At 37.9% G+C, this 122,608-nt stretch overlaps 4 protein-coding genes across 9 annotated transcripts; 3 read left to right on the plus strand and 1 right to left on the minus strand.

Annotated features, from left to right (window-relative positions):
• The first annotated feature begins 6,632 nt into the window (after positions 1 to 6,632).
• Positions 6,633 to 25,055, plus strand: PARP2 (poly(ADP-ribose) polymerase 2). Of its 2 annotated transcripts, XM_051976974.1 has the most exons (19): positions 6,633 to 6,743; positions 7,668 to 7,821; positions 11,162 to 11,301; positions 11,807 to 12,019; positions 12,738 to 12,914; positions 15,574 to 15,644; positions 17,221 to 17,271; positions 18,584 to 18,680; positions 19,172 to 19,247; positions 19,803 to 19,905; positions 21,339 to 21,504; positions 21,718 to 21,856; positions 22,536 to 22,599; positions 22,687 to 22,821; positions 23,080 to 23,207; positions 23,415 to 23,514; positions 24,056 to 24,154; positions 24,558 to 24,682; positions 24,779 to 25,055. In XM_051976974.1, exons 1-19 carry the CDS (start codon positions 6,701 to 6,703, stop codon positions 24,936 to 24,938), a joined length of 2,241 nt encoding a protein of 746 aa, XP_051832934.1. In that variant the 5' UTR covers positions 6,633 to 6,700; the 3' UTR covers positions 24,939 to 25,055. The 2 variants fall into 2 exon arrangements, with proteins under 2 accessions (XP_051832934.1, XP_051832935.1); XM_051976975.1 differs by lacking the exon at positions 17,221 to 17,271.
• Positions 24,931 to 80,851, minus strand: TEP1 (telomerase associated protein 1). 5 transcript variants are annotated; one of them, XM_051976971.1, is made up of 56 exons: positions 80,753 to 80,851; positions 78,510 to 78,785; positions 73,234 to 73,530; positions 70,143 to 70,349; positions 69,755 to 69,889; positions 67,295 to 67,456; positions 65,842 to 66,000; positions 65,174 to 65,251; positions 62,862 to 62,986; positions 62,427 to 62,584; positions 59,087 to 59,196; positions 58,518 to 58,608; positions 58,094 to 58,268; positions 55,563 to 55,710; positions 53,770 to 53,928; positions 53,413 to 53,499; positions 52,907 to 53,037; positions 50,936 to 50,995; positions 50,221 to 50,379; positions 49,600 to 49,776; positions 49,043 to 49,163; positions 48,387 to 48,511; positions 47,968 to 48,081; positions 47,731 to 47,848; positions 47,348 to 47,542; positions 47,078 to 47,253; positions 46,655 to 46,808; positions 46,356 to 46,535; positions 44,164 to 44,256; positions 43,743 to 43,875; positions 43,309 to 43,459; positions 42,962 to 43,095; positions 42,615 to 42,703; positions 42,288 to 42,402; positions 41,462 to 41,696; positions 39,404 to 39,527; positions 37,977 to 38,101; positions 37,662 to 37,761; positions 37,200 to 37,355; positions 36,837 to 37,049; positions 36,129 to 36,282; positions 35,800 to 36,006; positions 34,124 to 34,266; positions 33,356 to 33,469; positions 29,604 to 29,711; positions 28,893 to 29,025; positions 28,727 to 28,803; positions 28,508 to 28,640; positions 28,039 to 28,175; positions 27,748 to 27,869; positions 27,354 to 27,500; positions 27,056 to 27,155; positions 25,808 to 25,913; positions 25,559 to 25,707; positions 25,380 to 25,484; positions 24,931 to 25,235 (listed from the first exon to the last, which is right to left on the minus strand). In XM_051976971.1, the coding sequence occupies exons 2-56, from the start codon at positions 78,759 to 78,761 to the stop codon at positions 25,113 to 25,115; spliced, it is 7,779 nt and encodes a 2,592-aa protein (XP_051832931.1). In that variant the 5' UTR covers positions 78,762 to 78,785; positions 80,753 to 80,851; the 3' UTR covers positions 24,931 to 25,112. The 5 variants fall into 5 exon arrangements, with proteins under 5 accessions (XP_051832931.1, XP_051832929.1, XP_051832930.1 ...); XM_051976969.1 differs by having other exon boundaries at positions 35,800 to 36,012; XM_051976970.1 differs by having other exon boundaries at positions 35,800 to 36,012; positions 80,442 to 80,807.
• Positions 80,852 to 93,755: 12,904 nt separating this feature from the next.
• Positions 93,756 to 95,937, plus strand: LOC127546592 (uncharacterized). The gene is made up of 2 exons (XM_051973621.1): positions 93,756 to 95,167; positions 95,689 to 95,937. The coding sequence occupies exons 1-2, from the start codon at positions 94,088 to 94,090 to the stop codon at positions 95,935 to 95,937; spliced, it is 1,329 nt and encodes a 442-aa protein (XP_051829581.1). The 5' UTR covers positions 93,756 to 94,087.
• Positions 95,938 to 105,300: 9,363 nt separating this feature from the next.
• On the plus strand, positions 105,301 to 119,878 carry LOC127549148 (uncharacterized). Its single transcript, XM_051976977.1, has 6 exons — positions 105,301 to 106,673; positions 109,306 to 109,366; positions 110,740 to 111,267; positions 113,673 to 113,809; positions 114,770 to 114,941; positions 115,486 to 119,878. Exons 1-6 carry the CDS (start codon positions 105,645 to 105,647, stop codon positions 115,755 to 115,757), a joined length of 2,199 nt encoding a protein of 732 aa, XP_051832937.1. The 5' UTR covers positions 105,301 to 105,644; the 3' UTR covers positions 115,758 to 119,878.
• Positions 119,879 to 122,608: the final 2,730 nt, after the last annotated feature.

The following is a 122,608-nucleotide window of genomic DNA, read 5'->3' on the forward strand; positions in this document are numbered from 1 at the left end:
GTAAATAGAGTATATACAGAGTCAGGAAGACCTGAATACGAGTCCAGTTTGTTAGCTGTGTGACCCCTGGGCAAGTCCCTTAAGTGCTGTTTGCCTCAGTTCCCTCATCTGTAAAAATGAGGATGATAATAGCACCTACCTCCAGGTTTGCTGTGAAGACAAAGTAAGATAATTAAGCCTCATGGAGTTATATAAGTGCTACTTGTTTTATTATTAGCTGAATAGATTTGGCAAGTTAGTACCCTGTCACTTGGATTTTGTAATTTGTTCTGCCCACAGAGATAACGAGTATATTCTTAAATCTAAGGAAAATTTGTTGTTACCTTTGAAATTTTTTCTCTCTTTAGGAGGACTTCCTTCTTAGCACATAATTTTCTTTGGCTCCTTTCCAATTGCCTTTCCCATCTCAGGTGGTTTTAGGAGAGATGAAGACAAGCTCCTTGTCCTGCTTCAAAGAGATCATCAGATGTACCTCTTTGCTTAGACCATTACTGAAGCTGTCATATTTCCAACCTTGGGAAAGCCAAATGGGCATTTGCTAAATCTCACCATGATGCCAGATTGGCAGCTGGCATTTGCTACCAACCTTGTATATTTATCTCTATTCTAGGTACACACTGGATCTTTTCTCTTAAAAAAAAAAAAGTGTAAGATCATCACAGTCACTGAGAAGAAATGGGTACTGTTTATAACTAGTGGAAGAATCAGGGACAAATTTCAAGATCAGGTCATGCTCTTTCATGGTCACCTCGGTCTCTGCTGAACAATTTTGTCTTGATATCTAGGTCTAAATGAGCCTCAGGTTTAAGGCAGTAAGTAAGATTGCTGACAGGGATGGTAAGTCTGAAATGCCTTCCAAAGATATTGCACTGACTCTGAAAAATGGGCACATAAGGCTGCCTCAAAGCAGCAAAAGAGCTGGAGAACTCACTGTGAGCCTATGGTGAGCTTTCACATGTATAGATTACCTTGGTTGTCTCTGATCAGCACCTTCTCCTGTCACAGGTCCTCGAGTCATCCCATATACCAAGAAGACTCTTTGAGCTTTTCTAGATGAGCTTTCCATAAATAATTCACTGGTTGTGTGGATTCCACAGCCTTAATTAGCTTCCATTAACTCCATGGCAGTTTAAGGCAAAAGAAAGATGGTTACAACAGAAAGAAAAGGCAGGATGAAGGAGATGTAAAATATCACCTTCTGAAAAGATGACATTTTTCACAAAGGACTGATTAGACAGGACAAAGAAACTATCACTTCAATATATGTTACCAACTATTCCCAATGACCCAATGATGTCCTTGACATTATTATTATCTCTAAGTAGTCCCTCTTTAATCAATAATACTGGAAAAGCTAATGGCTACAGGGCACTTAAGAACTAGTCAATGAACTTGAGCCGGGGAATGTGAGCTCCTCACCTTCTAATGTTTTTTGTGAACATTGGTCTTTGCTCTCTTCATTTTCCTCTAAGAACTGAGACTTGTTTTTCACAATGTTCCCCATGCTCCTTGAGATATATCATTCCCTATCCTGATGCAATGAATAGTTTTTCTCTGTAGTGTTTCTTTGTTTACCTCCTCATTCTCTTCTATTTACATTTCCTGATAAGTCTCATCACTTTCTTACAGCTCTTTTCTGATTCCTTTACTATATCCACAAGAATGTCAAATTGGTCACTTCTTTCTAGATATATTCATCTCATGTTGAATCTCAGGCATTTCCTATTAATTTGATAACTACATATAACTTAAGACCAGAGGTCTTCTATTCTGTGCTGGCACCCACTTTTGCAATTAGTAGAATGTTCTCCACTTCCAGAGTATAATGTGTTTTTGTGAAATATTATACCCATCTTCAACTTACTGCTTTCTGTTAGAGCTGCCTTTAGTCAGGCAACTTTCAGTGGTATATAGGATCCAGTCATCATCCTTATCACCCTGCCACTTACCAAAAATAGCCTACACTCTTAACAACTTAAAAAGCAGTATTTTGTAGGAATTAAATTGAAATGAAAAAATTCTGAATAATCTACCTCTATTCTAAAGCATACATTTTAAAGGAAAATATAAGTTGCACAAGATTTATTGAGACTTTTAAATCTGAGTCAATAAGCATTTTTGAACATTTCTAATGTAGAAATTTGTTTTATTTGGCTATGTATATTTGTTATAAGGGCTTTTTAACTGTTTGATTATGGGAAGCAGAGCAAAAAGAAAAATAAATGCTTGTTAATCTGAAAAATTTTAAAATTTAAATCAATAAATATTTATTAAATGTTTATTCTTTGAAAGCAACATAACTCCTAATAATCCTAGAATCCAATGCAGAGTTCTTAAGAGGCAGATTTGTCCCCAGATTTATCCCCTTTTGTTTCTGGTTTATGAAGAAAACCCAATAAAATTTTTTTCTAAATAATGGTATCAAGGAATAAAGACAATATTCATATTACACATTATTTATATTATGGCTAAAGACATAAATCATGCTGATAAAGAATATGATTTGTACAGAGTTTAAATATCTCTATGGATGAGAAAATAATAGAGTTATGATATCTCTCCCCCAAATGGATACCTCCTGATCAACAGACAGATTCTTATGGAGAAGCCTTGGTCTTTGATGGTAACAGCAATCCTCTTCTTGGTCCTTGTATGGACTTCTCTATATTCCATTACTCCATTCTCCATATTCCCTTACTCCATTTTCCATATTCCATTACTCCATTCTCTACCACTTTCTTCAGATTCACTTGATAAAGCATCCCCTGAATTTAAATCAGTCTGACTCAATCATCTTTACCTAAAAGACAGATTAAGTCCCAGGATAAAAATCCAACAAGACTGGCAGAGGTGTTGGCTGTGGGGTGGGGCAGAGAAACAGGAGAGAGAGAAAGGATAACTAATTCCCTAATGTAGGTATGCAGAGAGTCTTGATGGGAGAAAGAACCAGTATATCCTGATATAATAAAAGCAGAGCATTTTCTTCAGGAATCTTACCAGTATAGTTTAGAGATCTGGTTGGTACATCTCTGAGATGAAACCTAAACAATGTTGACAAGACATTTAAAGTAATATACAGAAGAAAACAAAAAGAACTCCAGAAGAGGGTCTAAACAAATGGCAATTTTATACTACTGTACTATCTCATTTATATAAAAAGGGAAACAAAAATCATAGTTTCGTATATAGACAGTCTTGCATTATATAAGTGGACTATTCTGTAAAACTTTATGTGAAACAATTTTTATGTATTAGAATTAGTATCAGAAATGGAGGGTTAGTTAGGATTGGAGTTGGTTACATTTGGCATTAGAGTTAGAGATGGAGATGAATTTAACGTTAGAAGTCAGAGGCTAAGAGTTTAGTTTATATAACAAAAGCATAGGCTAAATAATACCTTTACATTAGTCATAAAATGTGGCAAAATGTAGACATATTAAATGTTGTCCCATGATAATAAACAGAATTTTGAAATGAAAGATATAATAATGATAATGGTAAAATTAATGTAAGTATTGTATTATAAAGTTAACAGTTGTATAGTATGTTGCCCCTTTCCTACCCATTGACCTACCTTTTATCACTGGTGGTTGGCTGAAATTTTTTTCAGAACTCTTTACATAAAGTCAAATTTGTGTAATGGGAATTTTATGTAAAGGGAAAATGTGCAGTAAATTCTTGCTGCTATTTCTCCCTCTCAATCTGTGTATCTCCTTGTCCAGGCAAAGAATGGTTTGTAAAAACATGTTATTAGCCTTGATTTGAGGAATCATTATCTTGGAGGAAAGGAGGAATTTGTAGGTCCTTCCTCAATATGATTATGAGAATATTTTAATGAGAGATTGAGACTTGATAGACAATCCCATTCCCAGGAAGTCTGGGAGTAAACTATAAACTCCTTGAAGGCAGGAACTATCCCAGTTCTCTATATATTTAACACCTTGAACAGTGTTTGACATAACACTAATAAATATATGTTGAGCCATGATTTGTTCTGTTTTACTTTAAAATATTCTTGGCTGCATCTTAAGTACAAGATAAATAAGTTGTGGGGTTTGTTTTTTTTTTTAAAGCAGGTACAACCAACAATTACAAGGAATGCTGTGAGCCTGTAAGAATACCAAATAAAACCAATCCCTAGGTATTAAGCTGCAGCGTATTTTTCTCATAGGAGAGTTTGTAAAAAAAAAAATAACATGTATTCCCACTGGGAAAAGTAGCATTTTCTGAAACATCTAAGATCGGCTGCCCTCTAGTGGACAGCTGGGCAGAGAATAGCAATACAAGAAAGTCAAAAGCTCAGCCTATATATTGTAGGCATCAGCTAGAGAGGTAGAATATCAGACATAACAGGGACATAGAGAGCGACTTTTCATCTGCTAATCTCCATGCTCCAGGATATGAAATTGTCCCAGGATATGTGAGCCAAAAGACCAAACTTCAAAGTATTAGGTAATGAAAGAAGAAAACTGTGGCCCAGAAAGCCTCCAGGATCATTCACTGAGCAGGGAATATAAATTCCAGAAGTATCACACCCTTTTCTTCCCCAAAGCCCTCCTATTATTAGTGAAATGTGCCTGTAGGTGGTATTGCCCTGTCTACTTTTCAGACTTTGGCCCTGAGCACTGACCCCTCCACTTGGAGAGAGAAAGACTAGTCTAATGTCCATATTGAAGTGGTGGTTGTTTGCCCTGTTCTCTAAGATGATCATCACATCAAGAAAGTGATGTCATGACATACAAGTGAATTGGATTTAAATGAGAGGTACAAGGTCACCTGCCTCTCTTTCCCCTCCAGAACCATCTGGGTACAGTGGCCATATAGTTCAGGACATCTGAACATGGCCCTGGATGCAGTGGAAGACTTTGGCCTTTTAAAGCTAAAGTCTTAATCATATTGAGGTAGAGGAAAGTTCAAGGGGAAGATGAAGTAAGGAAAGTACTCACAACCTCAGCTCAGATAACACCTATGAGAACTGTTTAACTCAGGGAGAGGCAACCTCTCTGAATCTGTTACTTCATCTGTAAAATGAGGATTCTTGGACAAAATAGCTTCTAAGAGCACTATGAATCTTTTTTTTTTTTTTTTTTGGTTAACATTTTATATATTTAGGAAAAGCAAATTCCCATTCCCACAAATCCTCAAATTTTCAAAAATGTGTCTCTTCTGGCATTTTAAATTTACACTTCCATTTCTCTGTCAGAAGGTAAGTGGTGGGTTTCATCTTTAACCTTATGGATTTGTGGCTTACTATAGTGCTGATCAGAGTTCTAAAATCTTTTGAAGTTACTTTTCTCTATGATATCACTTTACCTTTTAAATCTATGGATGGGAGAAATTTCAACATTAAACAAGTGATAGGATAACAGAAGATAAAATGGATTTCCCTATTTATTGGCTCAACCTACCCATGAACAATGAAAGTTTCTGCACTTACTTTGTGTGCAAGGAATGTTAGGTTGATAGATGGTTCTGAGGACAGCCTGGTAGAATCACTTTAAAGTATTTTATAGCTTCTGTAGTCATTTTGAATGGAATTTCTCTCTTTAGCTCTTGGTACTGGACTTTGTCAAAAATTTTCAGCGACAGGGTTTTTATTGTTCATATTATTAAAATTATCTAGTCTTAGTTTTTATTATATTTAGTTGAACCAAATTTGCATTCCTGGGATAAATCTAAGCTGACTCTTTCTAATATGTTATTGTAGCTTATTGATAAAATTAAAAAAAACATTTTAGCATCAACGTGGTTAGTAAAAGTTGCTCAATCATTCCCATTTGCATATCCCCCACTAATCAGCTAGCTGTGTTTCTCAATATAAATTCTTTGCTCTGGTAAATTCAAGTCAATAAATATTTATCATGCGCCTACTATGCACCACGAACTGTGTGTGTTAAACTAGTAGTTTACAATATAATGGGAGAAGACAGCATACAAAGAAAGCTGAAAAGGGGATAGGGCACTTGGGGGTGGCGGTGGTAAGGTCATGACATTCCTGGAGATGAAGTCAGCTGGTGCTGGTGGATGGTGGAAAATGAGATGAAGGATCTCTCCTCTCTTCCATCCCCATTTTATTAAAAAATTAAAAAAAAAAAAAAAAGATGGGCGGGGGAGAGTAGTCTGAATTGGGTTATGGGATCCTCAAGGAGGTAACCCACCTCAGCCATTGCACTCACTTGGCTGGCCGTGAGTCGTTTCCAAGCCCAGTCGGGGGAGGCATCCGCCCAGGCCACCTCCCCTGTTCGGGTTGGCGGAACCGCATGGGCATCTCCTGCCCAGTCTACCCCCGAACCGGGCCCCATTTTCTGGGAACTCACCCCCCCAAATCGCGGGAGGAGCCCTGCTAGGGCCGCTATTGGCCCTCGTCTCAGACCTTCCCAAGGGCTGGGTTGAGAGAGTGACGTAGTGCACTCAGCTTGTAGCCCCAACGATGAGCTTCCCTCCGCCCTACGCAAGAATCCCGCCCGGCGGCCACTATATAAGGCTCACCAAATCAGTGCTACTTCTTACAGAGGGTGAATATCCCGTGATACTTGGCGACATGCAAATAAGAGCTTACGTCAGAGTAGAGCACAACTTTCCAGTCTTTCATAGCGCGGGAAATCCCGTTTTCTTCAGAGGTCGTAGGTGATAAGCGCATGCGCTGAAGCCAGAGAATGATCCGGGAAGGTGGGCCCGCCTGCATTCGGTTTAGAGCGCCATGTCCTCTCGCGGCAGAGGTGGAAGCACCGGCTACGCCCGAGGTTCGGAGCAAGTTTCGGGATTCAGGGTTAGAGAATGCTAGAGATTAGGAAGAGGTGGGGGAACGCCCACCTATCCCCGCTCCTGAGAGGTTTCCGGGAATGCCACAGTCCCGGGCTTGATAATTGGCTAGACAAAGATTGTGGGTCTTTGTTTGCAGGGTCTTGTCTGGTCCCGGGGTCAGGGGTCAGGGGTCCGGAGGCCGATGTGACGGAGAGGCGGCTCCCCCTCCCATTATTCTCGGCCGACTGCGTTTTTGCCCTCGTGTTTATCCGTCTCTTTGATATTTGCCTGGTTGGTTATTTTTTCCACCCCACAACTGGAACAGTCACAGAGTAGATAGTCAAGACAAGTCAGCAAGCATTTATTAAGCACCTGCTGCGTACCACACTGCTGAGCACCGGTGATACCCCTACCCCCAGTTGAAAACTGGGTCTCGACGAACAAAATGCTTGTGGAATAACTTGGAGATAAGTCATAAACGCTGCTGGCAAGGATCTCAAAGGCCATCGAGTTCAGCTCCTGCATTATATAAATCCCAGAAGTAGATCACAGTTATTGGCCCTATCGTCTCCCCGTTAGACTGAGTTTCCCAAGGGGAAACCTGTCAGCACTTGGCACTGTGTCTGGGATATACCAACTCAGCGTTTATTTAATAAAATGCTTCTTTCACATCCCAAACCAAAAGTGGAAGGGACCTTAGTAACCCCCATACAGATGAGGAAACAGAAGGAAGAAAATACAACGGCTAGGAATTTTCCTAGGTAGGACATGAACCGCTGTTTTCTGGATTCCAGAACTAGGGCTCAAATCTATAGCATTGGATTCCGGGTTCTTCCCCTTATTACTCTTCTCGGTCCATCTGGATTCCAATCCTTATTGGAGCACTAGACAAAACTCATGTTCCATTTTTGTTTCGTCTTCAGGTGCAAAGGTAAAGCGGCAGTGCCCAGAGCCAAAGCCAGGAAAGAGTGAAGTGGCCTCACCAAGCATTGAGTTTCGTTGGCAATGGGAAGACCCCGAGGGTGTCTGGCACTGGTACTCTTCTGCTCAGGATGTGGAGATCACAGAGGCTTTCAGGTAAGTACTATGCAGAATTTCCTCTCATTTTCTATACCCGAGGTTAAGGGTTTGGTCCAAAGGGATGGTCCCCTTTCTTATCTCTAGGAGCATGAGAATTGTGTTTTCAGAGACCTGTGCTCCCACTTATACTCTTACTTACACTGAATTGGATTCATCCAGCTTTCTATAGTAGAATCACTGACTATAGATATTTAAGAAAACATTACCAGTCTCTAAGTATATCAATCTTAACAGATTCTTAGAAGTTCTTCTACAGGAAAAAATTCAGTTGGGTATTAATAGAGCAGCTTCCTATTCACATCATCCTGTCAATGTTTCACAGCAACTAGTTCTGTGAGAAGATAAGATTTGTGAGGCAAATCTTTTGCTTACTGTATTTTAGATTATGCTTGGCTTTTCTCCCATCAATAAATTCTTACACTGGAGAATTAGATATTCTTTTTCCTCTTGCTGTCAGTCCTTTTGGATTGACTTTATCATAGGATTTAGTTTGTTTTTCATTTTTAACTCTTTTGACATTATGGAACTTGCAGCAATCTATTGATAAGCATTTATTCAGGGCCTACTTTGTGCTAGGCACTATGCTAAGCACTGGGGATTAAAAAAAAAGAAGAAGCAAAAGACTGTCATTTTCTTCAAATAGCCCACAGTCTAACAGACGAGACAACACTCATACATATGTACAAACAAGCTATATACAGGGCAGATAAGAAGTAATTTAAAAAGAAGGCATTAAAATTAAACAGACTTGGGTTATGTTTTCTGTAGAAATTGGGATTTTAGATGGGACTTTAAAAAAGCTAAGGAAATCAGTAGGTAGAGATGAAGAAGGGGATGTTCCAGGCATGAGAGACAGCCTGAGAAAATACCTGGAGTTGAGAGATAGAAGGTCTTGTTCTTGCAACAGCGAGAGGCTGGGTCACTGCATCAGGGTATGTGAGGGGAGGGAAGGGGTTGTATAAAGTATAAGACAGGAGAGGTAGAAGGTTGACTGGATTATGGAGTGTTTTGAACTCCAAAGGATTTTATATTTGATCTTGGAGTAGGAGAATGATATGTTTGATCCTGCCTTTAGGAAAATCATTTTGAGGGTTGGATAAAAGATGGATTAGTATGGGAAGAGACTTTAGAGAAGCAGACCCACCAGCAGGGTATAATTAGTTAATAATCATAATTAATAACAACATAATAATAAATTGTAATTATTAATAATATAATTAATAATAAATTATTAATTTAATTAGGTTATGGTTACAAATAATAATTAATACTACATTATTCCAAGGGTAAGGAGATTAAGGTCTGTTCTAGAGTGGTGATAGTATCAGAGGAAAGGAAGGGACCTATTTACATATTTAAGAGATGTTCCATAGATCAGATTGATAGGTTTTACCAACTGATTGGATATGTGGGGTGAGAGACAGTGAGAAATCAAGGTTGACACCTAGCTGGTGAGCCTGAGGAACTAGGAGGATGGTGTTGCCCTTGACAATGATAGAGAAGATAGGAGATTAAGGTAACCATATTGTCTAGATGTCCATCAGACATCCAGTGGACATCCAGTTCTATATATTCAAAAGGCAGTTGGAATGCAAGATTAAAAAGTCAGCAAGAGAAATCAGGGCAAGATAGATTTGAGAATGATCAGCATTGAAAAAAATAACTATATTAATGGGAGCTGATGAAATCGTAAAATAAAGGCGAGATGGCCCAGGTTGAATGCTTTGAGACACCTGTTGTTAGAGGGTATGGCTTAGATCAGGGGTCCTCAAACTTTTTAAATAGGGGGCCAGTTCACTGTCTCTCAGACTGTTGGAGGGCCGAACTATAGTAAAAACAAAAACTTTGTTTTGTGGGCCTTTAAATAAAGAAACTTCATAGCCCTGGGTGAGGGGGATAAACGTCCTCAGCTGCTGCATCTGGCCCACGGGCCATAGTTTGAGGACCCCTGGCTTAGATGATGATCCAGCATTTAAAATGTATAACTTACTTGAGAATTTAGCAAAGGAGATGGAGAATGAAGGATCTAATTGATAAGAGGAAAACTACCCCAAAAAACCCTAATCTCTGTCAGCGTTTATTTAATAAAAGAACCCTTCTCTGACTAGAGAGAAGAGAGTATCTAGGAGAAGATGGTGATCAGCAGTGTCAAAGGCTACAGAAAGGTGGAGAAGAATGAGGATTGAGAATAAACCATTTAATTTGACAATTAAATCATCAATAACTTTAGAGAAATAAATTTTGTTAGAACAAAGAGGATGAAAGCCAGATTGAAGGGATAAAAAGACTGAAAGAAGAGGAAGTGAAGCTATCTGTTGGTCTTTTCAAGGAGTTCAGTCACAAAAAGTCAAGAGATAAAGGACAAGGGATGAAATTATCAAGTGAGCATTTTTTGAGGATGGGAGAGACATGGGCATGTTTTGCAGGTAGTAGGGAAGGAGTCAATAGGGAGAGATTGAAGATAAGTGATAGAATGGAGATAACAGAGGGCTCACTCTGTTGGAGAACATGGAATAGAATGGGATTGCTTGTACATAGGGAGAATAGCCTTGGTTTATGTAGTAAGTACCTCATCATGTGAAATGGATGAAGAAGGAGATAGTTGCAAAAGATATATTTATGAATGATATGAAATAAGAAAGAGGGAAAAGAGGGAGTTTGTGGCAGATGGCCTCAATATTTTCTGTACAATGTAAGGCAAGGATCTCAGCTGAACAGGTAGGGGGGAGTGCTGTGGGAAATTTGAGGAGGGATAAAATGGTTTGGAAGAGATGCTATGTTGAGTGAGATAGTGAATTGATAAATGAGGTATAAATAGCATTGAGGACTCAGTTGAGGTGGTGTAATACGTTTATGTAACATAAGTAGAATCAGAACAGTTGCATGATTTTCTCCACCTTCTTTAGCAGCACAACTAAGGCTTGGCAGGATGCACTTGGTGATATGATAAAGGGTCCAGGGACTCTGAGAACAATGTAAAGTTGAACTGGTTCTTGAGAACTGAGGATTCAGTAGATTGACGATCACTAGGTGGATAATTGACTTGACAAAAGGAGACAAAGCGACATTATGGTCAATCTTTATGTGATGCTGAGGTGACACAGGAAGTGAGTAGGTTTAGGAACTGAATAGATAGGATGTTTAAGAAACGGTCAGTAAGTATTTTGAAGTTTTCTAGTATGAGAGTAGGCATTGTGGAGAGAAAAATTGTGAACCATGTACTGAACTTCTTGATAAATGAAGGGGAGTAACCTAGAGGACCTGAAGAAAACAGCTACGAATTTTGACTTTACAAACTTGGGGAGGGATGATTGTCTCAAACTGGGTTATTTTTCAGGAAAGGAAGTGCTTTGGTAAATGTCTCATCAGAAAGTGGAAATGTGAAGCTTCAGATTGATTTCAAGAAGATGGTCCAGAGGAACACAAAGACAAGGACTGAGAGGAAGATTGCTGTTGCCATCAAGAAACAGGACTCCTGTAAGTGTATTCTTTTATCAAGAAGTATTTGTTTTAAGAACACATACCATATGCCTCATTGTTATTTTATCATTCATAGATATAATCTATACAAATCTCATTGATTCTCAACATAATGATTTATAGTGCCACTCTCTAATCATAACATATTGTATAATATGAATATTATCCTTGTTCCCTGGCATTATCATTAAAAAGAAGATTTGTTAGGTTTTCTTTGTAGGTTACAAACAAAACATAAAGGGATTGATTTGTCTCTTGGGGTCTCTGCATTACTTTTTTGGTTTCTGAGATCATTGGATGATAGATTACTTGTAAAAGATGAAGCACCTAATAAATGTTTATTCACTCAAATTCAGAAGATCCAGCAAAACTTCAGGGAAAGAAAGAAATACAACTTATAATTCATCCTTTAAAAAAGAAAGAAAAATTCAGAATCTTGTTATTTTTATCTATTTTACCCTAATTGCATCAAAATTCTTCTCTTGATATTGTTACATTTTAGATTTTGTCTGGCAGTGGCAGAACGATGAGGAAGATGGCTGGATCCCATATGATGCCAAAACTTGCCTGGCTCTGGAAGCAGCTCTAGAAGAAAGCAATGAGTCAAAGATAGATATGGTGTTTGGCCGAAAACATTATACTCTGGATGTGGGCAACATGGTACAAATCAATTGCAAAAGTGGATACCTGCGCAAAATAGAACGCCAGCCTTCAGGTATATATAGTTATCAGTTTAATGAGGAATGCTTGAGATTCAACATGGGATTGATGTATGAAGAAAGAATTAGCCAATTTGATATTCTTATGGATAAAGTAAAGGAAGAGAGAACAAGCCACACAAGAAGTGTGATATACAAAGAAGTACTGAGACATACTGAGAAATGTAACCTGAAGAGAACAGAGAGTTAGACAAAGAGACACTAAAGAGAAAACCTAGTCATTGTTTCAGGATAGGGGCTGATTTATTCACAGAAGCATGAAGAATATTGTGAAGAGCAAGTCTCAGTTCAAAGAAGAAATCAAAGAGTAGGCACCAAAAATCACAAAAAAACACCAGAAATTGAGGAGCTTAGAGCCTTTGCTCATGGTCCTTTTCTACTTGACACGTGATCTTGGGGCCATTAGCTCTTTAAGTATTGTAGATTAAGGAGAACACTACTCAGGCAATAGTGATGTCAAGAATACCGGGTACAGTAATTGTTGATAACACTATGTTGAAATTTTAACTTTTTCTACTGCCCAACCCACCCTTTGCGAAAAATATCCATTTTTCAGAGAAAAGGTTACATATTATATTCCCTTCATTTTTATTGGTATCTTTTGGTTTTATATCATTTAAAATTTTCCCCTACTCCACTTCCAGAGAGTTTTCACTTGTAACAAAGAATTCTGTGTTTTCTTTATGTTGTGCTTATCTCTTTTTTTTACTTTAGCGGCTGTGGAGTTGACTGAAGCTAATGGAAACAGTATTGGAAACATATCCATTGTTTCTTCTGTGGAATGCCCTTCTAAGGCCAAGAAAGCCCGAGGTGAATTCTTGGATCAAGGAGTAAAACAAGCACCTGTGGCAGAGGATGCTGAGATAAATGACAAGAACAAAGAGAACCAAGGTTGGTTTCAAGTGGGAGAGAAGGGAGCATCAAAGATGGTTTTAGGGAACAGGCTTATATTGTATCCTTCAGTTCTAATGAGTAAGTTTTGTGCTACTTTGAGATGTGATCTGAAGTAATTATCTTCTGGAACTACATCAGGCTACTGACCCTTTTATTCAACTAAAACTGCCATCTCCAAAATTACCATTGGTCCCTTAATTGCCAAATCTAATTCTCCTTTTCATTACCAATCCTTCTTGATCTCTCTGTGTTATCTCACACTACTAATTTCTTTCACCTCTTGGTTCTCTGATCTCTTGGAGGTTCCTTCTCAGTTTCCTTTTCTGGTTTTTCAACTTTGTCATGCCCATTAATTAAAGGTATTCCCAGTGGCTCTAAGTTGTCCTCTTTTCTCCTAATTATCCAAACAGGATTGGTCAGGAAATTGAAAGATTACCGTATGAAAAGGGTGCTAGAAATGAAGGTGGCTTAGCTGTATCAGATCTAAAATTACATTATAAAGCAGTGGTCATCAAAACCATTTGGTACTGGCTAAGAAATAGAGAAGTTGATCAGTGGAATAGGTTAGGGTCACAGGACAAAATAGTCAATAACTATATAGCAATCTAATGTTTGACAAACCCAAAAACCCCAACTTTTGGAATAAGAACTCACTATTTGACAAAAACTGCTGGGAAAATTGGAAACTAGTATGGCAGAAACTAGCACTGACCCACACATAACACCGTACACCAAGATAAGGTTGAAATGGGCTCATGATCTGTACATAAAGAATATTATAAACAGATTAGAAGAACATAGGGATAGTTTATCTCTCAGACCTGTGGAGGAGGAAGGAATTTGTGACCAAAGAAGAACTAGAGATCATTATTGATCAAAAAATAGATAATTTTGATTATATTAAGTTAAAAGTTTTTGTACAAACAAAACTAATTCAGACAAGATTAGAAGGGAAGCAATAAACTGGAAAAACATTTTTACATTCAAAGGACCTGATAAAGGCCTCATTTCTTTTTTTTTTTTTTTTTAATAACTTTTTATTGATAGAACTCATGCCAGGGTAATTTTTTACAACATTATCCCTTGCATTCACTTCTGTTCCAATTTTTCCCCTCCCTCCCTCCACCCCCTCCCCCAGATGGCAAGCAATCCTTTACATGTTGAATAGGTTACAGTATATCCTGGATACAATATACATGTGCAGAACCGAACAGTTTTCTTGTTGCACAGGGAGAATTGAATTCAGAAGGTATAAATAATCCGGGAAGAAAAACAAAAATGCAAGCAGTTTATATTTATCTCCCAGTGTTCTTTCTTTGGGTGTAGCTGCTTCTGCCTATCTTTGATCAATTGAAACTGAATTAGCTCTCTTTATTGAAGAGATCCACTTCCATCAGAATACATCCTCAAACAGTATCATTGTTGAGGTATATAATGATCTCCTTGTTCTGCTCATTTCACTTAGCATCAGTTCATGTAAGTCTCGCCAGTCTAAAGGCCTCATTTCTAAAATATATAGAGAATTGACTCTATAAGAAATCAAGCCATTCTTCAATTGATAAATGGTCAAAGGATGTGAACAGACAATTTTCAGATGAAGAAATTCAAACTATTTCTAGTCATATGAAAAGGTGTTCCAAATCACTATTGATCAGAGATATGTAAATTAAGACAACTCTGACATACCACTGTATACCTAGCTAAGATGACAAGAAAAAATAATGATGAATGTTGGGGGGAATATAGGAAAACTGGGACACTGATACATTGTTGGTGGAACTGTGAAGAAATCCAACATTCTGTAAAGCAGTTTGGAACTATACTCAAAAAGTTATCAAACTGTGCATACTCTGACCCAACAGTGTTTCTACTGGGCTTATGTCCCAAAGAGATCTATAAGGAGGGAAAGGGACCCACATGTGCAAAAATATTTGTGGCAGGCCTTTTTGTAATGGCAAGAAACTGGAAACATGGATGCCCATCAGTTGGAGAATGTCTGAATAAGTTATGGTATATGAATGTTATGGAATATTATTGCTCTGTAAGAAATGACCAGCAGGATAATTTCAGAGGCACCTGGAGAGACTTACATGAACTGATGCTGAGTGAAGGAAGCAGAACTAGGAGATCATTATACATATCAACAACAATACTATAGGAGGATCAGTTCTGATGGAAGTGACTCTCTTCAACAATGAGAGGATTCAAACCAGTTCCAATTGTTCAGTGATGAAGAGAGCCATCTACGCCCAGAAAGAGGACAGTGGGAACCGAGTGTGGACCACAACATAGCATTTTCACTGTTTCTTTTATTGTTTGCTTGCATTGTTCTCTTAGGTTTTTTTTTCCTTCTTGATCCGATTTTTCTTGTGCAGTAAGATAACTGTACAAATATATATACATATATTGGATTTAACATATATTTTAATATATTTAATATGTATTGGACTACCTGCCATCTAGGGGAGGGGGTGGGAGAAGGAAAGGAAAATTTGGAAAGAAGGTTTTGCAAGAGTGAAATGTTGAAAAATTACCCATGCATATGTTTTGTAAATAAAAAGCTTTAATAAAGAAAAGAAAAGGGTGCTGGTTAGCCCCTAAATTTTTCTGTAATTTTAGCACCAGTTGTAAACAGTGCTTGTCTGTCTCTCCTCAGTTTCTGTGAAGACCTTGTTACTGAAGGGCAAAGCTCCAGTGGACCCAGAGTGTACAGTTAAGGTGGGAAAGGTAAGAATCTCTTGACCTAAACCTTAATCAAACTTTTGTCACCATTTAGAAATTAATGTCTTATTTTTAGTAGCTGTTGCTACTACAGTAGAATTTAGCGTTAGTGAATCATCCCTCTTGAGGCTGGGGAACTATGGAGCGGTATCAACCTTATTTCCCCTTTGTCAGCAGGTTGTATATACTATCCCCAAAGAGCATTTGATCACATGAGAGCATTTATTGAGTATAGGGCAGAAGCACTAAGAAGGATTGGGCCATAACTTTATCCTGCTGGAAATAGGGCAAGGAAGTAGGTGTTTTAATTGTAATGGGAGATGTTTGGAGGAGTTTGCTGTTCTTGCATCTGGGATCTGCAAGTGAAGATGAGCGCTTTGATCAGGACCAGGTCTGGCACATTGAAGTTTTGCTCTTTCAGAACAAGTCCAAGTAGAGAGTAGAAAAGTCCTGAGGGCTTGCTCAGGGGCCACTGTATCCTGATGTCAAAGAGAGTAGAGTACACTGGAGAGAAACTAGGATTTGGGGTTCCAAGAAATCTGGGTTCCAATACTGCCTTTAATAGTGACAAGCTGTATATAACTGTGAACAATTGTTTAGCCTCTTTGAACCACATTCACCTCTATTATAGAAGGATAATGATAGAGCTTAAGAATCCCCCTCCCAGGGGATGTGGGAAAACAGGGACACTGATACATTGTTGGTGGAATTGTGAACACATCCAGCCATTCTGGAGAGCAATTTGGAATTATGCTCAAAAAGTTATCAAACTGCATACCCTTTGATCCAGCAGTGTTTCTACTGGGCTTATACCCCAAAGGGATACTAAAGAAAGGAAAGGGACCTGTATGTGCCAAAATGTTTGTGGCAGCCCTGTTTGTAGTGGCTAGAAGCTGGAAAATGAAAGGATGCCCATCAATTGGAGAATGGTTGAGTAAATTGTGGTATATGAATATTATGGAATATTATTGTTCTGTAAGGAATGACCAGCAGGATGAATACAGAGAGGACTGGCGAGACTTACATGAACTGATGCTAAGTGAAACAAGCAGAACCAGGAGATCATTATATACCTCAACAACAATACTGTTTGAGGATATATTCTGATGGAAGTGGATCTCTTCAATAAAGAGAGCTAATTCAGATCAAAGATGGACAGAAGCAGCTACACCCAAAGAAAGAACACTGGGAAATGAATATAAACTGCTTGCATTTTTGTTTTTCTTCCCGGGTTATTTCTACCTTCTGAATTCAATTCTCCCTGTGCAACAAGAAAACTGTTCAGTTCTGCACACATATATTGTATCTAGGATATACTGTAACCTATTCAACATGTAAAGGACTGCTTGCCATCTAGGGGAGGGGTAGAGGGAGGGAGGGGAAAAATTGGAACACACGTGAATGCAAGGGATAATGCAATAAAAAAAATTTACCTTGGCATGGGTTCTATCAATAAAAAGTTATTTAAAAAAAAAAAAGAATCCCCCTCCCAAGTATTGTTATGAAGATGACATTGATTATGTAAAGTACTGTACAACAATAATTTTTTTAGTAAATGCCAGCTTTCCTTGTCATCTTCTAGGCTCACGTATACTGTGAAGGGGATGATGTGTATGATGTTATGCTAAACCAGGTAAGAAGGAAAGGCCTGTTTGAAAAATAACTTTTTTGTTAATTATTAAGGTCCTAGTGTTCACATGTTCCTAATTCAGGATTCCTTATATTAGGTACTAACTGGCTGGCAATACTATAACACAATACTAGGTGTGTTAACTGTTAGAATCAACTCTTTCCCAAGACTTTTTAAGCTGAAGCTATCCGTCAGCAGGTTAATATAAGATATCCTTTCCTTAAGGAGCAAAATAAATCTATTTTTTGTCTTTCTTTTTTGAAGTTAACTTATAGTTCTTATTTAGGAGTGATTATAGGGAGTGGAAAAAAGGAAATTTTCTATTTAATTGTTCCCAACAATTACAACAGCTTTATCAATTACAAACTGTCTTGCTATCTTATATCCACTCTTTCCTTGTTCACTAGGAAACTGGCCGTTTCTTTGTGCCTTTATCTTCAGAATGAGGGCTTTGGATTAAAAAAACTAGAAGGTCCATTCTAACTTAATTTTTTTTTTTAATTGTATTTAGGATACTGGAAAGTGAAGTGCACATTAACCAAAGAAAATATGTGCTAGACCAGATAGTGCAGGGAACAGAATTACAGTGTGAAGGCCAAGTACTACTTCATTGAATCCACAACTATACTTTGCCCTCTTACTATTATTTACTGGTCACTGTCTTCCCAGAATGGTCTACATGGCCCCCACTCCACACCCCAACTTAAAAGGACAGAGTCCTTGCTCTTTGTCCTTTTCTACCATTGTCCTAATCTTAGCCTTGTTTCAGATCGCTACAAACCACGGTTGTGGTAAGTACCAACAAAAGAACCAACATCTAGAACCAAGAACTAGGGTAGTCCTGCACCTCTAGGTATGAGGGAGATTGTTTCTTTGTAATAAATACATTGTAAAATTATTTGTTTTTCTTGGAGAAATGGTCACAAGAAAATAGAAGGGATTAAGAATGAGGAGAGTTAAATGGCTCAGAAATGTGGGAGAAGGAGCAGAGACAAAATAGAAGAAGCCAGGACAGAGTACTTAGAGCTAAGTTCAGAGCTTTGCAATGTTCACTGGCTTTTACTCATCTTTAGGATTGCAGAATGTTTTCTAAAAGTTATAAGGAAATGGCAGTTTCTTTTGATTCTCATTCCTCTTTCTCAGCTTTCTCCTAAAATGAAGAGCTCTCTCCCATACTACTTATTTCCCTCAGGAAAAATTGGTGTTTATATCCAAAGAATACTTTATTTATGTGAATTTTTATTCATATATTTATGTGAATTTTCTATAAACCTAGTTTTTGTTTGTGTGTTACTTCTTGTTTCACTGGTTGTAGACCAATCTTCAGTTCAACAATAACAAGTATTATATCATCCAGCTGCTGGAAGATGACGGACAGAGAAACTTCAGTGTCTGGATGAGATGGGGCCGAGGTAAGGGCTATAGTAGGGGATTTGAGAGCAGGGAATTCAACATTTGAAAAGTTGGAAGGATAATTTACCAATAATTGAAGGATTTCTGGGCTAGAATTGATCATATGAGAATCCTGAAGGGTAGGAGTGGTGTAAAAAACAATCTGGGTTTCTTGTGCAAAGAAAGGCAATACCCTTCTCAAGAAATTTCCATCCTGTAGTATCCAAGAGGACTCTATCAAAATTAAGAGTAATTTGGCAGTTAGATTTGAGTCTTACTCTTTTATTGACAAGATATATATGTTATTTCTATTAACTAAATCAAGACATCCCTAAACTCTACCTGATTCCTTAAATTCTGTAAATTGTTTGTCCATTTCAACCATTGTGGTCTGCTTTTTGCTCAGCAGTGCAGAGCAGTCATGAAGAATGATGTTTTTCTCTGTCTTAAGCAACTGTATAGTGCTAGAGCTTCTCTGGACTAATAATTCTCATTGGCATTTCCTTTGCAGTTGGGAAAGTTGGACAGCACAGTTTGGTGACCTGTTCTGGAGACCTCAACAAAGCCAAGGAAGTATTTCAGAAGAAGTGAGTGGCCTAGCAAGTGGGCAGGAAGTATCCTCCAAAACATCTCTTCTTTTAACTAAGATATCTTCTTAGTCAAGTAGAAATGATCAGCTTTACCTCTCTGAAGCTTATTAAAGAGGCCATAAAATTCAAGAATGTGGCACAAGATGGATTATTTGGGAAGACAAGGGGAAAAGGAAACTTCCAGTATCTGGAGAATATCTAACTAGACATTAGAATCTAGTTGCCTTCCTCACTCCTCCTTTCCACCAAAAATGTATCCCAAGACCTTTAGAAATACCTATCAGGACAGAAAAATGGGAGCATTTTTAGTGATTAATGTACATATACATTGAAAACCCCTAGGATTCTATTCTTCCCTCTAAATTCTCTCTCTTTACTGGCCTTTTCCATACCTCCAGAGTCCTTGAGGTTTTATGGGAAAATGATGTATGAGAGCATTCAATACAGTTAAGTGGGGCTTTGTAAGAACACAAACTTGTTCTACCAGGACTGCTGATGATGTTCTTGTAGCATCTTCCAAGGGATTTTCCCCCTTCTCTTTTGAAACTACAGATTTTTTGACAAAACAAAGAACAGTTGGGAAGATCGTGGCAGCTTTGAGAAAGTCCCTGGGAAATATGATATGCTGCAGATGGACTATACAGCCAGTACTCAGGTATGCCCTAACTTTATCCCCAGGGAAAAGCTATTCCATCTCACTGTCAGGATAAGAGCTGGAAAAATAGTCATGCTATAATCAGCACATCATAGACAGAGCTAACATTTCCTCTGATGACTAGGATTTTCCAATTTTTGTGACTGATAAGTCTGATTAGTTGGGAATATAAGAATAAGACAGAATAGACAGGAGGGAATAGAGCTCTCTTTTATGTCCTTGAAGATTATGGGGAACTTTCATTTGTTGCTTTACAGTACATTAGTAGAAGAGTAGTGCATAGAACAAGAAAAGGTAGTAGACCAACTACATTATGCATTGTTAAGATTCCATCTGAAGTATTGTGTTCAGCCCTGGCTACCATTTTTTAAGCAGAGGGACACTGACAAATGGAAATTTGACCAGAGAATAACAATCAGGGTAGACAAGTCTCTGAGAATAGCCAAAGGAATTGGAGAAATTTAGCTTATAGAAGAGGACTTGGGCCTTGATGGCTATCTTCAAGTATTTGCAAAAGCTTTATTTGAAGAGGAATTAGATTTATTCTGTGTCATTTTAGAGTGCAGATGCAGGAACAAGAAGAAGCCACAAAGGCAGATTTGGCTCAATGTGAACAAGTTTTTGAGAAGTAGATAGTGAATAGAGAGCTAGCCTTTCTAGAGTCTGGCTTGAATCTAGCCTCAACTCTTTGTAGTCACTTAACCTCTCACTGCCCCTGAGAGTTCTTTAATATTTCATTACAAAGGACTTCTCCATCTATATTGGTAGAGAAAGTTCCTCTTGGAGGATTCCTTATGCCAATAAAATCACAAGTCTAGATCAAAAAAAGAAAAGACCTCTGTAATAATTAAAACTGTCTAAAAATGGAATGAGCTGTCTCTAAAAATGATGAATTTACATCAGTATTATACAACAATCAATTCTAATGAACGTGACTCCAGCAATGAGATGATTGATGCCAGTTCAATGATCTTGTGATGGAAAGAGCCTTGTATATCCAAAGAGGACTGTGGGAACTGAGTGTGGATCATAGCATAACATTCTCACTCTTTTTTGTTGTTTGCACTTTGTTTTCTTATTCATTTTCTTTCCTTTTTTATCTGATTTTTCTTTTTTATCAAGAGAATTGTATAAATGTTTATTGAATTTAAATCCAGTATTGAATTTAGCATATATTTTAACGTGTATAACATATATTGAATTGCTTGCCATCTAGGGAAGGGAGGAGGGAGAAATACAAGGCTATGCAAAGGTCAATATTAAAAAATTATCTGTGCATATGTTTTGAAAATAAAAAGCTTTAAAAATAAAATAAAAATGATTTATTTGCCACCATAGGAGGTATTCAGAGATGGTTTTTTTGGGGATTTATGTAAAGGATAGAACTAGATTACCTCTAATCCTTTCCAAATAGATTCTATAATCTGTCTCAGGGTGAAGAAGAATCAAAGGAAGGGACACTTGATCCTATTTCACCTCCTAAAGTAGAATCTCAGCTGGAACTTCCAGTCCAAGAGTTGATAGAGTTGATTTGCAACATTCAGACTATGGAAGAAATGATGGTGGAGATGAAGTATGATATCAAAAAAGCCCCACTGGGTATGAGCCCTGTATTAAACTCTTCTCTTCTTTCCCCAATCCCCCAAGTAGGATATTCTTTTTCCTCCATGAATCTAGGTTGATCTTCCCTGGTTGGTAGTAGTACTGAATTGGAACTAGCAAAAGAAGGGAAGTCTAGAGTTTCTTTTAAATGGTCTAGAGGGAAAGGTCAGAAAGTCATTTAGGAAATCTGGTCTTTGAATGGACTTACAGGGAAGCTGACAGTGGCACAAATCAAGGCAGGTTACCAGTCACTTAAGAAGATAGAAGATTGTATCCGATCTGGTCACAGTGGGCGGACCTTGCTGGAAGCATGTAATGAGTTCTATACCAGGATCCCACATGACTTTGGGTAAGCTTCCCTCTAGGCCCCCACCATCACAATGTTCCTTCTGTCTTCTCCATCCCTGCCAAGAAACTTACTAGCAGAAGAGAATAACTTTAATGACATTCTCTCAGTCCTTGAGAAACTAAAGTCTTTCTTAGATCCACAGTTAGGATTGAACAACAACTGGGAATCCATGAAATGGATTAGAAATCCATTAGGAATCCAAACCATGAAATGGTTTAGAAATTAAGCCTTTGTCAGATTATATTCCTACTCTTCAGCTAAATTAGAATGTCTTATCTTTAGAAAGAATTGGACCCAGCTTTGTAAGTATGAGGGGAACACCCTTTCTTTGACTGCAGGCAGATTTATTCCTTTTTATTTTCCATAACTAAAAGAAGTGCAGCCCTTCTTCCAGGAGAATTTATTATCAGGAGAGGAATCAAGTATTCATAAGTATCCCATATGGAAGGGAATTCTATAATTCTTCTTTATGATCCAAGCCTTAGTTAGAAAATTTTTTCTGTTTCTTGTCTTATTTCTTTATATACTTGGAAATGCCATTCTCAGTTTTTGGTCTTCTCTAAGTAAATTGGTTCCTTAGCCTACTTTTTGCTGGAATTTATTTTAGTCCTTTTAATTATTCTTGTGAACCACTAACACTTGTGCTCACTAACAATTATGCTTTTATCTCTGGCCCTAGGCTTCGAACTCCACCACTAATCCGAACAGAGCAAGAATTGAAAGATAAGATACAGCTTTTAGAGGTAAGATATGTAGGTTGATGGCTGTCCTACTTCCTTTAGTTCTATTAATCCCAAGATCTCTCACCACTTTGTATCTTCTGCCTTTAGGCATTGGGAGACATTGAAATTGCTATCAAGCTGGTGAAGACAGAGCTGAAGACCCCAGAGCACCCACTGGACCAGCATTATAGAAACTTGCATTGTGCTCTTCGTCCTCTGGACCATTCCTGTCATGAATTCAAAGTGATAAAAAAGATTTCTTCTTTTTCCCCAATTGAAAGTTGTTTCTTTTTCCTATTATCGTTTCTTATATTCTCTAAAGTCTATAAAGAAAAAGAATCCATATTTTTATCAACTAAGATTTTTTGCTAAGTGGGGTCTCTTAATGGTCTGTGAAATCTGGGCGAGGGAGAAAGATCCTTCTATCTGCATGCATCAAGGTAGCCCTGGGTAGAGTCTCCCCAGTCCAAAAGTGTTAATTTCTTCTTTTCCTTCACTCAGGTGATCTCGCAGTATCTACATTCTACCCATGCTCCTACTCATAACGACTACACTATGACCTTGCTTGAGGTCTTTGAAGTGGAGAAAGAGGGTGAGAATGAAGCCTTCAGAAAGGATCTTCCCAACAGGTCTGAGTTTCTGGCCTTCCTTGATACAAAAACCTGTTGATTTCTCTTCAGCTATTTCCCTAAAGAACTGAGTATGGTTGTAGGATTTGCAGAGAGGGAGGAAAGGAAACTAGAGACTGGTTCCTCTCCTGTAGCCTATCTAGAAGGGAAGCAACAACAGCTATAGGTTGATACTTACGGCTGTTGATACTTACGGCTCTCCTCTAGGATGCTGCTGTGGCATGGTTCCCGATTGGGCAACTGGATGGGCATCCTGAGCCATGGACTCCGCATCGCTCCGCCTGAAGCTCCCGTCACAGGCTACATGGTAAGTACAGTTGGAACTCAGGTTGAACGACATGGTCATGACCTTTCTTTCATGTCTTTAAAATGAAACTTTTGCTGTTCTGGCAATAATTCCTAACACATCAAGTTTAGCTTGGCTACCTTCAGTAGTTATGGAGATTGTGACTGTGCTGTCTGGGGTTAATGTAGATTTAGGTGCCTTTTATCTTCCCATAAATTCTCAATCAGACTTCAGCTGTTCAGGGTTCTTAGGTATTCTGAATCCTTTTGATAGCTAGAGATTTTCTTACAAGGCTTTAACTTCTAAGAGCTTTTAATGAAAGTTTTAATTGAAAAATAAAATAGACAACCTGTTTCTTTTTTTCCCCTAATTTTTAGCAAAAGGCTCCACTACCTTTATGATGTCCACTCAACTACAGTTGTGTGAAAACAGTGAAATCCTAATTCCAGAGAATGAGTTAATCTTTTGCTCAAGATATTTAAAATTTCGAACATATGTTCTATTCAACTGTACTTTTTCTTCAATCGGTTCAGTTGCTGACTTAGTCATCTGTCATTTGCAGTTTGGAAAAGGAATATACTTTGCTGATATGTCCTCCAAGAGTGCCAATTACTGCTTTCCCTCACGCCTGAAGAACATAGGGCTGCTGCTGCTCTCAGAGGTGAGGAAATGGCTCAGCTGATAGGACACACTTCCTATCAGCACCAGCCCTCTCTTTCAGGGTGGAAGGAGAGAATGAAAATAAAAATCCCTTACTAGGCTCTCATTTTCTACTACACTGTTGCATCCAGCCAGAATGAGACAGAGAATGACAAAAATGCCAATAGTCTGACTTCTCAGTGACAAACATGGTGGCTTACTGGGAGTCTGAAGATCTGGGTTCAAGTTCTAGACCTGCACATTAATAGCTCTGTGATCTCAGCCTGCTCACCTCCACCTTTTAAGTCTTAAGGAATCTGTAAATGAGAGAATTGGTGATGGATTTTAAAGTCCTTCCCAGTTGTGATCACTATTAACTCTTGGGAAGCACGGCATGTGTATTTCAAGGACATTCTCTTTTACAGGTAGCTCTGGGTGACTGTAATGAGCTGCTGGAGGCCAATCCTGAAGCAGCAGGATTGTTACAGGGCAAACACAGTACCAAGGGAATGGGCAAGATGGCTCCCAATCCTTCCCAGTTTGTTACTCTGTAAGTGTTCACAGTTCTCTTTGTCAGTTCCATTCTTTTTTATTCCTTGGCCAGAGAGGTTTTTAACAAAGCCTTTCTATCTTCTTTCTTTGGTAGGAATGGAACGACAGTGCCCCTAGGACCAGCAAGTAACACAGGAATTCTGAACCCACAGGGCTATACTCTCAATTACAATGAATTTATTGTCTATGATCCTAGCCAGGTTCGTATGCGATACCTGCTAAAAATTCAATTCAACTTCACCCAGCTCTGGTGAGGGAAGAGATTCTTTATTTTCTGCCCCTTCCACGTTAGCTCACCCATGACAGATCAGATAATATGAAATGTGTGATTTTGCTGATATTTTTATATAATAAATATATTGAAAAGTTGGCATTATGGCATTTTCAGACTTTGTCTTCAGGCAAACGATTGTCTCTGTCCAACCATCTTACTCCCATGACAAAAAGTACATGTGGCCCTGGGCATCTCCCACAGCCAGCTGCAATGAGGACATAGGTCCAGGTCTTGGCTCCATACAGGTTACTGCTCCCTCACAACGGAAGAGACCCCGCTGTAACATACAAGGACACAATCTCGTCTTTAAGCCTTTCACTATAGCATCTAGCCAAAATATTAGATTCCCCCCTCTGCTCCTCCCTTCTCCCTCCGTGCCATCCTAGTCTGTGTTCCCATATCTGTCCACTATCATGCTCACCAGCTGTAGGTTGGATTTCTCCCAGAGCTTCACATCTCGGTCCTCAGAGGCCGTCAACAGCAGTTCAGGGAGCACATGGAGCGCTGTGACGGAACCTGAATGGATCTAAAGAGAGACAGGCGTGCTAAGCTCCCTCAGAGTCCTACCTACTACTGAACTCTTGCTTTATGTCCTCTCACCTTCTTAGAGTACCGGGTCTCCAACTTCCGGAACTCAAATTCCTTTTCTGTGTACTGCCATATGTTGTTGGTGTCCCAGTCTCCCTCAGGGGTACGTACTGCCATGTTCCAAAGGATGCCTTCTGAGCTGGCACACAGAAAAGCAGAGCCTGCCATTCCCAAGGCAGAGTTAGAACTAGAGCAAGCCCACAGACTTGCTTCTTTCCCCCCTTTAGGCTTCTCTCTTCTCTTGGATCTTTGCCAGCTTACCAGAGTCAGGCTTGGCTTGGGTAATCCACAGTGGGGTTCCTTTGGGATTTTCCAGCTGGAGATTAAAATTCTCTCTGTGCTCCAATATATTTGACTCTTTCTGCTGCTGTTGAAGGACAGATGGGAACAGATATATATATATATATATATATATATATATACACACACACATATGTGTGACTGTCTTTACCTGCCACATTCAGTCCAGATTCAGGAATAGTTTATCTGCAGGCTTCATTGAACTATAGCCATCTGTTAACCTTAGCTACACCAAAGAAATTGGAATCCTAGTGTTAACGCAATAGAATTGATACAGTGCTTGTGTTCACACCTTTAGAGAGCTCATATAAGCAAGAAGTATTTAAGTACTCTTTGGAATTCACAAGTATGGGAGATTCACAAAGTTAACTGTAACTTTGTGAATTCACACCTCCTTTGAAGCTCTTAGGACCAGAGAGCACTCTCTCACATCCCACAATCCCTCTCTCAGAGAAGGGTCATAAATAGAGCTTCAGTGAGCCAGTCAAGGGAGTTCAGCTGAAAAGATTTAGAGGGGAGCATCAAGTCAGTTCAGAGAGAAGTCCTCTCTCAGAGGCAAGAGAGATTCATTCCATTTTCCATCTGGCTGGCTGGAGGCTAGGATAAACCTTTGGATTTGGAGACATTTGGGGGAGCTCTTGGAGCCAAGCAGAGAGATAGGCCAAGAAAACTAACCCGGCTATTTTTGGAGGAAGCAATAAAAGATTTGAACTTGCCCTCTCGGAGGTAAGACAGATTCACCTTTGTGCTGGCTGGAGGCTAAAGAAAGCAGAGACAGAAGCAAAGGACAAAGCTGCAAGAGCTCTTAGAACCAAGCAGAGAGATAGGCCTCAACTAACCAGGCTATTTTGGAGGAAGCAATAAAAGATCTGAACTTTTAACACCTGGCTGCATTTGGAGTGATTATTAATTTTAACTGAAACTAAGGTTGCCTCCAGAAAACCTCCCTTAGAAACCTGCTCCCAGAGAGAATCATTATTATTTTAAAGAAGAAAAACACAAAAGTATAAAACATTTTTGTCCCTAAAGACCTCTATATAACTGGACAATGAACATGAATGCAAAAAATAAATGAAACATGTATGTATGATTGACATACAAGCTAGGCATCATACTAGGTGCTAGGGATACAAATATAGAATTGAATTATTTGTATTCTCAAGGAATATATACTTAAGAGAAGCATTTAACCATACACGTACGACTTACATAGACAGAGAGTGAAATGTCATCCAGAGTATCCAAGACAAACACACCATATTCCTTGTGGGTAGAAAGCAGTGTGTGTGTATTGAAAGGGAATTCATGCCTAGAGTAAAAGAAACAGATTGAACTTGGAACCTTTTCCATGACTCAATGGATCTATATACTCATAAACAGGATCAGCTTTAAAGAGGGGAGGCTGTTAGATAAAATATCTAGCCTAAATTAGATAGAATCTTCATATCTTGAAAGTCCTTTCCACTCATGTTTTAACTTAGGAAGAAGGAAGTAGCTAAGATCTTACCAGAACTCTAAATTAGGAGAATCTGGATTCAGAAGCAGCATCCCCAGAAGTGGCTTTGCTAAGATGAAAGAGCAGCTATCTGGGGCCAAGTCCATGGATAATAGGGTGCTCCTGCCTGGCAGGTCCAGGGGAAGGTTATAGTTCAGGCTAGGAAATGAATAGAGGGGAGAAGATTGTCCATATCCTACTGTATTCCATTGGGCCCCTTCCCCCCGGTCCCCCTCCCCCCCTCTTCCCGGGTTACCAGAACTAAAATGGAGGTGATAAATCCTTCCAGGAATCAGAATTTTCCCAGGGATATTTCACCCAAATATTGAAAGGAAGCCGTAATATGACCCCAGTTCCCATTTGCTCAGTGAGCAAAGCCCATTACCTCCATTTACTCCCATTTCACCTGAAAATTTGGGGCTTGAGGTCCTCCTTTTTTATTTGCCACTTGCTGAGGTTTTTGTCATTGATCAGGGCAAAGAAGGTTTGTGGAGAGGACCAGCACAGGGCACTGATGCGGCCAGGGGCCTGGTACAGATCACAAGGTGGGGTCAGTGTCCTGGGCCCAGAACCAGCCCGTCCCACCACTACCCACACTCGCAGCCTCCCTTTCAAACACTGGCACAGCCTTCCCTAGGGCACACTGAGTGCTGTGCCCCAGGTGAGGCCCCAGTAAAACCGAGGCCACTTGACTCACTTGAGCTTTGGCTACAGCTTTGGCCTCTTGCCACAGGATTAGTTCCCCAGCCTGGCTGCCCGACACTACCAGGGAACCATCTGGAGCCCAGGCCACAGCAGTAATGGCTGTGGGCCTCTCACTGGCATCTGTGTCATCTGGAGAGAAGAGGTTCATCAGAGAAGAACATGGCACACTTCTCCAACACAGGCAACACCTGCTAATCTCCAACAGTAAATGCGGTACCCGTGAAAAGCCATCTCCCTTTTTTTAAACAATCAATACAAGTATTTTTGGGGAAATAATATATTTTGTCAGGTGTTTTCTGGGGAGTTTTGTAGTGTCAAAATGTAACAATTTTACAATCATATAAGTAGTATACAGAAATGTGTACTCTAACAAAGTGGGGCTAGAGTTGGATTAAGAGGAAAAGTCCAAGCTTTTCACCTAGTTACAAGATCCCACTTGACTCTCCCTGCCCCACACTTACCCACTTTCTCAGGCGCACACCAGAGTCTCACTGAGCCATCTTTGGAGGCTGTCAGCAGAAGACCCAAGTTTTCTGAGACTGCAGCTGAAATGACTGGACCACTGTGCCCCAGAAGGGTATGTGTCTGAAACACCTGCAGAGGAAGCGAAGATGCTAAATCAATAATCCACGGAGCTATGGCTGCAGAATCATCTTCCCTCAACCCCACTGGCTTCTCACCAAGAGTGGATGCCAGAGCCGAGTAGCTCCATCTAGTCCGGCAGTTATTACCAAGAGATCTGACCCTGGCTGTCCAGCTGAGGAGAGATGGAGAAGTGCCTTTAGGCACTTAGACAGAGTGCCAAGAAAGGAACAAGGAAAGGCATGAGGGAGGGAGTTTTGTCACCTGTACGAGGCTCCTTGACGGCCACGCATTGACTGATGGGTCCAGAGTGGGCAGGAATACTTGTCAGCTCCACGCCGCGAAAGTCCCACACTTTTAGTATCCCATCCCGATCCACAGATACCACATGATTTTCCTATCCCATTTCCCCCCATCAAAATCATGGTTATATTGAGGGCAGGTAACTGGGTTTTGCTACAGCTTGTCTCACCACCCACATATCCATTGTAGAAGGCAAAGAATTAGATATAGCCTTAAGTCTGGAATAAGTAATCAAACCTAGGGTTAAGTGGGCTCACTACAACAATTTAGTAATAAGCTCAATTCTGATGTGTAACTCTTCCTTTCAAAAGGTGTATTTAACCTTCTAACCAGACTCTTGACTCCTACCTCCCTACCCGACACAAAGCAGCTCACGGTCCATTGGATTGTGACCTCCTAGAAAGCAGGGAGTGCCTTGTGCTTCTCCTGCTATCTCTAGATCTTAATTTGGGCTCTGGCACATAATGGGTGTTTAATAAATGTTTATTGATTGATTAACTAATAATATCCCTGAACCTTATATAGACAAAATATTCAGAACACTTGATTGTCTCAATTAACTTTAACATAAGACTACCCTCCAAATCTAGTCTTCTTGAAAAGTATAGCTCACCCTTCCTTCTCATAATCACTTCCCCATCAAGAAGGCCACCACCCCCATTCCTTACTCACCACAGCAACCACAGTGCTCACTGCACTCTGATGACCTAGAAACTGGCCAAGTTGCTGGCCAGACACAGGGTCCCATAGCCGCACAGAACCGTCATTGGAAGAGGAGAGCTGGAAAGTAGAGCCACAGATAAGGGACATTCATTCTTTCTGTTACTTAGCAATGGCTATATATAAAACATAAGGCTGCAGGTATGGGATGCCTTCACTCCCTTTCAGAGTGGTATCCTGTTGGATACGGATTTGGCAACAATCTAAGAGATGCCTGCCTGCCTGCCTGGTTCTCCATCTGTCTAGGTAAAGAGCTATCTAAAAAACTGGGAATGTGCCTGCCAATCAGTTGGGGAAGGAACAAATCATAAAATATGAGTGTAATGTGTTAAGGGGCAGGTCAATTCTCTGAGAGCCTCCACAGCTGTGGATCATAACATCTGAAGGAGTTGCAAGGCAGCCTATGCTGACACAGGTATTGCGGACTGGGAATGAGATAAATTGGAGGCAGAGGGAAGAGGAGAGAGGTCAGACAACACAACAGTCTCTCAGAGAGGTCAGAGAACAGCAACTGCCTCTCGGTCTCCTCCTACCATCCTCTCACAAGAGGAGATCCATTCTGGGTTGGATCTCCAGCAGCACGGTCAGGTGGCTCCCATGTATTCCAACAGTAATGGAATATTGTGCCACAATAAACACTGAATACAAGGAATCTGGAGAAACGGGGAAGATTAATGTGAACTGACTGATAAAATAAAGCAAATAGAATCAGGAAAATGATATGCAAAAATCTCTAGTAAGCTAAAACAACATTAAAATGAAATCAAATATTGTAACATAATAATCACTCTTAGTCCTGAGTTATTTCTTTTATTTATTCCTGAGTTTTTTCCTTTGAGGCGGTGGTAATTTCTAACAAAATGTTGTATATGTTGTCTGACACTACCTGACAATTTTCCCTAAGCATTTACTCTACCTAAGTTTTCTTTCAAAGGTAATATCATCCTCCCAATAACCCAGTCTCACAAACTACTCTTCACTCTCATCCCCCACAGCCAGTCTATTGCTAAGGCCTGTCAAGTTTACTTTCATAAATTCTCTCCTATATGCCTCCTTTTTCTTGTCTTCTCTCTACATAAACTCTCACCTTGTAACCTCTTCAACTCCCACGGGTTCAATTACTATCTCTACACAGTTGATTCCCAGATCTATATAGATAGATCCCATTCTCTCCCCTGAGTTTCAGGTCCACATCATCACTTGGCTTATTTCAAACTGGATGCTCCTCAGACATCTCAAACTTAACATGTCCAAAACAGAACTCGTAGCCTTTTCCCCAGAACCTACCTGTTTTCTAAACTTCCCTATTAGTGTAGAGAGCACTACCATCTATCAAGTTTCCTAGGCTCTGTCAGATTGGCTAAGATGACAGGAAAAAATAATGATGAATGTTGGAGGTGATGCGGGAAAACTGGGACACTGATGCATTGTTGGTGGAGTTATGAACGAATCCAACCATTCTGGAGAGCAATCTGGAATTATGCCCAAAAAGTTATCAAACTGTGCATACCCTTTGATCCAGCAGTGTTTCTATTGGGCTTATATCCCAAAGAAATACTAAAGAAGGGAAAGGGACCTGTATGTGCCAAAATGTTTGTAGCAGCCCTATTTGTAGTGGCTAGAAACTGGAAAATGAATGGATGCCCATCAATTGGAGAATGGCTGGGTAAATTGTGGTATATGAATGTTATGGAATATTATTGTTCTGTAAGGAATGACCAGCAGGATGAATACAGAGAGGACTGGCGAGACTTACATGAACTGATGCTAAGTGAAATGAGCAGAACCAGGAGATCATTATACACTTCGACAACGATATTGTATGAGGACATATTTTGATGGAAGTGGATTTCTTTGACAAAGAGACCTAACTGAGTTTCAATTGATAAATGACAGACAAAAGCAGCTACACCCAAAGAAAGAACACTGGGAAACGAATGTGAACTATCTGCATTTTTGTTTTTCTTCCCGGGTTATTTATACCTTCTGAATCCAATTCTCCCTATGCAACAAGAGAACTGTTCGGTTCTGCAAACATATATTGTATCTAGGATATACTGCAACATATCCAACATATAAAGGACTGCTTGCCATCTAGGGGAGGGGGTGGAGGGAGGGAGGGGAAAAAAATTGGAACAGAAACGAGTACAAAGGATAATGTTGTAAAAAAAAAAAAAAATTACCCTGGCATGGATTCTGTCAATATAAAGTAATTATTAAATAAAAATTAAAAAAAAAAAAGTTTCCTAGGCTCTCAACCTCAATCTTTGCTCACCCTACACATCCAATCAGATACCAAATCTGACCACCTCTATCTTCACACATTTCTCACCCAGACTCCTTTCTCTCACACAGCTATAATCCTAGTTCAGGATTCATTATCTCTTACCTGGACTATTGAAGTAGCCTACCATTCATTCATCCATCAGCCTCAAGTCTCTCCTCCCACAGCCACCAAAGTGATTTTCCTAAAGTGTAGATCTAAGTCACCCCCCTTATAAACTCCTCTGTTTGGCACTTAAAACTTTTCATAACCAGTTCTTCTTCTACCTTTCAGTCATATGTGTGTGTGTGTGTGTGTGTGTGTGTGTATTTTTTTCCATTTCCATTCTCCTTATCTTTGTACTAACTGGCTGCCATGTCTGACATACTCTCCGTTCCCATCTCTGCCCTCTTGGAATCCCTCTGTTCTTTCAGGACTTTAAGCTCACACACTATCTTCTGCATCTGGCCTTTCTTGGTCTCCTCATCCCTTCCTGCTCCCTACTCCAGATGTTAGTGCCTTCTCCTCCCTGCAAGATTATGATTTATCTCTCTATGTGTGATCTCCCTATTTCTGCAACTATATATGCAATCTCCCCCATTAGAATATAAGCTCCTTGAGGGCAATAAATATTTAGCTTTTGTTTTAGCACTGACTAAGCAGTGTCTAGTACATAATAGGTACTTAATAAATGCTTGCTGGTCAGTTGGTTTTGTTTAACTTTGTGACAAGGAAAAACTCATGATTGGGGATAGTATGTTAGCAAATGACTAATGTAAAAATAAAAGGTACCAATCAAAAAGAAAAGAAGATAGCTGCCTAGAGGCAAAGGTAGGAACAAATGGAGTTCCACAAGGATGCTATGATTATCTTAACCCTTGGGCCTGGAGTCAGAAAGAACTGAGTTCACATCTAGTCTCAGACAAATACTAGCCATGTGATTCTGGGTATGTCACTAAACATCTGTATTTCAGTTTCCTCAACCATAAAATAGGAATAATAATAACACCTATCCTGCTAGGTTGTTGTGAAATTCAAATAAGATGATATTTATTTAAAAAAAAACACTTAAGAGTGCCTGACACATATAAATTCTTATTCTCTGCTCTTTTCCCTTCACTTATTCAAAGATGCTATGGGAGAATCTAAACTTGGAAGCAAGATAACTGAGTTGTAGGCCTGGATCAGCATTCATGTCAGGCCCATTAATTAATATCACTGTATGCATGACATATGATTATCACTGTTTATGCATGCCTTTCTGTCATGAACCCACAGGAGGTCCAACTGTATTCATTGCTACTAGACACAAATCTTCAAATCCCATGGAAATAATGGGAATTTGGGGACCAAACTAACGTGGGAATGGTTGAAGGGGTTGGAGAATCTGACATCTACCCTATTAAACCATCCTTTCTTACAGAAAAGATTTTCCATTTACCAGCATGGCATCCTTAGTCCAGGAACAACCCGTGACCCAGTCACGGTGACAAGCAGGAAGGAAATTTATCAAAACAGGAGCCTCGGGTGTCCTCACATTCCAACACTGAAGACTCTGAGAAAAAAGACATTACACTTAAAGTCAAGCCAAGAACAAAGGGACAGATGTTTTAAGGGTAGAAAGGCGACTGGCAAAGGAGTGAAGCAGATATAATATGAAGGAAAAGCAAATCTATAGAACCAGATGTTTAGGACTGACAGCATTTGGACCAGATAGAATTTTAGGGGCAAAATGGGGAGACAGATTAGATATAAAATTAGATGTAGATATAGCTATAAAAATAGATGTAGACATAGATGTAAGTGTCAATATAAATATGTAGATAAGGTATCAAATGAACTTCTCTATAGTTTCTAGGATTTGAGAGGAAATATGAGCATGAAAACTTGGGATGTTATTCTATTCTAGAAGTATCTAGTTCCATTTTGAAATGTCCTTTAGTATCTCTCATTCTACAAGGATCAAATTTGCTATCTAGAAAAAAGACCTCTTTGCTTTTATTTTTCTTTTGTATTTGGATAAAAACTGAAGAAATTAGAGAAATTAAAGTTTACCTTAGGAAAAACTCATAATTTGTTTGTTTGGTGTTATGGAAATTCATGGCTAAGAGTTGAGGAATCCAATAGTATCAGTTGGCTTCAAAGAACTAGTATGGCAGAGCAGGAATAAACAGCAGAAAGGCCAATGTGATATTCTATTATGGTTTACCTGATCCCTGCTGCCAGTGGCCAGGATGCTCCCATCAGGGCTAAAACTGCAGCAGGTGACGGGTCCTTTATGTCCATGGAGCTCTTCTATCATCTCTGGCTGAGTCAGGAAGGATAGTGACCATAATCTCACAGTAAAGTCCTCTGTAGTAGGCAATGAGAAGTTTGTATACTTAGGAAAAGAGAAAGGAAAAGGATGTCCACAATAGCAGACCCCATCCAAGATAAGGATAGAGAAGGACAAACATGTTAAGTCTCCAGAGACTGAGAAAAAAATCTAAAGGCATAGGGAACAGGGACAAGATCGGGTATGAATTCTTCCTACTCTATCTTTACAAATCCAACTCAAATACCCTCTCCTTCACAAAGCTTTACTAATCTTTCAGTTAATATGTCCACATGATCTTCAAAGGCACTTTATGCCTTTTTCACATATGTAAACGTCAGGTTTTTTTCTGTATTATAGTTATTTGTGTATATATCCTATCCCACTGCTAGTCAAGAATTACGACTTATCCAAATTTTGGTCTCTCCCAGAACCTTGTATTACCTTGTATTATACTTATACACAACAGGTGCTTAATTAAAGTAAATAGAAATGAAATGAATTGAATTGGGAAAAAAAAAAGACCAGAGTAGTCCCATGGAGGCAAGTGAAAAGGATACATCTATGCACTGTAAGTAGGCTTCTAGGTTCAGAGACAAGACACAGTGTCATGTTCACAGAAGGTATTTAATAAGTCTGTGGAACTGTCTAAGTATTATGAATGCGTTACAAGTAATTTCTATCAATATTTATGCTCCCCACTAGATCTTCATCACAATTTGGCAATTCTTCAGGCATTGAAACCACAGTGACTTTCTCAAACTCCCAGTGCCAACTCTCAACATTATTGCATTCATAGCAGATGACCATGTCTCTTCTTCCACTGAAAAGAATGAGGCCATAGAACATGAAGTGCCTCCTGTACCTTCATCTTGACTGCAGCATTCTCTTTTCTTCCCTCTTGCCTTAGAAGAAGACTCTCCTTCCCAAAGTTAACTAATCTTCCCATTTGCATAAGTCTATCTGATTTGTAGGGACCAAGAACAGGTCTCCAGGACTAATTAGCCCTCAGATTTATGACTATTTCAGATATCATACGTCTGCTCCATTAAGATTTCCTCTGCTCGCACCAGAAGATCATTATATACTTCAACAACAATACTATATGATGATCAGTTCTGATGGACCTGGCTATCTTCAGCAATGAAATGAACCAAATCAGTTCCATTTGTTCAATAATGAAGAAAACCAGCTACACCCAGAGAGAGAACTGTGGGAAATGAGTATGAACCATTACATAGAATTCCCAATCCCTCTATTTTTGTCCGCTTGCATTTTTTATTTCCTTCACAGGCTAATTGTACACTATTTCAAAGTCTGATTCTTCTTGTGCAGCAAAATAACTGTATGGATATGTATACATATATTGTATTTAACATATACTTTAACATATTTAACACATATTGGTCTATCTGCCATCTGAGGGAAAGGAAGGAAAAAGTTGGAACAGAAGGTTTGGCAATTGTCAATGCTGAAAAATTACCCATGCATATAACTTGTAAGTAAAAAGCTATAATAAAAAATTAAAAAAAAAAAAAAAAAGATTTCCTCTGCTCATTCCTTTGGCTGACCTGAGGCAGAAGCAAAGAGTGTCTGGGAGGTAGCTAAACCCAACACAGCCTTCTGGTGTGCGGGCAAAAGCCAGAGACAAGTGGATGCTACATCTCCAAGCACCCAGCACTGAAGATCCCCATCTTCTCCACCACTCACTAGGACTCTGTCGCTCAACCAGGTCAGTGCAGACACTGCCACGTCTGACATCGGACACTGACTCTCCTCTGTACCTAGACAAACAGAACAGCTTAGAGTAGAGCCCAAGGCTTGACCCCTACCCAGGCTCCTATGACAAATGTCTTCTGCCCTTTCCCCATTTATTTCTTGTTACACTAAATCTCAATACCTGAAGAGGTACTGTAGATTCTGATGCCATCTGTACGGTGACCAACAGCCACATAAGTCTGATCTGGACTGATTGCCACAGAGAGGGCAGGTGAAAGGGACGAGGAACCCAAAACTCCTTTGGGCCGGCCCAGGGATCCTGACCACACTTGTACCTAGAGCCCAACATAAATAGTGAAACCAACAGATTATTCAATATGCAAAGAAAGCTGCTCCCCCATATATTAGAAATTCTTTCTTTCAGAGGCTTTCAACATAAAAGCTGCAAAATAGTGGGAACCTACTTAGAACAAACCCTGTCCTTGCCCTTAGATTCCATTTATCCTGATTTCTCCAACAGAGGCACTCCCCCAAATCTGCCTGTCTCTCCAGGGATCTTTCCCACTCAGGGGTACATCTTCATAGAGAGTCTCTTCCTGAAATTGTGGAGGCTCTTTCCAATAAAAAGAGACACAGGGCAGCTAGGTGGCACAGTAGATAAAGCACCAGCCCTGAAGTTAGGAGGACCTGAGTTCAAATGTGGCCTCAGACACTTAATACTTCCTAGCTGTGATCTTGAGCAAGTCACTTAACCCCCAATTGCCTCAGCAAAAAAAAAAAAAGAGAGAGATATAAAGAACCCATTTTGTCTCCCCAATGCCCTGAAGACCCACAGAAAATTCAGCTGTTCCTCTTGGGAGCTTTCCATCTGGGCCATCCCTGAGCTGACCTTGCCATCCTCCCCAGAAGTCAGCAGCTGGCGTCCAGATTGCAGGAAGAGAGCAGAAGAAACATATCCTTGGTGGGCAGGGAAAGCAGCCAGTCGTGCTCCTTTCTGCCAAGCCCACAGTTCAACAATCCCATCTAGATGGCTGGCAGCCAAGACTGACCCACGAGGGGCAAATGCCACAGCACAGACTGAGGACCCTGGGCCTCCCAGCTCCTGCAAAATTAGGAGGAAAGGAAAAAGGGTATCGTGGGAGCACTTTCCACTCTACTCCTTTAGCATACCAAACCTTTAGATGCACTCTTCCCCAGTCATATTAGTCCTTCCTTCTCCTCCCTATCTCCACAATGATTATTACTTTCTCACCATGGTTACTCTGAGGCTGTCTGGTTGTAGAACACTCAGGTACCCAGCCCAGTTTCCTGTGATGATCACCTGTCCCTCAGGGTGAAAGGCAACACAGTTCAGGGGCTTCTGGGACAAGTGCTGGGCAGCTAGCTTTCCATGAACTGTGTCCCACAGCTGCAGACAGAAACAACAGCCATTAGGTACAATGTTCTAGGTCCTGAAGTCCCCATAGCTAGACACACTTTCCTGATTTGAGCTCTCAGAGGACCCAAAGGTTATTCCATCTAATCCTTTACCTCTCTGAAATCTGGTTCTCCTTCCATCAAGTCAGATGGCACCCAGATAGAGCTAACTCAGAAGAAGTATTTGTGACTCAGAAATCACAGGATCAACTCTGCAGGGCTATCTCCTAGTCACCTTGTTATCCTTTTTTGACAGCTAGGTCTTTTTCTATTACCAACACAAGATCTTCAACTTTACCTTCAGGTGTCTATCCAGGGACACAGTAGCCAGTAGCCGGTGATCAGGGTTCAGGCAGCAGTCAGTGATTTGAAGCTGATGAGCTTTGGTTTGGAATACCCTAAGTCCAGGAAACTCAATCAGGCCTCTGGATATCCTTCCCTCCCTCATTAAGTTTTCTGGCTCTATTGCTTCTCTCTTCCCAATTCATGGCCCCCTCCCACTACCAATCTTCAGGTGATTGTAGTCTAGACTTTAGGGAAGGAAGGACCAAAAGTGAATGAAATTATATCAGTGAGAATCAGGACTGATCTCTGGGGAAATTGGAGGTCTTACCGCCAGCCACCCTGGAGATCCCAGAGCTCTAGCCGACCGTCCGAGGCTGCGAGGAACAGAGTAGTATTTGAGGGGCACAGACAAGAAGAAATTCCATCACAGCCACTCACTATGGACTTTTCCTCCTGTGGAATACCGAAGCTCTGCTTAGCTTATACGTTCATTCTCTCATGTTCCTGACTTCCAATCCTAACCAAAAAAGGTATCTGAGACAACACAGTACCTCTCTGTATCCTCCTAACCCAGAGCACTGAGCTCCTCTGTACTTAGATTACTGTCTTGACTAAGGTCCTCAGCCTAGTCCTAGATCACTCCTCTTCCCAAAGATTTGGGGTCTTCACTGAAGTCGCAGGGGTCACAAAAACTCTGAACCAGAACCCTGGAACTTTCTCTCCTCTTACGTGAGCCTTCCACTTCACCAGTCAGATCCACTCGCTGTCCCTCAACGAGTCATTTCCAACCAATCAGTTTCTATCATATTTGAATTTCATATATAGACCCCATTGATAATAATATAATAAGCACTTGACAAGTGTCCATTTGAATTAACTTGAATCCTCTGAGGAACAGCTTAGCTAAGTTTGGAGCAGCTTTTCTCCAGAAGGCTGGCCACAGAACAATGTAATGATGGGCTATGGCAACTCAGGAAGATTATTTACAGGGTTCTATTGGACCTGGGACTATGAAAAGAGAGAGAAAGAAAGAGAGACAGATAGACACAGAGATAGAGACAGGCAGAGAAGAGAGAGACAGAGATAGAGACAGATAGAAATAAAAAGACAGACAAGGAGGGAGGGAGAGAGAGACTAAGGAGGAAGGAAGGGAGGGAAGAAAGGAGAGACAGAGACAGAGATAGATAGAGACAGAGAAAGAGACAGAGACAAAGAAAGACAGAGATAAAGAGCGACAGACAAAGTGTTGGAAAAGTGGAGGCTTCATTAGGAAGTGACAGTAATATTAAAAAAAGGAAATGGCACGAAAAATATGAGGCACAAAGTCATAATCTGCATCAATAAAGGGAATTTCAGCACATGGTGCTGAAATTAGACATCTTTGCTGTATTGTCACATCCAATGCTAGTCATCATCTTTTTTTATGGTCCTACACTATCCTTTATAAAGTCCTGGAATTCAGGGACCATATCTTACTCTCCTTTGAATCTCTTCACAGCTTTTTAATAGTTTTTTTAACACTTATTTGTTACTTGTTCAGTTACTTTCACTGATTGATGAATTATTCTAAGAAATCTTTGTCCCCTGGCCCTCAGGATTCTGGGGATGAATCTGTTGAAAAGGCAAGAGTGACATCATTTCAAGATGAATTTGATTGTCACTTGGTCTATAAGTTATGGTTGCCTGTGAAGTCATCCTGAAGGGTTATTGCTGTTCCTTCAACTTCTTCACTCTTTCTTTCCATGGCTTTCCTACCTGCCAGGTACATGTGTCTAGCAGGTGAACAATCCCATTGGCAGTAGCCACAATTGCCCATTGTCCATTGGGGGAAAGATTCACAGCTGTAGGAGTCGAGGGAGGTACCAAAGACAGGCTGGACCTAAAAAGAAATTATAAGAGAGTGAGGAAAATGATGGGGGGGGGGGGGGGACGGGGGAGGGGTAGAGGGGAGAGGGAAAGAAAGAAATGGAAGGAAAGAAGTGAGGGAAGAGGGAGAAGTAGGAGAGGATAAGGAAGAGAAAGAGATAGGAAGAAGGAAAAAGCAGATAAGAAGGAAAAAAGGAGAGAGAAATAGGAAGGAGCAGGAAGAGAATGAACAGAATGTTCCAATATGTACCAAGATGTAGATATATAACTATCACATCTCCTCAATTGGGTTTGTTCTCTCTTATCTATTATATAAATTGTCTATTTATATAATATGTTATATATGTACAACATGTTACATAAATTATCTATTATATATATTATATTAATATATATTATATGAGTATATAAATTATGAATACTTTTGTCACTCCAGAGTAACCCCTCTTCCCATGTCTAATGTGTACTTCATTATTCCTATTTTTCCCTTTCCCTCTACTGCCTGACTTTTAAGACTCCTTCTCACTTTCCCTTTCCCATCCCCCTCAGATTCAATGGATGAGACAGAGGTGTAAACCTTCCCTCCTTTCCTAGTACCATTGCCCACTTTCCATGAATCATCATTTGAATTCCAAGATCTCTGGCTAAGCTGCTCCCTTTTTAAATATTAACTACCATCTCCTCTCTGTGTATCTTACCCACCCACCCACTTATTCCCACAATCTTAAAAACCTCCAGTCTTTAACTCAAGTCCTCCTTCTCTAATATGTTCTCTAACATGAGTATCTACATTGGTGTTATTTGATAACTCTCACCTTTCTTAATTAACTTTACTCAAGGCCCTCAAGAATCATATGCTAGCTTACCTTACAGGGTTGTTGTGAGGATCAAATGAGATTACAAATATAAACCACTTTACAAAACTTAAAGCCTTCCAGTAGCATGAGTTTTTTGTTTCTCCCTATTAACTTTAAATGCTGTAGTCCCCCATCAGGATGTGAGTTTCTCAGAGGAGTGGGGAGAAGAGAAACTGTTTTTGACTTTCTTTCTATCCTGAACACTTAGCAACAGTGCCCACATTGTTATTGAATAAGTTCTCAATAGAGAACTGTTTGTTTTTAACATAAAGCTTATGCTGGACACATTTGCAAAGCTCTAGGGATATAAAAACAAAGTGGTCCCTATCTTCAAGGAACCAACTGTTTGCCTCTCCAGATGTCCATGTTTGTTCCAAATCCATCAGGCACCCACATGACCACAGCCTGCACTTCACAATTAGAAGGCACTCTTGCAGCTCTGAGGTATCACTAAACATAACTGTCTCATGTGCCATTTCTTCCAATGAATCTATCCTCTACTTGCTATCTCTTCTATCAGATCCAGAGGATTAACCACCTGCTGGCTATCCTATGTTCCTTCTTCATCACTGACTCCATGACCAATTACCATCCAGGAGGCTACCATGCCAGTGGGCAATGGTACTAGGAAAGGAGGGAAGGTTTACACCTCTGTCTCATCCATTGAATCTGAGGGGGATGGGAAAGGGAAAGTGAGAAGGAGTCTTAAAAGTCAGGCAGTAGATGGAAAGGGAAAAATAGGAATAATGAAGTACACATTAGACATGGGAAGAGGGGTTACTCTGGAGTGACAAAAGTATTCATAATTTATATACTCATATAATATATATTAATATAATATATATAATAGATAATTTATGTAACATGTTGTACATATATAACATATTATATAAATAGACAATTTATATAATAGATAAGAGAGAACAAACCCAATTGAGGAGATGTGATAGTTATATATCTACATCTTGGTACATATTGTGTGCCCCCTAATCTTAAAGCTGTATCTGATTCTGGACTGTCCCCACCTTCCCAGGTCTGCTGCTTGAATATAAGTGGCTCAGCAGAGATTCACAGAGAGTGGAAGCAATACCTTTGCTGAGCTCCCATGGTCTGGGGCTTGTTGAGCCAGTGCAAGATAGGCTGGGAAGACCATTTCTGGGAAAGCTTTGAAAACTGGTGGCAGATGGGAGAGTTGGAGGGCTGGTTGGCTGCCTGCTGGGCCAGGAGTGCTGGATACTGGGTGAGCAGCTTGGATTGCTGCTTCAGGAATATGTGGAATACAGTGACATTTGGCTCGGAGGGCTCATCCACAGGGATTGAAGATGCTATCCGAGGGAAAGGAAAGTCAAAGGAACAGGCCTCCATTGGACAGTCACTACAGCCCCCACCATATCCAGTGATAAAGAAAAAAGGCAGCAGGCCTACCAAGTATATCAGAAAAAAGAAACTGGGATCAGGCCTCTCTGTGGCCTTGAGTTTTATTTATGGAAAAGAACCCTACCTGTCCTTCCCAGTGTTTACTGTTCTCCCAGCAGCATCCCCAAGACTAGACCCCTCCCCACCTAATAATCAATGAATTAATAAAGATTTGTTGGGCATCTATTATGTGCCAGGTACAGTGCTAGGCTCTAGGGATAAAAAAAAAAAAGTGGCAAAAGACAGTATCTTTCCTCAAGGAGCTCACAATTTAATGGCTCTTCTGAAATGTAAGACAGAAGATGGAAAATTTTGTCTTCTCTTATTATGTTCTTTGGGGATATAGTTCTTGTACCCTTTTATAGAAAGAAGCTATGTTTTCTCATGGGTTTTCCTTTTTGTTATGATTTTTCTCTCCCAGCATGATTCATATGGAAATATATATTTAAAAAAATGAATACAAATGCACAACCTAAAAAAAAAAGCTTTCCTTAACTTACCATATAGAGCATGGGCTTCCCCCAGCTGGGAGAGTAGGCCCATTTCTAGGTAGGTAGTCATAACATTGAGGTTGGTGAGCAGGGAAGCAAGCAGGGAATGGTTCCCACTCTGTGCCTAGGGAGTGCCAATCAAGATCAGAGTTAGATATTAACACTAGATATGGTAAAGAAGTATAACATTTACTCAGCTAAGACTTTGACCCAGGAAAAGTAATCAGGTTGAACTTGCAGTGTAGTTTACGAAGGAAAATTTGGGGGTTTGGGAGGATCCTAAGGAGTTAAAGAAGTTCTGGAGGGTTTGCATGACAGTGGGAGAAATGGCTTTACCAGATGGTAGGGTAGGTCATTCAGGGCCTCTGGGGGGCAGTTATGGAAGGTACCCAAGGCATCCAGGTCACACATCCTCCAGAGCTGAACTGCAGGGGGAAGACAATGGAACATCCAGGAAGTTAGATTTAGAATAGAGATCAGAAGTTCCTAGTTCTGTTCGTTATCCCTCTGGACAGTGAGCTCCTCAACATCCCCTGGACAATTTCCCGTGGGACACCCACTCAGATCCTGGGAAGAAGGGGATTTGATCAGAGGCCCCCTGGGGTACATGATTTCCCTAATCTCGGGTCAAAAAAAGATCACCCTCCCTCAGTGCTCTGGTCTGACTGCTTTGCTCTGATCACCTGCAATGAGGACGTGTGCTGTGGTCTTCAGTCCAGGTCTCTTCCTATAGCGCAGCTCGGCTGCTGAACACAGGGGCCCAGGAGGGAGGCGCAGTCGGGCTCCGGGAAGCTCCAGGGACCCTGCTCCCAGCAAGCTGACCATAATAGGGAGTACAAGTAGGAGACAAACAGTGAAGAGTTTAATCAAGCCAAGGGCAACTTGCACCACCTCATTTTGGAGGGAACCGTATATAAAACTGGGTTTTACTTCATGCTAAGAGGAGTTTGGGACTGAAGTCAGAGTGATTTGCAGGGGAGCATTTACATGGGAAGAGGAACACGATATCAAGAAGGTAGGCATCCATTACCTGCGTAGACTGTGGACGAGGTAAGTAAAGGGACCCATAGGATAAGGGTCTCCTTGCTTTCTAGCAGCCATGGCTTCTGCCCAATCCACAGTCTCCAAGGGTAGTGACTGCCAGGTACTTATCACCCCATGAAGCTGGTCCAACGTTAGGCCTGCAATCCAGTAACCTTGAGTCTCCCTTTACTAAGCCCTACAGGGTCCCCATTACCAAGTTCTGTAGTAGCTAAAATCTCTCACCACACTTACAAAAGGGACCCTCCCCAAATTCCCTGAGGAGACCATCCCCATTTCAAATTTTACCCTAATCTCATTCTTCCCCCAATCTTAATGATACTGTGGGGACTTATTTGTTAGCCCCCCTCTCAAAGGTGCTAAAACAGCTGAGCCCCAATCACTTTCTCCCAAGTACCTCCCTCATTCATCCTGAAAACTGACCACTGCGTGTGACCTGGAGGGCTGCCAAAGCAAGAGGCAAAATATCCGAGCCATGCTCCTGCTCCAGGATGCCGAGCATGTGTTGTAGTAGCAGGGGCACAGTGGCTGGTAATGTCCGAAGTTGCTCAGATATCTAGGGAAAGAGTCCAGGGATCAGAGATGGTGTGATACAGGTGATGGGAGAAGGACCAGAGCAAAAGAAGATGTGGGAAACAGAAAGTGTGATAGGAGAGAGAATGGGGATGAGAACTGAGAGGGGATGGGGAAGGGAATAGATAAGGAAATAGTTGGGTAGATAAATGGTTGAGAATGAGGAAATAAAAGTCAAAAGATGAGAATAAACTACTGATTGTGGAGTGAAAGGAAAACAATCCCCATGGAAATTGAAGACAGAGAAAAGGGAGTTATTGCCTCGCCTGACCTGTTCATACAGAGTGAAGAGACGAAGGTGATCAGTGGCAAGGCGCAAGTAAAGAGGCAGAGCAGCCCCTCGCTTTACCAACAACAGCCGCATCTGGAAGGACATTGAGGAGGAAAAGGGATTAAAACTCCACTTCCTGGTTGTCCTAAACTCAACATCCCTTCCATTTACAATGCAGACCCGCTAAAAGGAAGCTCTTTCCCTCTAGCTCCTGTTTCTAGGATCTTAAACAATGGAGCTATCTCACTGTCACATCACAAGTCTTCCAGCATCTTCCTTACTGCCTAAAAAAAAAAGTCTTTCAAATTTGTGACCAAAGATGAACTAGAGACCATTACTGATCACAAAATAGAAAATTTTGATTATATCAAATTAAAAAGCCTTTGTACAAACAAAACTAATGCAAACAAGATTAGAAGGGAAGCAACAAACTGGGAAAATATCTTCACAGTTAAAGGTTCTGATGAAGGCCTCATTTCCAAAATATATAGAGAACTGACTCAAATTTGTAAGAAATCAAGCCATTCTCCAATTGATAAATGGTCAAAGGATATGAATAGACAATTTTCAGATGATGAAATTGAAACTATTACCACTCATATGAAAGAGTGCTCCAAATCATTATTGATCAGAGAAATGCAAATTAAGACAACTCTGAGATACCACTACACACCTCTCAGATTGGCTAAGATGACAGGAAAAAATAATGATGAATGTTGGAGGGGATGTGGGAAAACTGGGACACTGATGCATTGTTGGTGGAGCTGTGAAGAGATCCAACCATTCTGGAGAGCAATCTGGAATTATGCACAAAAAGTTATCAAACTGTGCATACCCTTTGATCCAGCAGTGTTTCTACTGGGCTTATATCCCAAAGAAGGGAAAGGGACCTGTATGTGCCAAAATGTTTGTGGCAGCCCTGTTTGTAATGGCTAGAAACTGGAAAATGAATGGATGCCCATCAATTGGAGAATGGCTGGGTAAATTGTGGTATATGAATGTTACGGAATATTATTGTTCTGTAAGGAATGACCAGCAGGATGAATACAGAGAGGAAATGATACATGAACTGATGCTAAGTGAAATGAGCAGAACCAGGAGATCATTATACACTTCGACAACAATATGGTATGAGGATGTATTCTGATGGAAGTAGATTTCTTTGACAAAGAGCCTGAGTTTCAACTGATAAATGACGGACAGAAGCAGCTACACCCAAAGAAAGAACACTGGGAAATGAATGTGAACTATCTGCATTTTTGTTTTTCTTCCCGGGTTATTTATACCTTCTGAATGCAATTCTCCCTGTGCAACAAAAGAACTGTTCGGTTCTGCAAACATATATTGTATCTAGGATATACTGCAACATATCCAACATATATAGGACTGCTTGCCATCTAGGGGAGGTGAAGGGAGGGAGGGGAAAAATCGGAACAGAAGCGAGTGCAAGGGATAATGTTGTAAAAAAATTACCCTGGCATGGATTCTGTCAATATAAAGTTATTATTAAGTAAAATAAAATAAAATTTTTTTTTAAAAAAAGTCTTTCTAGTTGGATGATAGGAATATAAAAGTTGGGAGCTTAGAAACTTCTCAATGTTGGAATTGCTCAAATAAGGACATACCAAGGGTCCTATCACCAAGTGAAAACCTGAGATAAAGTTACTGAACTGAAGTACTTCTGATCTTTCAGTAGTGTCAACTAGACTATAGCTGCTGCATTGCATGTTGTCATTTCTGATTTGTCATTATTATGCTCCTTTCTCTTATATTTGTTATTTAGGTTTTTGAAAACTGCAAATGCTCTTTTTAAATGAACTTATACTGCCTACTAAAACATCTATTAAGGAAAAACTGGAGCCCTTTTCCCCCTAACTTCCTTCAAGGCCCAGCTAAAATCCTATTTCTATAAACATTCTTTTCAACATCTCTGTTGGCTACAAAGCACATCAATCTATAGACCCTATTTGATTTTCTATAAGTTCTATGTAGTGTGTTGTCTGTTTTTTTCCCTGGAATATGGTGGTTAGTTTACCACAAAATTATACAGTTAAAATAACCCTTCTCTAGATTTGGATTACTAAGAAAAGTTCTAGTCTTCAAAATCTATCATTATATTCATGACCTGACTCTTATGCTAGCCCCCAGACTCCCTCTTCCCAGGGACCTCCCAAGGGGTCCCTGATCCCAACCTGATTGTTGAAGGGTGTCTCTTCCAGCCGCTTTCCATACAGGGCTAGCTCCTGCCTCACCAACTGGGCTCGTGCTGTTGGTTCCAGGGGTTTTAGGGTCACCACATGAGCATCTCGACGACATTGAAGGATGTCCCCCAACCCTGTCTTTGCTGACAGGCTCATGACTAGGTGCACTTTCTTTAGGAGATGAGAGAAAAAGAGTAAGGTGGCAGATAGTCCTTGCACTCCATAGTACAAATAATTTCCAAATTTCTCTTTTTTCCTTTTTTGTCTGTAAACTATCCCCCAACACATACCTGAGGTAGGATCTTTGGAATCCAATCGGAGATCAGTTGACCACTTTGGTCTCCCAGTTGGTCAGCTCCATCAACGATGAGCACTAAAGTCTGGCCAGAGCGTAGGGACTGAGCAGATTTGGAAAGTAGGGTCTGTAGCTCCCACACCAGTCCCCTGCATGTGGGGAGAGAAGACATCAGGGATCCCTGATGCAGCAAGTTGGGAGAGATGACAGTCTCTATCCATGCAAAGAGAAAGAATTCTGAGCCTGAGTTCAAATTCCCAGGGGTGCCATTTGTGCTAATGGAGCAAATCACTTAACATCTGGGGACCTCAGTCTCCTCATCTATATAATGGGGGAGTTAGATGAATATTTCCTTTAGCTCTGAATCTACGATCCTATGGTCCAGGAGGGTGGAGAAATGCATCAGAAGGGTACTTACTGGTAGGTAGTTGGGAAAGGCCTGGACCACTGAAGCTGATGGTGCAGGTAAGTACAAAGGCGTCTGAGCAAGGTGAGGACATAGCTTTGATCAGGACGAGCTCCAACAAAGTGGAAGAATACTTGGGAGCCCATGGTGACCCCAGAAGGAGCTTGCAAAGCTGATACTAGGGATGACTGTGGGAGGGAGGAGAGGAAAGCTATAGCCAATCTTGCCCCAGCATGCATATCTCCATTACCCCTTTCTGCCCATCCTCAACCCTGTCTGTACCAGGAAGGCTGTCTTGCCCTGTCCAGGTTTCCCAATCACTAGGCACAGACTCCCACTGCGTTGCTGTAGCTGCTGGATAGTGTCCTTCAGGAGGCTGGGCCGAGCTGGACAAGGTGGACACTGTAGCTGCTGAAAAGCTGACTGTATAGTGTCATCATTCTGAATGGATGTGGTTTCTTCCAGTCCTGACTCCGGCTAGGATGCACATGGAGAAGAGAATCTCTGGGGAAAGGGCAGAACTGTCTCCGACCCCTAGAGTCTGGCATCTGCTCCATAGTTCCCCTGCTTCAATCTGCCAATCACAAATCTCTCCAATACTTCAATATGCATGGTGTTTGTCCTCTCAGAGCTACCCCCGACCCCTCCCAGTGATCGCCACTGACCTGGAGGTAGAGCCTCTGGAGCAGCTCCCACACATGCTGTAACACCATCTGCCCAAACTCTTCCAGTCCCTTCACATATGGCCGGCCTGCAGCCACCCCTCCCCATACACAAGAGTACCTACGGACAGAAGGCACACTCTCAGAGGCCAATCCCCAACCCTAATTCCATACCACCCACACGGTACTCTTATAATCTTCACCCCCAATCCATAGCAGGTGCTGCCTCTTCCATCTTACCTGTGGCAGGTAACACCCTCCTGCTTGTCCAGGTAGCTCTTCAGTTCTGAGATTCTCTCCGCAGCCTCTTCTGACTCAGAGGCAAAGTCAGTTTTCCAGGCATCTGGCACAGAGCTGGTCAACCAGAGACATACCCCACCCCAAATTATAAGACTATGCCCTGCTTCCCACCAGAGAGGGTAAAGATCCCACAGTACATCACCATGCTTGGAAATATGCTATCTTCCAATCCAAGGCTATCTTGAGCCTACAAAAAGAAGCCCTGTGCTCTTCCTGCCCTTCTACTGCTTTTTCTAGCATCACGTTTAGGAAGGCATGGGGTGATCAGGAGGGGATAGTGCTTGAGACATGCTATGGATGGGAGCAAGGGGCAGCACCCAAAGATCAAGGTTCAGTCTTCTGGGAAGTAGACAAGGTACCTGAGGAAGCTGGAGTCTCTCAGGTAGATGAGAGCTGGGGAGAAGGACTGGTGGCGGGAACCTCTACTTAAAAACTGCATCACCTCCATCTCAGTCACAGAACGGCCAGATGGATAATTCTTTGCCTAAGAGATGGGAAGAGAAAAGGCTTCATTCTGGGTCAGTGGATGCTTCCTTTTCTCAAGGCTTTATTCTAGAGTCTAAGAGGTTCCCATATCCCTTTAATAATCTTGCTCTATAGAGGGGAAGGAAAAAAAAAACAGTGGACCCATATAATCCTTAAGAGGAAACCTTCATTCTAACATGTTCTTCCCTTCCCAAATGTGCCCTTCATCCTAGTCTTAGCTCTCTATCACCCATATAAAATCCTCAGAAAAGGGAACATAATATAATACAATACTGTGTCTCAAAATCAGGAGATCTGGGTTCAAGTCTAGACTGTGCCATTTCCTATTTGAATAACTTTAAGCTAGTCACTTAAATCAATTCATCTTCATTTTCTCATCTGTAAAAATGAGGGGGTTGGACCTGTATGGTTCCTTTTTACTCTCAATCTGTGAAACTATGAGTCCAGCAAGACCTGACTCCTCCTCACTGGCCCAGTTCCCATATTTTTGATCACTCCCTATGCCCTCCCCTTTCTCTAGCTGCCTCACCCAACAGAAGTGTGGATGATCAGGGAGACTGTAGTTGGGGGGGACATAGCCATAGCGGGAGCCCAGGATCCCCACAAAGAGTTGTGAGTTTTCCACTTCCCCTAAGCACAACTCCAATTGTCTACAGAGAAAAAAAGGGGAGAGAAGGAGAATTATTAGGTGGGGTGAGAAGAGAAGAAAGAAATTAACATATGAGAATAAGTAGCAGTGTTAAATGATGGCTATGGAACAAGAACCATCAGGGGAAGACAAAAAATGAGCTAGGGATGGAGCTAATTGTGGATGGTAACTCTGAAGTTAGTTGTAAGAACAGATAAGAGCATCCAAATTTCTTCAATATTCCCAAACCCCTATCCCACCTATTTTGTTTCACATCTCTAAATGTACCAACTTCAAAATACCCTAAAACTTTCATGCCCTAGTTCTTTGCCTCCCCCCTTTTCTAATCTGCCAGCCTCATTCATACAGATCTCCTCTAAAACCCCTCAGCAGACTCTATGTTTCTGATATTCCAAGACCACATCACCTCTCCATTTCTCTTATCCCACTGCACTCACCTGTCTTTTCGGGTCTCTTCCTCAGTGACTCCCCAGCGCAGATCAATGCCACGTACATTGATGTGGTGGGGAGCTGCACGGGCCTGGAGGGCAGGTAGCACCGAACGTAGCAACAGGTCCCGTTCCCCGTGCATATCCCGGAAAGTAGATGAGATGAAAACACGGACGCTGCGCCAGCTGGAGGCAGAACGGCCCACAGGGCTCAGCACAGCTCAGGTTGGAGATATCCCACACCCAACTCTCAAAAGCATCACTAGGGCCCTAGCCTTAGAAGCAGATCTGGGACCCAGAGACATCACTTACTGGGTATAAGAAAAGCCAAAGAATAGTTCTTTTGGGAACCACTCATCCATCACCCTGGCTTTGGAAACAGGATATAAACCTCCCCCGTCCTTCCCAGTATTTATACTTTCTCTCTATCTTAAACCCTCAGCAGAAATGTGTAGCACGGGGAAAAGGAGGGATTTGACAGGAACCTTACTCTTGAACTTTACTGAAGGGGTTTACCCTTACCCAGAAATAAGGAGCTATAACTGTGTATGACAAAATCTATCACTTCCACAGATCCCTTCATGTACCAGAACCCATTTGATCTTCCCAGTTCATCCTACCCAGACTGACCTTTGCTGGGGAACAGGGGTCAGGGGGCCTGGGACCCTCTCCTCTAACAGCCTATCAGGGAAAGTCTGTGCCTCCCCTTTCTGGGGTGGGATCTTGAATATTTTGTCCATTTGGCCCACATGTTCCAGGAGACGAGACATTCCACGCTCTGAAATAAACCTAAGATACATAACCATAAGATCAACAATCGTGGGGGGATTGTGGGGAAGGGTGAAAACCATAGTACTAAAAGGATATTCTATTGATCAGAGGCAAGCAACTATAAAAGATCCAAGAAAGGAATGGCCAACAAATGAACAGCATAGCCTATTGTTCCCAGCTTAAAAGAGCATATGGGTATCTTGTCATAATCATCAAGAGATTCATGCTTTAGATAATATGGCTGTGAGTAAAGGAAAAAGGAATTGGGGTTATATGAATGGGTGATCAGGTGTGCACAGCACAATACTTCTTGCAGAAGGGGGACTTTGATTAAGATTCAAAGATAATGGTAGAAAGGGAATAGCTTAACAGATAGTGAAGGCTGGAGTTCAGAGGAAAGAAAATGGATAAAAAAAATTGAGGCTGAAGAAAAATGAACTCAGGCAAGGCTGAAAATTTTATAAAAAGGAGCTGGGCTTTAATTTGGATGGGGAAAGGAATGTAAGCCACTATACCTCAGAAGTATTTTTAATTCCCCTTAACTCCCTGCCCCCATCCCACACCCAGAGCTCACTTCAGTATTCCATCGGTGCAGCCTGTGAGGATGACATCATTGGGGTTCATACTGAGTGAACTGGAAGAGGGGAAAAAAGAGATAGTGATATAATATGTCCCGAAAAAGGAAAAACCATCCAAAATTTGGAAGGACTGTATTCAGAGTGAGTATCCCATCAACGCAGGCCTTCAGGGCAGAAAACTTGTCAAAATTGTTGCAATTCTTTTGGTAGGAGTCTCATGCACCTCTGCATGTACTTTCTACAAAACTACTGTAAAGGAAGGAGACATGGGATTCCTTACTTCAAGCTCAAATGATGTCAGGTAGAAAGTAGGCAGATAGGATGAGGTTATTCAATGTGTAAATCAGATGTGTTTATATTATGGTCTTTTTATTAGGTGAGAACATCTTTCTGATTGCGTGAAGAAGAGAAAAACTTGATTGGCTCAGCAAACTAATTAGCCATTCCTTGGGCTTTAACTAGCTAACCTTTGGATAACCGGCAGAGTTCAGAGACTTGGTAAGGTAGGAACTAGCTGTAGAGTAAATTCCATGCAGGAAGTAGGGAGAGAATTTTTCTGTTCTCTCTCCCTCCATTTTAGGCACACTGCTTTGAAGAGGAGCTGCTGGACCAGTAGGGAACATGGAGGTTATGGGGAGACACACTAGTCTAGATATATACACATGCATACAGGACAGTTTCCTAAGGGAAAAGCAGCTTCAAAGTGCCAGACAGAAACAGACCCTGGCAACCCAAGCGCACAATCTGCCTTGGAAAGATTTAGGTTTCTCAGAGGGCAGTGTCCTTTTGTATGCATGTGTACAATGGAAATTCCTCATTTTCCTTGGGAGATCACAGTGTTTGAACATGCACACAACTTTTGGACTGTGCTTGTTAAACCACAGCAGTGGACTTTATCTTTGGCACCCAAGGAAACTAACTTTGGGGATTCAGAGTAGCAATTCCTGGCTGTACTCTGGATTTTAGTTTTGCTAACCATAATTGAGCAATTGTACATTACTGCTATATTAATGTTTCAAAGTACTGAGATAGTCTGCTTCTAACTTGTAATTAATTATGTTTGCCAATTATCTGTTTGAAATAAGTTCGTGTCTGAACAGCTTATTGAAACTGTTAAATTGTACAAATATTGTTCATGACCTAAAACTTTGTACTGTAGAATGTGCTTAATAAAAAAAAGTTTGACCTTTGTCCAGAAAAAAATAAAAAGAAAGATTTAGGAGAACTATGGGAATACTCCATGAATAAAGAGGTCTTCCAGGTACAGCAGTGCTAGGAATTGTGAGCTGCTTTTTATTACACCACTGTACTAAAAATTTGAGCCCACTATTCCAATGGACATGGTGTGTCTGTGGGAAATTGTACCCTAATCGGGGGGATGACTTATAATTATTATTCTTATTATGCATTTGAGTGAATGTCTTAGATAAGAACTAATTTAATCTACTAACTAATTATTAACAGGAAGTTCACTGGTTGGCCTTCTATACTATTCGAGGTACAGAATTATTTCCAGAAACAGAGCTATTCCACAATGTCACTACAAGAACCTGAGACAGCAGCTAGAGTAAGGGAACTCAATCCTTGAATGCAAGCTGACATGGCAGGAGGGGGTGGTGCTACCCTATACTACAGAATTAGAGAAAGGAATATTCTTACACACCGGGACACTTCTTTCTACCTGATGGAAAAGATATGTAAGGTGAAACTGAGACTGCTTGGGCCCAGGTCATGGTCCAATACTGACATGCAGACCCCAGAAAAAAAAAACAAAACATTTTTAAACCTGTGATGGGACAATGGTAGAAGACAGAGTTTAGGAATTGAGAGTGAGGTCACTGGATAAAGGGCTGAGTTAAGAAAAGACTCAAGTGGAAATAGTAGGATCTATGACAAGTAATAATAAATTGTCTCCTCCTTGCATCAAGGAAAAGAAGGATGTGAAGAGGAAAAACAGAGAGCCTTACCCAGAATGCGTCCCAGTTAAATCGACTCCAACAAAAAGGCATTTGGGATTCACACGCTGCCAGAAGAATTGCTTAGCAGACATAAACTCAGGGTCCTCCATAGTGTTACCAACAAAGATAACCGTGTCTGTCTGTAGAAAAAGCAGTAGGAACTCATACCAGAAAAGTTTGAGGAGCTTTGTTGGGGATGTGGGAGAATTAAAAAGGTGTAAAGAAGAGCCCTGGGATCAGAGGGAACTTTGCTGAGAAGAGAAATCCAAATATGCTTCTCCCTTAACTCAAGAGTAATAGAGCTGACATCCCACTTGGAAACATATATAGGAAAGGGATAAGGTAAGGAAAGAATTAATATTGGAAGTACTGATGGATAGCATACATTTGAATTTAAAGGAGAGATGTGGAAGAGCTGGAGTTATAACACAGGGGTCAAGAAGATGGAAACTCAATAACATGAGTTAAGAAGTTTGGACTGGGAGAGAAGGGTTCACTTTGGCTGAGTTACTTACCGGCACCCGCCTAGCAACCATATCCAGCATGTATAAAGCAAATGGATGATGATTTGATTTTGATTCTGATTTCTCTTCAACCATTTCCTGGGACAAACAGGATTAGGAGTTAAGGAACGAACAGGTTGGTCACTGATGACACTTGTAGGTACATATCTATCGTGCTATTTGTACCCACAAGGGCTATTTCAGATTCACTGATTCATCTATCCTTGTGCCCATCTATTCAGATTATCCTTAGGCCCATCTCCTTTATCTATCTTTCCTGTACAATATATCCAGACTTGGCCCAGGCCGTTGCCTAACTGCTTAAATCCCCCCTCCATAAACTCTACCCAGCAGGGTAGTTAGGCTCACCTCTATCTGGGTCTTGAGCTCAGTTGCAGTCTTCAGGATGCCCTCTTCTGGATTAATCACAGCTTTTTTCAAAATATACCTTTTACAAAGTAAGAGCTCAGCCTGCTCAGCCCGGGCCATGATCATTGCAACCAAAAGTAGCACATGATTCAGGGGATTCTATTTGAATGAATAGAGGAATAGGAAGGAGGATAACTCCCAACTTTAAAAAAGACTCCTACTGTAAGTAATGATGACTATGGAGAATTCAAAGTAGCACAAAAAGACATGAAATGATGAAGAGTTAGAAAGTAGGGGAAAAAAAACCACCACAATATATCTTGGCAAATAATATGGAATCAACACACATTTAAAGATATTTGCAACATGACATATTCATGTTGTACATACCCAGTCAAGAAAGCCAAAAAGAATCAGGAAAACTAGGGAAAAGTGACATCTATGTTGAAATTAAAACACCTAACTTCAGGAAAAAATAATATATGGCAGATAATACAAGTTTCAGATCCTTCATTTATGATATATTGGGACTGTACAGGGTGGAGGGCATTTCAGGATGCATGCTTATCTTTTTAAATTTCTTTTATGTCTTTGTTCATATCTAGATATCTATATATACATATAGATATTTACATAGATATCTGTAGTTATATTTATATACGCATATGCGTAAATATATATACATATATAATATCTATAATTTGCCAGTGAAAGTCAAAATTAAATTTCTATGAATAGAAAAATAACCAAATATACTCCCACATGGTCTACAAGTTTGAACTACTTTCTCCAGGCATCTATTGAAAGAGGGCAACTCCTAAGATATAGTTTGAGAAAGTGACATTGGTGTCAATAAACAGTGTCCTGGCTGTCCCTCTGATGACTTTTGAAGGGGCAACATCCCTTAGGTGATTCTTTAGAATACTAACCTGAGAGAAATTATTTTCTATTATACTAATAATCTATTATTAATTAGGATTCAAGCTTTTTATTTCCTTATTCAAGGACCAGCCCTTGTAGGTCAGTCAATCTATCTCTAAAAGACAAAATTGATAGATGAAATTGCCCTAATCCTTAGGAAACATGATCCTTGATCTTGGGCAGGACTTCACCTCAAAGAGGAGACTTTACTTCTGTTCAGAATGTAAACAATCTAATCTAGGTGAATTTTTGCTCTTAAGGGATAAAGTCCATGTCCTTTCACTCAGCATTGGAGTTTAGGGTGACCCAGTTCACGAAGGAGAAAACCAACCAAAGTGATCTGAGAGGAGATGGATTCCTTTATCTAGATTGTTGGAGTGGCTGAGGCTCATGATCAAGTTACATTCACAATAGGAACAGGTCTTCCTGATTCCAAGCCTTGCATTGTTAGCCACTGTGCCTCAGTGCTTCTTTCACATACAAACATGGTAGATTTATTAATAATAATTCATTATAATTATTATTTTGGGATATAGTATACTATAATATTACATAATTAAAATTAGGTATGGCAATAAATATAATTACAAAAATAAATAACAATAATAATTATTGATAATAAATATGATTAATAAATCATAACAAATGAGGCTGGAAAACACACAACAGGGATTTCCTGTTCATAAGCAGCACGGCTCATTCCTAATGACCAAACTCAAGCCCTTGGAAAATTTAGGAACAAAGGGCAGATTACTTTGGGTTACTTATTAGGGGGAGTCAGATCTAGGGATCACAAGGATCTCCAGCACCCCCTCTACCTTCCAACTCTTCCTTTTAGCACATTATATCCCATATCCTCCCTTTGTGTTTACCCGTTTGTTTTCTTGAGGTCGGCCAGGACTGCAGACTATCAAGGTGCGACCAGGTAGTGGGGGTAAGTTGTGTTGCACAGATAGGTTCATGGCTGTTTCCAAGGCCTGTTGGTAGCGCTTCATCATCTCCCAGTCTTGCTTCCATTGGCTAAAGGAGAGGGACAAAAAGACCCCAGAAAGCTATCCCAAAGTTTATTTCTTACTTTTTTGAGGAAAGATAAGAGAGTCTTTCAGAGATCCTTTCTCTGGCTCCTCACCTGCATAGCAATCCATTGAGGCAGGAGTGCTAACCAAGGCTCTCTCAGCCTTCTCTCCAAACTCCCAAAACATTACATGGACAAGAAAGAGGGGATTCTTCCAAGTTTTCTACCACAAATCACATGTGCTCTGTTATGCTTGGATAGCAATAATAATATGGCTAGCACCTATATAACTTTTAAGGTTTGCAAAGCACTTTACCCATTATCTCATTTTATCTTTTCAACAGCCATATGAGCGTTATTATTTTTTTGACAAGTGTTATGATTTCCATTTTATATATAAAAAAACCAAATAGTTACAAATAATTATTACAAAAAATAATTTGTACAATTGTAAAATTGTACAAATTTACAAATAAACAAATAACATAAATTATTATGATCCTTTACAAATAAACTGAGGCAGAGAATGGTTAAATGACTTGCCCAGAGTCATACAGTGAGAGCTTCAGGCAGCATTTGAATTTGGGTCTTCTTAACTTCAAGTCTACCTATCTGCCTTTAAAAAGCTCATTTCATACAAAGAGATAATTCCATTTACTTAGGAAAAATTAAGAGAACTAGGAAAAAAGACAAGGGCAAAACTGAGTATTCATATAGATAAGAGGAAAAGGAGAAATAGAATCAAAGTCACAAGATGTCTTAAAAAATAAGACACAAAACCAAAACTGGTACAAGGATTGATAGAGGCCTTCAGAGATTGAGACAAATAGCCAGAGAGGAACAACATCCAAAGTGTAGATACAATGGATGCCTAGTTAAATCAGCAAGTTTTCAATAAGCACCAACTATGTTCCAGGAACTGTGCTAGGTATTTGGGATACTATGGGAGGAAAGGAAAATAAGGCAAAGAGGTAGGGTGGAAGGAGAGAGGATATTATAGGTTTGACTGACAAGTAATTTCTTTAAGATAGGGTTTCTGATGAGGAACTTTCTCTACCAGGGCAGATTAGCTGTATTTCCCACATAGTCTAAGCTGCTAGAACACTGAGAGGTTCAATGACTTGAAGACATAAGAGACAAGATCTGAATACAGGTCTTCTTTGTTCTCTATCCACTATGCCAATAATGTGAAACTCAATTAGAAACATATAGGCTGCATACTGACTTAAAAAATTACAAATTAATATCTATGTTGTATCATATTTTTAATTTCTTAAATGTTTCCAAATTACATTTCGATCTGGTTTGTCAGCACTAGAGAGCATTGTAGGTCTACATGTCTGATACATCTGCCCTATATATGCTGACTCTTGTAAACATTTGGGTACTTACAAAATGCACATAAGCTGATTTTGAGGGAGAAGAAAAGCGTTGTTAAAAGGCAACTCTTATAAACTGAGTTCTTGAAGATTAGCAAATTTGAGAAGCCAATGGGAAGAGTGGAAATGATATGCAATATTTTTGACTGAACCTTTTTATATTTTATTCTAATTATTTATATAATATATTTATGTTTTATTATACTATGAGTGTTGAGTATATTATCATTTGAGTGCTTACTAAAGTTTATTATAATGTTTATTATATTGTAATGAGTGCAGAATTAATTATAACATATATATGTAGTAATATCTTATTTTTATATGAGTACGTTATATATACTATGTTATATATACTCTCACGTAAGAGTATATAAAAAGACATTTTGTTGTGATCATTCTGATTCTTTGTGGCCCCATTTGGGTTTTTTTTTTTTTTTTGGCAAAGATAATGGAATGATTTGCCATTTCCTTCTTCAGCTCATTTTACAGATGAGCAAACTGAGGCACAACCAGGATCACATAGCTCGTAACTGTCTGAGGCTAGATTTGAACTCATAAAGATGAGTCTCCCCAACCTTAGGCCCAGAACTTTTATCTATTTTGCCACTTAGCTACCCTATGAAGAGAAATAATATCCAACAAATCTCTAAAGGTTGTGAAGACTTTAAAGGATGTTTTAAAAGCAGTTCATATCTTATCCTACAGGTAACAGTAAACTACTGTCATTTACTGAGAAGAGATTAAACAGAAATAGAGACAAAAATGAATACAGGAATAGGTTATTAGGTTTTAAATGTACTCTTTGTAGAGTACATTTAAATGCAAAATTTTCAGGGCCAAAGGAAAATATGGACCAGGAAGATGTATACCAGCAAGTACATTAATGAGCATGACTATATCTTTACACAGACAGTTGGTATCCCCAGTGTCTCTTTTAATTTATCTCCCCCTGTTTTCCTACCCTCTCTGCTCTCAGGAAGGCGCATACACACTCGGGCACACTTACTTAATCTTATTCAGTCGTAGCTTTTCCCTTTTGAAGTGTTCATATAACACAGGCACTAACATTGCAAACCGAAGGTCTTTATTAGTCAGATTCCGCTGTGGCTTGGGTATCTGGCCTTTCTTCCCCAGCCTTTCCAATAACTGCCGCATTAAAACCACATTAAGGGGAATTGGTCCTGAAATGTAAAGATATCAAAGTGATCTGAGGAAAATCGCTTTAATCTGGGCCTTTCTGACTTCCCTAACTCCTTCCCAAGTCCTCCCTCACCCCAGCCCCTGCCCCATGAAGGTTAGAGATCTCTGAACCCACTCTGTTATCCTAGAACATGGAAGCAAGAGTTAAAACTGTGTCTTATGCTTTCTTTGTTCTTCCCCAGAAATGGGGAAAGTGTGGGGAATTGTGGGTGATGATGGGCAGATGGTACCAGATTTGAGGAGCTGTCGCTCCAGGTCACTGATGGATGTATGGGCAGAAAGAAATCGGAAAGGAAGCTGCCGGCTACGGATCACTGATTCCTGGAGTGAAAAAAACAGAGAGAAAGAAACTGAGGAGTTATGGTAGATGGGAAGAAACTGGGATGAGAGGGAGAAATGGAAATGTAAAAGGTGAGGAAAGGAGAAAACTGTGGGAAGAGAGAACAAGATGAATGGTAGGGCAAAAAAGAGATAAGAGAGAAATGAATGACAGGAAGGAAGAAATGTGATTGATTCCTTATTTCTTATATACTCACTTTCTGTGGGGGCTATATAATCATTCTTTCCAAGAAATCTTAGTTTCTAAAGGATGGATCTGTTATGCCTTTTAATGAAATCCCACATAACTGACTTTCCAAGTGCTATTTTTCCCTAAGAAAATAATCCTTATTGACAACCTGATTCCAATCCCACCTCCATTCAGCAATACTGCCCCAAATCAAGGTGCAGCATGTTTCCACACCCATCCATCCCTGCAATATCTACATGGCTCAGAAAGGCTCTCCCAGTATCTCCATACCTTGTGCTCCAACAGCTGCAGGATGCGTTCATGGTGCCTGGAACTGATTCCAACTCGAAGCAGGCTGCATAAGTTTCTTAGCATGGCCATATAGGGCAACTTCCCACTGTCTAAAAGAGAAAAAATAGTTGTTTTACTTGTTAAATTTAGGGATAGAGAGAACAGAGCAGGGTGGAATGGACCCTACAATCTAAGTTAAAAAGCTCCAGTGGATGGGTCTTAGGAAGAGATGGGGTCAAATAGAAAGATAGATACTGACAGAAAAAGATATTTTTGAATTACTATTTTGTTACATTGAAAATATGTTTACATTTTCACTCTTTTTGTTATTTGCTTGCATTTTATTTTCCTTTTTGATTTGATTTTTTGAGTACAGCAAGACAATTGTATAAATATGCATGCATATATTGGATTTAACATATTTTTATCATGTTTAACACATATTAGATTACTTGACATCTAGGGGAGGGGATGGGGGAAAGGAGGGAAAATTGGAACACAAGGTTTTGCAAAGGTTAATGTTGAAAAATTATCTATGCATATGTTTTGAAAATTAAAAAGCTTTAATAAAAAAATGCTTAAAAAAAGAAAATATGCTTACAGCTTTAGTAAAAACCAAAAAATAAGTCTGACCTAAAGTTTAGAATTTATAATTTAGAAAATTTCTAATATGTCCTATTCAGTAAAGATAAATCCCGTTACTTCCACTAAATTTGGCATCGCCATCATCAAACTTTACTTATTTAAAATAGTATTTTATTTTTCCAATACAGGCAAAGGTAGTTTTCTATATTAACTTTTGCAAAACATTGTGTTCTAAATCTCTTTCTCTCTCTTTCTCTCCCCTCCTCCTCCTCCTCCTGCTTTACTTCTCTCTCCAAGATAACAAGCAATGAGATATAGTAAATTTTATTTAGATTTGCAAAACATCCTCTTTTGATATTGAAAAGTTCCTCCAAGGCCAAAAGACAAGAAATTCTTTTTCAATAAAAATAAAGTCATCCCAAGAAATCTTTCATGAGAAATATTGACCAGATGGTCATGGATGGATAGTGGAAATATAGAAAAGCAATTATATGTTTCACAGAATCCAAAAGGTTCCCCTTTAAGCAAAGGAACAGTTTTGTGATCTTACATTACAACTATTCCATGATAATAAGCAAAATACTGTTATGACAAAAACATCAAAGTAAAATTGCAATAGTTTTTCTTCAACAAGATATTACAATATGCCCCCCAGCAACTGTTAGTTTGACTATGCCAAAAAGTCCTATAGAGGTTTATAGACGGCTACCTAGAAAAACTTTCCCAACATTGCTATTTTTATAATTTGTATAGCTGCCATTAAGTTGAATGTACTTAAGAATAGCAAAGGCTCTTACAGTCATGCTTTCCCCCTACAAATGCATGTGATATTAAGTTTCAAAGTCATCATATTTTTTTATTAGCTCCAAGAAATAGTGTTTCCAAAACCAAATCGGAATATATTTAAGTCACATGGGCTAAATTGAATTTCATGGCTCATATATGGCCTCTACTCAATGAATATGCTTTGAAATCAGATTATGTACATAAAAAATAATTTAAGATAGAAGGGGCCTTATAAGTCATTTTTTATACAATTTTATTCTATTTGCAAATGAAGAAACAGTCAGGAAAATTAAGTCATACAGGTAGAAAGTCTCAGAGGTAAGGTCTTATTTCAATGTTGCTAACTTTTACATCTGGTACTTTAATCACATTGAAACTTTATATTTTCAGTTTTTGATTTATATAAATGATTTGTTCTGCAGACCTCTAAAATGAAGTGATTTTTTTTGTAATACAAATGAGGCAAATTTGGGATTGCAGTCAGAGAGTTAGGATTAGGGTCAGAATTGAAGTTAGAACTAGAATTGGTGCCAGAGTTCCAAGGCAAATTTAGAGTTAGAGTTAGAGTTTGCTCCTAGATACTCACTTCACTTAAAACAAAGGCATATACAAAATAATACCTTTACACAGGTTATAAAATAAAACAAAATAAAGACATTAAATACTATACCATGATAATAAGAAGAATCATAAAATAAAAGTTAAGTAAAAGTTAATGATAAAGTATGCACAGTACTTTTACAGTAAAATAAGCATAGGTATGAGGTATGCTGCCTCTTCCTCACTCATTGTACTTGGCTCTTATCACTGGTTGAAATTTCTTCCAGAAATCTTTACATAAAGCCAAATTTGCACAATCTCAAAGTTAATAGAAAATGCTTTTACATGAGAAATGCAAGCTAAGGAAGCGTACTTGTAATCTAGACATTGTACACAATATTAACAGTTTTTTCCTTTTTGACTAAGAAGTGTATCTATCTTGTCCTAAAGATTCATAAATGAGAGGAGTTAGGGCCATTTGCCGTGCATGACCTGTCAAGATGATACTGCTATATTTAGCTATCCCATAGATAGGCTGGTGATCAACACCATTTACCAGACTGGATTTATGGTGAACTTAGGATGGAAATAGTCATTTGTATTTCCCAAAGTCAAATACATGAAAGGCTTCATCTCTCCTAAGATCCCATGGGATATGAAAAGCAATAGGAAGGGAGCCAAGAGAAAGTATATGTCAAGAAGAAAGGCCTCCTAAACAGGAAGGGAAAACTTCTAAGGTAACAATAAATTCTCCTCAGATTTAGGAGTAAATTTATTATCTCTCTGAGCAGATGGGATAGTTGAAATTGCAACACCCTAATGATCAAGGCAGCACGTTTAACAACCTAGTTACTTCATCTTATGTTCTCAGTAAACCAAGGAAGTGGTGGTTCTGGCAGAGATCCACATTTGTGTAATTGTGATTCCTTCTCAGGGGATTTAACCAAAAGCATAAAGCCCATGAAGCCCAAAACAAGGTAACTTAAATTATCCTGTATACAATAAAAAATAAAAATCAGACAACAATCTGTCCTTGTTTGTTGTATTTCTTCCTAAAAGATTCAAACAGTACTTTCTTTTAAATTGAAAGAATACAAATGTGATGGCCATTTTCATAAGATTTGTCCTACTTTTATAAAGAGAATATAGAACTGGAGTGTGTGCCAAATTCTTTAAGGTATTAATTAAGAAAGAACTTAACTGTATTCTTCCCTCAACAGGTACTACTGTACAGCAGGTGGAAGCCCCCAGAAGTGCCCCAGAAGACCCCAACCAGCCACCAGATAGTACATCTTGCAAATTCAACTCTATCTCAGTAATGGAACATCATATAGAGAGAATTGTAAAGAGATACTCTTCATAAGGCTCAGACTATATATAAAGAAGAGTGGGCCATAAATGGGACTTAAATAGGGAGAGTTAGTTTTACCAATGAGCCCCTCCCAGACAGAGGCTTTGTTCCCCTTCTGGCTCAGCACTCGATCCCAGGTCTCTGGTTGTGGGAGCTTCATTCGGGTCCCAGCTCTGCTGAAATCCCAGGGACCAGGTAGACGGCTCCGGGCAAAGGACTGCATGTCTGAAGGATACCTGGGATAAGGTGGAAAACAGACAGAAGATACTTTTAGTATGACAGATATTTAGTACTGTGTAGCTAGGAATGAACTTGAAGAAGAAAAGGGGTCTGCAGTGTAATTAGCAAAACGCGTGAGCCAAAGCTGCCTGGTCATTATTGACGAGGTCTTAAGCCATAGAGTTGAGGGCACGGATAAAACAGATTTAAGAGTAAAGGGCTATGAGGGAGCTGAATGCCCTGATGTGATTTCGGCTGTGTGGGTCCTGGGAATCAGGATTGTATCTAACTCACCTGCAACCCAGCAGGGCCTTGACATTCTGTACAGGGTCCCGGATATGCAATCTCTGTATCATCTTCTTCAGTGTAAAATCTGATGGTTTCTTTTTCACTGGTTCTGCATGATAGGCTCTCATAAACTGTAGGGATACATAGAAGGTCCCAAAAGAATATTTTCATCCATGGCCATGCCTCAGGGAGAACAGGGAACTTTAGCTCTCCTACACATCCTGTTTTTCATATACCTTGGATCTTAATTATTCTCCCCATTATGCCCCCAGAAGGAAATGAGTATTAAACTGTGTTACTTTACAAGATCAAAACACTTGGTTATCACTGTATCTCTTCTGTGCATGTTAGAGTTGTGAAGAGTAGACATGTGATGGTCTTATCTATTAAATAAGGGAGAAAGCAAAAGAATCTTCTGAGACAGATTGGAGAAAATTTTAGTTTCCTTCAGATCTACTGGACAACTAAGGAACAGGAGCAAGATGGTTATGAGAAAAACAGAAAACTAACAGAAATTGGATGTTGGAATTTTTCTCTGAAGGAAAACAAACCATATTTGGGGTAAATTATCAGGCTAACAAGAAAAGTTACAATGTGAAAAAAGATTTGAGAAAACAGATTATAGAATATAAGTCTGAAGATGTCATAGACAATTATCCTAAAAATTTAGCAGTTTTTTTTTCCTTCTGTTCTGAAAACATTTCCTATTTTGTTACATGCTTAGTCTAATTATTTAAGATTTAATAATATTATCAAGTTTATGATTAAAATGAAAATTGTTGTGTCCATTCACTGGCTCATCTATTTATTTAAATTTCCTGTAGAAGCAGTATAATGAGATTAACATATATAGAGTATCAACTTACAGAACAAAAGACCTAGGTTTAAATCCAAATAGTTAATAGCTGTGTCACAATGGGCAAGTCACTTAATCAATATGCTTCAGGAAACTCTACATTATTTATCTATAAGACATTTCCAAAACAAAGTGTATCACTGCAGTGGTCACTGAAATTTCTGGCACAATATCCTTTGGTCCAGCAGTGTCTCTACTGGGTTTGTATCCCAAAGAGATCATTTTAAAAAAAGGGAAAAGGAACCACATTCACAAAAATGTTTGTAGCAGCCCTTTTTGTAATGACAAGGAACTGGAAATTGAGTGGATGCCCTTCAGTTGGAGAATGGCTGAATAAGTTATGGTATATGAATGTAATGCAACATTATTGTTCTATAAGAAATGACAAACAGGATGATTTCAGAAAAACCTGGAAAGATTTACATGAACTGATGCCAAGTGAAGTGAGTAGAACCAAGAGAACATTGTATATAGCAACAACAAGATTATGTGATGATCAACTGGATGGACTTGGCTCTTTTCAACAATTCAAGACAATTCCAACAGACATGTGATGGAAAGTGCCATCCACATCTAAAGAAAAATGGAAACTGTGGACCAAAGCATACTATTTTCACCTTTTGTCATTGTTATTTGTTTGCTTCATTTTTTCCTTTCTCTTGTGTTTTATTTTCCTCTTTTGATCTGATTTTTCTTGTGTAGCATGACAGATATGGAAATATGTTTAGAAGAACTGGACATATTTAACCTATGTTGGATAGCTTGCTGTCTATGGAAGGGGATGGGAAGAAGGGAGAAAAATTTGGAATACAAGGTATTGTAAAGGTGAATGCTGGAAACTATATTTGTATATGGAAAAAAATAAAAAGTTATTAAAAATTTCTGACACAGATTACTACTTTATTTTTCTTGGGGAACAACACCAGGTCTTGAGATCATGAGTTCATTTACCTGAGAAGACCTATTTACCTGACATCTGGTGGCCACAGAATATGTTAAGAGAGAGTGAAATGAAGGGAAAAGAAATGTACACATTCTTGATTACTTAGAAATTCAATCCAGTGAAAAATCCTATCCATACCCATAGAAGAAACTGAGTGTATCTGAATGCAGACTGAAGCATTCTCTTTCTCTTTTTTAAACTTAATTTTTCTTGAGGGTTTTTATTTTCAGTAGGGTGAGAGATCTATGTTGTTTTTTTCCCCCACAACTTGATTCTTATGGAAATGTTTTGTATAAAAAAATTTAAAAACAAATGAAAAAAATTTTTGTGAATGTAACTGGGGAAAATATTAAATAAATAAAATACAATAAACTCAATCCAACTAACTGCCATCACCTAAGATACTATAACATGTGTCTCCCCTATTTCACTATGAACAGTTCTGGACAGATACCATGCATCCCATTCCACCCCACCCCATTATCCCCACCACAGAGCATTCTGTGACTAGGAACTCACCGATTTTTGATGATTATAAAAGGTCTTGTATATTATAGTTGAGTTATACCACTTCCTTTGGCACACCTTTTCTGACTTCTAGAGTGGACAAGAAAGTACTCATAAGGGTATTGTTCATCCTTAGCATCCTGGTACCCTTCTCTGGCAGTGAAGTCTCAGTTCTATGTTTTGGTCACCACAGGGTAAACTGGAGAGCTCCCCAAAACTTCCAGTCCAGGCCAACCAATTTCCACTGATGCTTACACTCCTTTGGATTTCTCTATGATGCCCTTGTGGGGTACCTTCCCTTTCTACCCACTTGTTTTCCAGATTCCTTTTGTGTTGTCTTCCCCCATTAGGTTTTAAGTTCTTTGAGGGCAGAGGATGTCTCTTTTTGTATTTTTATCCCCAGCACTTCGCATGCAATAGGCATTTTATAAATGTTTATTTGCTGACTGACCTAGTTCCCCAGTTTTAGGAAGAGGATGCTCTCTTCTCACATCACCCCAATCCCCTCTGATTTGTCTGGCCCCTTTTGTTCCCAGGTGATTAGTAACTCTTAGGGAAGTGATTGCTCAGTCTATATCTCCCCAGAGGTCGAATGGTTCCTGACTTATTTTTCCTAGGAAATCACAAAGGGAAAGAGGAACAAATTATATCTATCATTGTAGGGAGGAAAAGTTACTGACGGGACGTCGGGGGCGCTGGTGACTTTTTTTAGCCCGGTGTTTCCGAAGATTGTACTTAGCCAACTGATACTCGTCAAACTGGGCAAATTTGTCCGTCATGGCAGCACGGAGACAGGCAGGCAGAGGTGCCAGCTTCCTATTGGGCTCCTCAGCCAGGCTCTGTTAGTAAAAGAAGAAGCGAGACTGGCCTCAAACTCCAATACACTGAGAATGGAGAGAGTGAGTCAAAACACAGAGTTAGAGTATTGAAGGGATAATGAATTGACAGGTCACGAGGACATCAAGCAGAGTGGGAAAAAGGAAGGCAGAAGACAAAGGTCCACAAGAAGACAAGAGACAGAAAGGAGGCAGGCTTTAGGTCAATCTATGAATATCCTCTGTGCTATAGCTTCAATGAAGACAGAATAGAATCTGTTGTTGTTTTAAGGGAGTCAGTATCATACACTGGAAATATACCAGATAAGACACACCTGGATTCTAGTCCAACACATCTGGATTCTAGTCCGATACACCTGGATTCTAGTCCTAGCTGTATCACTACTTTCCTTATGACCTTGAAAAGTTTCAAGGGTTGATCACTCAGGACAATTTGTCAGAAAAAGATGTAATACAAAAATCATGAAAATACAGCAGCCCAGAGATAAAACTTATGTGAGTCTGAAGGAAGAGAGCTAGAGAAATAGAAGAGAAAAGAAGTAAAATGTTAGCTTATATTTAGATATGATTGCTGGTGAGTTGATTTTTTTTTTTTTTTTTGAGACAAAGAAACCTGGCCAGAAAGTCAGAAAACTGGGTCCTAGTTTGGTAAACTGTGTGAACTTGGGCAAATTGTTCTACCTCTCTGGGCCACAGGTTTTTCATCTGTGAGAAGATTGTCTGTTCAAATTCTGAAATGCTACAATCTTAGGGAAATATAAGGGTTTTCCAGTAGAGTAGAAATAATGAGAGATCCTAGAAAGATAAACCTGGGGCAATATAAGAAAGTCTTACAAAATAAAAGAAGCATTGATGCAGCTAGGTGGCACAGTGGATAAAGCCCTAGGCTGGCATTCAGGAAGACCTGAATTTAGATCTTTTAATACCTGTGTGACTCTTAACCTCTATCTGAGTCAGGGTTATCAACTTTAAAATAAGGATAATAATATCTACATCAAGAATGGCTGTGAGGATCAAATCAGATAATATTTGTAAAGAGCATAGTCCAGTGCTACCTGACATATACTAAGTGCTTAATAAATACTGATTATTTCCTTCCTACCTATATGTGCCAAGGAGCGGTAATCCTGCCTAAAGAAGGGGAAATAACAGAGTCAAAAGTGGAGACCTAGGAGTAAAAAGATTCTCTCTGGCTATAGATAATAGCTGAGGCAAAGGGAAGAGAACTCAATGAGAATGAGGACAAAAGATAAAGAGTGAAGGCAAAAGAAGGGTAAGGATCCCATCTTGGACATACCTGGAAAAACCGAGCCACTTGCATCCAATCAGAGGGGAGCTGCACAATAGCACAAAAATATCTCCTCACATAGGGACGACAAGCAGGTAGATAGGCAGCTATGGCTAGAACCATGATGGCTATATCTCGAATGTTGAGTTGTTGCCGTGCATACAGGGATGCCTAGAACATAAGGTGGAAAAAGTCAGACTAGGACATTGATTTCTTCTCTTATTAATACTTCCCAGAATTCTTAAACCTCTATTTTGATCTCTCCTCAAAACAGCTAATTGTAACTCTAATCAACACAAAGACCAACACAGTTCCAAAGGGCTCATGATGAAGTATATTATCCACCTTCAGGTTAAGAAATGATGTATGGATTCCAAGTACAAACTGAAGCACATTTTCTTTTCTTTCTTTTTAGAGGGGGGTAGAGGTATCATGGCCAACGAAGGAATTTGTTGTGTATGACTATAAATATTTGTAATGTGTTTTGTTTTTCTCGTCTTCTCATTGGGAAGGGAGTGAGAAAGGAAAGGAAGAGAATTTGGAAATGAAAAACTGAAAAAGGAAAACTAACTTTAAAAAAAATTAAAATAGTTCCTTTTGTTGTTCTTAAACTTTTTCCACTCATTTTTTTGTTCCTTTTTTTTGTTTTTGTTTTTTTTTTTCTGTTCCTTGCCCCTTTTTACGTGATCTCAGGCACATAGGTATATAAATCAAACATTTTCTGATAATAAATTACAATTTTGCAAACCCCACATTCAGTTATGAGACCCCATATGAAATCATGAACCACAGTTTAAAAAACTCGAGTCTACAGGGTAAAATCCCAATTTGGTCATTGGAATTCAATGCCCTTTGTAAAACTGAACCCAAAGTATCTTTCTAGCAGTATCTCTTCCTTTTCTCTTCTACAGGTTCTAATTAGAGCTTCAACTAAGGATTTGCTGAAGGATGATGAAATTTAGAAGGCACCAACAGCATTAGTACTCCAGAAAATAAAAACAAATTGTTGTTGGAACTGTGAAACACTATAACCATTTTGTTTTTGAAAGCAATCTGGAATTATGCAAAGTGACTAAAACATCCATATCCTTTGACCCAGAGATTTCATTATTAAGTAAGTATATATTCAAAGGAAGCCATTGATTTCTGAATACACGAAAATATTTATAGCAGCACTTTTGGTAATAACAAACAAAAGATTGATAGATACCTATCAATTAGGAAATGACTAAACAAACTGTGGTAGATGAATGTAATGGAATATTACTGTCCTTTAAGAAATAATGTAATAAATACAGAGAAATATGGAAAGATCTAAATAAATTGATGTAAAGTAAGCAGAATAAAGAAAATAAATTCACCAAAAGTGAATGCTTCAAAATTATAAAGAACAAGAAGAGACAGAAGATACTCCCACACCTTATCTCTTAGCACAGACTGAAGATCCACAAATGTTGCATGTTACACATCTTTTTATAATTTTTTTGTATTAGTCAGCTATGCTGACTTTTTTTCATCTTTTTTTTTTTTTGTCTTAAAAAATACTATTTGTTATGTAAGATGGCTTTCTGGAGGGAGGATAAATTATGGTGGTTGAAAACCCCCAAATATAAATAAAAATGTATTACAAATTCAGCTTAGCACCTAGTTAATAGACTAATTAATAGTATGAACTCTTGGTCTCCTCTCCATCCTAGCCTCATCCTGTTGCCTCTCCTGGCAGCATGCTACCTAACAACATCTCTCTAATGTCTTGGGGACATGGGCCAGAGTACCAGGGCATCTATCCCCTCTATATGAAGTACTGTCTTTGGACCTCTTTCTCCAAATTGTACCGAAGTCTGAATCCATGTTCGTGGTCAATCTCTGCAGCTGGATTTACTTTAAACAGTTGGTATGAAGGTTTGTTTTTTTTCTGTTCCTTGCCCCAAACACATTTTGTGGTATCAGAACCCAACATCAAAATCACTAGTTATATTTCTGACTGTAACCATTACTCATCTATGTAATAGTCTCCCAAATCCAGGTTGTACTTTTTCTCCTTTTGCCTTCTACTCTCCATCTTCACTAATCAGGATCATTTCATCCTTCAAAGTCCCATCTTTTCATGAAGTCATTTCTAATCATGAATTGCTAAAATGCAATAATATATACTGTCTATATCATCCATATGACCCTTAACAAAAATTATTTGTAAACATATCTTATCTCCCTAACTCAATTGTAAACTCTATGAAGTTTAGGACTGGGAGATCCTCTTCATATTACTTCAGCACCTAGGACAGTTTCTTAAACACAGACTCAACATTTGTTGAATGAAGGAATACACTCCTGTAGCATGGACTCCTAGCTTCATCCAGATTTCCTCTATTTCCTAAAGACAGTTCCTCACATACTCCATAAAGGACAGGTTCTCTAAGATAAAATTCATCATTCCCTAACAAACCCCAAATCATTCCCACCAAGTACCTTGAGAATGAACTCAGGCTCTAAAAGGGCAAGGTCTGTGCAGAGTTGAAGCAGGAACTGCCGGGTGGAGTCTTCAGCCTCCAACAGATTTGCCTTGGAGGACAGGGCACAGCACAGCTGGGTAATGAGCAGCATCTTGGGGGAAGAACAGAAGAGAGGCAGGAGATAAGCACAGTCTATCCAGGCAAGGAGTGCAACACTGAGACTTAATGATATGCCAACTCAATCAAGTCTGCAAGATGATGTGAGGACTAGAAATTTACAGCTATCCCTTTAGTATGGGCTCCTCCAACCCAGTGAGAAGTGGTAACTCCAGGAAGCATTCCTATACCTTGATTCTGGTTCCAGTCCCATTCTCCCCCTTCCCCCTACCCTTGAAATCCTTCACCTTCTTGTTTTGCAAAGCCTGGTCCTTGGTCTCCGGTTGGGCATCAGAATCCCCTGCAGCCAGCTCCAGAGTCGGCTCTTCTGACACATTTTCTTCCCCTAAGCTTAAGTTATAAAAAGGAATGGCTTCCTCTGCTTGCTTTCCCTCCTCTTTTTCTTCTTCCTTTTGCTGCTGTTGTTCTTCTTCCCTGAAGAGGGACCAGGTATCCTGAGGGATGGAAGAGACATTTCACTCACAGACAAATCCTTGAACTGACTCCATCCAGAAAGGACAGGGAAAGGAGGCAGGGGGAGACTTGAGAACGACTTTCTGGCAAACCACTTTCCTCCTTCAGAAGCAGGTCCTGACTCTACATATCACCCTGATTTTTAGAATCTTCTTAATTTCCCACTTGTGTGTCCTTTCCCACACTAACACTATGAAGAACTGAGGGCACAGAATGGGAGCTCACTTGCCCCCAATAGTTCCTTTTGATGGTTTATGTAAACACTATGATAGCCTTGGTATATGAATGAGAATGTCAAGTTCAGACTTAAGTTGTGCCATGACCATAAAAATAGATAGGAATGTATAATATTATCAGCATTCTTGTCTATATACTACAGATATGTAAGAGCTAGTATATTTAACAAGGAACACCTGAAGGACTACATTCCCCATTCTGGGACAATCCCTGGGCTTTAAGGACAGTCCTGGTAAATGGTCAAAGGATATGAACAGACAATTCTCAGACGAAGAAATTGAAACTGTTTATAGCCATATGAAAATATGCTCCAAACCATTATTAATCAGAGAAATGCAAATTAAGACAACTCTGAGATACCACTACATACCTGTCAGATTGGCTAGAATGACAGGGAAAGACAATGCGGAATGTTGGAGTGGATGTGGGAAAACAGGGACACTGATACATTGTTGGTGGAATTGTGAACACATCCAGCCATTCTGGAGAGCAATTTGGAACTATGCTCAAAAAGTTATCAAACTGTACGTACCCTTTGATCCAGCAGTGTTTCTTACTGGGCTTATACCCCAAAGAGATACTAAAGAAAGGAAAGGGACCTGTATGTGCCAAAATGTTTGTGGCAGCCCTGTTTGTAGTGGCTAGAAGCTGGAAAATTAATGGATGCCCATCAACTGGAGAATGGTTGAGTAAATTGTGGTATATGAATGTTATGGAATATTATTGTTCTGTAAGAAATGACCAGCAGGATGAATACAGAGAGGACTGGTGAGACTTACATGAAGTGATGCTAAGTGAAATGAGCAGAACCAGGAGATCATTATATACCTCAACAACAATACTGTATGAGGATGTATTCTGATGGAAGTAGATCTCTTCGACAAAGAGATCTAACTCAGTTTCAATTGATCAAGGATGGACAGAAACAGCTACACCCAAAGAAAGAACACTGGGAAATGAATGTAAACTGCTCGGATTTTTGTTTTTCTTCTTTTGTTTTTGTTATTTGTACCTTCTGAATCCAATTCTCCCTTTGCAACAAGAGAACTGTTCGGTTCTGCACACATATATTGTATCTAGGATATACTGCAACCTATTTAACATGTATAGGACTGCCTGCCATCTGGGGGAGGGGATGAAGGAAGGGAGGGGAAAAATCGTAACAGAAGTGAGTGCAAGGGATAATACTGTAAAAAATTACCCTGGCATGGGTTCTGTCAATAAAAAGTTATTTTAAAAAAAAAAAAAAAAAAAAAGAGACAGTCCTGGGTGAAACCCTGGGAACTTCTGGTTTGGAGGAACAGTAGGAAAGTAGGATGATATAATATATAAGAAGCACAACAAAGAAAAAAAAACAAAAAACATGTGAAGGGTTGACTGAAGTTCTGTTATTTGTTATTTAACAAAATAACAAAACACTGGACGTCTAAACATAAGCATGTTTCTAAGATGCCATGTAACAATGAGATATGGCTGTAAAGAGTTTAGATAGAACACCATGATTCCAAAACCATCTCTTTTTTTTTTTGCTGAGGTAATTGGGGTTAAGTGACTTGCCCAGGGCCACACAGCTAGGAAGCATTAAGTGTCTGAAGGCAGATTTGAACCCAGGTCCTCTTGACTTCAGGGCTTTATCCACTGCGCCACCTAGCCACCCCCCAAAACCATCTTTCTTTCTTAAATTTTATCATTTATTTTTTTTCCTTTTTAACTTTTGAGTTCTAAATTCTCTCCTTCCTTCCCACCCTTCCCTCCTTCATTCACCTATACAATCTTGAAAGGCTATACTATAACTTAAGACAATTGTATTCCACTACTACTTTTGGAGAGAAACTTTTCTAATAAAATATATAGGAAAGTATTAATAGAGAGGGACATTTTAAATCATAGAAAATAATTCATATTGAAGAGAAACCCTTTGAATATATAAAACATTTGGGTTTCATGAAGAAAGATAAAGATTTTTCCTTATTTTGGGGCTGTAATTCTTAGTTTGCTTTCCCCAAAGCTTGAGGATAAGCTCCTAATTCTTAGAAGTCTGTGAGGAAAGTGATTTTCCTATTCCTTTGCTATTTTTACACTGAAATGAATTTCATGATATAGGAGCATGCTTCAGACGATAAAAGGTTCAGAGAATGATATATTTAGAAGTAATTGTGCCCAACTTATTTTTATGGATAAGAATACTGAAGCATAGTGCATAATGTAGTCATACATTAATTAACAAATTAGTCAAAAAACATTTATTGTTTATTATGTGCCAGCCACTACGCCAAATGATAGTGCTAACAAGTTTAGCTCAGGTTTTCCTAACTCCAAGTCCAATGCCCTACCCACTATTCTACATTCTCTCTGTCACTCTTAGGAGTCAATTCAAAGCATACTTCCATTCTTAAATCTTGCTCTTGGCAGCCATCTCTTCTTGCTCTATGGAGTATCAGAAATGTTTCAGGACTCTAGAGCCCTGAATACTATTGTAAAATCTCTGCTTTTGGCAAGGGACTCAACAGACAAATATGCACACATGTACCCAAAACCTCAGTCATGGCACAATGAGGCCCAGAAATATGGGGGCAAGGAAAGCCTAAGAAGAACTCTTGGGGTGAAGATTAGTGGCTGGGGTGTTACCAGAGGCTTAGTTGATTCCAGAGTCCCCTTGGAGCATACAGCAGAGTAATCCAGGGCCCCTCCAGGGCTGGGTGCCAAAGGGAAGTGTTGGTTCCTATAAGCTGCAGGTTCTGAGAGGAGGCGATTAGTGGTACCCATGCACTTTAGGGAAGGCTTAGTCAGGTGGGATGGTTGGAAGCACTGAAGTAGATGGCTGGGTGGCTGGGCCAGGACGCGGTTCTCCAGAGAGAGAACAGTTGGCCGTCCAAACAGTTCTAAACCTTGCTTCTTCACAGTTTGTGACTGACATGTAGATTCCTGAAAGAAGATAAAGAGTCAATATATAGATTCTTCTGAATGATATGGGCAGGGGAAAACCATTCAGTTTTCACCCCAGCTGTCCTGTCAATTCAGGAGACAAGCAGCAGAACCAGTTCAGAAAAGTTGTCTGGACTGGGATCAGACTTCCAGAGGTACTGCTAATTGAGAAGGACAGCAAACAAGAATGAAAGATGTCTGGGGAGAGAGAAGCTGGGGGCATTAAGGAGAAAAAAGATGGAGCTGGAGGAGAAGGCGATGTGCACCAAAAGGCAGTTTTCATGGTAACTTTTGAATTTAGGTTAAGAAAACATGAAATTTATCAACAAAACCTGCAGGAAGAGATAGAAAGAAAAATTCTCTTTGAAATAGCTGCAGACTATATGAAATACTTGGGAATCTACCTGCCAAAACATATAAGAACTATGTGAATATATATTACAAAGCACTTTTCATATAAATATAGAGCAAAATAAGTAGATAAATATGGATAATCCAATATAATAAAAATGACAATATGACCTAATTTAATTTACATATCCAGGGCCATATAAGTCAAACTACAAAAGAATTATTTCATAGAGATAGAAAAATAATAACAAATTTCATCTGGAGGTCAAGAATATCAAGGGAATCCATGAAAAAATAGAAAAAGCAAAGGAAGGCTGTTTGGTATACTAGGCTATACTATACTACACTATACTTTATTATATGACTACTAAATGGTAAGCATCAAAATAATTAACTACTGGATAAGAAAAATAGCTATTGATGGAACCAATTACATATACATTAATTCAGAAGGAAATGACCACACTAATCTACTGTATCATAAACCCAAAGATCTAAGTTAGTGGAGCAAGAATTCATCATCTGATAAAAAGTGCTAGGAAAATTGGAAAGCAATCTCTCAGAAATTAAGCATAAATTGATATCTTATACTATATACTAAAATAAGCTCAAAATGGGTTTGTAATTTAGAGAAAAAGAATGGTATCTTAATCAAATTAGGGGAACATGGGGAAAATTATCTTTTAGATCTATGGATGATAGAAGAGTTTATGATCAAATAAGAGTTAAAGATCACAGAAATAAAATAGATAATTTTGATTACATTAAATCAAAGGATTTGTACACACATAATCAAAAACATCAAAGCTATCAAAATTAGAAGGAAAGCAGGAAATGGGGAAAAAATCTACAGTAAGTTTCTCTAATAAAGATCTAATTTCTCAAATATATCTAGAACCAAGTTAAACAAAAATAACAGCCATTCTCCAATTGATGAATGGCCAAAAATATAAAAAAGAAATTTTTAGAAGAAGAAATCAAAACTATTAATAATCATATGGAAAAATGCTCAAATCACTAATAATTGGAGAAATGAAAATTAAAACAACTCTGAGGTACCACATCACACTCATCAGATTAGTTAATATGACAGAAAAAGAAAATGACAAATACTGGAGGGGTGTGGAAAAATAAGGATACTAATGCACTCTTGGTGGTACTGTAAACTGGTCCAACCACTTTGGAGAATAATTTGGAACTATGTCCAAAAGGTCAAAAAATTGAGTTAATCCTTTGACCTAAAAATACCACTATCAAGTCTGTTCCCCAAAGAAAGAAAGGAAAAGTTCCCATATGTACAAATATATTTATAGCAGCTCTTTTTGTGGTAGCAAAGAATTGGAAACAGGATGTCAATCAATTGAGGAATGTCTGAACAGGCTGTATATGATTGTGATGAAATGCTATTGTATTTTAAGAAATGATAAGCAAGATGCTTTCAGAAAAACTTGGGAAGACCTATATGAGCAAATTCAAAGTGAAATAAGTAGAACTAGAAGAATATCATACACAGTAATGATAATGTAACAATAACTAACTGGGGATAGTTATTCATTATCCTTAGAATTCCCAATCCTTATATTTTTGCCCACCTGCATTTTTGATTTCCTTCACAGGCTAATTGTACAATATTTCAGAGCCCGATTCTTTTTGTACAGCAAAATGACGGTTTGGTCATGTATACTTATTTTGTATTTAATTTATACTTTAATATATTTAACATGTATTGGTCATCCTGCCATCTAGGGGAGGGGGTGGGGGGAAGGAGGGGAAAAATTGGAACAAAAGGTTTGGCAATTGTCAATGCTGTAAAATTATCCATGCATATAACTTGTAAATAAAAAGCTATTTAAAAAATTTTTTTTAATGTTTCAAAAGTGAAAAAAAAAAACTTTATACCTTACTTTTACCTTAATTTCAATTGTGCTAATGACCAAAGACAAATTGTGTCTTAAGTTAATTTCATGAGGAAGTCTCTCTTAGCTAATATATCAATTCTTATAGAAAAACCACGTGGACATTACAATCTTGTTAGCTTGGATCAAGCTTACAACCCAGGCCTATGATTTCCCAGCTACATTCTAGTGGTAATTAAGGTAAGTCCTGAGGTGAAGATTGAGAATGTCGTTCAAATTTACACTGTAGCATGTCCAATGAGACACATATCTATACATCCCTCTATGTCTACTACATGTATATATGTATACACACATGTACTTACAGGAACATGTGTGTGTAATAGGGCAAATGGGTAGTACACTGACTAGAATCCTGGGTCTGCAGTCATGGAGGTCCGAGTTCTAATCTAATCTCAGAAACTTTCTAGCTGTGTGACCCTGGGCAAGATATTTAAACTCTGTTTGTCTCAGTTTCCTCATCTGCAAAATGGGAATAATAACAGCACCTACCTCCTAGGGTTGTCACAAGAATCAAATGAGATAATTGTAAAACACTTAGCACAATGCCTGACATACAGCTAACACTATATAAATATTAGTTATTGTTATTATTATTATTAATTATATCTGAAGGAAGGATTATATTTACCATTAACCTCTGGGTCTCAAGGGCAGGCAAAATTTCCATTCACGTGAGTGCCCATAGCACAGGATTATTGCCTCAGGACAGCAATAGAGAAAAGAGCGAAGATTTGTGGAGGGATTCAAATAGCAGTCCTGTTGTACAGTTATTTGAAATACTTGATAGAGGAATCTAAGGATGTTTCTAAGACTCCACGGATAAGATCAAAATTATATTAGTTTCTACTGTATTGGTTCTACAATTTGATTGTACACTGTAATGATTTTTATAATTGAATCTGCATCTGTCTAAAGTCACCTTTCTATGTCCTTGAGTTGAGCTCTGGAATTGAGCTTTCCCTCTGAATTAATTTAAAGTTATAATTAAAAGAAAATAACTTTGTCTGTAAGCCCCACAAGTTAACTTGATACCATCTCCCAAAAAATACGTTATCTGTTGCCCAGCCTTGAACAATTAGGGAACTTTTTATCTTTTCCAAGAAGACAGCAAGCCTGATAGTTTTGATACCCTAATAAAGATTACAAGATACAGATGGGTCCTATAAACAACTAAAATTCTTTGTCAGAGAGAAGCATGATTGACCTCACCACCTGAATGCCAGCCATAGTATGGTTATAATGTTCTAACTCTAAGATCCCTTCTTTTCTGTGTAACAATGAAGAGGTTCCGTCCTCATCAGAGTCACTGGCCTTCCTGAGGTGGCCAATCTGACCTGCTTTCTTAAAAGCTGTATGTGTCACTGATTTTGCTTAGTGTGTATCTCAGTCTACCTTTATTAGATTTTTTTAAGGCATGGGGCAAAGAGCAATGTCTACGAGAGTTGAGTCAAAATAGTCTGATGCCCATTATCTTTAAAAAAAGAGGTTGTTTCTTCCATTGAAAACTACATCCATCTCATTCTGGCTTCTTACAAAAAAAGAAGGGCTGTATGAACCCTATTTGGAGAATATGAATCTTAAAATCATTTTGCTTCCCACAATATTGCTTAGAAATCAGATCCTAATTTATCCTGGTGGGTGCTCCATCAAAATGATTTCTTTATTTTGATTCTGCTAACTAGCTCTGCCAACAGAACAATATCAGGCTATTCAGCCTCAGCTCTGCTATAGGAGGACATCTTTCCTAGTTCTTCAGGGATTTAGGAATAAGCCTGATCTCTGGGGCTCCTGGACACTTCTACTCAAGTTGCTCATCCACCTGAGGCAATAACCTTAAGCCACAGGCACAGAAGTAGGTATCCTCAGAACTGATTAAAGCCCGATTAAAGGACCATCTTTGGAACCAAGAGTTTCATGGAAAAGTTATTCCCACCACAGGCATGCCCCTGTTAAACTTACATGTGGAGGATTTCTAACATAATACATTGCTCTATCTCCCTTTGATAATAAGCTCTTAAAACAGGGGTTGGACTACTCAGTAACAGCAGAGGTCTAGTCAGAATATAGATAAGGGAGATTATTTTTTCTAATAATAGCTTTTTACTTTATTTTATTTTTTTGCTGAGGCAATTGGGGTTAAGTGACTTGCCCAGGGTCACAAAATTAAGACCTGTTAAGTGTCTGAGATCAAATTTGAACTCAGGTCCTCCTCGTGCTCTATCCATTACGCCATCTAGCTGCCCCAGCTTTTTATTTTTTAAAATACATACAGTGATAGTTTTCAGCATTCACCCTTGCAAAACCTTATGTTCCAAGTATTTCTCCCTCCCTTTTTTCCTCTTCTCTTCCCTAGACAGCAAATAATCCAGCGATAAGGGAAGTTTTACAAAGAAATAAAAATGGGAGCAGTACTAAGTACTAACATCTGAGGTTAAGATGAAGACAGAAGACCCTCTTTTCTTCCTTTTGCCCCCCACACAAAACACAGCCTCCACTATCAATACAGCACACACAGGGGACACTGAGGCATAGACTAGAGAAGTAAGGAATGTCTAATAGGATCAAGAATTGTGCCTGGGAAATTATCTGTGGATATATTTTGAAAATAAACAGCTTTAATTAAAAAAACAAAACTGTGAAGACCACTGGTATAGTGAACCTTAAAAAATAAATAAATAAAAAGAATAGCGCCTGGGGCTGTTACCGTACTAGAGACTTAGTTGCTTCCAGAATCCTCTTGGGCCACTTGGTGAAGTGGCCCAGAGTTGCAGGCTCTGAGAGGACTCGGTTTCTGGTATCCATGACCTTGGAGGGCGGCCCAGTCAGGTGAGATGGCTGGAGGGCCTGAAGCAAGTGACTAGTAGAAGCAGTACTTTGCAGGCTGGATGGCTGGGTCAGGATACGATTCTCCACAGAGAGAACAGTGGACTGTCCAAATGGTTCCAAACCTTTACTGTTCATGGTTCTGGTCTGGCAGGTGGGTCCCTGAGTAGAGAGAAAGACTCTGGATGGGTATGGGTGAACCATTCAACTTTTCATCCTAGCTATTCTGTCTTAGGACATAAAAAAAGTAGAACTCAATGATAAGAGTTTTCCAATCTAGAATGATCTAAGGTACTGGGGGGAGGGGAGAGGAGAAAGGGAAAAGAGTAGAGGGAAAATATGTAAAGGGCAAGCTAGGGATCAGGATAGAGAGCCCAGAGGTACTCAAAGAGAAGAAATATATAAAATAAGAGCTGTAAGGAAAAGGATCTCTACTAAAGGTCTGTTTGTGTGTTAATATTCAAATTAAAATTCAGAAAATTTTTACTAAATCCCTACAATATGATCTTCATTCTGGGGATATGAAAACAAATAAACAAACAACTGGGCTCTTGCCCAGAAAGATTTTGTCATCTAACAAAGAACATAAGAAATATAATTCCTTTAACCTGGATCCCTTTTCTATTTATTTACATATTTTAAATGGTATTAATGGTTTAAAAACAAGAACTACTGGAGACATGGTGGGCATTAAACTGGACTTATATTCAGAAAGATCTGTGTTCAAATTTTAGCAGTGACTAGCTGTATGATTATGGACAAGCCATTAAACTTTAATAAGTACTCTAAACTTTTTTTTTTGAGGAAATTAATAAATTTTATTCAGGGAAGGCTTCAAGAAGGAGATGGCACCTCAATCAATACATTATTTGGAATAGGAAAGCTCTATGCACAGTACAATCCTATAGCCTGGATAGCAGGCTTGGTAAAGGATCAAATTTCCTTTCCAGTCCTTTAGTGGTCTCCAAGCATTTAGCTCCAGGCACATTTCTTTCTACCTCCCCGTAGGAGGGGGATGGAAGGGAGAAGCATAACCCTTTAGGCCACTCCCTGTTTTCCCGGGGGGAGAGAAGCTGATGTCAAGTCCTCCAGGCCATGCAAAGGTGAGACTGAGGGTGTGTCTGGTCATATGTAAAGATCTAGTTAACTGGCACAATCGATAAAGCTCTGGATCAGGAGTCAGAAAGACCCATTCAAATCCTGCCCTAGGTTTACTAGCTGAATAATCTTGGGCACTCACAACCCCAGTTTACTCAATTGGAAAATGGGAATAAAAATACCACCTCCATCCCTATGGATGGAAGTATATGGAAGAGAAGCCTATCTTCTGTTGTGAAGACGGGAAGATATACTTGTAAAAATGCCTGGTACATAAACATAGTAGGTGCTTAGATGCTTGTTCCCAGCCAGTTATTTTTTCTGCCAGGAACTCCCCCATTAAAGATTAATTTTCTTAGAAATTACCCCTCCTTGAAACACAAACACCCCAAACACATCAAACTACTTATACCTCTTAAATCACTCTAATACATTTACGGGAATTAATCTATTGGGCTTTTACCCATAAAGAAATTTTGGGGGATTAATAGGAGGGCATCAAATTGCAAACTTTGCCAGGGGCAGTAGGAAGGACTTCCTGTCTGTCTCTTCTGCTCCCGGCTCCAGGAGCAGCCCCTTGGCTGCCGCGAAATCCAGCCCTCCCTGGCCCCCGGCTCCAGTTCCACCCTCCCGTCGGTGGGGACTGGCTGGCTCCCTCCGCAGACCACAGTAGGGGAGGGCGGGGGAACCGAGGGGTGCCGGAAAGGGGAGGGGGATTACCTGTGTTCAGGCCCTCCTCGGGCGGACTGCTGCAGAAACAGCCCAAGAGGAAAGACTCCTGGCTAGGGGGAGGGGCGGGCGTTGGCAGGAGCAGGACCCGGAAGAAGCCCAGCTGCTCCTAGTCCTGCCCGAGTGGAAAGCAAGAACCTGGCTGCTGGGAAGGGAGATTAGATAGCTGTGGGCAGGGAGGGCGACGGAAACTGCCGAAAACAGAGAAGAAATCGGGCTGGAGTGGTGATAACCCCTCCTCCCCCCGCTAGACTTGGAGGCAGAGACTGAGGTCAGCCTGGGTACCAGAGAGAAGGACTTACTGAGATTTCGGACTCGGGAGGGAAGGGGTTGGGACCTGCAGGCCTGTATGTTCCGTATCTTTCCTCCCCAGCAAAGACAAGTATGACTCAAAACTCCGAGCTTTTATGACTCGGGAAACCAAAGCCCAACTCAAAAGTGTGCGAACTAGCGTTAAAGGGCCAGTACCCTCGGGGAAGTACGAGCTCAAAGCAGCCCTACGGCTGCGGCCAGAAGAGGCTTTACGCTTCATTTTCCCTCTTTTGACCATTTCTTATTTATTCTGAATATAGCTTGCTTTGTTTCTATTTGTTTGCTTGTTTTCTCTCCCTTTAGATCTTAAGCTCCTCGAGGACAGGGACTGTCTTTTGCCTTTTTTTGCATACCTTAGCATGGTGCCTGGCAAAGGCGATTGAGTCTTTTCAGTCCTGTCTGTTTGACTCTTTCTGGCCCCATTTGGAATTTTCTTGGGAAAAAAACTACCTCAGTAATTTGCCATTTCCTTCTTCAGCTCATTTTGCAGGTGAGGAAACTGAGGCAAATAGGATTAAGTGACTTGCCCAGGGTCACCCATCTCCTAAGTGTCTGAGGCCCCATTTAAACTCAGGAAATGAGACTTCCCGTCTACAGGCGGGGAGTTCCATCCACAACTCTTAGAAGTTCTGCCTGGCATAGAGTATTGGCTTAATGTTTATTGAATTGAATTGGTTAGCCATAATCATAGGCACAATAATAAATATTTCTAAAGGGCTTTAGGGTTTATAAAGCACTTCCCTGACAACAGCCATCGGAGGATGTGCAAGTAAAATCCCAATTTTATAAATGAGGCTAGTGAAACAGAAGTTAAATGATTTACCTAGTCACACAGCTAATAAGAATCATAGTATAGTCTATGTAAGATTCCAGTATCTACATCCCAACTCCCACTTTCACTAAGGACCTAGGTCCCCAGAACTTAGCTAGCTGTAATTGCCCTATCCAGAGGTTAGGAGTTGGGGAAGGGAAAGAAAGGGAATATGCATTTATTAAATGCTTTACAAATATTTCATTTGATCCTCGCTGCAGGCCTGGAAGATAGATGTTAATATTGTCCCTATTTTACAGCGGAAGAATCTGACATAGATGGAGATTTACTTGCCCAGAGTCACACAGCTAATAAGTGTTTGAAGCTAGATTTAATTTAGTTAATAAGGTAAGTTGTTCAGGAGTGCTAGCCCTGAAGTCAGGAGGACCTGAGTTCAGTTCCATCCTAAGATATTTAATATTTCCTAGCTGTGTGACCCTGAACAAATCACTTAACCCTAACTGCCCCAGCCCTCCCAAAAAAAAAATTTTTAAAGGTTGTTGTTCAGTCATATCTGACTCTTTGTGATGCTATGCATCATGATATACCAGAATTGTTCATGGGGCTTTCTTGACAAAGACACTGCTTTACCATTTCCTTCTCCGGTGGATTAAGACGAAAAGATTAAGCCCAGCAATCCCAGTAAATTTTAAATGGAAAATTCCATCTGCATCCAGAGGAACTATGGAGACAGTGTAAATCAAAATCTTTTTTTTTCTTATGGATTTTCCCTTTTGTTCTGATTTTTCTCTCCCAAATTTTTATGATTTATATGGATGTAAAAAAGTGATTGTACATATATAACAATAATAACAAAAAAAGTAGTTTTACATGTAACTGAGGAAAAAAAGAAATTACTTGTCTAGGATCACATGTTGCCTGAGGCCAGATTTAAATTTTGGTCTTCCTTATTCCAGGTCCAGCACTAAACACAAATAGCTGTCTCAGATTATAAATAATAAGGTAGCTTTCCCTAAAGCAGTAGTGATGAGGTTAATGGCAGTCAGAGAGAGAGAGTTGTTAAAATCCCCTTATGGCGGGCGCACAGGCTCTCCATGAAAGAATTCATGAAACCCCGAATTATTAATTGGCAAAAAAGTTTATTGTTGGATAGAAACCAGTTTGCTAAGAAACTGATTTCTATAGTGGCAAAGTCCTATTAGGGAAATGGAGTCTGGCATTGAGAAGAGAATCCCTTCTCAGCAGTCAGGGTCCTAGCCAGCTGCTTGGGCCTCTGCAAAGAGTGAGTTTAAGGAAACCTGTTATATGGGTAGCTCTTGGTGGGGGGCTGGGACAACCTGAGCTGATCAGACCAGGATTTCTCAATTGAATGAGAATTTAGAATTTCAAAAAGATCAATAGGAGTTGATTTGTCCTTGAATAGTGTTGCTTCTCTCATCCTGGGAGGATGGGCCCTCTCTCTAGACTCTTAGGAACCTGGGAGATCCTGATCTCTCAGCTCAAAAAGGGGACACAATTTAATTTTAAAGGAAACAGTTTCCCTCCGCCTTCAGTAGTTCTTAATATGGGGTCTGTGAATTTGTTTTTAAAATATTTTGATAATTGTATTTTTAAATTAATTTTGTTTACACATTTTAACAATTTCCATATGAGTCATATTGGGGAAGAAAAATAAGAACAAAAGGGAAAAACCACAAGAAAGAAAAAAGATGAAAATAGTATGCTTCATTCTGCATTCAATCTTCAGAGTTTACTCTCTGTTTATGCATTTTCCATCCCTAGTTTATTGGAACTTCTTTGGAACACTGAACTGCTGAGAAGAGCTAAGTATCATTGTTGATCATCATACAATCTTCCTGTTGTGTGCAATATTTGCCTGATTCTGCTCACTTCATTCAGCATCAGTTTATATGTCTTTCAAGGCTTTTCTGAAATTCCATCCTTTCTTATAGAATGATAGTATTCCATTATATTTATATACCATACCTTATTTGGCCAAACCCCAGTTGTTTGGCATCTACTCATTTTCCAATTCTTTGCCACCATTAAAAGAGCTGCTACAGACATTTTTGCACATGTATATCTTTCCCCCCCTTTTATGATCTTTTTGGGATACAGACCCTGTAGTGACACTGCTGGGTCAAAGGATATATATATAGTTTTATAGCCCTTTGGAAGTAGTTCCAAATTTTTCTCCATAAAGTCAGGATCAGTTCAAACTCTATCAGCAATGTGTTACTGTCCCAGTTTTCCCACATCGCATTCCAACATTTATCATTGATAATTGTATCAATAGTTGGTGTCCTTTGTAATCTTTTGTATTTTATTTTATTCATTTAAAAAACATTATTCTGAAAAGGGTCGCCATAGGCATTGAGTTCCAAAAGGGGGGAAAAGACACAGAAAGGTTACAATTCTGCCTCTACCCCTCAGGTTATCAGTTGAGAATCAATGAGTATTGTTAAGATGATAAAATAAGGGCAGCTGGCCCAAAATATACCCCAATGTCTGTGACACTTTCACTCACAACTCTATAGAGTCCAAGGAAAAGTAGAATCAAGTTGAGATGGAACATGTGTCAAATAGATGATTCCCATCTTCTGAATGCTGGAAGTCCTTTTCCTTCCCTTTGGAGGGTACTCAAGAAGTTCCTTTGCTAGATTTCCACAGAAACCATCCAGCCTGTCCTCGACTCCTGACCAAATCATTGCCACCAGCTGATCTAGGAATGTGAATAAAGCACCAAAGGAAAAATGGGAACAACCTATACACTGGGGTAAAAGAGGAAGGGACAGTGCTGGAACACCAAGGGGAAGATGAGAGATTCAACATCCTCTGGATTCAGAACTCACAAGGTTTTTCTCTGGTTAGAAGTCAAGGACTTTCATCTCTTCCACACCCATCATCTCTTACCCCCAAGTTCCTGTTCAACCAATAATTAATAGGCAATCTTTGAAATATGGTTATTTTCTTTTTATCTATTCAAACATAATTCTTGGTCATCGATATTAATCAGTTCAAAAGCTTAGTCTAAGGCAAGTTTTCATAACATTTTTTGTATGTCTAGGATCCCTTTGACAGCCTAATGAAGCCTATGGCCCACTTCTTAAAACAACATTTTTAAATAATTAAAGGAGATGTTACATTCAGTTAGATATGAGTCTAATATTTTTTTCCCCAAGTTCATAAATCCAATGATATCCATATCCCTGGGATTTAAACTCAATTTCCTCAAATATAAAATGAGGTTTAAAATAATAGCTGCCTAAGGTCATTGTGAGGATATAATTAAATAATACCAGTAAAAGTGTTTCCCAAATTCTAAAGGGTTATGTAAATCCTAATTATCATTATTATTAATATTGTTTCATATTCAGATCTAAGAGAACTCTTTACAAATATAGTAGCCTTAAACATACTGTATTCACTAGTCCTGAGTAAACTAGAAAAGGATAAGAGCTAGCTCTTGATAAGGGTTTGATAATCCCTATTTGGGACAGCTAAATGACACACTGGATAGTGTTTTTGACCTGGAGTCAGAAAGACTCATCTTGCTAAATTCAAATCTGGCCTCCCTTTACTAGGTTAGGAAGATTATAGGTAATTTTGGAAAACAAATTCAAATGGAACGGGAGGGCTAAAAGCTAAATGCTGATAAGGAAGTGTCTACTGGCAGTTTTTGCTTTATATAAATTGAAATTATGCAAATTTAACTTTATTTTAAAAATTATGAAAAAAATTTCAACCAACTATTAGTGAATAAGGCTTGGCACAGTGGGTGAGAAATACCTATATTAACTTTACTGTGCAAGTAAAGTATGGATGTGCAAAAAGCATTGAACCCCCAAGGGGGAAAATACCATTGAGGCAGGCTGAGTTTTCAATGAACTAACTAGTCATTGTGATGCTTAATAAACAGGCCAGTTCCTTTTTTTTTTTTTTAAATAGCTTTTTACTTACAAGTTATATGCATGGGTAATTTTACAGCATTGATAATTGCCAAACCTTTTGTTCCAATTTTTCCCCTCCTTCCCCCTATCCCCTCCCCCAGATAGCAGGTTGACCAATATGTGCTAAATATGTTAAAGTATAAATTAAATACAATATAAGTATACATGTCCAAACAGTTGTTTTGCTGTACAAAAAGAATCGGACTTTGAAATAGTGTACAATTAGCCTGTGAAGGAAATAAAAAATGTAGGCAGACAAAAATAGAGGGATTGGGAATTCTATGTCATGGTTCATAGTCATCTCCCAGAGTTCTTTTGCTGGGTGAAGATGGTTCAGTTCATTACTGCTCTATTGGAATTGATTTGGTTCATCTCATTGTTGAAGAGGGTCACATCCATCAGAATTGATCATCATATAGTATTGTTGTTGAAGTATATAATGATCTCTTCGTCAGCAGGCCAGTTCCTAAAAGAAGTTAATGAAGAAGTAGGATAACAGTAGATTCTTTTATAAGAGAAAAATAATCTCAGGGGCTGGCATCATAAGCTTGGCTTTCTGATTGGATACAGTAATTGTGAGGGGTCATAATAATTTGTCCAATGCAAGGAATTTGACAAGGAATTAAACAAGGGCCTACTGTAACAAAGGCCTATTTAAGGACAACAAAAAGGGCCTGCTTTATCTTACTAATGCCTTTCCCTTTGGAAGTAAATTGAACTCCATCTTAATACTTCTTTTATGACTTATCCATCTACCAAGAACCAATGATTCCATCAGTACTATGAATATCTTATTAACTTTACCTTTCAGTTTATAATTCTATAATCATGGTAAATGCCTTTGTTATATAGTCTAATAAAGCAGATAGGTAGGGGTGAACTCTTAATCGGAATAAGATTCTCCAACTCTCACACAAATCTTCTGACTCCAATTCTACTTTGGATTCCTAACCAACTCTAATCCTAACCCTAACCCTAACTGACTCTAACTCTAACCCTATATTTACCTTATTTTCATTATGTAAAAATCACTTAAGTAGAGGCCTATGAAATGGTCTTATTGAAGTTACAGGGTGCAGTCAGAGTATATTGGAATTACAGACCAGTGTTGTAGGCTATTTCAAAAGAATTTGTAGATTTAGACATTCTCTAAATCAAAGGGCAAAGATTTTATTATGCTGCTAAGAGCTAAATCTATAATGACCTTCAAGGAAACAGGGCTTTAGAGATTAAAAAGAAAAAGACATATATTCCTTAGTGGAGACCCATTAAACTGCAGTGGTTCTCCAAGTATGGTCTAGAGAATCCTGGGGATCTCTGAAACCCTTTCAGAGGGTCTACAAATTCAAAAATAGTTTTTATTTCCAATATGGTAAATGTCTATAAATATAACCCAGATAAACAAAAATGCTTTAGAGAAATCCTCAATAATTTTTAATAGGATAAAGATACTGAAAACAAAAGTTTGAGAACCACTGCATTAAAGCATGACAATGGGGGATTAGCCATTGACTGGCAGGCTAACTCTCACAGGGATTTAGCACCCTAAAGAATTAGCTACTGAGGTTCAGTTAAGCCCTTTTACAGGTGAACTATATAACCTTGAGGGTTTGACATAACTTGTCTTTCTGAGTGGATAAAATAATTGAAGTTATGATGGTTTTGTCAATGCAAAGCTAAGAATTCTAACAGAGACCTCTACTGGGCTATGATAAAGTCCACTTACACAAAAAGGCCTAGAGGATTCTTTTAGTGATCCTCCCTCCTCCCTGGTGGGGAGGCAAAAAGGAGGAAGTACCTAGGCTTTCTGATTGTTCTTATTCAGCCCCCAACAATCCATTTATGTAAAGCTGTAGTTGTTGTCTGTCTTTCACGTCTTGACTTGCAAGCGAATTGGATTTCAGTGAAGGAGGACTGTACAAAGTCAGCAGCTTCACTTTCTCTGTAACCATCTGGGTCCTGTAGCCAGCTATAGATCAGGAAGATTGGAGATGGAATCAAGGAGAGATCTTGGCCTTTTTAAGGTAAGGTCTTTAAGAAGTCTGTTTGACTGAAGCAATATCCATTCAAGAAACTGGTTGGATAAGAAAAAAATGAGACAAAGAATGGCTTTTCAAACCTAGTTTAAAAATGTAATCTGTCTGGAAGGGGAAGACTCTAAGAGTTACTAGTCGAAACAGAAACAATTGCTATTTATATTCAGTCTGCACCAATCTGGGGTTAAAACAAAGACCAAATGGGCTTGGCATGGGACCTCTTGTTGGCCAATCAATGAGAGCCAGAATGATTTGGGTTTAAGGATTTGGTTCTTCAGAAATAAATCTAGTTTATATTCCATATAAGGTATAATCTAGCAATTATAATAGGAAGGATTGCAGAGTAACAATAAGGACTTTGTGAGCTTTAATAACATGAATCTGCAGTGAATATGATTATCTGGGTCTTGTGATTTACTCTACTTATTCTTAATGTATTCAAATTAATAGAGTCAAAACATTATTGGCACCTTTTACCTACTTTCCTTTTTTTCTCTTTTATCCTTACTAATTCTACTTCTTCCAATCATCTCCCAATGATTTCTGTCTCCTCTTTGCTCTACTCCAACATTATTTTATGTATATTGATGCTATTTTAATGTTTATGTTGTTATATTATTATACATATGTAATATATAATATAATAATAATAACACACACACACACACATATATATATATACATATATATATATATATATATATATGTTTTTCCTCTTCCTTTCCAGTGTAACCACTCCGTTACTACTCTTTTTCTATCTGTTGAGTTTGGGAAGGGACCCCAATGGATGAGGGTCACAGACCAGTTTCACGAGGTGTCTCAAAAGAATTTTCAGGCTTGAATCCATCTCCAAATCAGGGGGCAAAGTTTATTGTAATTGTAACATCAACTGTAATGGGCTGAGTTCCAAAAGAATTTAGCAAAGGACCCAAGAGAAAGCAGGTAGATTTATAGGACAAAGTTGATCAGAGCTTCATGTTACTTATTTGCTAATTTTATGACTTACAAGTAGGTTTGAAGGGTAGTCTATTCACTACTGTCTCAGGAACTTGGTTATCACTGATCAATAGATTATCTGACAATGAGTAATGTTTGTAGGACTCTTCTGAAGCCAGAAGACATTGAAATCATTGACAGAGTGTTAGAACAATAGCATTCTTAGGTCAGAGGGCCTCAGGATTACTAATATATCTTCCCTAAAATCTAAGGGAAGAAATTTTTTTTATGCATATATATTTATACAATTATTGTGCTGCACAAGAAAAACCAGATCAATCAATAAAAAAAGAAAGAAGAAGAAAAAAATGCAAGCAAGCAACAACAAAAAGAGTGGAAATGCTATGTTGTGGTCCACACTCAGTTCCCACAGTTCTCTCTCTGGGTGTAGGTGGCTCTCTTCACCACAAGATCATTGGAACTAGTTTGAATCACCTAATTGTTGACAAGAGCCATGTCCATCAAAGTTGATCATCGTATTTTCTTGTATAATGATTTCCAGGTTCTGCTCATTTTACTCAGCATCAGTTCATGTAAGTCTTTCCAGGTCTCTCTAAAATCATCCTGCTGGTCATTTCTTATAGGACAATAATATTCCATAACATTCATATACCACAATTTATTCAGCCATTCTCCCATTGATGGACATCCACTCAGTTTCCAGTTTCTGGCCACTACAAACAGGGCTGCCACAAACATTCTTGCACATACAGGTCCCTTTCCCTTCTTTAGTATCTCTTTGGGATATAAGCCCAGTAGTAACACTGCTGGATCAAAGGGTATATGCAGTTTTATAGCCCTCGCCATAGTTCCAGATTGTTTTTCAGAATGGTTGGACCCATTCACAGTTCCACCAACAAGAGAAGAAATACTATTATATTCCTACGCCAGAGGACTTTTACAATCATTGATGGACAGATTGCCAGAACAATAGCACTCCAAGGTTTGGGGGGGGGACTATCTCGGTATCACATATTCCAAAGTCAGACTTTAGAATCACTGACAGAATGTTAGAACAGAAGTACCCCAAAGTCAGGGGAACCTCCCTACTACTGTTTCCCCTAGAAGTTATACTCCTTCACATCCACAATAATTTGTTATCTGAAGGAGACAGCATCAGCAACTGGAGGGAACAAGTGAGACTTCCCATAAGAGATGATACCTGAGTTTGAAAGAAAGTATTCTAAGCTGAAGAGATGAGGTTAGAGGGCCTTCCAGAATGGTAGGTAAGGAAGGAGGGAGAAAAGTTTATGCAAAGACAAGAAGAAAGATAGAATGTTAAGTCCAGGGAACAGTTTAATTAAACCAGTTTGACATTAAGGGAACTAATAATGCATGTGATAGGGAAAATAGATTGGAGCTAAATTACAGTTTTAAATTCCAGAACAAATAGTTTTATTTTATCCCAGAAGTAATAGGGAGCCACTGAAGATTTTTGAGCAGATAAATGGTATAGCCTGAAAAGTAGATTTCGTAGAGATTGTAGGTTCAAATCCTATCTTTTTCATTTACTACTATTGTGGCATTGTATTTAACATCTCTGGGGAACAGTTTTTTAAAGAGCTTTCATTTGATTTGGGAGTAATTTGTAGGTTATGAAAAGTAAAGGTGAAGGGTACTCATGTGTAACCTATATGATGTGATCTTCAGTTTTGGGGGTTTTTCCTTAAACATGTATAAAGATGATAAGAGAAATAAGAAAATAGATGAGGTCACCAAAGGAAAAGTTGTAGAGAGAAAAAGGTCCAGCCTCCAGCCTTAGGAAGCACCCATTCTTATAGGGTAAGAAGTGAGTGATTATCTAGCAAAAGAGAATGTGGGGGGATTTTTACAGGTAGGGCTACAATAAGAATAACCAGCATTTATAATGTGCTTTACAAATATCTTATTTTGTTCTCCTAACAATTCTGAGAGATAGGTTCCATAATTAGCTGAGGAAGGTTAATTATTTGCCCCAAAGTCACACAGCTAGTTTAGTATCCAAGGCAGGATTTGAACTCATTTTCCTGATTCCCACCAAGTCTAGTGCTCTATCTAACCCTGAGGCTTAACTCCGGAAAATAAAGGTAAGGAGGCCAAGGGAGAAGAGAATAACTAAGAATGAGACGATTTACAGGATCAAATTCAGAAGATACATCAAGTGGGGAGGAAAATGAGTTAAAGAGTTTTGGACTTTGTAGTTAAGATCATTAGAGAGTTGTTTCAGAAGAGTGGTAGGTTAGAAACCACGTAAGTGGATGAAAAATGAATGGATAATAAGAAATTGGAGGCAATGAATATGGGTGACTTTTTACCAAATTTGGATAATTAAAAAAAACTTTTTTTTTTTTTTACAATTTTAAAAAGTAGTTACTATGATCTCCAAAGTAAGAAGAAGCTTTAGAGCTTGTTTCTCCTAAATTCTGGTAATAGAGGTGTTCAGAAAATGCCTTTGTCAGACACAGCAAAAGAAAGTACTCCAGGAAGAAAGGCAAGTGGAAGGATAAGGGAGGATCTAGAACTTAGTGGTCTTTGGATGTCTCCAGACATGGTTATTTTTTTAGTCATATTTTACATTTAGCCTGAAGCAACATACTATTTCCAGGGTCAGTAATGTTCTTAGAAAATTATTCATAAAATGATACAATCATTCTGGAGAGCAATTTGAAACTATGCCCAAAGGGCTATAAAACTGTGCATACTCTTTGATCCAGCAATGTCTCTACTGGTTCTATATCCTAAAGAGATCATAAAAGAGAGAAAAGGAGCCACATGTGTAAAAAAAAAAAAAAAATGTTTATAGCAGCCCTTTTTGTAGTGTCAAGGAATTAAAAATTAAGTGAATGCCTCTCAGTTGAGAAATGGCTGAATAAGTTATGGCATATGAATGTAGTGGCATATTATTCTTGCATAAGAAATGAATAAGCAGGCTGATTTCAGAAAAGGCTGGAAAAACTTACATGAATTGATGCTGAGCGAAGGGAGCAGAATTGGAAAACTTTATACGCAGTAATGACAAGATTATGTGATGAACAAGTATGACGGACTTTGCTCTTCTCAGTAATGAGATGATTCAAGACAATTCCAATCGACTTGAGATGGGAAAAGCCATCTGCATTCAGAGAGAAGAGTGTGGAGACTAAATGTGAGATCGAAGCATAGTGTTCTCACCTTTTTTGTTTTTTTTTCTTTCTTGTGGGTTTTTTTTCCTTTTGGTCTGATTTTTCTTGCACAACATCATAAATATGAATATACGTTTAAAAGAATTACATATATTTAACCCATATCAGATTACTAGCTATCTTGGGGAGGGGGGAGATAAGAGGAGAAGGGAAGAGAGATAAGAGAGGGAGAGAGAAAAACTTGAAACACTAAGACTTACAAAAATGAATGTTTTGAAGATGTAAACTATCTTTACATGTATTTGAAAAAAATAAAATACTATTGCAAATTTAAGGAAAAAATGAATGTATTATAAAAATAAAAGATATTAATAAAAAATAACTCTTAAAATGAATGTTGAAAACTATATAAACATATATCTATTTGGAAAATAAAATACTGTTGAGGAAAAATTTTTAAAAATCATTCACAAGATCATAGATATAAAGCTAGAAGAGGCTTTTTTGGGGGTCTTCTAATTTCAATTCCTTTTACAATTGAGGAAATTGAGGACTTGTGTAAGCGGATAAGCTGGGATTTGAATCTAGATCCCTATTAACTTTAACACACTTCTCATTGTATTTTTGCTACTTTTCTTGCCTTCATCTGAGAACAGGACACAGGTGAAAGAGTGATTGGACTGGCTATTTGTCTACATTAAGATCCCTTGTGTGAAATCACTTGATTCCTATCAAAGCTCCCAATCTACATTTGTGATACTTTGTTCCCTTTTTCATTGTTTTTTCTTACTTTCCATTTATCCTTTTAATGGCTTTTTTGGATATAGATGTTCGAAGGCTAACTCCCAGTGAGATTGTAAACTTCCCGAGAATGGGGACTATCTTTTGCCTTTTTTCCTATGCACAATGCTGATTAAGTGTAACTGGCCAGCTGATCTGGCCTTAGGATCATAGATTTAGTTCTGAAAGGGCTTTCAGAGACCCTAGTCAAATTCCCTCATTGTATAGATTAAAAAAAAAAAAAAAAAAACTGGTGGCTCAAAGAGATATTACTTGAATTACTTGTCTAATCATACAGATAATGGTGTTATTAAAACCAAAATTTGAACCTAGATATGATTCCAGAGCCTATGTTCTTTCAACTATAGCACATAGTGCCTCCTTGATGCTTTTAATGATATCTTTGGGGTTGAGGATGAAGTGAAGAGGAGAGAGAAAAATTGCCAGTTAAGTCTGACATTTGACTCCATTCAATCCAGCTGCATTGAAACTCACCGTCTCATTTGGTGAACCGCAAAACAATTTATAGCTAGTAACTATCTTCTATGATAGTAGAAGCTGTTTGTATTTGAAGATCATTGTGAAGTTTTTCTTTAGTTTCCTTTTTTGCATATTGACTAAGACCCCAAGTCCTGGAACCTTTTCCCCAAAAGTTCTGTCCTTTTCATTACTTTCTAGATCTTCCCTTTGTTTTCTCTTGCCCTCTAGCTAAAGCAGCAGCCAGAAGATTGTTGCTCTCTGAGCTTTGTGGGAGGAGCCAAAGAGATTGGGAGTGGTTGAGTTTCAGTTTTGAAAATTGAAACGCTACAGGAGTAGAAATTTTGAAAAGGGCCTTAATCTTAGCTTTTTCTCCTCTGTTTTCTCCTCATCTTTCTTTATTCTTATTTTCATTTTGAAAATATTAAGTTTGATAAACTCATACTGTCTACATTTAAATATGCTTCTTAAAACCCACCTCCTGAAGTAAAATCATTGAGTAAGTTTTCAAGGAAATGAAACTGAAATTAGTCTTTTTCATTTTTGTTGCTGATTATACTAAAGGAGAGAAGAGAGTCATTTAGCAGAATATCCTGGATAATCAGGAGGAGAGTTACAAGGAATATCTATGCTGGGAAAAGTGACTTTTGATAAGGAATGATGGAGACAGTATCACTTTTGCTAGGTGAGTGTGATATGTTTTTGTTTTTTAAAAATTTATATAAAAATGCTATGAACTTGGGTTTATTTTTTTAATCTTTTCCAGTTTAATGAATTTCTTCCAGTAAACTCAAAACCACTGAACCCCCCAATCACAGAGCAATCTGAAGAATGATAAGATTATATGACAGAAGATTCTCTACTTCTGGGGCTCTTCCTTCTTTTTTTTAAACTAATTTTTGTTCCCTTTTATTCTTGCAACCTCACTTCCAAACCTTAATTGATAGGGGACAATAAAGACTCACAGAAAGAGAGACATAAGCAAGGAAAGACAAAAATCAAATTTTATCCTGGCTCAGCCCTGCTTTCAGAATGCAAGGTAGAAAATTCACATAGAGTATTCTCTCCCACAGGGATTGCTAATCATACTATAATATCAGGCTCTGATTATTTGTCTTATATGATGTTCTTTTCTGAATTTTTCCAGCAAAGCTGCAGAATCTGATAGGTGGCTTTTCAATTTTGAAGTAGAAGTAAGAAGGTTGGATCAAACATGTCTGGATCTGTGACCTGCAATGGACCTCATTTAAGAACTTGCTGCAAAAGAGTTTCAGGTGATAAAGATGATAAAGATCTAAAGGATCCCAGATTCAGCTTGCAAACAGTCAAGCCCTGTTGTGGTCCTTTCATGAGAGTCTCAGGGAGACAGCCACGAAGTTTCTCAGTATGTAGCAGGAACAATAAAGACTGGAAGACGCTGGATCACCTTCAGAGTTATCCAAGCACAAATGAAATTTTACATGTGACCCCTGAGGAGTTCCATTTATGGAAAGTCCTACAGGAAACTCTGGATTTTTCTCTTTGGAAGGTGAAAGTTGGCTGGCAACTAGTTGAGAACTCAGCAATCATTTCCTTCTCTGGACCCCAGAAAGTGGTCTCTAATGCCAAGACTGCCATCAGTAAACTGATGATCCTTCTCAATTCCACTGTGAGAATGAATCCATGGCCTGGTTTGATTCAAGAGCAAAAAAAGATGAGTGGTTTCTTCCAAGTAGGAAATGGCCTTAGTCTTTATCTTTGGAAAGGAGAAGCTTCCACCTTCCGAGCCTCTGTCATAATGAGCCTCAGCAGTGAGCCACTGGACAGACAAAATAAGGTCAAACCAGTCCCCAAAGTAAGGGTACTGAGGCAGCATATCCTGAATGATCGAGGTATTCCCCAGGTGTTGCTACAAGTGGTGCTGTCATCCTCCTGGGCTAGCCATAGCTCAGGGAGGAAACCGACTTCTAGGGATGAAAGCCAGGAGCTGACTGCCAGTGCTGTCACTTTGGCACTGCAAGCTGTGTCCCAGGAGAAAAGTGCTTCTTTGGTGATCCACCCCACAGGTCCAACAGCCCTAGCAAAGGGGATAACTCAGGGAGTCAAGGCCTTTAAGAGCATGCAGCCCATGGGGAGCAGCCTGAAGAATCTGACAGTTGCAGTAACTGATGATGACTTTGTAGCCGAGTGGGAAGTGGAATGTTGCAGGTGGTGGCCCAGTGGAAAGAATCTCAATGTCCTCCTTCCCTACGTCATGAGCTCCTGGGAAGCAGTAACAACTGAAGTGGTGGTTGGAAGCCTCATCAGCCAGAAAGTAAGTGGTCACTACTGAGTCTGGTTCTCCTTAGGTCAGTGGTACACATGCAGCCTTGGAAAGAATCCATGATTGATCAACAGAAATGATCAACTGGGTAATGAGATTCTAGGAAAAGTTAAAGAACATTGGATAAAGAGAAACTTAAAGAAAAACAATAACATTTCTTAAATAATCCAAGGGATTCAGAAGCCATAACAATTTATTGTCTATCCCCTTTGAGAAGAGAACAAAACAAAATAGGTTAGACATGAGAGGGAACATCTAGTCAGTGAAGTCAATAAGAAATGGTACAGGTGACCAAGGAATCCTATGGACTTTCTGTGAGAATTAGTTAAAACATGAAGGATCTCTGTTTGAGTTAAGGTAAAAGAGTATTGGAGGTTTTGGCAATCTCAAAGCTAAAGGAAAATGGTTTAGAATTCTATTACCTGATGAAAAAAAATTTTAGAGGATGTTTATCTTAATTTTCCTATTTATTTTCATTCTTCTTTCTTCCTGAACTTTTCTTTTATTCACAGACAGATGTGGTTGTTTTCCCTTGGATTTTGGAACCCCACAATAAAAGTTGGGTCCAGGAGACTTCTACTCAGGTCCGTACAGCCCTGGAGACCATTCTTACTGCTCAGGATCTTGTCCATGGAAATATCATCACCATTCCTGCTTCCAGCTTGCCTGGTCTGCATTGCCAGATCCTATATATCATCTGCCTGGATGCAAGATTAGTTCAACAGTGCCTAGAAGTTAGCAAGGTTTGGCCTAATGTTTGAATATGAATGAATTAAAAGACATTTAATCAAACATTTACTATGTGTAAAACATTGTACTAAATGCTGGCTTTACAAATAGAAAAAAGACAGTTCTTGCTCTCAAAGAACTCACATTCTAATGGGGGAAGACTATGTACCTTAAGGTACAGCAGCAAGGCAGAGGGTGATGCATTTTCTTAATTGTCATTTCGACTGATAAAATCATATCTGTTTTTGATGTTTACTTATTTTACAATGCCAAAGGCTTTGGAGGTGAAAACTTACTTCTTGAAATCTTTAGTACTTGTGGGTATTGAGACTAGGCTGTAGTAACTGTAAAAGCAGTTGCTGAATTGCATCTCCATAGAGTTGTTCTCTGGCACAATGGCTATAGAGGTTGGGCTAAAAGCAAGAGCATAGTGTTGGCTGTGCTGCCTTTACTGAGGCTTTTTGGTTTTTCTGTTAGTGGAAGTTGGTGGTGATTATGAGGAAGATGAATCTTTTCAATAGTGATTGCTTCTTTCCATGGTGACTATGGAACCTGAATGGGAAACAGGACCAGTGGTCTGGGGGGGTACTGCTATTCTCAAAGCTTTGGGCTTTAAGTCAGGGGTTATTTACTTCAGAGTGTGGGGGAAGGAGTGGGGGTTGATTGGCCTGGCACATGCCAACTCTTGTCTTTTCCTCAGGGTGTCTTACTACTTTAGCTAGGCTGATATACTCATTCCATAGGTGCTGGTTACTTGGCAGTTGATGGGGAAGACTCGGCCCTTCTCTGATAGAGTTGTTTTTCTATGGATAGAAATAATGGTTGAGATTGGGCTGGAAATAGGATCAGTAGACTAGGTGGCTCTTCTTTATGTCATGTACTTTGTATAAATTGATCTTTATCAGGTCATTATCACATTCCCACTTTAAGACTTTTTGAGATGAAGGTAGTGAGTGTTGAGTTGTAATTTCTCTTTAGCTTATCTACCTTGCATAGTGGAGTCAGGTGTCAGGTGGGTGGGATCTTACTGGAATGGACTATTTTAAATTTCCTTTAAAATATCTAAAATCACATAAAATAATGAGCAGACTAATCAAGAAAGATCTCCTCTATCTACTTGTTCCTTTCCTATTGTCTTCAAACATCCTTTTAATTTTTTTCACTTCAATCCTATCAACTCCTCTAGCTTTAATCCTTTTCTCTTTTTCTTTACCAATTGCTAGAAAAAGCAATTTACACTCACTATCTCCACTTTATCTCTTCTTATTCCGCAATACCTTACAGTCTAGCTGGTGATTTCATCGCTCAACTGGAACTTTTTTTTTTCCAACTAACAATTCAAAAAACCAAACCAAAACTATCAACAGTCTCTAAACTTCTAAATCTTATGCTCTTTTTCTCAATCACACAATTTGGAGTATCCAGGGGGAAAAAACAGAGATAAGATATAATACTTCCATTACTTCTGTATGTGGAACTCCATGGTGGTGACATTTTTCTGTTTTTAAAATGGAGAAAATAAACTCTAAACTATCTACTTCACAGGATTATTGTGTAGGAAAGATTTTGTAAACTGTAAAGCACTATATATAGGAGCTTTTTTTTTTTTTTTTTTTTTACTATTTTGAATATATATTTTTTTCTAATTATCAACTAATGAAGTGTTGTCAATGATAAAAATGGATCAATTCTACCTGGGGCTCTCTGTCCATTATCATTCTGTTCCTTCCCTTCTGTTTGCTTTGGGCAATCTACCCTGGGGAAACAGTTTCCCTTGTACATGATATTTATTGGTATATTTTTCCTTACATTGTAAATTTTTAACATGCATATTTCATCTGTCCAACTAGATAATAAGCAGATTAGTATTTCCATAGTTAGGAACTTTTTGTCTTCTCCTTTTTTGTATCTATACTAGTATTATACCCTACACATCTTATAAGTGCACAATAAACATATATTAATTGAAAAGATGGGGGAAACATACAAAATGTCTTGAACTTCAGGAGCAAACTAACCTAAGAAGTGCTGTATGACCCTTTTTCATGACACATCCACAAAACTGAAAACCTCCATTTTTTCTCTTTCTTTCTTTGTTTCTTTTTTTTTCTTTTCCTTCCTTTCTTCTCTCCTTCCTTCCTTCCTTCTTTCTCTTGCTTTTTTTTTTTTTACAATAGCTTCTTATTTTTCAAAATATATGCAAAGATAACTCTCAATATTCACCCTTGCAAAACCTTGTGATCCAAATTTTTCTCCCTTTCTCTCAACCTCTCTCTCCCCTAGACAGAAAGTAATCTAATATAGATTAAACATGTGCACTTCTTCTAAACATATTTCCACATTTATCATGCTGTCCAAGAAAAATCAGATCAAAAGTGGAAAATGAGAGAAAAAAAAAAGCAAGCAACAACAATAAAAGTGAAAATACTATGTTGTGCTCCACATTTAATCCCAGTAGATCTCTCTCTGGATGCAAATGGTTGTTTCCATCACAAATTTATTGAAATTGTCCTGAATCACCTCACATTTGAAAAAAGCCAAGTCCATCACAGTAAATCATCACATAATCTTGTTATTGCTATGTACAACGTTCTCTTGGTTCTACTCACTTCACTTAGCATCAGTTCATATAAGTCTTTCCAGGCCTTTTTGAAATCAGTCTGCTGATAGTTTCTTATAGAACAATAATATTTATTACATTCATATAACATAACTTATTCAGTCTTTCCCCAACTGATGGGCATCCACTCAGTTTCTAGTTCCTTGTCACTACAAAAAGGACTGCCACAAACATTTTTGCACATGTGGATCCTTTTCCCTTTTTAATGATCTCTTTCCTCTCCAATTGTTTTCAATCCTCTTTCAAGCCTATCAATCCTTTGTGATTTCATTTTAAGTGTATTGAGCAGAGGAAGGGAGAGATTGCCTAAATGAATCATGTGCACTTTATCCTGTTTCCCATACATACTTTTGTCTTCTGTTGCTTCCCACCAGAGAGCAGAATTTTTATGGAGACAGGCTATACATATTTGTAATTATACTTGCATTATAATTACATTTATAATTATTTTAATTATCGTGATTGTTATTCAGCAGGTCATTCAGCAGGTGGTCTGGAGCTGCTTGAACAATTTCCTTGGCTCTTTTCTGGAATCCATCTCCTTTCCTATCTTAGACCTGGAGACGTCTGGGAATTCTAATCCTTTGTGTATTATGTTGGAAGAGATCAATAACTTTTTAAAACAAAAACCCAACACATGGATGAAACTAGTACAGATAATTCAACCCTTACAAGCAGCCAATCCTCAGAAGGTAAAGTTTCAGTAAATCCATCATCAGCCATCATGGACAGAGATACCTTAGACCAAAATTTCTTAAACTGTGGGTTGTGACCCCTTATGGAATTGTGTAACTGAATGTGGGAGTCACAAAATTATTAATTATTATCAGTAAATGTTGAATTTGTACACTTATTTTATATGCCTATATACCCTCAGTTGTGTAAAAATTCCTGAGCAAAAAAGGGTTGCAAGTAGAAAAAGTTTTAAGAAGCCCTACCTTAGACAAAAATGCAAATCTTCCCACTTGCCTTCTTAAGTCTTGTACGCTTCTGATACCACTGCTGCTCTGATCCTCAGTTGCTTATTGCCAGGAGTTCCAGCATTAAATTGCTTTACTCTAGGTTTTGTCCCTAAATTGGGCCCCTTACTCCAAAGTTATGCTTCCTCCTTCTATGCTATCAAACTTTCATTTCCCCAAAGGCAACTGCTCTCCCTTAGCTTGCTAGAGTGATTCAGTCTGATAAAATAAATTCACACTGAAGTGAGAGTCACTGATTCCTAGATTAATGTATTTGTACTTTAATAGAAAAAATTAATTAATTTGAATTAATAGATTTCTAATGGTAGAATCTAAACAAGATATTTTGGGGACAGATTTTTTTTCTCTCAAATGACAGTAGATTGCTGATTGGAGGTGAGCCAGAGACAGCTGAAGATTTAAACAGATGTCTTCTCCCAAGAACAATAATAAAGTGAAAGTCAATGACATTACATGAATAGTTTTGACACCTGTTCAGATTATTGATTTGTAATTATAGATCAAATGCTCAGATACTCTATGAGACTAAATAGGTTGTTCTTTAAAGATAAAATATTAACACAGCCAAATCCAGAGACTCTTAGACCTTTTTAGAAAAGATGTACAAAATTGCAGTGCTTCAGTATTTATAAATGATAGTCTTTTTGGTGTGTACTTGATCTTGATTTATTTTAAATATATCAGATTTCTTCCATCTTTTCCTTTCAGATGACTGAATATTTTAGGACCCCTCTTGGTAAGTACATTGTTTGGGAATATCATAGAGTTGATATTATTCAGCTTTCCAGAGAATTCAAGCATCTTCTCATTAACAAACATTTCCATTCATCTAATCTAATATGTTTATTAATATAGTCATTCATATTCTGCTTCCTCACACTCTCAAAGGCACTAGTCTAAAGGACACATAAATCTGTGTAGGTAAATAGGTAGAGATACTTATGCAGTTATGATATACTTAAAGAATTACTTCCCAACTCCTACCCTTATTCCAGCCTAATCAGTAAGGTAATATATAAAAGAGCTATAATGAATTCAAATTGTTTTATATTAACTCTTTGCTTGATGTGCTATTTAATAATGGACAATATTGAAGTTATTATTGACTCTATACTGCTTGACCCTGGTGTTTTTTTTTTCAGATATCTTAGAATCTTAATCCTAAGAAAATTATAGCAGTACTTATCATTTAATTAATTAACAAATGCTATCCACCTTCTGAACATAAAATTCTAAGGGAGAGGAAAAAGAAGTATAATACTCTCCTGTTCTTAGGGAGTTTGCAATTTGATTGAGGTGGCAAGATTACCATAATACAGTGGTACAGTATGTAAGAATTATATATGCCTATCCTCCACTGAAATCTTTTGATAATTTGAGTTCTCAAAGGCTGTGATAGTGAAACATAAACACTAGCAGATCTTCCTAACCTGGACGAGCTCAGGGACCAAATGTGTGCCATTGCTATAGAAACCAACCTTACTACTGAGCCTATCATTGAACTGATGGCAGAGTGATGATTTTTGTGACTAAAGTCTCTTAAAATGATGAATTTTGTGATTGAAGTCTCTTAAGAACACTCTTCCAAAATGATGGTGAGGATATGATCTGTGCTGATGGAGATATTGATGAAACTGATAAATTTATTTAATGTCATGTGAGTGTAGATATATATGTCATGAGAGAGAGGAAGAGACAAAAAGAGAGACAAAGAGACAGACACACACAAAGAGACCCACAGAGAGAAAAGAGAATATTATAAACATATATAAGCATCATAAACATTTATATTTACACCCAAACTTCTATTGTCAAAGATAAATTTTCTATGTGGCAGGGAAGCCTGGCTAACTAAACTGAGAGCTGACTTTAGATCCAGGAAGACCTGCATTCAAGTCCCACTGCTGACACATACTGATTGTAATCTTGGTCAAATCATTTATTTTGTGAATGCTCTAAGCAACTTCTAAGAGTTTAAATTGCAGAAAACGTGATCACTAGCATTGATAAAGATATCAATCTGGGCATATATCCTTTTCCGCTGAAATCACAGATCCAAGGAAAAAAGAAATGTTTGTTAAATGGAAACAATAACATTGAATAAAAAAAAGAAAAAGGAAGAATCATTGATCTAGTCCTTGTTTATATATATTATATATAGATACATATAAAGATATGCATATATAGCTAAATATCTGTATATATTTATTAACATATGATAAACATATATAAATATGAAACTAAATTCTAAGGGTATGGTATAGATCAGGGGTAGGGAATGTTTGGCCCACCCGACTTCAAGATTGCTAAATCATTTTGCTAAGGCAACCATAAGCAATAATGAGCTAAAAGCTAGGTACAACAATCTCCAACTGCTTGAGTTCTATAAATTGATCGTTTTGTATAGCCCATGAATAATGTTATAAATATCCAAATTGCTCTTGGCAGAAAAAAAGATTCCCCCCCTCCAGTATAGATAATAAGGACTGTTCAGAGAAGAGAGACCATGGGAGCTTGAATGGAAGCGATTATATTTGATCTGAGTCTTGATAGGGTAATGTTTGAACAAGCAAGGAAATAAGTGGAGGATAAGGCATTTTAAGGTAACAGCTATAGATAAAGGGCCCTGGCTTTTGTATGACAGGGAGATGCGCTTGATGATAAAGGAGGTTTCATGTTGGGAATTAATGGGGAAAAAAAAGGTTGAATAGTTAGAGTAGGGCCAGAAAATGGAGAGCTTTAAAAAGTTTGTAGGTATATTTGGCCCAGGTACAAAAATACAGATTTGTCATTAGCAAAGAGGTAGTTATGGAAGACAATGGTAATAGATGAGTGATAAGAGGAAAGAAGTATTTAAAAAGAATAACACAAGACTATGGGTGGAACCTTGAGGAAAGTCCTTATTTAGGGTTCATAGTAAGGAAGAAGTATGAGCAAGGGAGAGAGGGAGAGAGAAGTAACACATCAATGTAGAGGGCCAGTATTGAATAAGTCTATATATAGGAATGGACTTATTCAATATTGGCCCTCTACAGATTAATACAAACAAGAGGAGATTCAGGAGAGTAGAGTGCAATGGAATCCAAGAGTACCCAATATTATGAAAGAGAAGGGGGGGGAGGGGGTATCCATAGGATCATAAACTTTTGAAGTTCAAGAGATTTCAAGAGGTCATCAAGTCCAACCAGCTCAATTAAATAAAAAGAAAAAGGAATACACAATTAATAATAATAGTAGCTAACTTTATATAGCATTTTAAAGCTTTATACAGTACTTTATAAAACATTTTAAAGTAATTATACTTTATATATATATATACTATTTAATCTTCACAAGGACTCTAATGAATAGGGAAGAGAATACGTATTTATAAAATACCTACTATGTGTCAGGCAGTCTGCTAAGTGCTTTACAAATGTTATCTCATTTTAGAGGAGATAATATTAAGAGCTATATTATCCCTATTTTGCAAATGAATACAATGAGACTGAGAAAAGTTAGGCAATTTGCTCAGGACCACAGTAGGTATGTGAAGCAGTATTTGAATAAAGTTAATAAATAATAATGGTGCTAGATTTAGAACTCTAAATTTAGCACTCTATCATCCATGCCACCTAGTTTTGTGATTACAAGTCCACTGAACTATCTACAAAATGCTTTTTTAAATCTTAATATTTAGTTTTTTATTTAATTTTTAAATTTTATTTTTTTAAATTTTTTTAATAAAGCTTTTTACTTTCAGAACACACGCATAGATAATTTCAATTTTCACCCTTGCAAAACTTTGTGTTCGAAAACTTTTTTTTCTTTCTTTCCCCTATCTGGCAAGTAGACCAAAATAGATGGCAAGTAATACAAAATATATTAAACATGTGCAATTCTTCTATATATATTTCCACAATTATGCTGCACAAGAAAAATCAGAATAAAAAGGAAAAAATGAGAAAGAAAACAAAATGCAAGCAAACAACAACAACAACAAAAATGAAAATACTGTGTTGTGATCCACAATCAGCCCCACAGTCCTCTAGCTCTGGGTGCAGATGGCTCTCTCTTCATCACAAGACCATTGGAACGGGCCTGAGTCATCTTGCTGTTGAAAAGAACCACGTCCATCAGAATTGATTATCATATAATCTTGTTGTTGCTGTGTATAATGTTCTCTTGGGTCTACTCACTTCACTTAGCATCAATTCCTGTAAGTCTCTCCAGACTTTTTTGAAATCCTCCTTATCATTTCTTACAGAACAATAATACTCCATAACATTCATATACCATAACTTATTCAGCCATTCTCCAACTGAGGGAAATCCACTCAGTTTCCAGTTTCTTGCCACTATAAAAAATTCATGTAAGTCTTTTCAGGCTTTTTTGAAATCAGTTTGCTGATAGTTTCTTATAGAACAATGATATTTTATTACATTCGTATAACTTATTCAGTCTTTCCCCAGCTGATGGGCATCTACTCAGTTTTTGCACAGGTGGATCCTTTTTCTTTTTTTATGATTTCTTTGGAATACAGACCCAGTAAAGACACTGATGGGATCAAAGGATCTGCACAATTTGGTAGTCCTTTGGGCATAGTTCCAAATTGCTCTTTATAATAATTGGATCAGTTCACAACTCGACCAACAATGTATCAGTATCCCAGTTTTCCCACATCCTCTCCAACATTCATCATTATCTTTTCCTATAATCTTAGCCAATCTGAGAGGTGTGTAATAGTACCTTAGAATTGCCTTGTTTTGCATTTCTCTGACTAATAGTGATATAGAATACTTTTTCATATGACAAGAAATTGTTTTAATTTCTTCATCTGAAAATTGTTCATATTCTTTGACCATTTATCAGTTGGAGAATGGCTTGTATTCTTTTAAATTTGAGTCAGTTCTCTATATATTTTAGAAATGAGGTTTTTAATAGAATCCTTGGATGTAAAATTTTCTCCCCCAATTTACTAATCTTCTAAGCTTCCCTTCTAATCTTGTCTGCATTGTTTTTGCAGACTTTTTTTTTTAACTTAATATAATTAAAATTATCCATTTTGCAGTCCATAATGTATTCTGGTTGTATTTTCCCACAAATTTCTTCCTTTTCCACAGATATGAGAGGTAGATTATCCTTTGTTTTTCTAATTGGTTTATACTATCACTCTTTAAATCTAAGTCATGAACCCATTTCTACCATATCTTGGTATATGGTGTTAGATGAAGGTCAGTGCCTAGTTTCTGCCATACTATTTTCCAATTTTCTCAGCAATTTTTGTGAAATAGTGAATTCTTATCCCAGAAGCTGGGGGTTTGGGGTTTATCAAATGCTAGAGTACTATAGTCATTGAATATTGTCTCTTATGAACCTAACCTATTTCACTTATTGACTGTTCTATTTCTTAGCCAGTATCAAATGGTTTTGATGATTGCTGCTTTATAATATAGTTTTATATCTGGTACAGCTAGGCCACCTTCATTTGCATTTTTTTCTATTAATTCCCTTGAAATTCCTGCCTTTTGTTCTTCTAGATGAACTTTGTTACTGTGTTTTCCTAGATCTGTAAAATATTTTTTTAGGAGTTTGATTGATATGGCACTAAATAAGTAGATTAATTTAAGTAGTATGGTCATTTTTATCATATTAGCTAGTCCACCATGAGCACTTGATATTCTTCTAGTTGATTAGATCTGACTTTATTTGTGCTATCCACAAAATACTATAAATAAGCATGACAACTGAGAAAAGATTTTTAATTTAGACTTGTTGGTCAACTCTCTTGTCTTTTCTTTTAGAAGCCATTGGTCTATGTTGGAAAGAGGACCATGCTTTTATCCAGTATCTTAATGACTTTCCAGATGTTTTCCAAGAGTTTGAAGATGATTTAAAGAAAGTAGGCTGTGTTTTCCAAACTTGTTACTCTTTGGGAGTGCTTCAGTTTGTAGCAGAAGGAGAACATTTAGATCCATCTAACTGGGAGAAAGCTGTGGAGGATGCTTTTCAGAAAAACAAGAAGAGATATGCTGTTCACTATGAGTCCAATACAGATATTCTAAATATTCTGAAGAAGCAACAATCTCTAGTGAACTCTTTTAAAAGCATACAAGAATACAAAGGTCCTTGCTTTGTAGGTCTAACTGAAGAAGTGAAGATGTTTGTACAACATGTTCAAGAAATGGCTTTCAGTGAAAAGCCAGTGTGTGTGGAACATCCCATTCTCCATCTTCCTAGATTTACAATAGTCAAAAACATAATCAGCAAGTTCCTCTTTCCTCACTCTCCAGTGACTATAGCCTTGGCAGAAGATCCTTTAGGTATGATCACTTTTCAGGGGCCCCAAAAGGATGTGCTTGAGGTAGAAAGGCAGTTTTATAGTCTCTTGAGTGCTTTTAAGAATTGGCCAGTCTCACTCTCCACATTCCAAATACATTTTATCCAGGACCTCCAGGAAGAACTCTTTAATGAGAATTTTTTCCTTTCTCAAGATATTTCGGCAGTGCTTAACACTTCTGATGGAATTAGTATTTGGGGGCTTGACTTTGGAGAATTGGTACAAGCAGAAGAATTATTGAAGAGCTTGGTTTATGAGAGGAAGATTGATATTGGGGAAGAGGTCCAGTGGGCAACCAGTGGCCTGGAATGGGAAACTCTACTCATAGCACTAAGAAATCCAAAGAGAGTTAATTTTTATAGTGTCAAATCACAGCTAGGTATTTTGACTTCGGTGGTCATAGTGGGCACCAGGATTGAAGTAGCTGAGGCAGAAATGAATATTAGGGAATATTTGATGAGTTATTCAATAACTGAAGATAGAATTATTTCTCCTCGACTGGAGCTAGCTGAAGCCAGAGAAAACCTGTTTCGGATAATGAACTGGGGGGACTTAAAGGTGAATATTTGCATTCAAATCAACCATTCTACTTTAACTTTGAAACTAAAAGGACTAAGGAAGCATGTAAAAGAGGCCAGAGGAATTGTTCAAGCAGATCTAGATTCATTGACTATGAGAAGCATCCCCATAAGACACAGAGGAGTACAGCAATACCTTTTGGGAATTGGAGCTACAGTTCTTTTCACATTTGCTGAAGAACTCCAATGTTTGGTGAAGATGCAAATGACAGAGAAAACTACAAATACTTTGCTCTCTGAGGTCTCAGCCTATAGGAAGGAGAATGAATTGGTAAGAGTCATCAATTCTTGATAAAATTTCAGAACTGAAAGGGAACTTGAGTCTTTTTTCATCCCCTATACTAAGCCTAGAAAAATGGTTCTTCTATTTGTAGAGGACTTTAAAGTAGGTACCCAACCTTGCTTATGCTCTTTTGGGGGTTCACTCATTTATTAAATATGTATTAAGTGCATAGTATATGTAATATTGCACTAAATTTAGAGAATATTCAAATTTGATCCTTTTTTTCAAGGAGTTTATAATCTAATAAGATATATTCTTGTATAGGCATATATCAGTAATATTGCAAGTTCAGTTCCAGACCACTGCAACAAAGTAAATATTGCAATAATGCAAGTCATTTAGATTTTTTTCCCCTGTGCATATAAAAGTTATATTTATACAGTAGTCTAGTCCACTAAATATACAATAGTATTATGTCCTTATTTTTAAAATATTTTTCTCTAAAAATATGCAAACCCCTTATCTGGGCCTTCAGTGAGTCATAATCTTTTTGCTGGTAGGGTCTTGTTTCTGTGTTGATGGTTAATGATTGATCAGCTGAAGGCTATGATGACTTTGATGAGTGGCAATTTCTTAAAATAAGACAACAATGAAATTTGTCACATCTGTTGACTATTCTTCTCCCTTTAAGCCTAGAGGGCATTATTGGGTTATTAATTGACTTAATTTCAATATTGTCATGTCTCAAGCAATAGAGCAGTCCAAAGAGAGAGAGAGAAACAGGAAACAGTCAGTTGATGGAGTAGTCAGAATATAGATATTTATTGGGCAAGTTCCCCTGACTTACAAGGGCATGGTTTGTGGCACCTCAGAACAATACAATTAGTAACATAAAAGATCACAGATCACCATAAAAATATAATAATAATGAAAAAGTTTGAAATATTGTGAGAATTACTAAAGTGTGAAAGAAACATGATGTGAACCCCCTTCTGTTTTTCTAACAGTGCCTCTTGAATTTCAAGGTTCCCATAGTGAAAAATGCAATATCTATGAAACACAATAAAGGGAAGCACAATTAGACAAGTTATGACTATACAAATTTTATTTTTCATATTTCATATTCGTTATAAAATATGTATATGTTATTTATGTTTATATTACAGAAATGCTGATATAGGGACAGCTAGGTGGCTCAGATGATTCCTAAAGTTTCTTTTACCTCTAAGATTCTATGACCAAGTCATACATTATATCAGAATGTTTTGGATTTTAAGCTTTTGTCCCACTTGATGACATACTGAGAAATAACCCTAACTGACTCATTTCAGCTCTCATTGGCTTTTAAAATTCTCCCTTTTTCTCTTTTCTCATTTGTGCTTACCATATCTACCATAGATAATTTTGTTTCTCTTTACCCCCTTGATTTTATTTTCTTGTTTTATTGCTATGGCTAGCATTTCTACCTCTATATCAAATAAGAGTAAAAACACTGGACACCTTTGTCTTACCAGTAATCTTATTATGAAATTTTCTAGTATTTCTCCAATTACGTCTTAAGTAGATTTAATCATGATAATTGATAATTTATAAACCAATTAGGTAGATGGTGCCCTGAGCTTCAATTTTAGTTCTGGTTCTAGGACAAGAGAAATAGTCTGGGGCCACTAACCCTCTCCAAAATTATGCAAGTTGATTTGGAATGACATAGTAGTTAGGATGAATAATGTTTTTTTTTTATTTAATTTTTATTTAATAATTACTTTATATTGACACTCGTTTCTGTTCCGATTTTTTTTTTCCCTCCCTCCCTCCACCCCCTCCCCTAGATGGCAAGCAGTCCTTTATATGTTGGATATGTTGCAGTATATCCTAGATACAATATATGTTTGCAGAACCGAACAGTTCTCTTGTTGCATAGGGAGAATTGGATTCAGAAGGTATAAATAACCCGGGAAGAAAAACAAAAATGCAGATAGTTCACATTCGTTTCCTAGTGTTCTTTCTTTGGGTGTAGCTGCTTTTGTCTGTCATTTATCAATTGAAACTCAGTTAGGTCTCTTTGTCAAAGAAATCCACTTCCATCAAAATATGTCCTCATACAATATCGTTGTCGAAGTGTATAATGATCTCCTGGTTCTGCTCATTTCACTTAGCATCAGTTCATGTAAGTCTCGCCAGTCCTCTCTGTATTAGGATGAATAATGTTTTAAAAATGCTAAATAGACTAGGGAATTAGGACTCTACAAATAAACTAATCTGGGGTAAATAGAAACTAGCTACCTCTAAACACACTAATTATCACCAAATAAGGATAAACACAGGGATTAGTAGAATTGAAGGGTTGCCCTTAAATGGATTCATCAGTAATTCAATCAATAATTGTGTGTCCTTTTCTCCATTCTCTCTGGGCAATCCTAAACTAGACAGTGATGCTTGGTCAAATATCAGTGTTCTGTTTAAGCCTTTCTGAGATCTCTTCATCTTTTAGTCCAATTATCTTTTTGTTTTTAAGATTAGGAAAAAAAAAAACTTTCTAAATGAGAAATGGAAGAATAGCTTATAAGTTTCTGAACTTTAGGGTCTTATAGAGGAATCAAAAGAAAGATCTTTGAGTCTTCTGGGAAATGTCATGTTTTCTAATACATTTAGTAGGTTTCTTATTCTTTCTTTTCATTAGACATCTATCCAAGAACTCCTGAAGTATCTCAGAAGATACAAAAAAGAACACTTTGCTCTTGGTAAGAATGAAAAGATACTGTCCTATTCCCTGGAATCCCTATTAGTTTTCTTTCATCTCTAGATGTGTAAAAATTTGGGGACATTATTCCATTTGGAAATATTGGTACTACAGGTAGAAATATTCTCTTCCCAGTTACTGACAAAATGACAAGGGAGACACAAAGCACTAACCTAAAGATACTGCAGTGTCTGTGATTACTAAGCATTTTCAGAGCAATGGTACACATTATCTCTTGAATACTGCTCTGTGTCTTCTCTTAATGTTGAGTTTGTAGAGGGGACCAATATGTAGGAAAAGGAGAAAGGAAAGAAGGAAGAGAAGGAAGATCGCTGTTATTAGTTAGCTAAGCTGTTAGTCAGCATCCAGCTAAAAGCACTTAGTACAGTGCTTTTATAAATATTATTTCATTTAATCCTCTCAACAACTTTGGAAGATAAGTACTATTACCTGCATTTTACAGTTGAGGAAACTGAGATAAACAGAGTTGTCCAGGGTAACACATTCATTAAGTATATGAAGTTGGATTTGGATTCTGACTTTCCTTACTTCAGGCCCTAAACTGTATCTATTGTATCAACAGCTAATTAAACCATTCTTCTAAACATATTAAATATGTTTAGAAGAATCACACATGTTTAACCTATATTGAATTACTTGCTGTCTAGCATAGGGGGATGGGGAGGAATAGAGAAAAATTTGGAACACAAGGTTTTGGGGTGATTATTGAAAATTATCTTCACATGTATTTTGACAAATAAAAAGCTATTATTAAAAAAAATTAAAATAAACCACTGAGATTGGTGAAAAGAAAGAGAAAGTAGTAGTTTCCTTTAAATTAAACCACATTTTTTTTTTTTTTACTGTAAGATTTGTAAAGTATCTTAGAAGTTATATATTCAATTTCCTCTTCTCTGGCCTATTCCTAGGTTCCATAAGTATGTGGAAATGTATATAATGATTTTGTACATAAAAATTTTTATATGTAATAAGTTTCTGAATAAGTGGAAATTTGATCTTGCAATCTTAAAATTAAAAATAAATTTCTAGTTTTGTCAACCTTCCACAGTTATATAAATATATTTATATATAAACCTAAGCCTTTTGCTAGAATTCTAGTATAATTGATTATTTTCTTGGTATCAATTAAATTAGAAAATAGTTATTTCTCATTTTCTTTATGCTCAGAAACTGAGGGCAATTTGTTCAGCCTTTTTCAGACTGAGTAATTTCAATTCTTTTGAGCTTTTCTCATACATTCTATTATTCTAGTCCTATCATAGGCAGTATGGCATGAGAATGGGTCAGATTTTCCTTCATTTTCAAAAATCTAGGGTATTTGACTCATTATGAATTTCTTCTCTTTGTTTTCAGGTGACTCTCTGCTAGGACTGGTTCAAGTATTGGGTAAGGAGATGAATTTAGCCAAATTTCAGGAAGCTTTTGAAGACTTTATGAATGGATATTGCAGTGAAATATTCAACAGTGATAAAATAGTCACTTTCAGCCAAGACTGTCTTCAAAAGGTCTTAAACCAAGGGTACTATTTCCCACTCAATCTGCATCATCATGGGAATCTCTTACAGATCCAGGGTTTTCAGGAAGATGTAAAGAAAGCTGCTACTGTTGTACAAACTTTAATCCAGGAAGCTCATGACATAGATAGAGCAGCAGAAGCCCTGAAATCTGTGGTTCAATGGCAATATGACATTGGTAACACAGGTCTTTCCCCATTTGATAAAACTACAAATCTAAAACTGGAAGCAGCATATAGGAAGGAAGAAGAGAACATTGAAATCATCTTGAATTCTAGAAAAGCCAAGGTCAACTTGAAGAAGAGGGAAGGTTTGGTATTAGACATGGGGACAGTCTTTAAAATAAAGCGGGAAATCTGCATATGGGGTGAGTTTTTTCTTTCCTTTAATTTTCATTTCTCGATTAATCAGGTTTACTTGGCTTTGTCCCTTTCTTTAAGCTCTCATTTCTTCCCAGATTCATCCTCAATGAGTAAGAGTGAGAGAGAGTCATTCTGGATGATATTTATGTATGTTAGAAAATTGGAAAATTAAAAGTAGTAGTTGTTAATCTTGTCCTGCACTAATTTTTCAGTGGGATGCTTTATCTAGTCAATTTCATACTTGCTCATAATGAGAAAAATATAAACATTTGAAGTCCATTGATAATCCAAAAGGTACTTTAGTCATTCTAATGTCTTATTTTATTTATGCTAATACATTGTATTTGAATACTTTTTCTCAAACACCTAGAAAACAGCAAATCCAGAACATTCTTTGAAACATTAATCAAAAATGTAACTAATAAAACCGTACGTTTCTACATTTGTAGTTTACCAATTGCTAATAGAAAGACTGTGCTAATAATTTTACCTTTTCCTCCCATTTAATTTTTTATGAGAACTTTTAACAAGAGATAAACAAAGATATCTAATGTTTTTTTTTTTTTTACTTCCTCTTTACCAGTAATCAGTTAGATGGGCTAAAAAAGAAACAATTAAAAGGATTCTCTTGCCTTTAAAGAATTTAGAAATAAATGTGGCCACTCAATTCAACAAACAGTAAGTGCTTACTATATACAGGGCCATAGAAAGCCACTTCCAGATAACAGACTGCTTTCCAAACTCAGATGGAATAAAACTGTTTAAAGTAAAAAGAGAAGCAGATGAATATTTTGAAGGCTAGTGTGTGGATAAAGCCATTCTACATTTATTTCGTTGCCTTCTTGAACACAGGAATACATAACTCCAGTAACAAAACAATCTCTCCTTGAATTCTGGGAGCAAAATAGCAGCTGACCATTTCTAGATAATTCTCAATATTTAATTCAACAAATTAGGTACCTAATATGTGTAGAATGTAGTGCTGGAGGAAATGCAATTAGCATGTTCAATAGTGAAATGCAATATATGCACATATATGTATGCTAAAGAGCACTAGTAAGAAAGGTTAAGCTCTGATAATGTGCTTTTATTGCTACGGTTGCACTAGTCTAAGACACATGAACAGTTGATGTTCTCTGTCTTCTCAGATATTAGTGATTTTAAACTATGGTAGGCAATTCATATTTCCTGAAAAGGTAACTTTTATTTCTAAACAATACCTCCTTCTGGCTTGCTTCCTGTTTCCTGTTGAGTCCCTTCCCCCCTACCCAAACAAAACAATTTTGCTGTACTTTAGTCTTGGATTTGGGCAGGTAGGTGGTATGGTGGATAGAGGGCCAGAATTGAAATCAGTAATACTCATCTTCCTAAGTTCAAATCTGACCTCAGATACTTAGTAGCTGTGTGACCCTGGGCAAGACCCTGTTTGCCTGAATTTCTATTCTATAATATGAGCTGGAGAAGGAAATGGCTCTTCAATATCTTTTCCAGGAAAACTCCAAATGGGTCACAAAGAATCAGATACACTGAACAACTGAAAAACAACAATGGTGTTGAATACTATTATAAGAGGTTATGAAAGTCTAATAATAGTCCCTCTCCTTATCTTCCTTCTCATTTCCAGTGTCTGGGTTCAGTTCAATTAAATTAGATGTTTATTTAATAAAGGGAAAATCACTTTGTGGGCTTCTACATTTGAATATTAGATAAAATACAACAAGCAATTTCAATATTTATTGGCCAATAGTTTTTTTTTTTTAATCACATTTAATTTCTTAGAAGCAAAAGTGAACATTTAGGAAAAAGATTAAAGTTTCCTGAATCCTTCCCTTTGTTCCTTGCTTCTCACTTTTCCAAAATAGCCTGGTAGGGATGAAGTGAATGAATAATCCACTATGCATTTGGCACCCCTGCTGGACAATGGGACAGAGAAGAAAGAAATGATGTCACAATCTTTCTTCCTGGCTCACACTTGAGCAAAAGTCAAGTTTCTCCCTTATTATCTCATTATTGCCCCTTATAATTGTCACTATCATTCATTCTAATTCAATCCCTGGCTGCTTGAAATAGCCCCTTCTAGCAATTGCTCCTAATGGGTCTCTCTGGGGTCTCATGAAGACCATTTCTTTTGCATCTTCGTGCTTGTAATAGTTTCCTGATTCCTCTTCCTGCTTCTTCAACCTTAAAATTAGGGTCAATATTGGGGTAGAATTTAGGATTCTGGGTAATTAGTCCCTTAAACAAAGTCTCTTTGTCCCTTGTGGGTATGGCCAAGGTTAGACTACATATACAAATAACTACAATAAATAAAAGAACAAAAATGCAAACATAAAGTATCCCAACATAAGAAATAGGAAAGCTCACAGATTTCATTTAAGTTTCTAAAGATACTTTCAACTGTTTGTAATAGAGATGAGCATCCCTCAACATTGGGAACCAATGGATGATAACCCAGTGAAGACTGTGAAACTCTCATCAAATCTGGTGGAGTACCAGAGAGTAGCCCAGAAGTTCAAGTATTCCATGAACAAGACTACCATCCTTAAGGTGAATCATGTTTATTGAATAGGTGATTACACTCATTAACTCAAGGTATAGGGAAAGTGTTAAACATAACATTATTAAAATCTTGTAGAAATATTATAGATCAAAGGGTATGCACAGTTTGATAACTTAAAAAAAAAGAAATATTATAGAGATCACCATCCCTAAAAACATTTTTTATTGTCTCCACATTTATTATTATCTCTCTTCTTCACCACTTTCTTTCTCCTAAGCTGGTTTTGAATAATCTTTAAACCAGTATGTCTGGGTTTAGAGCGGTGGTCCTCAAACTTTTGTTCTCAATATCTTTATCCTATTAAAAATGATTGAGGATCTGTCCAAAGAGTTTTTGTTTATGTGGGTTATAGTTATAGATATTGATCACATTAAAAATAAAAACCAATTATGAATTTGTAGACTCTCTGAAAAGATTTCAGAGATTCTGAGGATGCTCTGGACCATACTTTGAGAACCACTGGTTTAGACTGTAGCTGGAAAGGGTCTTAGACATCATCTAATTCAAAAATATGTTTTACAAATAAGAAAACTGAGGCCCTGAGAGAAGAAACAATTTGCTCAGCATCATACACTGTTAGATACAGTTCTAGAGTCCAAGTCTTCTGTCCTCAGTCCAATGCCTACTGTTTCCATTACAACAAATGAATATGTGAAATAATAAAAAATTAGAAAAAAAGGACACTATGAAATATAACCTCCTATTTCCAATCTTTCATTTCATAAGTTTCAAAGCACAATCACTATTAAAGAAAGAAGAGATGCTAGAGCTTTTTAGCTCTAGAAATAGATTTGGGAACTTTTAGTGTTGGAATTGGAAATTCCTTGCTTATTCAATTAAATCTAATTTGGAAATGTAAGTGTTATGAAAACAAAATATACCTTAAAAAATATATTGATCTCATTTGAATGATAACAGGCTCTCTTTCTTCAATTTTGTTAATTTAGATAGAAAGAATACAAAACCCATACCTCTGGACCTCTTACATTTACAAGCGGAACTGGATGGAAAAAAAGAATCCCCCAGGAGTACAGAATGAGCAGTTTCTCTTCCATGGAACAAAAGCAAAAAACTGCTCATCCATTATTGAAAATGGGCTAAAAAGTACCTGTAGGAAAAGTGAGTATGCCACGACTAAAAGAGGATATGCCTTAGTGCTCCTGAAAAGGGTGAAATTCCAGGCTATTTTTCCTAAATTCTGGGTTGATCTGACACACCAGTCTCCTGGAACTTTAGCTTTGATAATGGAACAAAATGAAATATTTGTAGGTCATGTAAAGATTTACTTAGATAAAAGAAGCAGGAGAAGTGCCTATCAATAAGGATAGACACAGAGGATATTTCCCGTTGATTTAGCTGATCAAGACTGCCCAAGTTGTCCATTGTGATCTACCTGCAGTCTTAGGTTATCAAGAGCTTTTCATGTTTGTTTTGTATTCAGCAATTAGGAAGTTATATCAGTAGTCCAAGACTTTAATTCCTTATGCCAACTAAATTTTAGGGATGACCTCAATACCTTTTAAGGAAAAACTATTCTAGTTCACATTGGGGTGGGAGTTACACTATTACTCCTATCACATCCTGTATTCATCTGTCCCAGGGGATACCTAACTTCTCCATTGTTTTACATTCAAGACTTAGTAACAAATGCTTATTTTTATAGATGGAAGATATGGCCAAGGGATCTACTTTGCAGTGGATGCTTATATGTCCTCCCAATTTTGTGGAAAAGGCTGTCAGGGATCCAAGTTTTTGTTCCAAGTTCGTGTCCTTACTGGAGAGTACATTAAAGGTGATTCAGAACTAATATTACCTCCAAGAAAACCAGGAGGAGGGAGATATGATAGCTTGGTTGATTCAGTGGGTATGCCACGAATATTTGTAACCTTTTTTGATGACCATTCATACCCAGAATATTTAATCACATTCTGCTGATCCAGTATGGTTTTATCTAGGCCTTTAAGTTATATAGAGAATCTCTAAAATGGCTTTTTCAATATAGCCATGGCTTCAAGAAAATATAAAGTAAAATAGGAAAACACAAGTTCTAGTGTCCAAGATTACACATTTGGCAATTTTCATTTGTTTTATCTGTTGTATTACCGGTCCAAACTATGTTACATTGTAGTATAACATAAATTAGACTTAATCACAAGCCAAAGTATCACCACAAATTAGACTGAATCTAAAGGATATTAGGCTGTTAAATGGTATTTTCTTAGACCTCATCCTTACAGACTTCTTAGCAGTTTTTGATATTGTTCAAATGTCTCCTCTCCTTTTTGTCCCACATAGTTTCTCTTGTCCTAGCTTCCATATTTATCTTTGATTCTTCTCTTGTCAGATCACATCTTCTTACTCTCCTTTGGTAGCTCATCATCTGTTTTCTCCCTCAATGTAGATGTCCTTCAAAGCTCCTGGAACCTCTTCTCTTTTTGTCCCCTTTCAGTAAACTCATGAGTTACAAAAGGTCAAATTCTTAGCTCTGTATAGAGAAATTCCAAATCTACATAACCAACTCATTATTCTTTGGAACTCTAGTTCCATATCATATTACTTTCTGGGATGCATCTCAAATTCTACATATGCAGAAGAAAATTCACTTTCTTCCTCATTAGCTTTCTGCAAATTTCACATTTTTTATATCCACATTCTTCCAGTCACTCTGCTTTAAAACCTAGGAGTCATATTTGATTCTTCCTGCTCAAAAATTACCAATAATTTCTTAATTGTCAAAACTAATGATCATTTTTCAGTCTTGAGATCTTTTTTATCTTTTTCAAGCTCTTTAGTTTTTGACACTATTGATCACCCTTTTCTCCTGGATATCCTCTCTTTGTAAGGTTTGCATGATGCTATATTTTCCTGGTTCTTTTGCAACATGACAGATCCTTCTCAGTCTTTTTTACTGAACCTTCATTGAGTTCACATACATTGATAGTCTGCCCCAGCCCTCTTCTATTTTTCCTTACCAACTGCCTTCTGGGTATGTCAAAATAGATGTTCTATAAACATCTTAGACTCATCATTTTTCCCCCAGATCTTCTCTCTACCATCTTTCCTAGTTCTATTGAGGGTAACAGTCTCTTCTCAGTTCTATCCAGACTTTGATGTCATCCTTCACCCTCACACACTCGTCATGAAGTGGTTTAGGAGACTGAGTACAGTTTTGAACTGTTAGAGATGTGTGCAACATGAAGAAATCCTAGGTCTCAAAGATTTGCCATTTATTACATGAAATAGCTCATGGGCTCAACCACATATGACTAAACAAGGCAGAATTATAGATGAGTAAGCAGTATTCTTATGGGATTCAGGAACTTTTAAAGTCTCAGCAAGGGCAAAGTTTGAGGAGTAGCATGGAGGAGGAGGGTGGGAGGATTTGGGGAGAGACCAGGGAGAGAGTCTAAGTGAGTGACCAGGCCCCAGACTTGCCTATAGATATGCTAATCAAGACAATCTCCAAGGATGGACTGAATGGATTAGAGACTAGGAGGGTCAGAAGAGCTGATTAAGAGTCATATCAATTCCATGCATCTAATCTGTTGTCATAGCCTTGTTATTTCTACCTTCAAATCTCTACTGTGTCTGTTGCTTTCCTAGAGCAGACTCTTGGCACCTCACGTTTGCCCAATTGTACGGGTCTTTTAATTGTGCTCCTTGCCTTAATTTTTTTATCATTCCAATGCATTTTCCACTAATTTGCCAAAATGGTTTCCCTAAAGCACATCCTTCTATTTAATAAACTCCAATTGCTCCCTATTCCCTCAAGGATCAAAGTCCTTCACAACCTGGCTCAGACTTCCCTACATGAACTCTAGGATCAGTGACAATGACTTTCTTGCCATACCTTGCATAGGATACTCCTCCTGATTCTGTATCTAAAATGCTCTGTACTTATTTCTATGCTCAAGATTCAATTCAAATCTCATTTTTTTCAGGGAGGCTTTTAGTCATCATTACTACCTCCTTCCTCCTTTCTTTCTTCCTTCTTCAAATCCTAAACATACACTAGGATATTCCTTCTGGATTAGCCTTTTATTTAGACTGATTATAACTTCTAAATACAATTTAAAAAATAATCGGCCCTCATTAGAATGTAATTTCCTTGTAAACAAAGGCTATAATTTTTCTTTTCTTTGTATCCTCGTCATTTAACACAGTGCCTGGCATATAGTAAGCATCTTATGGAAGCCCAATTTTTCTTATGTTAGCACTTCTAGCTTTTTCCTTCAAATCTGTTGTTTTATTCTGCATATCCATTAGTTGCTTTTTCATTGTTATTATACCTTGGGCCTTTTCTTGAAATTAATATCTATTATCTATTGATTGTTTTTCAACTTCATGTATTCTGTTATTTGTGACCCTGGGGAAAGTCACTTAACTTACCTGCCTTGCTTTCCTCATCTATAAAATGGGCATAATAACCTACCTTACAGGATTGTTGTGATGATGTATAATTATAGAACATAAATGCTACTTATTATTATTGTCAATGCCATTGTTGTTTTGAAATTTATTTAATGTCACTCTGTAATTTTGGAATGTCACAACTGATTTCCCTAATTGTTACTCCTTTCTTTTTCTTTTCTTTTTTTTTTTTTTTTTAACAAACTAAACAAACTAAATTCACTCTTTATGTCCTTTAATATATTTAATATCCAATTTAATTTATCATTTGGTATTTCTTACATTAAATCATTTGATATTTCAACTTCCATTTCTTTTTAAATTTAATTTTCTATTAACAAAAATATATTTTATTTTTCCCCATCTCCTTCTATCATTGAAAAAAAAGCGAAACCAAAATTTTTTGTAATATATTTGTATTCATACATACACTCAAGTAAAACAAATTCTTAAATTTACCATGTTGAAAAATATGTGTCTTATTCTGTATTTTGAGTCCATCATCTCTGTTAGAAGAGTAGCAACTGCATTAATTTTTTTAATTGTATTGTTGCCTTTTGTTTTTATGCCCCTCATTTCCCCTTAAATCTAACCCCTTGTAACTTTTTTTTATAATAGACTATCAAAGTCAAACTACCTCTGATCAATCTTGTTGAATATAGGCATACCTCTTTTTATTGTATTTTGCTGATATTGCATTTTTTACAGATTGAAAGTCTGTAGCAACCCTGCATCCAGCAATCTATCAGCATCATTTTTCTAATAGTATGTGCTTACATCATGTCTCTATGTCATATTTTGGTAATTCTCACAATTATTTCAAACATTTTCATTATTATTACATCTGTCATGGTAATCTGTGATCTTTGATGTTATTATTGTATTGTTTTGATGTGCCATGAACTGTGGCCATATAAAGCAGTTGACTTAATAACTGTTGTGTGTGTTCTAATTGCTTCATCTTCTTGAACTTCCTTCCTGAGATATAATAATACTGAAATTTGAACAATTAATAATCTTATATCCTCTAAATGTTTAAGTGAAAGAATCACTCCATAAAACAAACTTCATTGGTGTCTTATTTTAAGAAATCCAAGCCACCCCAACCTTCAGCAATCATCACCATCAAACCCTCTACCAACAAAATTCACTGAAGGCTAGATGATAGCATTTTTTTAGTGAAATGAGAAGAACCAAGAGAATATTACACACAATAACAACAATACTATTCAAAGAATAATTGTGAATAATATTGCTCTTACTGTGAACAATTCCTCAACTGCAACTCTTCAGTTTCTAGTTTTTTGCCACCACAAAGAGAGCTGCTTTGACTGTTTTAGAACATACAGGTTCTTTTCCTTTTTTCCTTTATCACTTTGAGAAACAGTTAATAGTGAAATTTAGTCAAAGGCTTTGCTCAGTGTTATAATTCTTTGGCCATAATTCCCAGATTACTCTTCAAAATGGTTGGATCCATTCACAGGTCTGTCAACAGTGTATTTGTTTTACAGTTTTTCCTCCTCTCTCCAATATTTGTCATTTTCCCCTCCTTATCATTTTAGTGAACTTGGTAGATGTAAGATATCTCAAAGTGGTTTTAATTTGCAATTTTCTAATCAATAAAGATTTAGAGTATTTTTACATGACATTATATGACTTTGATTTCTTCACCAAAAAGTTGCCTGTTCCAAGGAATTAAAATTGGAGAATGACGTTATGAGAATGGAGAATAAGTTATGGTACATGAATGTTATGCAATATTATTGTCCTATAAGAAATTATCAGCAGGATGATTTCAGAAATGCCTGGAGAAACTTACCTGAACTGAAGCTAAGTGAATTGAGTAGAACCAAGAGATCACTGTACACAGCAACACTAAGATTATACAATGATCAATTCTGATGGATGTGACTCTCTTCAACAATAAGATGATTCAGGCCAATTCCAATGAACTAGTGATGGAGAGAGCCATGGAGTATGGACCACAACATAGTATTTTCATTTTCTTGTTATTGTTTATTTGCTTTTTGTTTTCTTTCTCATTTTTCCCTTTTTTAACTGATTTTTCATGATAATTATGGAAATATGTGTAGAAGAATTACACATGTTTAACATATATTGGATTACTTGCCAGCTAAGGGAGGAAGTTGGGAGAGGAGAGGGAGAAAAAATTTGGAACCCAAGGTTTTGCAGTAGTAAATGTTGAAAAATATCTATGCATGTGTTTGAATATAAAAAGCTTCTTTTTTTAAATTGCCTATCCATATCCCTTAACAATATATCAATTGTGAAATGGTTCAAATTTTTATAAATTTGATTTGATTTGAGACATGAGACCTTTAAGAAACTATTAATTTTTTTTCCCAATTTTTCATTTTCCTTCTAATCTTGGCTACCTTGGTTTTATTTGTACAAACCCTTTTTGATTTAATGCAATCAGTAAGGTCAAATGCATACATGATTTAGGTATAAAAGGTGATACTCTAAGCAAAATAGTAGAACAAGGAATAGCTTATCTATCAGATATTTTGAGAAGAGAGGAATTTATGGCCAAAGAAGTACCAGAGAACATTATGAAATGCAAAATGGATAACTGATTACATTAAATTTAAAAGTTTTTTCACAAACAAAACAAATGTAACCAAGATTAGAAGGGAAGCATAAAGCTGGGAAACAATTTTTACAGCCAGTGTTTCTAATAAAGACCTCATTTCTAAAACATATAAAGATTCAAATTTATAAGAATACAAGCTACTTCCCAATTGATAAATTGTAAAAAGATAGGAACAGACAGTTCTTAGATAAAGAAATTAAAGCCATTTGTGGTCATATGAAAAAATGCTCTAAATCACTATTGAAATTAAAACAGTTCTGAAGTACCACCTTATACTTAACAGACTGGCTAAGATGACAGGAAAATATAATGACAAATGTTGGAGAGGACAAAAATTGCTGGTGGAGTTATATGATCCTACCATTCCATTCTGGAAAACAATTTTGAACTATACCCGAAGGGTTATGAAACTGTGCATACCCTTTGATACAGCAGTGCCACTATTGGATTGGTCTTCTAAAGAAAACATAAAAGAGGGAAAAGGACTCACCTATTCAAAAATATTTGTAGCAGCTCTTTTTGTGGTAGTAAAGAATTAGAAAATGAGTAGGTGCCCATCACTTGAGAAATAACTGAATTAGCTATGGTATATGAAAGTAATGAAATATTATTATTCTATCAAAAATGATGAACAGGCTTATTTTAGAAAGGGCTGAAAAGATTTACATGAACTGATGCTAGTGAAACAAGCAGAACCAGGAAAACTGTATGATGATCAACTATGATAGACTTAGTTCTTCTCAGCAGTTCAGTGTTCTAAGGTAACTCCAATTAACTTTGACTAGAAAATGCCATCTGCATCCAGAAAGAGAACTGTGGAAACAATATAAATCAATGTATGCTATGTTTGCTTTCTTCCTTCCTTTTTTTTTCTTGTAGTTTTTCCCTCTTCTGATTTTTCTCTCCCAACAGGATTCATTTGAAAATACATTTAAAAAGGAATGTACATGTATAACCAAAAAAAAAGTAGTTTTATGTGTAATACTGAGGAAAACAAGAATATATTTTAAAAATGAAGGGGTTCCAAAGAAATCATAAAAGAGGAAAAAGGACTCTCTTAGTTATTTATAAATTCTTCTCCTACCCATAAGTTTGATAGATAATATGTTCTTCTAATTTATTTGTGCTATCTCTTTTTATACCTAGGTCATGTATTCATTTTGACCTTATCCTGGTAAATGGTGTAAGATATGTCTACACCAAACTTCTGCCAGATTGCTTTCCAGTTTTCCCAATAATTTTTACCAAATAGTAAATTTTTACCCCAACAATTAAATCTTACATTTGTTAAATACAGCATTACTGTAATCATTTATTATAGTAAGTTGTATGTATATTCTTTTCCACTGATCTATTTCTTAGCTAGTATCAGATAGTTTTAATAATTATTCCCCTATCATACAGTTTAAGATACTACTAAATCTCATTCCTTTACTTTTTTTTATTAATTCCTTTGATATTCTTAAACTTTTGTTCTTCCAAATGAAAATTGTTATTTTTTTTCTAGCTCAATAAAACATTTTTTTGATAATTTAATTGAGATAGCATGGAATAAGTAGATTAGGTAGAATCATCATTTTTATTATATTGGTTCTGTCTACTCACAAACAATAATATATCTCCAATTATTTAAATCAACTCTATATAAAAAATGTTTTATAATTATATTTACATAGTTCCTGGGTTTATCTTGGTAGGTATACTCCCAGGTATTTTATGCTGTCTATAGTTATTTTTAATGGGGTTCCCTTTACTTTCTCTT

This window comes from Antechinus flavipes, chromosome 2 (genome assembly GCF_016432865.1).
Source record: "Antechinus flavipes isolate AdamAnt ecotype Samford, QLD, Australia chromosome 2, AdamAnt_v2, whole genome shotgun sequence".
In the NCBI taxonomy this organism is placed as follows: domain Eukaryota; kingdom Metazoa; phylum Chordata; class Mammalia; order Dasyuromorphia; family Dasyuridae; genus Antechinus; species Antechinus flavipes.

What these genes read in the sequence shown, in the direction of transcription:
- LOC127549148 (XM_051976977.1), top strand. Translation starts at nt 105,645, where the DNA reads ATGTTTGTACAACATGTTCAAGAAATGGCTTTCAGTGAAAAGCCAGTG. An exon ending in ACAAGACTACCATCCTTAAG is followed by an intron (nt 113,810 to 114,769) that starts GTGAATCATGTT and finishes TTGTTAATTTAG; the next exon opens with ATAGAAAGAATACAAAACCC. An exon ending in AAAAAGTACCTGTAGGAAAA is followed by an intron (nt 114,942 to 115,485) that starts GTGAGTATGCCA and finishes TTATTTTTATAG; the next exon opens with ATGGAAGATATGGCCAAGGG.
- PARP2 (XM_051976974.1), top strand. Translation starts at nt 6,701, where the DNA reads ATGTCCTCTCGCGGCAGAGGTGGAAGCACCGGCTACGCCCGAG. An exon ending in AAGCACCGGCTACGCCCGAG is followed by an intron (nt 6,744 to 7,667) that starts GTTCGGAGCAAG and finishes TTTCGTCTTCAG; the next exon opens with GTGCAAAGGTAAAGCGGCAG. An exon ending in GTACAGTTAAGGTGGGAAAG is followed by an intron (nt 15,645 to 17,220) that starts GTAAGAATCTCT and finishes GTCATCTTCTAG; the next exon opens with GCTCACGTATACTGTGAAGG.
- LOC127546592 (XM_051973621.1), top strand. Translation starts at nt 94,088, where the DNA reads ATGTCTGGATCTGTGACCTGCAATGGACCTCATTTAAGAACTTGCTGC. An exon ending in GAAGCCTCATCAGCCAGAAA is followed by an intron (nt 95,168 to 95,688) that starts GTAAGTGGTCAC and finishes TTTTATTCACAG; the next exon opens with ACAGATGTGGTTGTTTTCCC.
- TEP1 (XM_051976969.1), bottom strand. Translation starts at nt 78,761, where the DNA reads ATGAACAGTAAAGGTTTGGAACCATTTGGACAGTCCACTGTTCTCTCT. An exon ending in GTGTGCGCCTGAGAAAGTGG is followed by an intron (nt 28,176 to 28,507) that starts GTAAGTGTGGGG and finishes TCTTCTCTCCAG; the next exon opens with ATGACACAGATGCCAGTGAG. An exon ending in CTCAAGCCCCAAATTTTCAG is followed by an intron (nt 27,501 to 27,747) that starts GTGAAATGGGAG and finishes TTCATTTCCTAG; the next exon opens with CCTGAACTATAACCTTCCCC.